Source organism: Dipodomys merriami, unplaced genomic scaffold (genome assembly GCF_024711535.1).
Source record: "Dipodomys merriami isolate MVZ:Mamm:240054 unplaced genomic scaffold, mDipMer1.0.p SCAF_4, whole genome shotgun sequence".
NCBI classification, from domain to species: domain Eukaryota; kingdom Metazoa; phylum Chordata; class Mammalia; order Rodentia; family Heteromyidae; genus Dipodomys; species Dipodomys merriami.
Genome location: NW_027205603.1, coordinates 59,343,545 through 59,487,723, shown reverse-complemented (window position 1 = coordinate 59,487,723; position 144,179 = coordinate 59,343,545). Strand labels below are relative to the sequence as shown.

The 144,179-nt window shown below is 38.9% G+C and overlaps 1 non-coding gene across 1 annotated transcript; it reads left to right on the top strand.

The window, feature by feature from the left end:
- Window positions 1–138,369: 138,369 nt before the first annotated feature.
- LOC138806432 (U6 spliceosomal RNA) lies at window positions 138,370–138,473 on the top strand. The gene has a single exon (XR_011365875.1). It is a non-coding gene; the product is annotated as a U6 spliceosomal RNA (small nuclear RNA).
- The last annotated feature ends 5,706 nt before the right edge of the window (window positions 138,474–144,179 follow it).

The following is a 144,179-nucleotide window of genomic DNA, read 5'->3' as shown; positions in this document are numbered from 1 at the left end:
TGAAGAGCTGAGGGACAGCGCCTAGGCCCAGAGTTCAAGCCCCATGAGTGACAAAAAAAAAAAAATCTCTGTGTCTAAACGATTCAGCTTTCTCCCAGAAGTCATTTTAATTAAATCCAGTAGCTAAAGGAGAGTCAAATGCACATATATGCACGTGATGCACAAATATGTATCTCTACAATTCTGCATATGTGAACACACACATAAACTTGCATTCAAGTGACACCAGTTCCATCTAGCCACTTTTAAACTATTTCTAGTAAAATTAGGGGCTGCATATATGTTAAAATTTATGCATCTGCATGGTGCTTCAGGTGTTTTTCTTTGCTAAGAAAATGCCATAGTATTCTTATATCATTAAACCCATAAAGTATCAAAACTTATCACTTTGACACTTTTATGATACTTAAGATGTCCTTGTAAAGGCTTGATGTCATGGTAACCAATGTTGTATATCAGGATCTATCACTGCTGAACTTCTCTTAATAAATCAGGCATAATTGGCATATATGCATTAAAAAGAATTAAAAATTATTCAACTGGAATGATTTTATATCAGGCAACATTAAGTCATTAAACTTGCTTGTCCTGATCTTCCTTCAGTGAATACTAGTATACTCATTTAGCTATATAAAAAGAAAAAAGAAACTTGTATCTTGTAGTATCTTGCTTTAAGAGGATAACAAATTATGAAATAGCTCAATGCATTATTAGCTTTTAAATTGAAATTCTAGTAGATTTAGGTGAGAGAGGGAAAATGAGTTCTAAGCCTTTTTCTCCTTCAGAGGACAGGGAAGCTTACATTGTGTTGCCCATGCATCTAGCCACTGTGTGTTGGTCATGGAGCTAGTTGCTATATGGAAGGTGACTTTGTGTGCTCAGGTTCAGGTATGACAACCCAGTAATCACTTATCACTCTTTCATATTATCTCTTGGCTTTCTCTAAATCTTCAGTAGAACCAAGAAGAACTACTTTTTTTTTTTTGGTCCGGTCGTGGGGCCTGAACTCTGGGCCTTCACGCTGTCCCTCAGCTCTTCAGCTCAAGGCTAGCACTCTACCACTTGAGCCACAGAGCCACTTCCTGTTTTTTTCTTTTTTGCTTATGTGGTGCTGAGGAATTGAACCCAGAGCCTCATGCATGCAAGGCAAGCACCCTACCACTGAGCCACCTTCCCCGACAAGAACTAATTCTTTAAAGTTCAAAGGCAAAGAAGACTTTAGGAAGGCAATGAATGGAGGCCCTTACTACTCAGAGTAATAGAAAACTAGCAAATTTGTCTTCTAGGAGCTTGTTAGAAATGTAGAATCGCAGGCCCCTTATCAGATTGACTGATATTTTTAAATTGTGATCCACAGATGATCAGGGTGACTACATGTAAAATACATGTACCCTGGAGCAGGAAGCACATGAATTTGAAGCATGGCTTTATTATTTTCCAGTGGAAGAGTTGGATGAGCCACTAAGTTTTAGCTTTTGAGTTCTATGTATAACAGGGAGATCATGGTATACTTACCTCTTAGGAGCATAATGGCACTCTCGTTGAAAGTGTCCAATTCCTGTACCTTTCACATAGTAGTGCTCACATCAAGTGTAACTAAAACCTGGTGAGAGAATCTGTGAGGCTAGGGCAGTACAAATAAGAAAGAAGAGATCCAGAGTTGGAGAATGTGGGAGACCATCTGAGTCAAAATCAGTAAGACATTCTACTAGGGCATTTTCTGTGGCTATAATAAAATACCAGAGGCTGGGGAACTTCCCAAACAATGTTAAGCTCACAGTTGTGGAGAGGCTGAAAGTTCAAGATTAAGAGATTTCTTTATTTGTTCAGCTCCGACAGGAACATGGGCTAGAGGGGTGAGTGGCGAGTGGTACATGTATAAGAAGAATGGATAGGAGAGTTGACAGGTTCTTTCCCATGGGAGCTAATCCAGTTGAATGAGATGTATATTAGTCCCTTCTGAGGGTAGAGCTTCCATGACTTAATTACCTTCCACTTGATCCTACTTCCTGAAGATTCTACTACCTCAATAATGCCACACTTCCCAGCTACCAGCACAAGAACCCTGGAAGACACACTTTTAAATTTTAATTTTAAAATTTTAAACATTTATTTATTGTTATTGCAAAGGTGATGTGCCAGAGGGGTTATGGTTAGGTAAGTCAGAAAGAGTACATTTCTTTTTGAACAGTGTTACCCCTTCCCTCACTCTCTTCCAGTTTTTGTCGCTACCATCCTCACCCACCAGTTGTATAGTTCATTTTCAATATAATGTCTAGTGAGTACCACTGCTGTATTTGTTTACCCTTTGTCCCTCCATTTCTGTGTTCCCCTTTCCTTCCCAAAGACAGACAAATGAACAAGTAAGACAAAAGGAAATGAAAATAACAACAGCAACAAAGGAGAAAGAACCCTCTTGTTTCTACCCCTGGAGTCTATTTTGATAAATATTATTTAATATGGTCAGATGCACATAGCTATTGTATCTACGTGATCTTCTCAGTGTGTCCTCCTTTGGTCTCATTCTGTGTGAATGCCTAGAGACCTGTATAATTTATCATTCCCTAATGTATTTATTCCTTTTACCATCCAGTGTGTTTAGTAGTTACTACAGATTAGGGAAACCTTGCAACTTATGTTTCTTTGGGTCTGGCTCAACCCACAGAATGGTAGATCTTTACCAGCTATGCATCAGACAATGAATTCATATCTAAATAATACTTAGAGCTCAAAAAATTAAACCTCCAAAAATAAACTCTCAAAGAAATAAGAACCCAATTAATAAATGCACTAAAGACTTAAAGAGAGACTTCTCAGAAGAAGTAAGAACGGCCATGAAGAAATGTTCAACATCTCTAGCCATAAAAGAAATTCGAAACAACATTGAGATTTCACTGCATCCTAGTTAGAATGGCCATTATCAAGGAAACTAACCTTAACAGATGCTGGTGGGGATGTGGCCAGAAGGGAATGCTACTATGTTGTCTTTTGATGGGAATGTAAACTTGTTCAACCACTCTAAAAAGCAGTAAGGAGGTTCCTCAAAAGACTAAACATAGAGCTTCCCTATGACCCAGCAATTCTACTCCTAAGCATTTATCTAATAGACATGAACAAGGCCAATGCTACCAGCACAGCCTTGGTCATCACAGCATTTGCCATAGCCAAGAGCTGGCATGAACCTGGATGCCCTTCAGTGGACAAATAGATCAAGAAAAATGTGGTGTATGTACACAATCGAATTCTGTGCTTCCACCAGAACGAATGGCATTGTACCATTCATAAGGAAATGGAAAGACTTGGAAAAAATATGGGAAGACACACTTAATCCATGCACAGACCATGGCACAAATGAAGAACAAACCTAAAAAAAAATGCCTGGTGGTGCCTGAGAGTGGGAAGTCTAACCAAACTCTCTGGGTGACTTAGGTGGCATGGTCCACCTACGGACACGGTGAGCTTTGCTAGATTTAGATGTGAAAACTATCCCAAGCATTTAGAAATTCACTATTATAGCCTCAGCCTGCTCTTACAGAGTAAGAAGAAGCTAAACAAGCAGGTGAGAAAGAGAATTATCTCATATTACTATCACAGGAACTCATGTTTGGAAGAGCTCAATTGTCTAGTGCAATTGTCTCTTTGAAGATTCAATACCAACTGTGACTAAAAATGTACCACTCATTCTGAATTAACCGAGGTAGCTGCTGTATGTAGGTAAAGAAGTTTTAGAGGTTGGATGATTCAGAAATTCAGTATTTAACACACACACACACACACACACACACACACACACACACACACAAACATAATACAATCAGAGATTAATACATTCCCTATGTTTGTAGCTGTTTTTATTGAAGCATGTAGCATATTCCAGATGTTAGATTAGATGCTGGGAATGAGAATAGGAATAAGACATGGAGACCAGCCTTTTTAAACATTTTATTTTATTCTATTTTTTGTGTTTATATTGAGATTTGAACTCAGGGTCTCATGTTCTCACTCACTTATCCTTTTAAAAACTATCTTTTAAATAGTTGTACAAAGGGGTTTTAATTCAACATGTCAGTTTATGAGTGCAATGTATCTTGATCAGTGCAACCCCTTCCATTGTTCTTTTGTTGAGTTCATATTCTGTATCAATGACAGACACATACACAGACACATATATGACACTTACAATGCATTAAAGGAAAAATAGAACAATGCAGTAGTCAGGAGAGCAAGGAAGTAGGTTATTCATACTGTTAAGGTATGTTGGGGGATTTGTTGAGAATATAGTTATTAAATTGGATCTTGATTGTAGGACATGAGTGGTTGTTGAATGAAAATTCATGAGAATACAAACGTGTGTGTGTGTGTTCTTGAAAGTGTGCATGTGCTGCTGATGTCCAGTGTATCTGAAGTGCATTTCAGTCCTGAGGTTGTTTCCTTTTCTATGCCTCCTGTACTTGGTGATGTTGGGAATATTTTTTCCCATCTATAAACCTCAAGTCTAAATAAGACAGTTTTTAGTGTTTTCTGATAAATAATACTGCTGTGCAAGTTCTGCTTTAACAAACTCAACAGTGATAACAGATTTATAAAACACAAATAATGTTGTTATGCACATAAAACCATTCTTTATTTCATAGAAGAATGTTTCATAATGTTTATAGTTTCTCTTTAGTGCATTTCCGATGTAATGTGACTTGATGATTTTTTAGTATCTTGCTTCTTACAGCAGTGTGTATCTCCAAATAGATCATAAAGTAAATGCTTGAAGTAATGCATGAGAGTAATTGATTTTCATTGGAATGGCCAAATTGCAAGACCTTATCTCAAAATAACCAAAGTGAAAAGAACTCATGTGTCTATTAGACACAAAAACCATAGGTCAAAATTCCAGTATCTCTCATACAAAAAAATCATTTGTGTTAGGAATATATGAATTATAGAAATAAGGGGAAAATTCTAAAGCTATTTCTCCTGTAGAGCTATTCATCTATGCACCAATCCACTAATACATTTATTATTCTAAGCCAATAATTACTTATTTTTTTCTCCTAAAATTGTAGTGACATTGTACATAACTGACTGTAAATTATCTCAAGAGTTGAAAAGTCTAATCATTTGTAGATTTTTCTCAAAAGTAACTTTGGATCACTTAGATCCTTGGATCTTTGGTGAGTAACAGATTATTTTTTGTCAAATTTGTTTTTATTCATTTTGAACTAGTTATGGGCTTGAACTCTGGGTCTCATGATTTTGCTCAGCTTTGCTCATGACTGGTGCTCTACTGTTGGAGCCAAACCTCCAGATCCAGTGTAAATTTTTTGCTGGTGTTAATTGGAAATAAGTATTTCTTGGACTTGTTTGTATGGTCTGGCTTCCAATCTCAATCCTCAGATCTCACCCTCCTATGTAGGTAGTAGTATAAACATTAGCCACTGGTGTCTAGCTTATCTTGTCAATTAAATTTTAGGAAAAAATTAGAATTGCACTATTTACTTGAAATAAAATGAATGTTACTTCTCCATATTTCAGATATCCACAAATTATAATTTCTTATGCCTGCAACTCGGCTCTTAAGAATTTTATAATTTTACCATATACATTTTGCAAATTTTCTTAAGAAAAACATGTACATTTTTGAGCACTTACAAACTGTCTTTGGCTTGGGGACATTAACTTTCTACAAAATAGTAGTTCGTTATAAATAGTATAAATTAATTAGATATAGATAGATTCTGTCTCTGTGAAGAAATACAGTTAAAGGTTTAAAAAGGTAGAGAACATATGCCCTAAAAACAAAATGTTTGAACAAATAGTTTTGGAGGTTTGACTAACCTCAATCTGTTAGGATTTATTTACAAGTCCACTTGAATGTATGTGTGTGTTTGTGTGTGTGTGTGTGTGTGTGTGTGTGTGGTGTGTGTGTGTGTGTGCATGCGCTCATGCATATGCACATGTGTATGTATGTGTGTGTGCATAAGAGAGAGAGACTCGCATCTGACTCTGAAGCAGAGTTAAACTCTCTGGCACACACATGAAACAATTTTTTATTTTTAATTGTGAAAATACTGTACAGAGGAGTTACAATTACATGAGCAAGATAATGAGTACATTTCTTATCAAGCATTGTTGCCTCCTCCTTTGTTCCCCTTTCCCATCTCATCTCCCCCCTCTTCGCTCCCCCCTCGCCCCCCACCCCCCAAAGTTGTAAAGTTCGTTTTTTTTACATGATGTGTTGTACATCTCATTGTTGCAATGGGTCCCCCTGTATCCCCATTTAAACACATTTTTCCCTTCCCCTCCCCAAATTATACCAACATCAAACAGCAGAAAGGAAACAATTTTACGTCACTTTGTCAAAGGTTATGCCCATCAGTACGGCAGTTAGTGATGATGATGATGATGATGATGATGATGATGATGATGATGATTAATTTCTAGCTCCTGGTTCTGTTGTAAATGTCCACCTGTTGCATCCAAGAATCTCTCTCATTACATTTTATGTAGGCATTGCTCAATCATATCCAGTGTTTGCTCAATTAAATAGGACCTAACCAGAGAACTCACAAGCAGATCTGATATCTGATATCCAGAAGAGGGCAGTAAGACACAGAGATTAAACCCACCCTACTACACTGACTCACAGCAATGGTTGCAAACAGCCATCCAGTGTTAGGTCAAATGTTTCCTTCCTCTTTGGCACACCATGGGCAGGATGTGTTACTTAAGAAGGGGAACTAACACTTCTGGAATCCCTACTATATGCTAAGAACTCAAAGAATATTTCTCACATGGGTAAGTCATGTCAATTCTGAGTTGTAGGTTATTATTATTCTGTTCCTATTAATGAGAAAATCAGTGTTCAGAGAGCTTAATTAACCTGCTTGAGGGCACACAGCAAGCAGTAGAACCAAAGTTAAAATCCAGATTTGATCCAAAAGTCTCTATGCAACCATCTAAGGATTTGATTAATGGCATTACCACTCTGTAAGTTGTATACCTGAGGGAATCAATTTAATCATTTTGGTAGTTTATCTGTAAAGGAAGACCAACAATAGTCTCTCTCTCTTTTTTTTTCTTTTTGCTAGTCATGGAGTTTGAAGTTGGGGCTTGGGCACTGTCCCTGAGCTTGTTTTGTTCGAGGCTAGCACTCTACCACTTGAGCCACAGCATCACTTCTGGCTTTTTCTGTTTATGTGGTCCTGAGGAATAGAACCCAGGGCTTCATGCATGCTAGGTAAGCATTCTACCACTAAGCCACATTCCCAGCCCAATATTCTCTTATTCTTTAATAAGAATTAGTGTCTGGAACAATTTCTCTATAATCATCTCTGCCCACATCATAGATAAAATCTCTTGGATACTGTTTTAATTTAGAATAAAAATTCTAAACAATGAGTCTGGAAAGATTACAAGTGAGTTTATCCAACACTTTTATAGTGGATATGATGAAATCAATTTGAACACTAAAGGGTTTGAATGCTTTTAAATTTGATAGCAGCAGACACTAGAATTCAGAGTTGTTATGTCTATCTAGCTTTCTTTTCTTGCAGTATTTTCTGGGATATATACACATAGATGTTGTTGGGAAAGAAGCTGCAATGAGTGTGCAAATTCCAATCAATGGGCCTGAGGAAAAGCAAAGAGTTCAATTCATTTTGGGAAGAATTGTTCTTGGTTCCCTTGTTCTGTTAAGAAAGAGGCAAAAAAAATGTTCATATGGGGATGGTGATGACTTTCTTTAAATGAGAAATGTTAACATATAGACTCCGATGTATAGCAGTTTTAGATTCACTTGACTCTCTCTGATTAGTCAATGTGACTCGCTTTCCCAAGGATTTGTGGTGGGACTGCTCAGACTTGGAAGCCATCTGGGACTTAGTTAATGCACTGATGCCTCCTGTAAGAGATGTGGAGGTAACCAGTCATACTTTATTTCATTTATTCTGACTTTCTCCTTTATGAATCGGTACAACCCTTTTAGTCCTCAGAGTTCTGCACTCATGAGGAATTAAGAGGAAAAAGAAGAAAAAGAGAAGGAAAAAAATGCTTTAGTTGGCATCACCAAGATGCAGAGACCTCTAAGCACCATGTTGATACATGTGAAGAATTTCCCAGGCTCCAATGAGCCTCAATTTATGGATCCTAGTTGTGGTAGCTAATCAGTTTAAGAGTTGAGCTTCCCATTTTAAATTAAACTATCCCGAAACCTACTTACAATTAAAATAACTTTATCCAAAGCTAACATTTTAATTTTTGGATGAGAATTGTTTACAAATAGGGGTTTCTAGTAGTTGCGGTGATCTATTGCTTTGCTCACTCACTTTGGGATAGGGGAGTGTCTGAGATCTTAAATGCCTCCTCCCTCTTCCCATACGCGGGTTTGAACACATGGCCTCATGCTTGCTGGATGGATGTCTATTGCTGAGCCACGCCTCTAACTCTGATGAGCCTCTAGCTCATCAGCAAATCCCTTAGTTTCTCCTTTCCCTTGCAGTGCCATATGAGAACTTCTCTGAGGTCTGGAGAAAGGCAGCTTAGGTACTGGACCAAGAATGAATGTTCTCTGTGTTCTCACAGAGCTGATCTGGAGGGTGAAACAATGAAGGTCAACCAAAGATATTCTTGCTTTTGAATTTAGTATATCTGCAGCAGTCATCGACAATTAGTCATCAGCCAAAGCCTGATCTAATTTTTTCTTATTGCTTCCCAAATTATGTATATTATCTCTGTTTTTAAGCTTATTTTCCTTTCTCCATTTCACATATGCACAGCTCATATTCACATCTACAACTGTTCACGGAATAGGTTATCATAATACTGATAGTCAAGACATCTGCTACTGTCTGGACTGACTGGGAAAATAGACTTGAGGTTACGAAATGCAAATAAAAAGGGAAGCCAAAGTAGCATGGGAGTTATACCTGGTCTCTTTAAATGCAGAGTTTACCATGTTAGCAAATCTCATATTGCCTGCTTTTGCTGAAACAATTCTTGATGTGCTCTCAACAAATGCAGTAAGTGTTGGTAATGGCTTGGAGGTGAGAGAGGATAGGTTGTGGAGAGTGGAGCCTAGCCATTCTACCTTGTAGGATACCATTCTACCTTAGGATACTATTAATTTCAGCATGATAGATCTTGGCTACAAGTTGTGATAATCTTCTCTCCCACAGAATTTCTGGAAGGAAGTTTATGGTATAGACACACAAATGTTTGTGTGTATGTGCGTGTAATTTTTCATAAAAAACTGTGGCTCATAAAGGTATTAGAATCTTATATGTTTGGATGACTAGCAAAATCTGATTTAAAAAAGGTTTAAAGTGAAATTATGACAGTAAGGATTAAATGCTTGCATTGTCTATAAGTAAGGGCTATTGCTCCTTCAAGTACAGTCAGCTATATAAAAGGTTAACATGGCCAGCAGTATTTAATACAGATTAGTGGTATGCTGAGTTATGCGAAGAACAAAGGTCTGACTTTGCCATTTGTACAGTAGGCCCAATGATGGATATTCAGAATATCTTGTTTCCCATCACTTTGTAATACTCTTATCACTTTTATCATAAAAGAATTATGTTACTCCATATATGAAAAATGCATTCTTGGACCACTGTGAATTAGTTTTTAATGTACTGTGACCTTGGATTGCCCTGGGATATTAATGCTAAATGATTACTTCTGAATGCTTTTTGAATAGCTGCATAGTGCAATTAAATGTGCAATACATCATGGATGACATAGCTAAACGCCTCTTCTGGTCAAGGAGCCCAAAGAGGTCTTGGGAGTGACGGTAATTCTGTATTCCTCAGGATGAGAGAGAAAAGAATCTCCTGTTAGTCATGAAATAAGTACAGACTACAGTAGATAATGATGTTTTCCAGGGGTTAGGTAATGGGAAATAAATTTTTGATTAATAATTATAAAGGAAGATGATTTTTGACAACTGCCAAAGTAGTGTCCCTTTATATCTGCCAAATGCCTAAAATGAATTACTGTTATCAGTCTTGTTGAATGACAAGTTTCCAAACAATTATGTGTGGGTATGTATATGTGAGTGTGTTTATGTTTAAATAAAGAAATAAAGCATTTCCTTTATAGTCTAGTCTCTTTTCTATAGAATGGCCTAATATTGGATTCAAATTTGTCTCCATGTGGGACCTCATAAATCTTACCCTTAATCAAATCTTCTTTTATTAAATAACTGGGCCTTGGGAAATCATGACAGATGAGGGGCGGCAAAGAAGAGTCATGATGAAATAGAGGACCTTTACCTACTGGCCAATTGTTTTCAGTCCATCCTTGCTGGTTGGGAACTAAAAACGATTACAAGTGACCAAAATCTTGAGTAGGTTCATATCAGAACTGGTCTTAGATGTCTCCAAGAAGAGCAGGTAACAAGAGCTCTTCTGAGTACTTTAAAATGGCTCAACACTACAGCTGTTTGGTGAATGACCTGATGATGTTAATCTCTCAGCTATGAATTGAAAGAAACGTTTAACTAATATAGGACCTTCTTAAAATTTCCTAAGCATTTTTCAAGGAAAGCATTAATAAGTATTTTGGTTTGGTGTTATGAAGATGAAACATCATTGTGCAAGTCAATGCAATGTCAGTACTTAGCATTAAGTATATCAACTAGGTCCAGCCTAGTCGTAGCCTTAACAGGGCCACTTGAGGGCTGAGTCAATACTATGGTGTCCCAATGGAGCACTCTTAGAGATGCCCTGAAGACTTTGTGAGTCTCACTAAGTCCCAGGTAGAAAATGTTCTCTGCAGGTCAAAGGTCCCCCACTTTGCCGACCTCTCACGACTCAACTGTAGACCTCAATTGCCATTTGGAGACGATAGCCTTGTGTTTTTTTATGCCAGTGCTTTTGGATAACAGCACCAGCCTAGATCTGTTGACAATTCTGTAGAATTATACTGATGTAAATTACATGCAAATACATTTATACTCTCATCTCAGTGGACTGATTCTCCTGGGCAGGCCTTCCAGGACATTTCTATGTGTGCACATACATTGCTACTATTCTAGCACACACAACACCAGTGCTGTTTGTTTCTAGAGATTTGTATTTCATAATGATTTGTTTGCTGTCTTCATGTTTCTGCTCATTAGATTGCCTGTTCTATGAGGCAAAGACATTGTTGTGTTTATCCTATGCATTCAACACCTAGCTCAGTGATTCCTGACTAATTATTATACAACAAATATCTGTGGAATGGGTAAGTGAATGAAGACGCTTGGTTAGGAGTATGCTTACGTGCCTGGGTGACTGGAGAAAGGAACTTAGGAGAAAAGTGGACTGATGTTTTGAATAACCAAATTATGAGTTTGGACTCTAATTACAAAAGATACAATATAAATCCAAAAAGTATTTCAGAGTTCTCAAACGAGGCAGAATGGAATCCAAAAATCTTCCAGTGTTCACTAGCCATAAGCTAATTCCCTCCCAAGTGTCTTTAAGAAAGTCTTCTTCCCAGATTATAGAACAAAAAGAAGAACCTCTTAGTTCAGACTATAACTTGTCACCAGAGTGATGCCAAGAGCTTTCTAACAGCTTCCCTAATTCAGGAGTGGACAGCCGGATCACAGTCCCTCCTCCTGTTGCTGACCAAGAAACCTTTTCAACATACCAGTTGGATCATGTAACTCCTCAGATTAAAAGCTTCCACTTACTTGTAGCATAAAGTCATACTTCCTAGGGATCATGTAACTCCTCAGATTAAAAGCTTCCACTTACTTGTAGCATAAAGTCATACTTCCTAGTGTGGCTTATTTTTGAGGCCTTTCTTAACCTTAACCCTTCTCTTCTCCTGTGTCACTTGCTCTGTTGAGTTCCCTGCAATCCCCTGGAAAATAAACCATCTCACCTCTACTTTGTGCTTTTTACAAGGCCAGCATGTCTCTCTTTCTCCTTCAACACCAAGGTCATGTTGCACTTCGTCTTGCTTTCTCCCATCTCTATCTTCTTATCACTGGCTCTTGCAGCCTCTGTGGGTTTGCAGCTGTGGTATGTGCTTTGAACAGATGCTAGGTCCCTTGAAGGCAGGACTCTTCTTCCATCTTTGAGCATCAGTGGCCATGCAACCTGCCCGTGGTGGATAATTTATGATTATGTGTGTAGTGAGCAACTTACTCACATGCAGCACTTCAACTATGTGAGTAGGTGTTTAGAGATTGTGGGGACAGAACATCAAGTGCCAGGGTCTCTCCCTTGGAGGAGCATTAGTTGATTAGTTAGTACTTATGCCTTTGCTTACTCAGTGCTAAATCCACAGCAAAGGAAAACAAAATGAAAAACCATTGGAATGAAAGATGTTATTGGGGGAGTGGGGATTAGCATATACGGTGTTACCTAGCATCAAAAATTTCCTTCTTGAATAGGAGAAATTCTAGGGCTCCTTGGCACAGGCCAAAATTTTCTTAATAGAGACCCCAAAGCACAACAAATCAAAGAAAGGTTGGACAATGGGATTGCATGAAACTACAGAGCTTCTGCATGGCAAAGGACATAGCTAGCAAGATAATAGAAAGCCCACTGATTGGGAGAAGATCTTCACTAGCCATACAACAGACAAGGGTCTCATATCTAAAATACATTTGAAACTCAAAAAATTAAATCCCCCAACAACAAATCCTCAAAGAAACAACTGCCTGATAAATAAGTGGGCTAAAGACTTAAAGAGAAACTTCTCTGAAGAGGAAATAAGAATGGCCAATAGACATATGAAGTGTAGAGAGCTGAGAGAGGCCGCACCTGGAAGATGGTGCCGGCTTCTGCCCTCTGCCTTCCTGATGGCGAGTGCTCTCTGTGGTAAACAACTCCTTATATGGCTAAGGCAAAGAATCTGGCTTGCTTCCACGCACCTGAACCTATTGGTGGTTCCCACGTGGCGTATCAGGGTTGGCTACCCAGCGAGTACTTAAGGCTGTGGGGAATTCTCCCCGGGGTTGGGGTCAGAAGATTACTCAAAGGTCCTGAATAAACTGCAGAGAGAAGAGTTCAGTGTCGTGTCTTCCTTGCTGGTCGAGGCGGTTGCGACAATGAAGAAATGCACAACCTCTCTAGCCATAGAAGAAATGCAAATCAAAACTACACTGAGATACCACCTCACCGCAGTTAGAATGGTTATAATTAAGAACTCTAATAACAACAGATGCTGGAGGAGATGTGGCCAAAAGGGAACCCTACTGCATTGTTGGTGGGAGTATAAACTTGTTCAACCACTTTGGAAAGCAGTATGGAGGTTCCTCAAAAGACTCCACATAGAGCTCCCCTATGACCCAGCAATCCTACTTTTGGGCATTTACCCAAATGATCACAAACAAGACCATACTAAAGCTACCAGCACAACTATGTTTATCACAGCATTATTTACCATAGCTAAGATATGGAACCAATCCAGATGCCCCTCAGTAGATGAATGCATCAAGAAAATGTGATATATATATATATATATATGTATATATGTGTGTGTGTGTGTGTGTGTGTGTGTGTGTGTGTGTGTGTGTGTGTGTGTGTGTGTGTGTGAATTCTGTGCCTCCATCAGAAAGAATGACATTGTCCCATTTGTTAGGAAATGAAAAGACTTGGAAAAAATTATATCAAGTGAAGCAAGCCAGACTCAAAGAAACATAGGTCCCATGGTTTCCCTTATTTGCAATAACTAGTATATGTCTAGGACAAGCAGAAAAGGTCAAAAGCTATGTACATATGACCATATAAAATGATGTTAAGCTAAAGGAACCCCAAGATAGGGACACAAATTTTTTTTTCTTTCTTGCTATTGTTTCTAACGTATTTATAATGTACCATGTGATGTTTTGGTTTTTTGGTATGTTCCTCCCCCATGGTATAACCCCTGTTTTCACTGTATTTGAGTCCAGTGCCTTGCATCTTGTATATACACTTTTCTAATTTGGGGAGGGGAAGGGAAAAAAATGCTTAAATAGGGATACAGGTTGATCCATTGTAACAATGAGATCTACACGACACTATGTTGAAAACAAACTTTACAACTTTGGTGGGGGAGGGGGTAAGGTGAGGGGGTGGGAGTGGGGTGTAGGAGTTGGGGAGGTGGAGAGAGAAGGGATGGTAGGGGAAAAACAAAAAAGGAGGCAACAATGCTCGACAGGAAATGTACTCGTTATGTTATTCATTTAACTGTAACCCCTCTGTACAGTATTTTTACAATAAAAAAGTATAAAAATTTCCTTCTCTTTTGAAATCTCATATTTTTAATATATCCGACCTCATATTGAGGTTTTGAATGCTTTTGTTTCTGGTGGTTAGTCAATTAGGTTAGATTATCCCATAGTATGAAACAATCTCAATTCTTCAGTGACAGCAAAGATTTACTACTACATGTTATATGTTCATCATAAGTTGGCCATGACTTTGCTTCTTGTCAAGACTCAGGCTGATGGAAAGTAGCCCCCCTTCTCTCTGGGAAAGAGAGGGAGAGAGTTGCTGGGCTCATAGCAGAGGAAAAGAAGAGAAATCATGGCAAAACACATCTGGCTTTAATGTTTCTGCCTGCAAATATTGCTCCTGCCTATATTTCATTTGCAAAGTAAGTCCTAGGTACAGCTACTACACTCCCTTGGGAAGGGAAACAGCAAACATTATGATAAACTATATAAATAATGTGATAAACAATCAAGTTTATCTCAAAACAATATTTTTATCACATTTCCCTGCTGGATTATAAACTTATTCAGGGCAGGTTACTTTTCTTTTTTCTTCCGGTTATGAGTCTTGAACTCAGGGCCTGGGGGCTGTACCTGAGGTTTTTTTTTTAACTCAAGGATAGTGCTCTACCACTTTGAGCCACAGCTCCACTTCTGGTTTTTGAGTGGTTAAGTGGAAATAAGAGTCTCACAGAGACTTATCTGCTTGCCTGGCTTTGAACCATAATCCACAGATTTCAGCTTCCTGAGTAGCTAAGTAGCTGAGTAGGATTAAAGGGATGAGCCACTTATGCCCAGGTTGGGGACAGGTTACTTTTGAATCAGTCCTCTTACTGAAGGTTTTTGGATCCATGCCAAGAAACATTACTTGTCCTTGTGAGTAAAATTCAGGGGTGACTGACTGCAGAAATAACAAAGACTTATTAGAACACCATTCTGTTTACTCAGCTCTGTTTCAGTAATTACTTAAATGGCCATATTGTTTTTTTTCTAATAAAATATTTAGTGCTTAATATTAACTTGAATAAATTAATATATTAGTTGGGTACTTGCAAGAATTCTACTTCATAAATGTACACATTTCCTTAATCTACAATCAGAAAGAATTTCTTTTATTTATTTATTTATTTATCCTTTAACACTTCATGAAGAAAATACTTTCAGAAATGTCGACTAGATTGTTTGGCCAGTTGCTTGACAATAGTTCCCATTAGTTCCTCTACAGAAAATCCCAGAACTTAAAACCCTGTGTGATTTTGTGCTATGGGGCTTGTCTACTGTTACTTCTTGTTACTTGTATGAGCTACATATCCAGCCATGTGAAAACTTTCCCTTTCTCTTTGTATGTTTCATACTTTCCCACCTTTCTAGGTCTATTTGAGCTGTGGTTGGAAATACTGTGGGTGGGGTACCTTAAATGACAAGCATTTATTTCTCATAGTTCTGGAGGCTGGGGAAGTCTAGCTCAAGGACCCACGTTCATGGACAGCTATTTTTTGGTGTGTACGTGTGTGTGTGTGTGTGTGTGTGTGTGTGTGTGTGTGTGTGTGTGTGTGTGTGTGTGCTCAAATAGGGGAAAACAGTAAGAGACCTCTTTAGGGTCTTTTTCTCTTTCTCTCTCTTTTTTATTTTGCCAGTCGTGGGGCTTGAACTCAGTGTCCGGGGGCTGTCCCTGAGCCTCTTTGTGCTCAAGTCTAGCACCACTTCCAACTCTTTTGAGTAGTTTATTGGAGATAAGAGTTTTATAGGGACTTTTCTGCCCAGACTGGCCTCAAACCGCGATCTTCAAATCTCAGACTCCCCAGAAGCTAGGATTATAGGCATGAGCCACTAACTCTGGACTCTCTCTCTTTTTTTTTTTAAAATTTAATTTTATTTTATTTGTGAACATACTGTACAGAGGAGTTACAATTACATGGGCAGGATAATGCGTACATTTCTTACCAAGCATTGCAGCCTCCTCCTTTTGTTTACCCTTCACGTCCCTTCCCAGCCTCCCCCCTCCCCCCCAATCCCAATCCTTCTCCTTCCCCCCCTTCCCCCCCCCCCCCCCGCACCGACGTTGTAAAGCTCGTTTTGGACATGACAACTTGTACTTCTCATTGTTGCAACAGGTCCACCTGTATCCTTAAACAACTGGTTTTTTTTTTAAGGATGTGAACAATCATGAAAGCTCCATCCTTGTGACCTAATTACTTCCTAAAAGCTTCACCTCATTTTTTTTGAAGCTTCACCTCTTAACACTGACACTTTAGGGGTTAGAATGATAGTGCCTGGAGTTTTGAGAAGCATAAACATTCTCAGAGGACCATGGTAGTGTCTTTGCTCAGGCTCCTCCCTATCATTTCATGGGTATCAATTCAGTTCTCAGTGCTCACAACCTCTTTCAATCTCCTCTGGTCACCTACAGAAGGTACAAAAAGTCTGCACTTTACATCCTCTAAACTCTTCTTTCAGAAACTCTTTTTTTTTCCCTCATCAGGCATGTTAGAACTAGAGGTTTTGAATTCATACCAAGTTTAATGAAAGGTTTCCCACTGATTTTCTTAAAAGTGGGGTGGATTCCTCATCCTAAGTCTCGACTGCCTCATAGGATATTTGATAAATTATGTTCGCGATTTATCCCCTTGGTCATCATCATACATGTAGCTGTATGTTGACTGGGAAGGAGTTTTCACCTTTACCTCTGTAACCCTTCAGTGACCTGTGTAGGTACCACATAAGAATCTGTTGAGTGAGTGGATGAATTCACAGAATGATGCTCACTTTGCAGTGAAATTAATGACACTAGACAGAGTCTTACACCTTTGTTTCTGAGACCAATTGCAAGGATTTTTAATAAATAAAACTTAATAGTGGCTTTCCTAAATTCAGCAGAAGGGGTCAGATAGAAACAAGAAGAGTTACAAAACTCATAGATGATCCGCTAGTGGAAGATCTAAGAAAATGAAATGAAATATTTTCCTAATTTATTTGCAATAGAAAATTACTATCCAGTGATCCCATGTACTATTCCAATATTGTGTGTGTGTGTGTGTGTGTGTGTGTGTGTGTGTGTGTGTGTGTGTGTGTGTGTAGGTACTAAGGCTTGACTCCATTTCTCTCTTGAGATAAGAGTCTTATGTTCTTTCCTGTCTAAGCTGGCTTCCAATCACAATTCTCAGGTCTCAGCCTCCTGAGTAGTAAGGATTATAAGTGTGAGCCACCATTGTCCAGCTTCATACTGACATTTTACTGAAATATCTTCTTTCTTTCTAAACTTTATACTTTAAATCCTTGACTTAACTATGGACATGAACCAAAAGCCAAATAATAAGTGTAGAGAAATAATTTGGTAGGTCAAGAGAATGATATCTGGAAAAAAATCAAAGCTTTGTATTTTTAGAACTCTTGTAATGCTTTAATGTTGTTAAATAAATACAAATTTTCTTTTATAAAATATAAACAAAATCACAGCTCATTTTAAAGCACTATATTCATTTAACAATCAAAAATGACTTAAAATTAAATGATGTGTTACTTCATTCTTAAAACTGGCCATGATGTTAAATTTGGATTTCTGTTTCTCTACAAACATAGCACAGGAACTACCTGAGCATCCCTAATAGAGGAACTCAATCTTGATAAGCATAGAAGCCTCAACCCAAAGCAGAGCGGTTCCTTGGTTGATTCTCCAAATGAAGATAACCCGACCTTGCACTAAACTTTTGACTAAACCAGGCTCTTTCCTTGCAGTCCTGTTTAGTTTATTGTGGTCACTGTAATGAGTTACCACAAATTTGGTGGCTTTAAGTAGCACAACTGAATTCTAGGTCTGGAAGGCCAAAGTCTGAAATGAGTGATACAGAGTTAAAGAAAGAGGCTAGTAGAGATGAGCTTCTTCCAATGGCTCCAAGGAGAATCTTCCACTTTCAGAAGCTGTTGGGTTCCTAGGCTCCTGGCTGCATCACTGCACTCTTCTGTGCTCACATAGACTCATCCTCTACTGTAGTCAAAACTCTCTTTACCTCCTTCTTACAAGGGTGCTTGTGATTATATTTGGGCCCAACCTAGGTGATCCATGATAATCCCCTTCTCTCAAAATCCATAAATTTAATTGTATATACCAGGTCCCTTAGCCATAAAATGAGGCAGTCACTGACTGCAGGACTTAGGACAGGTCCCATTCATCAGCTTATCACACCTTGTATTTGAAATGCTCTTCTTTCAAATTAACTTTAAAAAAAAACACACCAAATAATAGACTGATTTTCCTAGATAGGAAAAACAGGCCTTTCGAAAGAGTATAGATTTGGAGGTGGAATCAGGCAGGATATTTCTGGTTGTCTCTAAATTGTGGCTCCTGTAGTTTGGTTGCCACCAAATTTGTCTCATTGTGTGTGCTTATGTTTGCCTTCTCTACATTCAGATACATCTAAATGGCATCTGTACGTCCTTATAATTTTGGGGGATAGACTCGTTTCATCTTGTTCAAAATGGATCTGTGAACACTTGATGTTCTAATCTAGTATAGTTCTTGGGACACAGCACTGTCATCACCATGAAATCTTACAGGACAAACTGAAATCGATTCTCAGATTCTACTTGAGATTAGAAATGGAAAAATTTACCGCCACTTTCTCCCAACTACTGTATCTTAAAAAAAAATAGCTCTGGGTAGAGAATAGTTTAAACCTTAATTTTGATGGGCCTTAATTTTATGAGTCACACGTACTAAACCCCTGAGAGTCATTTAATTTTATGGAGTTCAATACTAATATCCAAATGCATTCCCTCTGAAAGGTATTTTTACCTTCTATTATGGAGCTTGAGTTCCCATTTTAACATATATTTTCTTAGTGCTTATGCTAATTTCAGTGCTTATCTTTAAAATTGGTGTATCATTGTTATTGTTATTATTATTGTTATTATTATTATTGTGTATTGACCAAGTTGAATGCCTCTTTCTCAAGGGATTGATGTCAGAGTTATATAATATAAGAACAATGGGGGAATGTTGTTCATTTTAAATGTGAAATTATAAATCAATTACAGTGGTGGCTAAAACCCCTTCCTGACATGCCACAATTTACTTCCAATGACATTTAAACCTATCTCACATGCTGAACAATCTGTAATAAATTATGATTTTTTTTGCTTCTGAAATGAAGCTATAATTATGACAGTTGAATTCTTGTTCTGGGAAATAAGGTGGCATTTAATTCCTTGAGAACAAATGACACTCACAAAAGAACAGTTAATTATTCTCAGCTGCAAAGGAAGGGAGGAGGGGAGAGAAGAATTATGAAAAAGAACATGGTAGTACTTTATGTGAAGTATCTATTAACTAATCCTTAACTAAGGCTGAACTACAATTGAACTTCCTGGGTTGTCCTAAGCCTAGGTAACACCTTTTATGATTTCAGTTCTCCATAAAATGAGAACAGGAGGAATTAGTAACCCGAAACACTCTCTGTTCTTTGCATATGATAATACAAATGTTCTCACAGCCAACCTTTGGTTCCAAGAATGCACACCGGCACTCTAACCCAGTTATATCAGACCCAGGGGGGTGCATCATTATATTAGTTTTCAATTACAGCTGTCCTAATTCAGGTCTTTAACTGCTATAGTCCTCGAATTTGTATTACAAAGAGAGAGGAAGGAAAACGTTGTGCAGTGAGAATTTGTTGTTGTTTGTTTCTAGTTTAAACAGCACTGATGCTTCCATTGGCTTTCCTCCGATAGCCCTTTCCTGTTCTTTCTGGCAAGAAGCCTGATGCAATGGAGTATGCCAGCAAACAGTAGGCCACTCCTAAGAGCCAGTCCTGACTCCATCAGCTGCATGTTAGCAGCCTGCTATTAGAGACGCCTCTTTCTTTGACTTCCCTTTCTTTCTTGGGAGGAACAGATACTCCAGAGAAGGGCCCTGCTGAGTGGAATTCCCCATTTTGACTGCAATTAGGGATTGTGACTTGATTGATTTGGGGGCTCTCTGAAATGTAGCAGGATCAACACAGTTGCACACAAAACAAGGCATAATCCACTGGGTTAAATTAACGTTAAATCAGAGATGATTGGATTAATTGCTATTACATTTTATCTTCTGTGCACATGTGCTGTTGGCAAGCTTTCAGAGCCTTTTTAAAATTAGCTTAGAACTGGATGGAAATGGTACAGGTGCAAATGATTTGTGCACTGGGTCTTTCAAGTACACAGTGGGCTTGTAAGAAGGTGCATTTTTTTTCCCAAATCATATTTTGGATGTGATTTACAAAAAAACTGCACCGAGAATAAAACTTGGCACCAACTATACAGAAGCAATATAGATGTGTTAAATGGCAAAAGGACCCTGTTGGCTGGGAGATAATTTGGAAAATGGATCTTCTTCAAATGTGGTGGCCTTGGCACGGTCCCCCATCACTTTGCTTCCCTAACTTGGTTTTCTGCCCTGGTGGAAGTCCCAAGGGTCCCACAGACTAATGTAACAGAATGCTTAGCAGGGCATCTGGTCTCTTCATCTTCCTTCCAAGGCTGTCCCCCTTCCACGAATTTGAAAAGTAAAATGTTCATATGACAGTTGTTAACAGGATGAATCTGTTTAGAAGAAATCGTGTGAACTATGTGGCTGAAACCCAGTGGTCAGATCAAGGCCATAAAGCAGAGATAATCAAAGGCTAATATCTCCTTATAGACACATTTCCCAGCAGACAGTGGCTCAGGCCAACTCCTGGACTGACCTGTGAAACCCTGTTAAGCTGCTCAGGGGAAAGGTTATCTTTTTATGCTTTAGAAAACGGAGGGAATCTGAAGTTCCTTTTAAAGACATTGTATGCACACACATAACATTATAGATGGATGTTTTTATAAATACATAGATGTTTTATCTTTAATAGATGTTATAGAGGAGACAAAGATTCCATTCTGGGGCTGATCATATTTTGGATCAATACAAATGAACTGATAAGAACACTGTGTCTTCTTGTCCTTGACCATATGAAAGCAGTATCGGACTTTAGGAGAGCAGCAGTGACTGCCACAGTGCTTTCCTCTCCCAGGCAGGGTCCCTTCTGCAGGTCCTTTGCATTGTGTGCCTTCACTTTTGTCTGGTTTGCTGACCAGTGCTTTTCAGTTGCTTCTCTGGCTTTATCATGCCTGCTGCTGGTTCTGTCTAGACAGGCAACCTTTGCACTCCTGCTCTTATTGTGGAGCCTGACTGCTTGTCTCTTGGCTTCCAATTGCTCCTGCTACCCATCATGGACACTTGTTTCCCAGCCTCCAGCACAGGCCATGCCACTTTCTAAAAGAAAGGACATTTTGGTCCATACAAATGTCTACATGCAAGCAACGATCGGAAGTTGGCCTTTCAAGATCTTTTCCATGTATTAATAAGTAGGAATAAATGTCTTTTACTTATTGCATTGAAAAGGCAGCACATGTATGATTAAGCTCCTAGAGGAACAGCAAGTAAAGTGAAAAAAAAGAAAAGGAAAGGAAATGGAAAAGCACGCTCCCCATCATGCTCTGTGATACCAGATTTCCTTTTCATAGATAAACACTATTACTGGATTTTTCTTTTTACCTGTCCTTCTAGATACACAGAAGGCACATATAAAACACCTACACTCATCTTATTTTTAACATAAATAAAACATACTCTGCATGCTGTTCTACATCACCTGCAGCTAGTTTGCTGAAATACCTGATGACAGTGGTTCCATATTAGGGCACATAAAACTGTCTAACTCATTTTTTAAAAAAAAGTTTCTGTAATATTCTTGGTTGTGTGATAACTTATTGGACCTGTCCTATATTGGTGGGATTTTTTAAATTGTTTTCAGTCTCTTACCTTTACATGCACCTCATGTTCATTGCTGCACTGCTCACAATAGCCAAGATATGGAAACAACCCAGATGCCACTACAGATGAAATGGATCCAACAATTTTGGTACCTATATACAATGGAATATTGTGTAGCCATTAGGAAGGACAAAATAATAGCATTCACACAGAAATGGATGGAACTGGAACAAATCATGTTTAGCAAAATAAGCCAAGATCAGAGAGACAAATGGCACATAGTCTCCCTGTTATGTGGAAGTTAAATTTAAAACACAATGAGATATGACAAAGTAAACAGTACTCAAGAAACTAACTCTTCTTAACCTATTGCATCATTTTTAGATGATGCTATGTTCTTGACCCCACTTAGAGTATATATAAGTGCACATGAGAGAGAAGCTAGGAGGCGAGCACAGAATCAGAGGAAAATGGGTGGGAAAAAACCCTGTACAGAAAAGGCTGGGTCAGTGATAAAGTCCCTGGCTAGCAAGTTCAAATCCACTACCACCAGCACAAAACAAAAGGATGGTCACTTGGATGTGAATATGGTGTTGGGGGTGCTATGCAGGGGCAGAGGGAAATTACACACACAGACACATACACACACACGCGCGCACACACACACGCACACACACGAACACAGACAAAACCTTCTAAAAAGAGAAAAAATTAAAAACAAAGAATGCATAGAAAAAACGTTTCTGTAATATTCTTTGTTGTGCTATAATTTATTGGATCTGTCCTATATTGGTGGAAATTTTTTTATTGTTTTCAGTTCCTTACCTGTACAAATAAGTCTCAAATCCTTCCTTCCTTCCTTCCTTCCTTCCTTCCTTCCTTCCTTCCTTCCTTCCTTCCTTCCTTCCTTCCTTCCTTCTTTCCTTCCTTCCTTCCTTCCTTCTTCCCTCCCTTCCTCCCTCCCTCCCTCCCTCCCTCTCTCTCTCTCTCTCTCTCTCTCTTTCTCTCTCTCTCTCTCTCTCTCTCTCTCTCTCTCTCTCTCTCTCTCTCTCTCTCTCTCTCTTTCTTTTTCTTTTTGCTAGTACAAGAGTTTGAACTCAGGTCAGGGTCTTATGTTTGCCAAACAGGTGCTCTAACACTGAACAATGCCTCCAGCTTTATTTTGCACTGGATATTTTAGAGATAGGATCTTGCTTCTTGCTTATGCCATGCCAGAACCATCGTTCTATTTTATGCTTCCTGACATAGCTGGGAAGACAGGTGGGTTTCACAATGCCTAGCTTCTTCCGTTGAGATGGCGTCTTATGTACTTGTCTGCAAGAGCTGGTCTGGAACCATGGCTTCCTAACCCCAGCCTCCTGCCAGCTGTGATGACAAATGCTTACCAACACATCCAACTATTGGTTAAGAAGGTTTGCTTTGAGCTTTCTGCCTGGGCTGGCCTTGAACCATGATGCTCCCCATCTTAAGCCTTGCAAATAGCAAAGATCATAGGTATACTGACACCTAAATAAAATCTAATTTTTAGTAGATGCATGCATTCTGTCTACAGAATAATATTCTTCAAAGTGGAATTTCTGTTTTAAGGATATTATTTTAAAATTTACCACATTGTAAACACAAGTAAGAAGAGGGCACACTGTGTGGGTTGGAAAAGACTGGTGCTAGTGGGCTCCTTCCAGTGGTCACCGATTTCTTCCTCCACTTTGAGGAGTTTTTTGCATTATGTAATTTTTGTGCCCAGCTTCTTTTTCCTTATTTTATTTGTGAGGGCTGTCCATGTTGATTTATGTAACTGTAAATAGGTCATCTTATTGGGTTGTATCAGTCAATTGAATCAATACACCGCCATTCATTTAGCTAGTCTTTTGTTGGTATACATTAGAGCTATTTTTAAATTTGGCTATTTTGAATAATGCTGTTATGTACACTACTACTAGGTATCCATCTAAGAACGGAGCTGTTGGACCATAAGGTTCTAGTATGTCAACCTTCTATATATAATGCCAAACTTTAAAAAATTTATGTTCACAGAAGCATATGCAAGCATTGTTATTGCTCTACATTCTTCTAAATATTTGATACTGTTACTCCTTTAAAAATTTTGAGTATTGGGGCTGGGAAGGTGGCTCAGTGGTAGACGCTTGCCTTGCATGCCTGAGGCCCTGGGTTCGATTCCTCAGCACCACATAAGCAAAAAGAAAAAAGCCAGAAGTGGCGCTGTGGCTCAAGTGGTAGAGTGCTACCCTTGAGCTGAAGAGCTGAGGGACAGCGCCCAGGCCCAGAGTTCAAGCCCCATGACCGGACCCCCGCACCCCCCTCCCCAAAAAATTGAGTATTATGGCAATTGCAGAGAGGCCTATCATTGGCCTCCTAAATGCTAGTCTACAAGTGTGTGCCATCATAGCTACGTTCCTTTCTCCCTCCCTCCCTCCCTCCCTCCCTCCCTCCCTCCCTTTCTTCCTTCCTTCCTTCCTTCCTTCCTTCCTTCCTTCCTTCCTTCCTTCCTTCCTTCCTTCCTTCCTTCCTCCCCTCCTTCCTTCTTTTTTTCTTTTGTTTGGTTTTGTTACTGGGGCTAGAACTCAGGGTCTCACTAGTCTTCTTGCTCATGGGTAGTGCTCTACTGCTTGAACTATGTCTCCAGTCCAGCACTTTATATTGATTAACTGGAGATAGAGTCCTGTAGACTTTTCTGCTGAGGCTCCTTTTATTTAAAATTTTATTTTATTGTAAAGATGCTTTACGGAGGCTCCTTTTGAACCATGATCCTCTAGATCTCAGCCTTCTGAGTGCTAGAGTTTCAGGCATGAGCCACTGGTCTGGCTTCTTTTCACATTTTGATGTTATAGTAGTGAAGTATAGGATTTGAATTTAAGGCATTGCACTTGCTAATCAAGTACTGTACTGCTAATCCACTCCTCTAGCATCTTTTACACCAGTTCTTTTGAGGTAGATCTTGCTTTTTGTACAGGTTTATGCCTGAACCATGATCCTTCTAATTCACCCTTGCCACATAGCTGGGATGCATTTGCATGCTGCTTCTTCCATTCAGATGGAGTCTTAGGAATGTTTCTTATTTTCCCTGGAATGGCATGGAATCATAATGCCCTGGATCATAGCCTCCCAAGTAGCTAGGATAACAAATATGAGCCCTTGTACCTGGCTAACATTCTCTTTTGATATAGTCCAAATCACAGACTTCCAGAAATATTTCCTTACTTCAATGAAATGAAATATTCTCTTACATAAAATTCGAAAATTATCATTGCTTGTCTCTGTTTACCTTCAATTTATTATTGTACATGGTACAAGGCAAGAGTAAAGTTTCTTTTATTCATGAGGATACACAGATGATTTTGATCATTTATTGAAAAGACTACTGAAAACACTGATTTTTTTTACATAAGAAAACATTCCTTTGTCATTCCTCTCCTTTATATATTTGGTTACTATTTTGTTAATTTATCTTCTTATCTTTCTATTTCTTTCCTTTTGCTTCATTTAGGCTTAATTTTTCTGTTCTATTTCTACTGTGTGAGATAGGTACTTAGATTGCAGATTTTCAGCTTTTTTCATAAGTGATATTCTTTTTTTATTTTTTATACATGGTTTTTTTATTGTGAAAATACTGTACAGAGGGGTTAAAATTACATAGGGAAGATAATGAGTACATTTCTTAGCAAGCATTGTAGCCTCCTCCTTTGTTTCCCCTTCCCATCCCTTCCCATCCTCCCCCCGCCCCCCCCACCCCATCCTCCCTGTTTCCCCCCCCTCCCCCCTCCCCAAAGTTGTAAAGTTCGTTTTCGACATAACGTCTTGTACATCTCATTGTTGCAATGGGTCTACCTGTATCCCTATTTAAACAATTTGTTTTTCCCCTTCCCCTCCACAAATTATACAGACATTAAATACAGTGAAAGTAGGGGTTATACTGTGGGGGAGGGACATATGAAGCAACAAAGAAATAATCTTATAAACGTGTTAGAAACAATTGAAAGAAAAAAAAAACATTTGAGTACATATCTTAGGGTTAATTTCCCTAACATCACCTTATCTGACCTTTTCTGCTTGACTCATACATATACTAGATATTGCAAATAAGGGAAACCATGGGACCTATGTTTCTTTGGGCCTGGCTTACTTCACTTAATATAATTTTTTCCAAGTCTTTCCATTTCCTAACAAATGGGGCAATGTCATTCTTTCTGATGGAGGCATAGAATTCCATTGTGTATATACACCACATTTTCTTGATCTACTCATCTACTGAGGGGCATCTGCGTTGGTTCCATATCTTAGATATAGTAAAAATGCTGCAATAAACATAGTCGTGCTGGTAGCTTTAGTGTGGTCTTGTTTGTAAACATTTGGGTAAATGCCCAAAAGTGGGATTGCTGGGTCATAGGGAAGTTCTATGTGGAGTCTTTTGAGAAACCTCCATACTACTTTCCAAAATGGTTGAACAAGTTTACACTCCCACCAACAATGCAGTAGGGTTCCCTTCTGTCCACATCCGCTCCAGCATCTGTTTTTATTAGAGTTCTTGATTTTTGCCATCCTAACTGGGGTGAGGTGGTATCTCAATGCTGTTTTGATTTGCATTTCTTTTATGGCTAGGGAGGTTGAGCATTTCTTCATGAGTCTATTGGCCATCCTTCTTTCCTCTTCAGAGAAGTTTCTCTTTAAGTCGTTAGTCCACTTATTTATTGGGCAGTTGTTTCTTTGAGGATTTGTTGTTGGGGGATTCATAAGGGATATTCTACATTTGCCTTTGAGAAAAGAACTAACCACATCCCACAATATTTTTACTGTCACCAGTTAATCAAAACTAAGAAGGGGATTTATTAATTTCTACACATATGGAGACTTTCTAGTTCTCTTTTTATTGTTGTTGTTAGTGATTTTAATCTTAATAGAACCATAGTCCGAGAACATATTTTGATGATTTGAGTCCTTTGAAATTTGTTGAGCTTTCCTTAATGGCTTAGCATATGGCTGATTTCTGTGGTTGCTCACTGTATGCTTGAAGGGAGGGAGCATGTAGTCGGCAGTGGCTGGTTGATGTTCTGTACAAGTCAATTAGTGTAAGTCTGTTAGCTATGTTGTTCAAATCTCCCAAATATTTACTGATCTTTTCTGTACTTCTATCATTTACTGAGAGTTTTGTTTACACTCCCACTATGATTATTGGCTCTTCTATTTCTCCTTGCAGTTCTGCCAATGTTTGTTCTCTATATTTTGAGGCTATGATATTAGGTGAATACAAATTAAGAATCAGTTATGATGGATTGACCCTCTTGGAGGGAAATTTTAGTCTCTAGCTTTGCTTTTTGTTTCGTTATATGGTAAAGGCCCTGGTTTGTTGCTTATTTGATCTTATGTAGTGTGACAGCATTTTGGGATTAATTATTACAAGATCCTTCCTTCCTTCCTTCCTTCCTTCCTTCCTTCCTTCCTTCCTTCCTTCCTTCCTTCCTTCCTTCCTTTCTTTCTTTCTTTCTTTCTTTCTTTCTTTCTTTCTTTCTTTCTTTCTTTCTTTCTTTCTTTCTTTCTTTCTTTCTTTCTTTCTTTCTTTCCTGTATGGGGTTTGAATGCAGGGCCTTGGGCTTGCTAGGCTGGTTCAGTACTGCTGGTCCACATCTCTAGCCTTGCTTTTCACTGGTTATTATTTTTTTAGAAAAGAATCTCATTTCCTACCCTGGCCTATGTCTGAGTCATAACACACCTACTTTAGAATTCCCATTTTTCACAAGTCAGAGACACATGCTTCCACATCCAGCTTGTTTCCCTGGTGTGGTATTTTATGTAGATCTCTGCTTGGGACAGTGTTCCTCCCCTTGTTACCCTCCCACATAGCTTGAGATGAAGCACCACAAGCTACTGCTCCCAGCCTGCATGTTTATCTTTTTATATCCTTTTATTTTCAACATTTTCCTTCTTTTTGACATGAATTATTTACAACATTTAAAAGTTCAACCTGACCACCTTCATGTTTCAATGGGATAATTACTGGGTATATTTGGCTTTATACCTTCCATCTTGCAGTATTTTCCAGATTTCCTAACCTGCTTTGTGTCCCTGTTTTTCCCTCCCCCCCACTTTCCTATAAAGTGCTTTTTTTCACATTCTGTCCTCCCTTATCATCAAAAACCAACTTAGGCTACACAATTTCTGACATGTTTTCCGGACAGCCATGTACCTGTAGTTAAATAGTGTGTGTGTGTGTGTGTGTGTGTGTGTGTGTGTGTGTGTGTGTGTGTGTGTATGTGTGTGCATGCGTGCGTGTATGTGTGTGTGTATGCATGCATGTGTGTGTGTGTGCATGCGTGTGTGTGTGTGCATGCATGTGTGTGTGTGTGTGTGTGTGTGTGTGTGTGTGTGTGTGTGTGTGTAGGAGGAAGCAGTGGGTAGTTCCAGAAGGGGAAAGAGGGCTTTATAGAAAGGTGGCAGAGTATGCACTATGTGATTAGGGCATGGTAGACAGATTTTGGCTTTTTATTATAACACAAAGCCCAGTTTAAGAAAACAAACATACTGAATGAAAAATGCAACTTATTTCCATCTGACATTATATTTTTGGAAGGCTTAATATAAACCAGTCACTGTATTAAGCATTTTGCCTTTATATATATCTTATCTAATAGTGATTACATAAAAAGAAAGTGTGTTTCACACAGCACAGTTAATTCACCCACGCTTCCAGCTTGTATGTGGCAAAGCTAACAGTCAAGTTGATGTGACTTTTCACCATAGTTCCACATTTCTCTGACTTTTATTGTTACCTAATAACAAGAAATTTAACCATCGGGCTGGAAAGGTGGCTCAGTGGTAGAGTGCTTGCCTTGCATGCCTGAGGCCCTGGGTTCAATTCCTCAGCACCACATAAGTAAAAAGAAAAAGCCGGAAGTGGTGCTGTGTCTCAAGTGGTAGAGTGCTAGCCTTGAGCTGAAGAGCTGAGGGACAGCGCCCAGGCCCAGAGTTCAGCCCCACGACCGGACCCCCCCCCCCCCAAAAAAAAGAAATTTAACCATTCACCTGGAGAAGAGAGCTAGTATGGAGATGTTGTTAGAGGTCAGGCTCTTCTGATTTTGCTTAATTCAGCACACCAGCCAAAGATACTTGGCTGGTTAACTGTGTGGATCATTTATCTGTTACATATTTTACTTGATACATACTGAGTCATTGTTTCATACCTACCAATTGCCAGTGTACAGGATGGAAGAGGATACCATGATTAGACCAATCAAAATTAAACACTTTTGCCTGTACCATTTACTGAAGAGGCTGTCTTTCTTCCATCCTATTTTTTTGCTTCCTTATCAAAGATTAGGTGGCCCTAGGTTTGTGGATTTGTTTCTGGGTCTTCAGTACTATTCCATTGGTCATCAGGTCTGTTCTTGTGCCAGTACCAAGCTGTTTTGATTACTTTTGCTTTGTAATAGAGATTGGAGTTTGGTATTGATATTCCTCTAGCACTGTTCTTTCTGCTAAGGATTGTTTTTGCTATTTGGGTTAGATCCTTATATATCATCCTGCACCAGAATGAATTCCAAATGGATCAAAGACCTCAAGGTAAAAGCAGATACTGAAGGAATAGGAGAAACTCTAGGGCTCCTTGGTACAGGCCCAAATTATCTTAATGAAGACCCAGAAACAAAACAAATCAAAGAAAGGTTGAAAAAATGGGATTGCATGAAACTACAGAGCTTCTGCATGGCAAAGGACATATCTAGCAATATCAGTGGAAAGCCCACAGATCGAGAGAAGATCTTCACTAGCCATATAACAGTCAAGGGTCTCATATCTAAAATATACTTGCAACTAAAAAAAATAAATCTCCCAACACAAATCCTCAAAGAAACGACTGCCCGATTAATAAGTGGGCTAAAGACTTAAAGAGAGAGTTCTCTGAAGAGGAAAAAGAATGGCCAATTGACACATGAAGAAATGCTCAACATCTCTGACCATAAAAGAAATGCAAATCAAAACAACATTGAGATACCACCTCACCCCAGTTAGAATGGCTATAATCAAGAACTCTAACAACAGATGCTGGAGGGGATATGGACAAAAGGGAACTCTACTGCATTGTTGGTGGGAATGTAAACTTGTTCAATCACTTTGGAAAGCAGTATGGAGGTTCCTCAAAAGACTCCATATAGAGCTCCCCTATGACCCAGCAATCCCACTTTTAGGCATTTACCTAAATAATGACAAACAAGGCCATATTAAAGCTACCAGTACATCTATGTTTATCGCAACATTATTTACCATAGCTAAGATATGGAACCAACCCAGATGCCCCTCAGTAGATGAATGGATCAAGAAAATGTGGTACACACACACACACACACACACACACACACACACACACACACACACACACACACACACACACACACAATGGAATTCTATTCTTCCATCAGAAAGAATGACAATGCTCCATTTGTAAGGAAATGGAAAGATTTAGAAAACATTATATTAAGTGAAGTAAGCCAGCCCCAAAGAGACATAGGTCCCATGGTTTTCCTTATTTGTAATAATTAGTAAACACCTAGGATAATCTCAGCAGATGAGCAGAATAGCTCAATAGCTATGTACATATGATCATATAAGATGATGTTAAGCAAAATGAACTCGAAGCCATGGATACTCGTGGTTTTTCTTGGTTGTTGTTGTGCTCAATATACTATGTGGTTTCTTTTTTCTTTTGTGTTTTACCCCCAATGGTTTATCCCCTGTTGTCACTGTATTTGATTTTGGTACCCTGGGTATTGTATACATGTTTATCTGAACTAGGGAAGGGAAAGAAAACAACAAAATAGTGAGACAAAGGACAAAGGAACAGTGATACAAGACATTATGTTGGAAATGATCTATACAATTGGGAGGGATTGAGGGAAAGAGGGAGAAAAATGGGAGAGGGGGTAATAAGTTAGACAAGAAATGTAATCACTACCTTATTTGTGTAACTGTAACTCCTCAGTATAACACCTTGACAATAAAAGTTAAAAAAAATTAAACACTGTTGAAAGAAAATTCTGTAGAGGACATTGGTACCTGAGCCATTTAAATCTACTAATAAATCTTTTGTCTATATCAGAGTGACCAATTTTTGCTCTCCTTTCACTTTATATATCATAAAACTAAAAACTAATAAAAGCTACTTATGAGTAGGCTTTGCAAGGGAAACCTGTACTTTTATCCAGTGTTCTATTTGTACTGTCACAAATGAATAACACACCCATTCTTTAGTTTATTACCTTTATGTTCTTGCTTCTCAGAAGGGAGGTCTGAGCCCCTGTGGAAAAATCAAGAGGTTGGGTAATCCATTTTATTTTGTACACAGAGAAAGCTGAAGATTTATTGATGCAAGGTAAAATATTAGCTGGCAGGTAAAAATAAGGCTGTTAATGAATGTGATTAGAATAGCAGCTGGAATGAATTGCAGTGTTTGCAACATCAATGGAATTAATAGACCTTAAAATATTCAGGGAATCAATTAGAAGTTTTCTTTGGGATGAAAAAAATGTGTGTTCATGTGCTTAACTTTAAAATGAGCACAGGGAGAAGAAATGGCCAAACCGTCTGTTGGAAGCCCATTTAAGAATTCCAAGGGCATCTGACAGTTTCTGGGCTCAGCCAAGGACTGTAGGAAACCCTGGTGGACTGAACTACAGGCATCTTGGAACACAGGCTCCAGGTTTTGCTTCTAGGAATTCAACAAGAGGAGCATGGGAGAGCAATTGAAATGGGTGTTCTGGCTACAGTCCCTGAAGGACTGCAACCTCCTTAACCTTTGAGATGCGTAAAGCTTCCCACAGGATGAGAGAACAAAAGAAGGTGAGAGTTTCCAAAGCATATTTTTCTCTAATGGTCACCCTGAAGACCTTGAAAAGTTTCAGGCTTCAAGTTTTAAGCCAAATAGTCTTGTATAAAAGTCCTTGGAAGAAATTAATTGGCAGCATAATGTACAAGCTACTGAATGTAGATATTATCTACCAGTCCCCAAACTAGATTAATTAACCTCCATTTCCCCCACTAACAAACAAATTAAGCAGACTTTAGAACGCTAGGCCTTTATGCTTTAACTCCAGGGAGAGCCAAGGGAAATCTATATTGTCCTCATAATTACTCTAGATGCATACTTGAATGTTTCTCTTCAAATCAATAAAAAATAGAAACACAAAACAAGAAAGTTGGGGAGATTATTCAGTTCGGGTTATGCTTCTCTAAAATGCCCATTTTAATTTGGGGGATAGATTTATACCCTGTTCCAGGTCTAAGTCTAAATGCCCTTGTTCATAGGCTAACTGTATCCTATATAATTTCAGTTCAGCTTTTCCTCCATCATCAGTGTGCAGGGTCAGAGATTCCACAGCCAGCAATACAAGCCTTGTGGAGAAGACGTGAGAATTTCTGGATCTGTAATATTTCCTATTGCCTTATTGCCCAAAGAACTCCAACCTTCATTGTCACTCCTAGACCCAACCAGTCAAGGTCCTATCCTACTTTCTGTTCATATCTGTCCTAATTCTGTTCATATCTGTCAGCTGGATTTCAAAACCCTAGCTTGACTTTATATTGGACTATGCTGCCAATATCACTTGCCATTATTGTGCATACTCAAAGACCTAAGGAGTGAATGTTTATAGAGAAAGTAAGCAGTGGGGCCAAATAGAGCTTAGACATGTGGGAAAGGTTTCTATGAATGTGTGTCCAGGCTCCTCAGGGGATCAAGTGTTGGGTGATAGCCTGCAGATGAGAAAACTGGTTTGGCCATGCAATTAGGAAGCCTCTATTTGTATCCTTGTTTAAGTCACTATTGGTGCTGCCAAGCTGCTATAGCCAACCCTCGCTACGGCCGCACCAGAAGTGCTGTCCTGAGTCTTGGGTCCTTTGCAAGGCACTGAAGACATAATTTGCCTGCTCACCAGCTCTCTCTTACTGTGTTCTTAAGGAATTGAAGTGCCCACTTGATGTTTTATTGCTAAGATTATCAGAGCAACATGGGAAAGCCTACCATTTATCTTACCTCACTTGTTTCAGAAACATGTTTGCCTGCTTTAAGATCTCCTGTGGTTCCTCCTTTTTGGATATTATTTTTTTCATCATTTTGTATCACTTCCATCCCGTCTCCCATCCCTGCCTATGGCTGCTGTTTTACTTTGTTCTAATCATTAGTGTTGGTAGTAATGCACATTTTGGGTGGAAGGGGAATGTGCTGTTGTTATGTGGGTTTGCTGGTGGCAGAGTGATGGGAAGGCATAGTGCATACTGCAATGGATGTCACAAAACCATAGAATCCAGGGCTGAGGATTCATCTGGGGCTCACGATAACGGTCAGTTAACCACCTGGAGACTTGTGACAAAGGCATCCCCTGTGGATAGCACTGAAGAGAAAGAAAAATTTTCTTCGGATAAATGCTAAAGAATTAAACAAGGAAAAAAATCCTAGTTCTGAGCCAATTTCCTCAACTGGGGATGGAGGGATTAGTGGGATTTAATTATAAATCTCACTAATTTAGAAAAATGAACCAATTTGAGACTAGTAAGTTACATTTATTTGAATGGTTAATATAGTAACCGAGCTATCATGGCCAGCAGGACTTAATTCTGTCTCTCATCATCAACTACCTGTGTGACCTTGGATAATTTGTCTAACGACTTTCACTTTCAGGTCCTTTATTTGCAGAATTACCTTGCCACCTTATTGGGTTGTTGGAAGGTGAAGTGAAATAGCAAACATAAAAAAATAGCAAATATAAACTATGTTATGTATACACATTTAAGCCTCAAGAAATCTTTTGAATTCACTTAGTGTCTATGCCCCACATTTGGTCAGAGCCATGCGTTAGCAACTTCATGCTTTTCCCATGACTAGTTGCCCACAGAGAAATGTTTGTGGCTAAATAAAGCCATATAGGATAATTTTCATATCAATTGCATTTTGTTCATTTTGCTAATGAATGATGAGGCAACAGAAACCCAGTAGGGTAATTCCAGAAGATTTGTGTGGCCTAAAGCTTAGGATAGCAGCTTAGCCACTGCCTAGGTATAATAGACCCTGATACCATACCACTTAGGTATTGATCTCCTAGATCCTTCAGCGATAAAGTCAATATTTTGAGTGATATAATAATTTAGAGCTAGATCTCTTCTAGCTCTCACTTTTAATATTCTAAATCTACCACACAAACATCTTCAGTTTTTCTTCTTTATGAAATGAATTAAACAAACAAGATAAAACAAACTAGAACCTAAGTCATCAAAGTAATTTACTGATTACTTAACTGTTTTATTCATTCACTCGTTGTTTCTCCAACATCAGCTTTATGCCAATGTTTTGGGCAGAAAAACTAAATACCAAAAGGAACAACTATCATTTTCAGATACAACATTAAATAGATGACATATGCTTATGGGGAAAACACTGAATAAGATAATCATCAACTTACAATGGGTCACAAGCTAGACATTCATAACTTGGTGGGGGAAAAGATTCCAAATGAGATGGCACTAACTGGAAATCCCACAAAACCTTATTAGCTCGGGAAAACTGGTTACTGCATATTTGAAACTTTAAGGAAAAAATGCAAGACAACAAACAAAACAGCACACTTAGAAGTAAGTGGTTTAAAATTTTAGTCAGTATTTGAAGCAAATTGGTTAAACCAGAACAACAATGGATCTGACTCTAGGTTAGAGGGGGAAGGCATTGTGGCATTTTGAAGGGTTTTAGTGGTGGTGTCTAGGACTCTTATCTTGTTCTGTTCCACTTGTACATATGTGGTTTTCCTTTCTCTTGATGTGTAGCTGTCAGGTATGCAGTGCTTAGGCTTCTCAGTCATGATGACAGCCATTTTGTTTGACTCAAACGTGGTGCAATATAGAGGAGGGAAAACCGTAGATATACTCTACAGTAATTTAGAAAACATTGAAGAAAGGTTGGGAAGAAGGAGGGAAGGGGGCAAGTGAGTGTGGGTGCTCCCTACAGAAGTCCTGTCTCAGATTCACTCAATAGTGGGCAGTGAAAGGCAAGAGCAGAAGAAAGGGCTAGAGATCTAAAGTTAGTTATCTTATGGGAAGAAGCAAAAACTGTAGCCACCAAAAGACTGTTGCTAGATTGGGGAAAAGGAGATGTTGGATAGTTTGATAGTTCCTGGTGCAAGTTACAGATTGCAAGCTCCCATTTATATTTAGGAATCTCTGTAGATCGGGTATCAGTATGATCAAATATGTCTGTTGTTTAAACATTTGCCTTGGATCTACTGGAGTTTTTAGCTACCCTGCATTTTCTTTTAAGGCAAGCTTAATGCTATTCTTTGTCATTCAGCAAGTCTACTACTGTCAGATATGGATGATTTGCTGACATTTTAGCACTGACTACACTCTTTCTCTACTAAATGCTGAATTAGAGACTTTATATACATAATATAGATTTAAGAAATTTCCCTGCAGAGGTTAATGTGCTTAAAGGTCAATGGAGTGGGGTGTGTTTTGGAAGAATCTAGTATAGAACATTTAAAATATAGAAATTTGACAGGTCTTTTGCAAGCTTTATTGTCTAAAATGTAATACTTAGTTTCTATGAGATTAATATGCCCACAAAAGGAATTATTACTGGTACTTTGATGGACTGAATTGTTTCTGAAGCTTTTGTAATGCCACATCCATATAGAGTGTGATGTTCCCAGGGCAGCAGTGAGGGTATAACTCAGCTCTGTGTGATTATGATGTTTAAGTAGAAAGCAAGATTCAGGGAAAGTGTTTTGTGACAATGTCCCCTCCAAATAACAGAGTATTTACTGATTCACCAAGAAAATGCTGGTGTTCAAAAGGACTGTGGGTGTCACAAGCAATTAGTGTGTCTACGAAGGATCTTCTGCAATTTCCAGAGAAGACAGGAAAATGTTATATAGAATGTGAAATGCAGGGGTCATTTCAAAAGTAATGGATACCGACACAGAGCTACAAACAATTTTAAGGTTTACACATCACTCAAAGAAATTGGATTAGAGCCAGAGAAAAAGATGTCTTATATTATAGTTCAAAAAAATTTTAAGGGCATTTGATACAAGACAACATAATATCTGCCTTCTTTGGAAATGTAATGAACGTGAAGGTAAATGGTTCCACATCATTTCCTATGTATAATGCTACTATTTTGAGCATATTTGGTTCTAGAAGACTTTACCTCAATGAAAACTTGGGTATATTAAAATAGTTTACAAGTGGTATGTAAATAAAGTACTTAAATTCTAGTGTTCAGAAGCATTTATATTCCTCCCTGAATGAATGTGTCAGATGTTTCATGGCCTTTGTTTAAACTCCAAGTAGGAGGAGATTGCCATTTGTTTTTCTTGGAAACGCATTTAACCAGTTTAGTATTTGATGCAGACTTGTGGTTGATGTGGGAGAATGGCTGGTTTTCAGAGGCTTTATTCCGAGAGCAGTCAAGAATGTCATCTCCAGGTATGTGGGAATTGTGCTTTGAATGATAGTCTCCAAAATACACATTCATATCCAAATACTTGGAACTTGTGGATGTTACCTTATTTGTCAAAAGGGCCTTTGAAACTATAAGTTAGGCATCTTGAGATGAGGACATCTTCTTAGGTTATTTGGGTGGCCCCTAAATATAATAACAAGTGTCCTAGAAGAGAAAGAGGAAGACTTTTCACTTACCTACTATCTGCTACTTTTACCCAAGGAAATGGGCAGGTAACACACAGAAAGGGAAGAGGATTAAAAGAAAGCAAGGAATAAGGAAGAAATAATGAAATGTGTGTGAAATATTGAAAAGAGAGAATCATTGTGCTTGGTGCTTGAGATTTCACTGGTGGTATTATAGTAGATTTTGTATTTTTTCCCCAAGGATAGCAACTACACAAACACCCTCACAAACACATGCATATATCTATATAAATACATATGTATATAATGTCATGAATTGCTTAATGATGGGGAAATGTTCTTACAACACAAGCTCAGTTTGCTATGATGTCACTAGACAATGTAATCTAAAGGAGTCATAGCAGACTGGAACAAAAGCATACAGATAAATCCCAGCACTTTCTCACCTTGTAGAGACTGTGAGGTGTTTCTCAGAACAGCCTGCATAAAGACATCCCAGGAGCCGGAGTGGCTGGGCCTGCAGAGCAGCACCTTGGCTTCAAGGCTTCATAGCTTCAAGGCTTGTGGCAACACAGTGGCTAGGGCAACGAGATGGTGTGGCTTCTGACTTTCTGGTACACTCATCTTTTTTACTAACTCCTACTGGTTTGGCATTCTACTTTCCAAGTACAGCTCCCCTGCCCATGCTCTGTTTTCACTGGAATCCAGGCTACTTCATTTCTTTATCTTTCATGCCAACTTGGGATGCTCATTATTGTGATAATATCCACAGAAAAACGAAGCTCAGACTCTCCTAGCCAATAGCAGATCTGTCCTCTTCTTCCTTCTAACACTTGTGGCAATTGATAGGTCAGGCTGTCTCATAGTCTCAATGATATAGATAATCGGCAAGGAGTCATTTTGACTAGTGTCCTGCCTGTTATGCACAGGTTAGAAATGTAACATGAAGTCAGATGTTATTATTTATTTGGGAACAAGAACCCAAGACTCACATACCACTTCATCACCATGGCTCTGGTCTCTTACTTTCCTTGGCTACCAATGACTGGGAAAGGTGGACATCCAAATATCAGGATGAAAAAGATGGTTTTGTTAAGGTTCCATGGTCTCATGCTGTGGGTCTCAGCAGTGCAGAGGGGCAGCTATATTCCTGTTGAAACAAGCATCCTTTAGGTCAAGAGTAATACATTCTATCTGAATGAGAGATGGTTGGGATTATTATTTGGGCTTTTGTCAGTGTTGTAAGAGGAAAGTCAATCTACAACATCCGGAGGAGAGGAAATAGAGTCAATGCTGAGGTTGAAAGCAAATCCCTTACCAGTTGAGCAAGAGTTGGAGAAGGGAGACAATTTTTTTTGGGGGGGGGTCCGGTCTTGGGGCCTGAACTCTGGGCCTGGGCGCTGTCCCTCAGCTCTTCAGCTCAAGGCTAGCGCTCTACCACTTGAGCCACAGCGCCACTTCTGGATTTTTTCTTTTTGCTTATATGGTGCTGAGGAATCGAACCCAGGGCCTCAGGCTTGCAAGGCAAGTGCTCTACCACTGAGCCACCTTCCTACCCCCGAGGGAGACAATTTTCGAATAGACAAATTGGTGCCCCATTTCCAGATGAGAAAATAAAGTCAGCCAGCACCAGCTTCTGTTTCTAGAAGCTTGGTGGAGCTTCCGTGGCACAATCGGTTAGAGCAAGGTACTTATAAGAAGCTTGGTTATTAAAAAAGGAGGTATAGGATGGTATCAAGAGGCAGATGCCATGTCAAGGTTCACATCCTTTTTCCCCACTTTTCCAGGGTTAGGTAGACTTTGTTTATTTACATGCTGAGGCAGAGGAGCCATGTTTTGGGTTAGAGTAGAGCCATGCAGGGAAAATGTCTCTCTTGCTACCCAGATGACTCAAGACCTCATGTGGGTTCTCAGATTTTATGGGCATTTTGTCCTTCTGACCTTGGTGTTCTTTACTTGTAAATTGGAAACTCTGTGTTAGGGTTCTCCGAGGTCCTGTACTAAAGGGGAGCTTTATGCCATCCATTTTGCTGCAAAAGCCTAGATGGTGAGGCTTGTTTCTATTTGCAAAGTCCCTGGTTACACTCTACTTAATTGGTGGAGTTGAGCAGATGTCTTCTACACCTGTTCCACTGTCCGAATTTCTCAGTGGATAAGGAAGAAAGCACAATGAATAGGACTTTAGACTGTGGAGACAAAGGAAGTGATATCCAAACTAATCCTTCTCATTTACCAGCTGTGGAAACTTTGTGACTTGTTTATTGTTTCAGTGGTTATTTTTCTAATTGGAAAAAATGAGAACAATAACAACTACTTTGTGCCATATTGGATCAATAGAGATAATGTTTATAAGGCGCCTGACACCTACTAGGCACACAATGGATGGAAGTTATTAAGATTATTTTGAAAACACCCCCAAGACCTTTTAGTACAGAAGTTTACAACATGGCCCATCTCATCCATTCTGTCCATATTAAATGCTGAGCCCAGTTTCCAAACACATTTACTGCTTTAAGAATAAAAAGAATAATTTTCAAGTTGAGATTGTTTTTCTCTTCCACATGTGGTTTCTCATAGTTCTACATGTGTGGCTTAGTGTTTGGATTCCACTCAGTCATTATGCAATATCCTGATGTTTCAAAGATGCTGGGTTGGACAGAGAGGTACATTTAAAACAGATACAAGTAACATAGAGTCAGATCTGTGGTGGTGGCAGGAGATGAACTTGACCAGATGTTCCCCAACCTCCCACAAGCTATGACTCACAGGTGGCTCCCAGTGCTATGTGCAGTGGCTCAGGGGATATATTCTCCCAGCTGAGTTCTCCATCATGGTTAAGTCAGAGTCCTGGTACAGCCTCAGATTTATGAGCCTCTGGCAAGAGTGAGCACAGATGGAGAAAATTTCAACTGTAGCTTTTGTGAGAGGACTACGAATTACCTTTAGGAATTGTCACTGCTATGACTTATTGAAGAGTTCTCCCCTTGGCGACTCTTTCTTCTGTGAATCTCCATGTGCAGCTGACTCTTCCCTTTGGGTCTCACCTTATACAATCTCAACTTAGTTCTGCGAGTGGGACTTGTTCTAGATGTGCTCTGGGCTTGATGTTTATTAGAAGCTTTTTCTTTTGTCTACCATTCTGGATGGCTCTGAACTTCTTTATGGTCACAAATATTCCCTGTAGAAGTTATAATTCAGAGAGCTTGTAAATTGAAGTTGTCTTGCCTTAGCCTTTTCCCCCTTAGTGGTCTTGTGTTCTTGTACCACATGACTCTCCTTTCTTTCATATACTTTTCAGTGTTGGTTAAATGTCTTGATAATGAAAAATTTGTTTTGCCATTATTTACTCTGTGTGTGTGTGTGTGTGTGTGTGTGTGTGTGCGCGCGTGCGCGCACGCGCACAGGTACTGAGCTGGAATCCAAGGCATGGACACAAGTTACTCAGCTTCTTTTTTCTGCTTAAGGCTGGTACTCCAGCACTTAAATCTCACCTCCACTTCTGGCTTTTTAATGGTTAATTTGAGATAAGAGTCTCATAGGCTTTCCTGCCTTGACTGGCTTCAAACCACTGTCCTCAGATTTCAGCCTCCTAGGCAGCTAGGATTATAAATGTAAGCTACCAGTGCTCAGCTCATTTACTTACTCTTGCCCAGCAAAAAAAAAAGAATGATGGAAAAGAAATTGTTTGATCATCATCAGAAAATAAACAAACTGTTCTAAGCAGTCTACAGAATGAAAGGAGGCTTAGATTGAGTGGAAACTCATTTTCTGCAACATTCAGACACATCTCAAGAGATGGTCCGCCTCCACTGCTAGCCTTTTTTAGTGTCAGACTTCCAACCCCTGTTCAACAGCTGCTGGCAATTTAGCAACGACTCTCCCCTTTAATTAATCAATTGGAGTCCACATGGAGAAGGTCTGTGTTTACTGTGTCAAAATTTTGACAGAGGCATGCATGCAAGGGAATCGGGCATGCACAGAAAATCCAATTTCTTTTTGACAATATTCAAAAACTAATCAGAAAGCTGCATGCTAGAAACTTGCATAGAAACTCCCTTTGCATAGAGAATGCACATATCATTTTTCTTAAAAAGGGAGGCATACTACAGTTACTAGAATAAACATTAACAGTATAATAAGCATAAGAGAATAGTTTTACACCCGAAACAGAATATATTTAAGGGAGAAAAATATAGTTTATTAATCCAAGAACTGGAATAACCAAGAGTGTTGGGGAATGAGTAGCACGGTGGAAAAGGAGGTTTTTCACCCTGCCCAAACACAGGCAGAAAATGTACCTTATTAGGACATGTTATTAACTGGATGGTTTGGAGAATGGAGGGTATAAGTCCCTCTTCCTAAGTGCTTTCGAGCATGGGGGATATAAGAGAATGAACACAGGTACCTGCAAAGGAATCGTGGAATAGTTGTTTCCATATGTAAGCTAGGTTGAAGTGCAGGTGGGCAGTGGAAGGGAGCTTCCAGTGAGGAAGTTTAGGATATAAGGGCAATTTTCATATGGGAAGGGCTTCCAGAAGGAGCATCTGCTCCATAGAAGGCATTTCATTATTTGCCACATGTGTTGCCTCTGCGTATGTATAACCATTCCAATCCACACATACCATATTCTTTCTACTTCATCAAGTTTGCGTTAGAAATTGTTTCCACCATCTCAAGACATTTATGAAGATAAAATCCCTTTTGCTATGATGACTTCTTTGACCATACAATAGCTGAACTAAAACAACTGAAAAAATAACTAATAACTGAAAATAACTAAATATAGCACAAGACATTCTGAGTAAAACAGCATGTTTACGTATTATATGCATGAATTTGTGTATATTTGAAAGTCCTGGGCAAAATCAAGGCCAACAATCAGGAAGCAGATGGAATGGTGTAATACCCCTCTATATTGTCAGGTGTTGAATGGTTTTTACTTTTTCTGATCTTTGGTCACTTATGACAAACAGTGCTATTACCAGAGTCCATCTGGGATATCTCACTTTCATAGAGAGTCGGAATGGAGAATAGGCCCCGAGTCCTGCCAGGATGTTCCGGTACAGCCCCAGTAAGGGGTCAGTGTGGATTTTTTGTTCTTTTTCTACTTCTTTATTCATTGTTTCCCTTCATTAGAAATGCCACTGCTGACAAGTGTTTCTTAGTTCACATGGCACAGAATGTGCTAGAGTCACCTGGCAGCTTCTGCTATGGAAACAGTGAGCAGTCCTATGCCCTTGCCCCAGCTCCAGCCCAGCAAATGGTGCATCCATCGAGACCCTGGCTCACCCAGCCAGCTCATGACCACAGCCTCTACCCGGTTGTGCCCGGTGTAGGGGACTTGAACAGAAGTGAGAGAGGCAGGGAGGATCTCAGCTTATCAAGTGAGGCTGGGCTTCCGGACTCTGTGAAGGCTTCTTTGATGAAGAGTAATGGAAGTAACTTACACAGCAAGATGAGAGAATGCGGGGCACTTGGCTCTCTAGCTAGGGTCAGAATTTGAGTCAACAGAGGCAATGTTGTGTGCAGGCCTAATAGCTATTTCTGAAGGAATGTTCTTGGAAGCATCGTCAACATTTATTACAAACAAGTAACTAAGTCATTGCCTGAGTCAGAGGCAGACGCAGTGCATTACATGGAGCAAGGAGTTTCTGTGTGTACTGAGTGCAGTCTAGCTGCCGACAATGCCAGGGCCAAAGGAAACTTAAAGGCAAGACTCACGCGTGCTCCAGGAACCACCCATGCCCAAGGAACAAGCACTATCTTTCCATTGCTACTGAAAATTTAGAGTAGAAATTAAAAGTGAGGAGGAGAGTTTGTTGGCTGAGGGCTGGGGGCCTGGGAAAGGTATCCGAATGACATGAGTTAGTGCTCACTCTGGAAGGAAAGGAAAGGTTTAAATGGGTGGAAAAAGCAGAGGATGTGGGGCAAGGTGAATTTAAAATTCTTCCAGCCCATGCCGCCAGATTTTGTTTTGAAGATACACCAGTGCTAAGTTCTGTGTTAAATCGCAGGTGACTCCCACCTAAATGCAAAAGGGAGGGTAAGAAATAGGAAGTTCTGGGAAAGGGGTTATCACAGCAAACATTGACATCTGTATAAAGACAGCTCACCTAGTGGAAAGGAATATGGAAGTGTGGTGGGGAGAGAAGGAGAGAAGAAGGGAAAGAGGAAAAAAGAAGCAGAAGAAGAAGAGGAGAAAGGAAAGCAGAGAGAAGGGGTGGGGAAGTAGAGGAGAAACACATTACTCCCAAAAGGATAGTTGAGACACTGTAGTTCTCAGAAGGCTTAGGAAAATGTCCACATCAGTGTTCTGTATGTGTAATTTCATGTAGCCAACAACTGGAAAGCATCCTGCCAAAGTTCCTGTGCTGGGCTGAAGCTAAGTTACAGGAGGAGGGAATAAGGACATGAGCCTCAGGGTGAATGGCATCAGGTGTTTGGTTCTAGAATTTATTTTTTTTTAACCATCTGTATCTTCTTATTGGATTCAAAAAATCTTAAGCTGTTATTGATCTAGATAGAAAGTTTTACCTATCAAAAACACTGGTCTATAGGCTTTAGAGTCGAGAGCTCCTTTTATTTCTGTTAAGGAAATGTACATTTCTGGGTCTTTGTTAAAGTAATGACACTAGTCATTCTCAGCTCTCTTGATGCCACCTTTCACGTTTTCCTTTTCCTTGCCTCAGTTAATGAGGCCCCATTGTCAAGGTCTCTGGCGCTCTCTCATACCTGTCTACTCCTCTCCATACCTGTGGTTTGCTGCCTTTTACCTGGATGGCAGCACTGCTAACTAAGCACTGGGACAAGGACTGATATCATAGCTATGCATGAGACACCGTCCCTGCTGGTCAGCTGTTTCTCTGGCTAGTCACAGTTCATAGTATAAGAGGGACCTGACCCAGGCAGAGAGACAAGAGTGATTTTTCTGGAAAAGACAAGGAGGATAATCTAGCGAGTCAAAGCAGAGGGGAAGAGAGTAATGTGTTTGGTGGAATGAGTAAGCATCATACACTTAGGGGATTGCAAACATTTCAGACAATGGTTAGATGGTAGTTAAGCAAGTGTACAGGATCAGGCTGTGATAGGCCAATGTTTCTTTCTTTCATCATGTAGCCATTCGATGGATCATAATTAGTTTTGAATGCTTTCCATGTACAAAGAAATTATGTTGAAGGAACCTGAAAAAATTTCAAGGATTATTCATGAAGGAAATCACAGATGGGGTAAGCTAGGGGCAGAGTGGAGAAAAGTATTGCTACCTAATGACTGTCATGACCAGAATTGTCTTCTTGTTCTTGCTGTCTCCAGGGCTCCATGCAGGGCAAAGCTTCAGTGACTTGGGCAAGTAAATCTCTAGTTAACTTGACTCTTTCCATGACTGAAATATAAATGCAGGAAGGATGATGGGGGTATTCAGCAGTGAGGAAATGAGTCAGGAACTAAGCAGAAGTGAGCTAGATGGTTGAGCAATTTTCTTAAACGATATATGAAAGGAGAATCTTGAAGAGGAATAGAGTTTCACTCGACTTTATATTCAGAACTGATAAAAAATGCCGGGCACTGCACTCAGCAGAGCATTAGTGCATTAGGAGCCATAATCTAGTTGAGTTTCTACAAAGTAACTGCAACCAAGAAGTGAAAAATGAGGGTGTTCGATTTCTGCAGAATCAATTTTTGAAAAAAATGCAGTGAATAATGGATGCAATAGAATAGAATAAATGAAAAATACAATGGGAAGGAATTAGGGGTGGAACAGAGAAAGAACGTGCTCAGAGATCATCTGATCTATAGCAAAGGGCTATAAACTACTATTTAGCTGGAAAGGCACTTCAGGTCTAGGGGAAAGATAAGAAAAGTAAAAATTCATTTAAGATGGAATAAGAAAGGAATGTGAAATATTAACCACTTGGGCCATGCAATATTGAAAAGACACGGCAAAATTAAAATAATATATAAATTTGACAGTCTCCAAGTTTAAAAAAATTATATTTGCTCAGCCTTGTTCCCAGATTATTGCCGCTTCTTGGGAAGCTTTTGTTCAAAGGTCTTGGAGAGGCCCAGGGAACTTCTAGCCTTTGTGTTCTTCTTTCAAGCAGTCTGAAGTTGCCCTTCTCCTTGCCATACTTGTCAAATCACAGATAGTAAGGGTAAATGCAGAGATTTGAATCTGATTCCAGAGTCTTACTTTTCTTTCTCTTCATGCTATTTTCTCTGAACATCACAATCTTTTTTTTTCTTTGTTTCATTTTTTTTCTGTTGAGATGGGATCTCATGATTTTTTTTATTGTGAAAATACTGTACAGAGAAGTTGAATTACATATGCAAGGTAATGAGTACATTTCTTATCAAGCATTGTTGCCTCCTCCTTTGTTTCCCCTTCCCATCCTTTCCATCTCCCACCCCCCCACACCCCGCACGACCAAAGTTGTAAAGTTCATTTTTCCACATAACGTCTTGTACATCTCATTGTTGCAATGGGTCCACCTGTATCCCTATTTAAACTATTTGTTTTTGCCCTTCCCCTCCACAAATTATACCAACATCAAATACAATGAAAGCAGGGGTTATTCCGTGGGGGAGGGACATACAAAGCAACAAAGAAATCATCTTATAAATATATTAGAAACAATCACAAGAAAGAAAAAACATTTGAATACTTATCTTAGGGTTCATTTCACCTAACATCATCTATCTGACCTTTTCTGCTTTTCTCAGACATATACTAGTTATTGCAAATAAGGGAAACCATAGGACCTAGGGATGGTAGGGGAAAAATAAAGGAGGAGGTAACAATGCTCGATAGGAAATGTACTCATTATCTTGCTCATGTAATTGCAACTCCTCTTACCTCCTCCTTTGTTTTTCCCCTACCATCTCTGCCCTCACATCTCCCCGACTACACACCTAACCTTCCCTTTATCCCCTCTACTTAGATTATAAAATTCGTTTTTCAACATAGTGTCTTGTACATCTCATTGTTACAATGGGTCAACCTGTATCCCTATTTAAGCATTCTGTTTTTTCCCTTCCCCTCCCCAAGCTAGAGAAGTGTATATACAAGATGCAGGGCATCAACATCAAACACAGTGAAAACAGGGGTTATACCATGGGGGAGGAACATACAAAGAAACAAAAAGATCACATGGTACATTATAAATGTTAGGAACAATAGCAAGAAAAAAACAGTTGTGTACCTATCTTGGGGTTCATTTCAATTAGCATCATCTTATCTGGTCATATGTACATAGCCTTTTTTATTTTTTTAATAAGTTTTTTATTGTGAAAATACCATACAGAGGGGTTACAATTACATGAGCAAGGTAATGAGTACATTTCTTATCAAGCATTGTTGCCTCCTCCTTTGTTTTTCCCCTATCATCCCTCCCTGCCCTCCCATCTCCCCCATTTCCCCCATCTCCACCAAAGTTATAAAGTTGATTTTTCATTTTTTGACATAGAGTCTCGTACAGTGTCTTGTACATCTCATTGTTGCAATGAGTCCACTTGTATCCCTATTTAAACAATTTGTTTTTTCCCTTCCCCTCCACAAATTATACCAACATCAAATACAATGAAAACAGGGATTATACTGTGGGGGAGGAACATACAAAGCAGTAAAATAATCACCTTATAAATATGTTAGAAACAATAGCAAGAAAGAAAAAACCACTTGTGTCCCTATCTTGGGGTTCATTTTGCTTATCATCTTATCTGGTCATATGTATGTAGCTTTTGACCCTTTCTGCTTGTCCCAGACTTATACTAGTTATTGCAAATAAGGGAAACCATGGGACCTATGTTTCTTTGGGCCTGGCTTACTTCACTTAATATAATTTTTTCCAAGTCTTTCCATTTCCTAACAAATGGGGTCATGCCATTCTTTCTGAAAGAAAGATTTTTTTGTTTTTGTTTTTGATTTTGTTTTGTTGTCAGTTGTGGGGCTTGAACTTTGGGTCTGGGTGCTGTCCCTCAGCTCTTCAGCTCAAGGCAAATGCTCTACCACTTGAGCCACCGCACCACTTCCTGAACATCACAATCTTTTAAAATACAACTTTTCATGCTTCTTGTCAACAGTTCTTTCCTCTGAAGAGTTTTGGATTTTAAGATCAAACTATATATCTGTATTTGTTCTTTCTTCACTGTCTCCTCCTGAGGAAAGGTGACAGGAGAGAGAAAGACACACAAAAAGAGGGAGGGAAGGAGGGGGAGATAGAAAGAGAGAGAGAGTGAGAGAAAGAGAGAGAATAAGAGAACAAAAGTGTGAGAGAGAAAGACAGAGACAGAGACAGAGACACAGAAACAGATACTCCATTGAAGGCCAGCCTTTCCTATCTGTGCATTTGATTATGACTCTGGAACTTCTTCCTCCATCTGTATCTCTGCATTTTAAAAATCAATTTTTTAATGCTGTGCACTGGTGGCTCTCAGGCGGCCGAGATCTGAGGATCTTGGCTCAAAGCCAGCCCAGGCAGAAATGTCCAGCTAACCACCAGAAAAAAAAATCCAGAAGCGGTGCTGTGGATAGTCTTGAGCTGAAGAGCTCAGGGACAGCACCCAGACTTTCAGACCCACAACAGACCCCTCTCCAAAAAATCTAATTCTAATTATTTTGTTTTTTTTTTTTCCAATTCTATTTGTTTCTTCCCCAAACTACTTAGTTGTCCCTTGCCTTCTTTCAATTTTAATTACCAGACCCCTTGTTTTCTCTTTTTGACATTCTTTCACCCATTCTGAAGGCTTCTCTTTGGATGATTTCTAACCTATGTCTCTGGTTCTCTTTCCTAAATCTTAGATTTACTGGTCAAAAATTGCTAGCATGTATGTACATATGACCATATAAGATGATGCTAAGCATGATGAACCCCAGGATAGAGACACAAATGGTTTTATCTTTCTTGCTGTTGTTTTTAATGTATTTATAATGTACCATGTGATTTCTTGTTTCTTTTGTATGTTCTTCCCCATAGTATAACCCCTCTTTTCACTGTATTTGATTGTGGTGTCCTGCAGCTTGTATGTACATTTTTCTAATTTGGGGAGGGAAGGGAAATAACAAAATGCTGAAATAAGGATATAGGTTGACCCATTGTAACAATGAGATGTACAATACACTATGTAAAATCAAACTTTACAACTTGGTGGGGGGAGGAGTTGGGGAGGTAGGGAAGAAGAGATAGTAGGGGAAAAACAAAGGAGGAGGTAACAATGCTCTATAGAAAATGTACTCATTACCTTACTCATGTAACTGTAACCCCTCTATACAGTATTTTTACAATAAAAATATACCAAAAAAGATTGCTAGTATGATATCTTATTCTACCTTGGCTCAAGGTAACCTACACTGAGTTGATTGCTCCCTCCCTAAATAGACTACCTTAACTAAGGAAGTCATTCTCCATCTGATTTGTCAGAAGAGGAATCCAACATTTTCTGTTCTTCCCATTCTCTTTCATGCCACACTTACAGTCAGTTCCCTTTATCTGAGAATTCTTCCTTAATTTATAGGTAGTTTCTGAGCTCTGATTTTATTCCTCATCTACATGACAACTAGATTACAAGCTATTTGAGGGATGAGCAGGGTCTTATTTCCCTTATAGCTCTACACTCATTTCATTACCTTGTACATTACAGGCACTCAAAAAGTGTTGAGAGAAAAATGTGGGGAATTCAAAAAGGTAAAAACTGTTATTCTCACAGAGGAAAGAAACAGCAGATACTCTAAAGGTAAGTTAAAATCATTTATTGACAGCCAAGATAACTTATAAAATGGCTGAATGATTTGCCCCAGAAGAACAAGAACATGGGAAACTGAAAGACTTATCACATAATGAATCAAAGGATGGTCCCTGTATATGACCTCCTGTTAAGAGGCAAAGATATTTCGACATCTCAAGAATCAAGTACTACAATGTTTTATGAGACTAGAAAAATCATTGTGGGTCTCATAAATTTCCCTCTTCTCATTGTTCCAAAGGCTTAATTTAGGATAAGTCACTCCATATATCTAGGCAAAGATGACTAATGATTATAATAACAATATCATAAATTATATAATGCTTTCCTCCAAAGGAAAACTGTATCTAATTTATCCTCACAATATTCCTCATTGGTTGCTAGAACTAGAAATCCTTATCCCTGCTTTTCAGCTAGTGAGGATAGAGATGTGCTTTGTCATTTATTCTCAATGCCGAACTTTATACCCAGGCTGTATTCTCCTGTCTAGAGAATCTTATTTCTGAGTGGATTTCTATTCTACCTCACCTTTTCAGTCCTCAGGCCTGAGGATGATTGTTTTTTTCTTCTACCAACTTCACATACTTTGCATAACAAACTTTTTTAAAGTTACTCACTGCTCAACTCCTAGAAATTTGGAGAGTGTAAAGGGAAACAAACAAGGTAGAAAAGCATGAAAGGTCAAGCTTGATCTGTTTTCCAATACTAATTACAAGGATATTTAACCCATATCCCCTTTAACAGATATTTAAGGTTATTGTAAGAATGGTCATTATGTTAGGTATCCTATATATTTCAGGAAGTCCAGCTTATTCATTTATATTGCCTGTTTACTGTAATAAAACAGGAAATATACACATCATAATATAGTTTTCATCACTGTATATTAAGTTATACAAGATAGATATTACGTACACATTGATTTATTAAATGAATGGCTAAGATCCCAGGGTCAGTGTATGAAATCATAGTGTTTAAGTCACAGAACATGAATTCATGTCTTTTGATAATAGTAAGTTTATTATTTGGCTCTCAAATCCATTGTAATATGAAAATATAAACAGTAATTCAGTATATTTTCTTTAGCATATCCTATGCATGAGTTAACCTAGGAATAATTACTTTAAGAATAATGCCTTGGATTCAAAAATATTACCTTGTAAGTTCAAATCATGTTGTATTATTTAAAATAACTTCCTAGGGTTAAAAATTCCTTTCCTTTCCTTTATAGGTGAGGAAAATAACACTGCTATTCTTGCCTTTCCTTGTATAGAGTTGTTAATGAAGTAACTTCATTCATCCGTTCATTTACTCTGCTAATATTTGCTGATTGCCAAAAGTATGTCAGGAACTCAGTTGCATGCTGAATATATAGTAATGAACAAATCAAACATAGTTTGATAGAGTATAAAAAGGATAGAGCCATGAAACCAAAAGCTTAAACAGTTACATTTCTGCAGATTTTGAGAAGTTTTATGAAGTGAAAGAATGGAGTGGGACACATTCATAATGAGGAGCTTAAGTAGGCCTCTTTGAGGGACAGTTGTAGGGTCAAAGGCTAAGCATTAGGCTGAGTAACAAGCAAAGGGATCAACACATTTGAACAACCAGCATGCAGCTGAGAACCTGCAAAACAGAGAATTGTGGACCAATGGTAGAAAGGGGGAAATTTACAAGATAAGGTGGGGGAAGGAGGAAGCAGGGCAATATCATATTGTTCTTTTTAGGGAACTAGCACATTACTTTAAGTACAAGGGGAAGCTATGGAAAGATCTGGAGCAGTGTGGGAGGGGGGATGTAAATGCAAATATTATAAGAATCAAAGACTTACTAGAAAAGGTCCATAATGGTTACTATTTGGGAGCTTGGGTTAGAGAGGCAGAATGAAGGAATTCGAAGCTCTGTTAGTCCAGGCAAGCAAGCATCAAGATGCTCACTGTTCAGACAGACAGACTAAAAATATACTTTAGAGTCAAGCAGTAGGACTGAGTGATGGTTGGAAGGAGCTAGGGTTGCCGATGAAGGAGAGCAAGCGGTTCTGCATTGTTGAGTCTCTGGCTGTTATAGCCAGAGGAATCTTAGGTATTACCTAACACAACTCTTTATTTGAACGAAAGCTGCAACTGAGTTTCCAAGAGGCATAGAGGCTTCTTCACACAAATAGACATTTTTCTAGAAGCAAAGAAATGAGTGTTACTTAGTTCTTTTCTGAAAGAAAAACTAATCTGGAATAACTATCCTCAGAAACTATTAATTTGTTTATGAATATATGTGTATACATGGAGGAAAACGTCTTCCAATTCCCTTTCCTGTATATTTAAGTGACTTGTCAGTTGGGAGAGCCCATCTCCTATCTGACTGATTTCACAGTCTAATGATATTGTAATGATGTCTTCATGTTTATTTAGCCTACATTTTCATCTGTTTAAGGTTGGATGTTGTATTTTATTTGGAACTGTAACAAGGACCAGTATTTCTTGACATTCTCCTCAAAAGAAGATAGGAAGCTTTATTCTTTAAATAAATACATGCCATTTTAATTTCTGTTTTTATAGATGCAAAGAATTAGCTATTGAGAAGTGAGTCACATGCTCTTGATCTTCTTTGATTATTCATCAATATAAATGATAATTTTCAGTATTCTTTTAGAAGAATGAGGCTTATATTCAATGATAGTAATTATTATGTTTGCATATACTCAAAGCCCTTTCTTTCTTTCTTTCTTTCCTTCCTTCCTTCCTTCTTTCCTTCTTCCTTCCTTCCTTCCTTCCTTCCTTTCTTCTTTCTTTCTTTCTCTCTCTCTTTTTCTTTCTTTCTCTTTCTTTCTTTCTTTTTCTCTCTTTCTTTCTCTTTCTTTCTCTTTCTTTCTCTCTTTCCTTTCTTTCTTTCTTTCTTTCTTTCTTTCTTTCTTTCTTTCTTTCTTTCTTTCTTTCTTTCTTTCTTTCTTTCTTTTACTTTCTTTCTTTCTTTTTAGTTGTGGGGCCTGAACTATGGGCCTGGGTGCTGTTCCTCAGCTCTTCAGCTTAAAGCTAGTGCTCTACCGGTTGAGCTACAGCGCCACTTCCAGCTTTTTCTGCTTATGTGGAGCTGAGGAATGGAACCCAGGGCCTTATACAGGCAAAGCAAGCGCTCTACCACTGAGCCACCTTCCCAGCCTGCAAAGACATTTCTTATGTATTGAACAATATGTATTAGAACTTTGTGTATATGTGTACACACACACACACACACATATATGTTGGTACTGGGGCTTGAAATCAGGGCTTCACGCTCTCACTTGGCTTTTTGGTTCATGGTTAGCACTCTGCCTCTTGAGCCATACCTCCAACTCTAGCCTTTTTTTCTAGTTAATTTGGAATAAATTCTCACAGATTTGTCATCTGGGATTAGCTTTGAACCATGATCCTCAGTCTCAGCCTTCTGAGAAGCTAGAATTATAGGCATGAGCCCCTGGTGCCCTTCTGTACCACAACTTTTAACAAGCACCACTTGCCTATAGTTAAACAACTAATGGTGAAAAGGCTGAAGCTCAAGCATTAGAGTTCATGTTCAATACCATTTTACTATATATCATTCATTCATTCACTCATTCAGTAGGTGTCAAACAGTTGTCTGCTACAACTGTTCCGGTTCCTGGCTAGATAATCGTGAACAAAACAAATAGAAATCCCTGTATTCATGAGCTTTTCTATTTTCAGGAAGGAAAGAGTAAGAAAATAAGATGAAATGAATAAGTACAGAATGTGCTAACATGATAAGTGCTGTGGAGAAAAATAAATCCAAGTAAAAAAGGATGTTGTGATTGTACATCTAGGGTGGGCTTTGCTGGGAAGTAACATTTGAGGAAAGATTTCCAGGACTTGAATGAAGAGGTTGGGCTCTACGGCAACTGAGACGAAGAGTGTTCTAGCCACAAAGGAGAGAAATGTAAAGGCTCTCCTTTGGAAGCTGGCTGGCCTATTCAAGGCCAGGCAGGGAGACCAGTGTTGTGGAAGCAGAGAATAAGTCTGTGTTCAACTAGCAAAGAAATGGAAGGCAAGTGATCCAGAGGCTGCATACAAGTAGAGCGAAAGATTTATTTATTAATTTGGACAGTCTTGCTATGTGGCCCAGGCAGGCTTCAAACTCATTTTACTCCTGCCTCAGTCTCCTCAGTGCTGGGATTACAGGTATTTGCTACCACACCTGACTTTAATCATTTATTTAGATACATCAGACATACATCTATAATTCTAATAATAAAAATGTTATTTTCTATGCTGTTATGAAAGAAGCCTGATTCACAACATGATGGGTGTCTCAAAGAACAGATAGAATTATAGGGTTGCTGTCCTCTGAGAAAGTCTGACTCACTGAGGAAGCAGTAGAAAGTTCATGTGGCTGAAATTTTGGTAACTCAGAGTGGTTTGGGTTTTGTGCAGTTTTTGCAACCAGTCCCTAAGTCCACATTTATGAGCTTTAGAGCACCGCTTCTGAAATTTGAATGTATATATTTTCTTGGGGATAGGTTCAAATATAGGCTATGATTAAGCAAGGGTGTTGGCGGTAGTGGAGGGGGTATGAACCTGCATTTCTAATGCTCCAAGAGAAGGCAATTCTTCTGGTCTCTGCTCCACATCTGGGGAAGAAGGGCTTTAGAATTAATGGAAGACTTTCCCACACCATCTCTTTTTAATTTAGATCTTCACCACAACCCTGAATTAATTAGTTCAGATATTATCATCTTCATTTACAAATGAAGAAATCAAGTTGCACGCAGAGGGGTGAGATGACCTGCTCATATGGCCAAATCACAGAGCTATGAATTGAATTTTAGTTCCTTGGCTTCTAGACAGCAGCTGCCCTGATGGCTTTTAAGCTCTCATACAGAAGAAGCACATGCTAATTAATGTTTTTGGCTGGTGCACGTGTATGTGCATGCGTGTGTGTGTGTGTGCGCGCGCAAGTACACATACACACACAGACCGGGCTGTGGTGGGAAGGGGTTGGGAGGAATGGGAATGATAGCCCCTCCCTCCCTTGAGCTGCAGCTGCCCAGAGCCCAGGCTTGGCAGTGGTCTCTGGATAAGATCCAATCATCACAACACGCCCTGGAAACGTGCCTATCTACAGCACACTGCTGGCCCCCACCTAGGATGGAAACAGTTTTTGCACATTTACTTTGCACATGAGCTAAACAGCATTTCATCTACCACAGAGGTGATCTGGCCCTGCATCCTCACTCGTCAGAAAGTTATTTACTGTCAGGCTGGAAGAGATTTGTTCTTCTTACCCAAGGAGTGCACTATTCTCAGAGAGAAGCCCGTGGCTTCTTACTGAGCCCCATCTTTCGGAGGAAAGCAAAACTCTTTGAAGCATTTCCAACCAAATCCTTGGAGAGGCAAACATATTTTTCAGCCGCAGGATTCCAGGTTCAAGAAGTGTGTCCCCCACTTGTTTACAAAGCAGCGCAGCAGCTGTTAGGGGGCCTCCGCCCCCACTGGACAGACAGAGGCATTTGGAAGATGCACGGAGCCTGCTCTTGCAGTCTGCTCCCTGCGCCCCTCCGGGAGGAACTCATCACCGTCAGCCACCGGCAGTGCCAGGGGCTCAGGGGTAGAGGAATGGCAGATGAGACATGCCTGGCTTCTCTCATTCTGTTTTGTTGTGCTCTTTTTTTCTTAATTTTTTAAAAAAAAATCATGCTGCCTCCCAACTTTTTCTGCAGATGACAGGTAAAGAAAAATTCTTACCTGTATTCCCTCCTGCTTCCTGTTCTTGAATAATACAGGCAGCTTAGAGAGAGTCATGGATACTCTTTTCTTGGCCCGCTGGGGAGAGGTTCTGTTGTGTTCCTTTGGAGGTCTGTGCACCTATGTTTTAAGACTTGGTCTCCTGCCTGTGTTCTCCGTGAAGTCCTTCTTGGGCATACCAGTTCACAGTTATTGCTTTCTTCGCTAATTCCCAGAATGCTAAGTGTTTTCCACTGCTCATGGGCTTTATCCTGCACAGGTGCACGCATGCATGCATGCACACACACACACACACACACACACGTCTATACTAGAACCAAGTATTCATGACCCCTCTTTATCTTTTAAATAGGTAATTATACTTTTCTACTTTATTAGGCTAGCAGTCCAGGTGCAGTCTGTAGAGAATAACTGAATAAACATCCCCATATGGCTCAGGGTGAAGTCAGACAGAGACTGACTGAAATGGATGCCACCTTCAAGATAAGCATTCTAAGAACTGTCTGAGGGCTGGGAAGGTGGCTCAGTGGTAAAGTGCTTGCCTTGCATGCATGAGGCCCTGGGTTTGATTCCTTAGCACCACGTACGCAGAAAAAATCCAGAAGTGGAGCTGTGGCTCAAGTGCTAGAACACTAGCCTTGAGCCTTGAGCCTTGAGCGGAGGGACAGTGCCGAGGCCAACTGACCAAAAAAAAAAAAAAAAAAAAAAAAAAAAAAAAAAAGAACTGTCTGAGCCTGAGTCTATTTGGTGCCCCAGATTGCTGCAAACCCAAACAGCAAAAATGAAACATATAACCCTTCCTTCTTGAAATAACATTTATTTGACTAACAAAGGTTTGTTCTATTTTTTTCTGTCTAGATAAGTAGCATCAACAGTACTTCCTGTGACAAATAAATATAATGTTCTGGAAATGGTCTAGAACAGCACTGTCCAATAGGGTAGCTGCTAGCCACATGTCCTGGGGAGCATTTGGAATGTTGCTAGGATGATTGAGGAATTGCAGTTTCAATTTGATTTGTGTTTAATTAATGTCTAGCCCAATGTGGCTGGTGGTTATTGTGTTGGGCAGCACATATATACATCTCTGTATTTGATAAACAAAGCCAGACGCACCTGATGACTCTCTTGCAGTCAGTAGAATGAGTTACAGCTCTTTGTTTCTGGGAGGCCCACACGAATTCTTCATATCTCTCTGTGATTCCCAAGCCCATGCTTTTTTCCATGTACAAGGCTTAGAAAAGTGACTAGCTCGCCCTGCTCTTCTTACAGGAAGTGCTTTATCAGCTCTGCTATTACAATGGCAGGTGAAGGAAAGCCCTTTTTATAAACATAGCTACCCCACTCTGATATGCTTATCCTGAGTGAGACTCCATGTGAGCACGGCCCTGAGACCTTATTGTTATGATTTAGTTCAGGCTAACACTTTTAGTAGCAATGAATAAAGAAAAACAGTCACAACAGCATTCAATTGTATTCCTATTTGTCATGTAATTCTTCATCGAAGTTTACAGAAAGAGGAAATATCAGAAGCTATTATTTTAACTAGAATTCACCTACTCATCAAAAGCCTTTGGAATCATGCAGACAATTTAAATCCTGACTTAATCACTTAGCACATGGGAGACCCCAGTTGAACCGTTTATTCTCATTAAACGGTGTTATTGCAATTGAAAAATGAGGGCAAGCGTATTTATGTCCTGATGTCTTTGTGAGTATTATGGTGAGACCATACGTGCAAAACACTTGGCAGAATGTCCAGCATGAAATAAGTGCTCTATAAATGTCCGCTGACATAGTCGTTTCAGACCACTATTGATATCCAGAGGGTGGTTGTGTAGGAAGAAAGAACACAAGTCATGATGATGGTTCTGTAACAATTTTCCCCATTGGAGATCCTCACTAGCCTGCAGCAACCTTTCAGCATGGAATTTGGCTGAAAGTTTGATTGAAGTTCCTCTCTACAGATTACTCAGTCTCAAATGGGGTAAATGGAGATCCCTGGTCAGAAAAGCAAGAGTCTGCTTGGCGCTATTACTACTTTCCACTGTTTGGCAACTTCCTTTTGGATTCTCAGATATGACAGGGGTCTTTGCCAGTAGGGTTCAAAAATAGTCTTTGCTTTTTTGATCCAGAGGGTTGAAGTGCTAAACACCTTAACGGTGATGATGATTGGCAGCAATTCTCTTGACATGCCTGTGAGGCGGCATGCCTCTACCCAGGCCTGTGTGCTGCTGTTTCAAATAATTAAAGACCTCAGGAAGCATTTATTTAGAAAATTCTTATCAAGCACCTCCTATTTTATAGACATTTATCTGGTCACTGTGGATACAGTAACACACAAACAGGAATGGTTGACAGCTGCCTTTGTGGAGTTTATGGTCTAAAGATGTCACCTAGTGACTAAGCACAGGTGGTGTTTTGGTGACTTGTTTATAGGACACTGGTCATTTCCAAAAAGCCACTTCCTCATTAGTACCTGGAAGAAGGCTAAGCCTATGGGTATAGAGACAAAGTTTGAGAGAACATTACCTAGTTAGATACCAAAACTCTTCTAGGTTTTCTCTTCTTTCTCTGTTCAAGTAAGATCATATAATGGCTGGATTCAGGTGTAATGGCATAATTATAGTGGAAGGTGGAGCCTTGTAAGGCCAGGTTATGTCCTATGTCTTTATGTACAAATTGCCTTTATGTGTACTTGTCTATAATATGTACTTGAAAGCGGAGTAATACCATTTCAGCACATACATTAGGAAATAGCCTGGGCAGCATGGACTCACTAGTTAGAGCAGCCACGGATGGTATTCATTCTATAGCTGTTGCTTGACACTACATGGGTTGTGGAAGTACTGGGGTGGCTTGGGTCTTATAAAGGAGGCTGCTTCCAGTACCATAAGAACAGTAGAGTTCTGTGAATTTATATTGCACAAACTTTTCTTTGAAAAAGTTCAGACACTTCTTTTTTTAAATGCTGTGTTGAGATTGTGGAAAATGTTCAAAGAACCACTGGGTTCACAAATCCAGGTTTCTGTGTCTAATAATCTACACAAACTCCATCACGAGTGATGCCGCAGGCAGCTGCAGTATCTCAAAAGGACTCCTCTAAGGGGCACATGCCCATGAGGTACCGTCAGTAACAGTGCACATTATAAGGATTCTCATGTCCTTCTTACCACGTTCTTCTGAGGGAAGTCGTATTTTTGTTGTGATTTTCCAGATGAGGATTTGAGGAGTTAGGAATTAGGAGTTACAATGAGATACACACAAGAAACCAGGTGAAAAGAAACCAGCATTTCTGGAATGTACTTGATACCAAGGCTTATTCTTTAGAATACCTGCAATGTTTTCTCTATGGTCAGCTCCTAATTAATACTTACCAATTGTATTCTTGAGTATATGTTACAGATAAAGTGACCCAACCATTAACTGCTATTTTTTTCTAGACTTGGGTAAACTGGGATGATGTCATGGCTTTTTGCATTAGGATAACATCACTTTGGAGCCTAAGCTTTCTCTTCCCTTATGGGTTGTTTTAGAGCTGGCAGAGCACAAAATTTATCCCCTGAAAATTTCTAAAAGACATGTAACCTCACAATCTCCTTTGTGTGTGTGTGTGTGTGTGTGTGTGTGTGTGTGTGTGTGTGTGTATGTGTGGTGTATGTGTGTGTTTGGGCTTAAAGCCCAAACCTGCATGCTGTCTCTTAGCTAATTTTTGCTCAAAGCTTGTGTTCTACCACTTGAGCCACAGTTCCATTTCTGGCTTTTTGTCATTAATTGGAGATAAGGAGCATCATGGACTTTCTTGCTTGGGCTGGCTTTCAACTATGATTTTTATATCCGAGCCTCCTGAGAAGCTAGGATTACAAACATGAGCCACTGGCCCCTACCTGTAACCTCACTTTTTAAAGTATTTCATTCTGAAGGTTTAGGAACACATTGCTCAGTGGAGAATGTTCTGCTAATATCCTAAAGACATTTTGGCTCTCAAACTTACCCCTTCCCTCTGTGGCCATCCCCAACCATACTCCTCCCAGCTTCCCAAATATCCACTCCTGAGCCCCATAGAAAACCCTCTTCTTGAGCCTCCCAATACCTTGACATCCATTCTTGCTGAATTTCCTTTTCTTTAAAAATCTGGTGAATAAAAATTCTCTATATTTTTACATTGCCAGGTATATGTGATTTTATTTTGTGTGCAGTCTCATATAATTTTTATGACAACTATTTTTCCACAATGTGGATGGCAACACTCTGATTTTATTATGAAACTCCACAGTCAGAGTAGTTGTGGCTTCTCCAAGTCCCGTTGTCACTGGGGGAGTGGTTCTGAGGATGCTGGTATCCCCTAGATTCTAATGCTTTCTCCACTCCATCCTGCCTCCCCTAGTCAGAAACACCATCTGGAAAAAAGGAGGTTTTCCCTTAGTTTGCCTGCTCTGGTGATGTTTCTCAGTAGAGTGTTTCTAATTTCTTGGAAGGGATAATTTGCTACAACGAATTGTTCTGGACATTGTAGAGTGTCTGAGATCTTCCCCTTCAGCCTACTGGATGTTGGTAGTGCCCTCTTCTTGTTGCAGGATGAGATCCCTGCATGTATGTTTCAGGGCAACCTATTGGGGAAAAGTTGGTCATCCCTAGGGTCAATGGACTGATACATCCTCTTTTCCAAACTAGGATTCTCATGTCTATACTAACAGGAAGGTGGTATGCATGCAGCAGCTCCTGCAAATATTAAAATAGGAGCATGAAACAAATAGGCCAGCGAAGAAGAGAGCCATAGTAGGAAATCTACTGCTCTTCTCTCCTCCCAGTGAACCCATAAGTCCTGGGGGAAAGCCCAGGTTATAAGATAATTCTCTAGAATTAGGGTGTGGATAGAACCTGAGACTGAAAGAAAAACAAAGCTAAGGACTGATGTTTTGGGTAACAGCTGGAGAGAGGAACCAGGAATTTGGTGGGGGAGATCTCACAGGAGGTCAGGATAAATTCTTTGCTTGATTGCAAGTAACTGTAATCTTGAGCAGTGTCCTTTTGAAGGGCAGAGTGAGACACTTGGATCAGTCTCTCTTGGCTCAGTTCTTCAGATCAGGGACCTCAGGGAATCAGAAATGCTGGTTATTTATTTATTTATTACTGATATTTCTTAATACTTGGGTTATTGTGTATAGTTTACCCTGCTAATGATTTCCACATTTCTCAGCTGACTCAGCCTGAATCATCTTTATCCCTTAGGAGGAAGGAAAGACAAAGCTCAAGATCTGAGTCTGTTCTGAAACCGTAACCCTCAGGCCCAGGCCCAGGGCCTGTGTTGTACTGTTTGTTCCTGCTGGCAAGTTGCAAGCCCTCTGTGAGGGAGGGAGATACACGGCCTGAAGTGTTACTGGAGTCAGTTTTGCTCAGTGGAAACAGTCTGGCTGCCTCACAACAGATTCCCAGTCCTCTTGGCTCTCCTCCAGAAATCATGTCTGCTAGGATTTCTGCAACAGATCTGATAGTTGCTGACTTAAGAAAACTTGTAAGCTGCTTGTGAGTTCATGTGATGTTCCTAATTCCAGACACAAATTTCCATTGACAGGAAGGGACTCGAAGCGTACAGAAAATTCACCCAAAGTTTATTTGTGAACTGTATTTTTTGTATATGTGTGTGAGAGAAAGAAAACAGAGAGAGAGAGAGAGAGAGAGAGAGAGAGAGAGAGAGAGAGAGAGAGAGAGAGAGAGAGAGAGAGAAAGAGAGAGAGAGAGAGAGAGAGAGAGAGAGAGAGAGAATAGAAGATATTGTATGTGATGTGAAAATATACTGGTGGGGGTCAGATAACCTATAATGTATTCTGTTTTTGTTGCACTAATAAAAGAGCAAAGTTCATTTCCCTCCCCACCCCAACTCTGCTTTCCTCAAATTGCTCTCCTCTTAGAGTACCATATTCCTTTTTTAAATGCAGTATTTTGAAAAGATAGCCATGCCGGGGAAGACGTTGAACTGGTAGGATTATCTCTAATGATCTTCCTAACACAGCTTACCCCCTAAGACATTCTGCCAACACATAATATGCTTTACATTCCCCTCCACAAATTATACTGACATCAAATACTGTGAAAGCAGGGGTTATACCGTGGGGGAGGGACATACAAAGCAACAAAGAAATAATCTTATAAATGTGTTAGAAACAATCGCACGAAAGAAAAAAACATTTGAATGCATATTTTAGGGTTCATTTCCCTAACATCAACTTATCTGACCTTTTCTGCTTGCCTCAGACATATATATACTAGTTATTGCAAATAAGGGAAACTATGGGACCTATGTTTCTTTGGGCCTGGCTTACTTCACTTAATATAATTTTTTTCCAAGTCTTTCCATTTCCTAACAAATGGGGAAATGTCATTCTTTCTGATGGAGGCATAGAATTCCATTGTGTATATATACCACATTTTCTTGATCCATTCATCTACTGAGAGGCATCTAGGTTGGTTCCATATCTTAGCTATGGTAAATAATGCTGCAATAAATATAGTCGTTCTGGTAGCTTTAGTGTGGTCTTGTTTGTGAACATTTGGGTAAATGCCCAAAAGTGGGATTGCTGGGTCAAACAAATTGTTTAAATAGGGATACAGGTGGACCCATTGCAACAATGAGATGTACAAGTCATTATGTCGAAAATAAACTTTACAACTTTGGTGTGTGTGTGGGAGGATTGGGGGGGCGGGAGGATGGGAAGGGATGGGAAGGGGAAACACAGGAAGAGGCTACAATGCTTGATAAGAAATGTACTCATCATCTTGCCCATGTAATTGTAACCCCTCTGTACAGTATTTTCACAATAAAAAAACACATAATATGCTTTACAAATAAGCCCGTGTTTGAAAATCGAGAAAAACAGGGCAGGCATACACAAGATATAAACAAATTATTACAATTTATGAGTTTCTCTCATTTCTTTTGTGTTATAGAACACTAGTAACCTCCTGTGTAAAAATTAATTATATTAAATGTTTTCTCACCTTTCTGAAGTATAAATGACTTTTTTTTAGTTTATTCAGCGATTTCATAAAGACGTATTATATTCCAAATAGCATGCATGTACTTTTTGTATGAGTTTGTACAGAAGTGTGTAATGCACAGGTGCTAATGTTTGAGTTTTGTAATGTCTTCCATTTAATAAAGGCTGGATCTTCAGTGGCCCTGTTATTGAGAGATAGTACAACTTTTCAGAGATGGGGGCCTCATGGAAGAACAGGAATCACTGACCATGTGCCTTTGAAGGGGACATTGGGACACTGGCTTCTCATATGTCTCTTTGTTTCCTGGCTGCCATGAATGGGCAATTTTGTTGTAGATCCATGATGTTCTACCTTATCAGAGACCCAAAGTGATTAGGACAATGTATGACTAAAACCTCAGACCATGAGTTAATATAAAATCTTCCGTTGGGCACTGGTGGCTCATGCTTGCAATCCTAGCTACTCAGGAGGGTGAGATCTGAGGATCGTCATTCAAAGCCAGCCCAGGCAGGAAAGGCCATGAGGCTCTTACCTCCAATAAACCACTAGAAAACCAGAAATGGCACTGTGGCTCAAGTGGTAGAGGGCTTGCTTTGAGTGGAAGAACTAAGGGACAGTGCCCAGGTCCAGAGTTCAAGCCCCAGGACCAACAAAACAAACAAGCAAACAAAATCCTTCTTCCTTAGAAGTTGCCTCTCAGGCATTTTGTCTCAGTAATGGAAAGTTAACACAAAAGGGTAATTTGGGGGGTTACTAGGATAAAAGAGAAATGATTATTTGTATATCTTTTGTAAATTTGATATAAGTTTGGCTAGTGACAATTGCAAAGGAGCAGAGGAAAATAATATAAATACCAAACATCTGAGCCTAGTGAAAACCGAACCCTTGTTCCAAGAGTTAGTAAGATTTTTAAGATGACAACATAGCGAATAAAACTAAGCAAGGGCCCTTCCAATTTTAGGGCCCTGTGTAAACACTATGGCCCTACATTTGTAAAGGACTCCTGGTTATTTATATAACTCTACAAGCACAATTATGTCTTTCAAATGGGAATGAGGCTATCTGCTTTCTAGAGTGATCGTGAAGAAAACTTGAGATACTGTGTGACAGTGTTTATTAAACTTATCAATATGATTATCAGGACTATTAAGTCCATATTTTATGTTTGATTAGTAATAATATTTCTTCATTTTTTATGGGTGGTACTAGGGATTGAGCTCAGAATTTTATGTTTTCTAAGGAGATGCTCTACAATTTGAACCACACCCCTCCCCACATGAATAACAGTATTAAAATAGTTGTAGAATGTTGAATTCATAGTATAAATGATAATTTATTTGGATGACCCATTATGTCAATCTTGTTTGGTTTTGTTGAGAAGAAACATCTTACTAAGTAACCTTCCTTTGCCTTGGATTTTTTTTTCTTTTAAAGTTAATAGTCCTCTATTAATTTCCTGTTGAAAGAAATAAGAGCTTGGTTACAGGCCACTTGTGTATTATAAATCAATCTTTGAGTAAAAAATATATGAAACAGAGAAATGCCTGATGCACATGTGTCGTGGCTCACCTTGTAATATTTGCAATCATAAAAGTGCCTATTCTGATGCTTTCTAACTTGAGCAGAATATCTTTTTCACTGAGTACCACAGCCAAGAAAAATTCCAGGTTCTTGAATTTAGATACATCAGTTATTACAACTATTGAAAAGAATGTTTTATACCTGTAGCAGAAATTTCCTATTTCTCTTTAATATGTAACAGCTGAAATGATTTAAGTTCAAATCTCATCTTCAAACCCCCAAGACACCTCTGAGAAGAAAAAAATATTTTAAGTCATAAAGGACATTTAAAAAGTTATGAGTTAATAAAAACAGACCATTCAAATTTTGAAAGAATCTTTTTTTGGATCTATTTTCCTTACCAGGAAAACAGGATTGTGGCTAAGTTGTAGCAAAGAAGTTTAAAGGTAAAGTATGTTAATATGTTTTCATTTTCCTGATGGGTTATCAAGACAATGTTTAAGACTAAAATGTAATATTTAATTCAGGTTTGGTTAAATGAGATGACTTCTTTCCTTTCATTAGAAAATTTTGTACTCCACAACTTTCTCTAGAATAGGAGTGTCAAATGTTTCCCTGGTGATAACACCCTTAATGCATCACAGCAATGTCATCAAAATCTGGCCAACCATGGATACATTGATTCTTCTGCCTTGAGCAGAACTCAGGAAGGCTCAGAGGAGGAAAACTCCATGAAGAGAATACTGGGAGTTTGAAAGAACTTCCTAGCCAGCATGTGGAAGATTAGAGGTTCCTATTAAAATCTTAGCTTTCCAGAGGCAGTACCCTAAAGACTGGGTACATACATGAGGCCTTATTGCTTCCATGTGTAACCAAGTTCATAGTGATTGACTAAAGAAGACCTGGACAGTCACAATTCTCTGTCTCTCCCAAGAAGATTTCTGTGTCTGTGTGTCACCATTTTAGAGCTTTCATTCTATGACTAGTTGGCCCTATTATTTGTGCCTGTGATAAAGCATGGCAGGACCAAGTGGTAAAATCTAAAAAGAGGAAGAGGAAGGGGCCAGGTTACCACGATCCCCTCTGAGGGAATATTCCTTCTACTAGACCATGCCTCTTCTTTTCCACTACATACTGATAGTGTCAAGCTAGGGACCAAGCCTGTAACAGCTGGGCCTTTGGGAGATCATTTGAAATGCAAACCATAGCATCACCAAAGTTCTGTCTTTGATCTTAGTCTAAAGGCTGGTGGGACCCTCTCTCTGTTGACATGATACTTGTGGATGTTATACCCAGATCTGCCACATATAGCTGGGCATTTTTGTTGCATGTCAGATTTTACTGATCGTCTACTGTCATGGTAACTGGTGATTTCCTCTCTAATTTGTGAGTACTTTTAGTTTGTATCATATTTAAACCAGTATTTTATTCCTGGGGCCTGTTATAAGTGGGATGGTATTCTTTGCTTTTCATATTGATATATTCAAGTTCTTATCCCCAGGCCCTCAGGATATGACCTTTGTAGATAGGATATTTATAAAGATAACCAAGTTAGGTTTGGGTACACTTTAATCCAATCAACTGGTGTCTTGATAAAGAAGGAACATTTAAAAATAGACTTACATGCAGGAAGAAAACCAGGTGGACATTAAGACAACTAGCTACATGGCAAGGGGACAATCCTTCTTTCATAGCTAATAGAAGGAGTCAACTCTGTGGACAACTTCATCCTGGACTTCTAACTCCCCAACTGTGAAACATGACATTTATGTTGCTTAAGCCACTTAGTTTGTGGCACTCTGTTATTGTGGCAGGCCTACCATTAGATATCAGCCCCGCTGGTAAAGCTCTAAGCTCTTTTTTTTGCAGGGTGGAGGGTATGATATTCCATGGCATTCAAAGGTTCAAAGTGTGTAAGGGAACAGTCACTCCTTCTAGGTCTGCAAGTGAATTAATATCAGCATGAGATGTTTTCTTCCAAGTCCATAGTACACAAAGTTCTGAAATGTCTTTGGCCTTTATTTAACAGGTCTCTCTGCTTTCTTGGGACCCACATTTCTGAAGAGATTCCTGGACTGATGGTATCTACATCATTAGTTATGGGACCAATCTGATCTTTAAGTACAAAGTCTATCTCTACTGTTCATCTTTCCTCCCTCCCTGGGCTTCCTTTTTACTGAATGAATGAAAGCCAGCCAATCCTCATTTCTCCTTTAGGAGGACAGTTGGCAGTATCTGGCCCTGTAGCTTTATCATGGAGGGTGACAGTGGGCCAGTTGTGCCATCAGGGCCACAAATCAAATGTAACCAACTCCTTGAAGTCAGATGCAATATTGTTTCCTCTGCCCTCCCTATGAGCAAGTGGTCAGACCCATAATTACTCCTGATGGCAGGTGGCAGGTCTACATCACATCTTGACATTAGCTTTTAGCTATTTTTTTATAGCTGCCAATGTGCTCAGTCAAATACCTGTCTGTCATCACAATCAGACAGGTCTTAATGTCTATGCATTACAGAGGAGGACCTCGGCTCCCTTCCAGCCCGTTTATTATGGTCCCAGCGTAGCATTTTATCACACATTCCTTCCACATAGCCTCCTCTCTACCACCACGGAAATCTTCCAAGTTGGCAGCTTTAGTGTCTACTGCCATTAATCTTCACTAGGCTGAGATCACAGGGCAAAGGATGATTTATTGCAATTACCTGTTATAGTGCAGAGCTCAGGTGAGCTGGGCACAGATGCATTTACTGGGCTCCCTTCCATTCTTCCACAGCCAACGAGTAAAAAAAAAATGTCTGCTTTGTTTTTAGGTATATCTGCTTTCATTTAGCCCCTCAAATGTTAGTTAATTAACAGGGAAGTAGAGAAATAGATTTAGATAGCATTAGGGTTACGTATAGACATGGGGAAGACTGGTTGTTCAAAGCTAGAAGTGACACTGACATTTGACAGTCCATTTAATTTCTTTTGTTGTTGCTGCATTTTAAGAAACATCCAAAGGAAATTCGAAATTGCACTTACCTGACACTTTCTGCACCATCTGTTCCAGGTGATTAAAAGCAATCTGCATACAGTGTTGTGTTTCACTTCCAATTTCTCGCTCCCTGGAATGGCAGGGGGCAGTGCATGAAGTGGGGATAATGTGTGCTTTGGTTCTTCAAGTGAGGGAGGAAGAAGGAGGGGGAGATGGGGAAATAAAAGGGGAGAAGAGAACTCTACAGTAAACTCTTTGCAGCAGAAGTGTCCCGTTGTATTTCCATTGCTGTAATGGCTGCTTCTTGTCTGCTTGAAGTTGCAAAAGCTCCAATATTCTCATGTCCCTAGCCTGGTAGAAAAGTGATCATTTTCAGCACAAAATAATGAAATTTAAAAGTTTTTTTGTTTATAATGCTGTTGCATTAGTTTATTCTCAATTTCAATATAATCTGTGAAAGATGCTACTTGGTGTTAATTATGAACAACAAACCTTTTGCTTCCTAGTGGGGAGGAGGTGGCTAGGTTATGTTTCTTAAAGGATCCTTTCTGAGATCTTTTGACTCAAACTAAAGGCAAGTCAAGGATCTTGACTTACTTAGGAAAGAGTAGGAGAGAGGAAGAGAATGGTTCCGCCATGTTTTTCAGATAAGTAGATGTAAGCCTAGCTTCACTACCCATCTCCTCCCACTTTGTCTAGTTCTTGAATTTTGTCTTAAGTGTCTTCAGGGCTCCAGAGAGTTGGGACCAATGGATTCTGCACTACTTTCCTGCACCGTGCCTACATCACCAATTTCCTACCAATTTGCAATGAGCCTGTTCTTCGCCAGTAAGACTTAGAATTAGCAGATATTCCATTCCCTGGGGCTTATCTTGTCCTGCTTTCCAAGCCAGTGCTTGGAAACAGCGAGTAAATGTTTTAGGCTACATTTGTGAGAGAAAGGGAATTTCTGAAAATGTCTATGGCTGGGGAGAACTGCCTGGAAAACTACATCACACATTTAAAGTTTCATGCAAAAGCTTGTCTTTCACACCTTCTTGGATCATGGTAGTGAGCGAGAGAGCAGGTTGGGTTAGAGATTAATTCATTAGAGGTTACTAATTTTCTTTTTCTTTTTTTGTCATTGTTAATGGGCTTTAACTCAGAGCCTAGGGACTATCCCTGCGCTCTGTTTGCTCAAGGCTAGCTAGTGCTCTATCACTTTGAGCGACAACCCCACTTCAGATTTTCCTGGAGCTAAGAGTCTCATGCACTTTCCTTCCCTGGCTGGCTTTGAATTGTGATCCTCAGATCTCAGCCTCCTGAGTAGTTAGGATCACAGGCACAAACCACCAGCGCTCCCAGCTACTAATTTTCATTTTAAGGCAGACTGAAGTTTCTCCCGAACCACCGGAAGTGGAGACTTAACAGACTAAAGTGATTTGCCAGGCAAATCACTTCCTACTGATAAGTAGGAAGATCAGTATTGACACAGACAGGTAGATTGAATTACTTCTAAAATGGTTTAGTATCCTCTTTCCTATATTTATTCCCTAATCTCCCTTTCTGTGGGAATAGAATGAATAAACTATGGTGGCAGTGATGGACTGTCTATTCTAAGATCAGGTACTTATGTCTACCTTACCTCCTTGCTTTGAGGATACCAGTTGTCATGTGTGAGCTGTCTTATGGAGAGGCTCTGAGAGTACTGGTCTCTGGCCAATATTAAGGGAAGAGCTAAACCCTTCCAACCATGTTGACTCTTGTCCACAACATGAACTTGGAAATATTTCTCTATTAATCCTTGAGATGACTATATAGCTCCAGCTATGAGACACTCTGAACTACCGCATCTAACTAAGCTGTGTCGGACTCCAGTTGCTGCAAGATAGTAAGCATTGTTGTCTGGGGACATTTTGTTTGTAGCCTTAGGTAACTAATTTAACAAGGAAATCTTTTTAAAAGAATTTTATTTTATTGTAAAGATGCTGTATAGAGGGGTTACAGACACATGAGTAAAGTATTGAGTACATTTCTTGTCGAGCATTGTTACCCCCTCCCTTGTGGTTCTCCCACCATCCCTTCCCTCCCCCACCTCCCTCACTTCTCCCCATCCCCAAAGTTGTAAGGTTCATTTCCAATATACTGTCTTGTGGGTATCATTGTTACAGTGGGTCATCCTGTTCAAGAAGGAAATCTTAAAACCACAGAAATCTTCCATAATTCTGCTTTCAAGAAAGAGGAGTTTAGGAAAAAAGTCTACTTGGCTTAGAATCCTGCAAGATCAACAAAGACATAATAAGAAAAATTCTTTAAAATTTTGAGTGATAGGACACCAATCAATCAAAAAATGTCTGCTGTATCCCTGCTAGCCTTTTAGTGGTGAATTGTGGAAGTTTCCAAGTAGGTTCTGGAAGAAAGTTAGAGCAGCATTTGTAAGGCTCAGGGAAGAGGCTTACTATCAAGTGGAATGAAGATGCCCAAATTTTAACAAACAGCATGGCTGCAGTATCTCTCTCCTGGATCACAGACCTGGGCCAGTCCGATGGAAGCTTTTGTCAAGAGACAAAGCTTCTAAAGTAGATTTTTTTGAGTTGTGTTTTTCTTGTTGTTGTTTTTGTTTTGCTTGCATTTTTTTTTTTTGCTTTGGGTTTTCCCATTTTTTTGTTTGGTTAGGACTTATTCCATTTCAAGCCCAAAGGTTTTGGAGCGAATCCTCTCTCATAGCTCTTCTAATATATTAGTGAATGTAATTCTTGTAGCACACAGGAGCCTGGGTACAGGCAGGTCTTGGAAACATTCAGATGCATGCTTGAACCAGGGAAATCACAGCTGCCCCTTGCTTTTGATAATGCCAGGGAAATTGGTAAATAAAAGTAAATAGCTAGGACCCAGGGTTCATTTACAAAATACCCCAATATGTGCACAGAGCCATATTAAGCACATCAAAGGGGAATAAAAGCATAATTTAGTAATAACATGGTCTCCTGCAGCCTCCTGCTTAACTCAAGTGTTAAGTTAAAAGAGGTAAATCAGGGGTTTTGAAGTACAATGTTATACTTAGTCTTCTTTTTCTTTTTTGAATAAAAAAGTGAAAAGAGCAGGTTCTGGGAGTACTTCCTAGGTTAGCGGGATCTGGCACCATTTTCCTTTCTGTGAAAGGAGAAACTTTAAAAAATAATTGTTAACAATTATTCTTTATTTACCCTTCAGCTAGAGAATTTCTCTGCATGTCAGAAGTGTGCCATGTTTAAATTATTCTCAAGTGTATGAGGGACTTCCATCATGCCCCATGTCTAGATTGGTTGTTAGTTTAGGTTGAGTGTGTGTGTGTGTGTGTGTGTGTGTGTGTGTGTGTATGTGTGTGTGTGTGTGTATGTGTGTATGTGTGTGTGTGCGCATGCCCGCATGTGCTACCCTGACTGAAGAAACTGAAGCACAAAGGAGAAAAGACATGGGGGCACCTTCCAAGTTGATTTTTTACTCCCAGGGACAGACTTTGAGGTATTTGATATTAAGCTATAGTCCCTACAGCACATAGAGAAGGCACTGGGAGAGCCTGTGTCAGCCCCTATCTCTTACATTGTGGCTCTGTATCACCTGGACCACTCACATCACTGATGTTTCCCAATCCTCCTCCAGTGTTTGCCTGCCTAACAAACCTCAGTTCATCACATTCCAACTCCATGAACTGATGATCCATTTCTTGGACTGTGGCCTCATCTCTATACATCTGCCCCATTTGGCCCTAATTTCTCATTGCTCCTATCTTGATGTTTTATGTTTTCATCTCACTGACCATTTAGAATTTGTTCGTCAACACTCACTCCCAACTGAAATGATGTCTTTCTATCGGCCATGTGGACCTGTGTGGGCCCTGGAACAATTCTGCCTGGTTCACATGCTACCTCTTCTGCTCATTAGCTGTGCACTCAGGCAAATCACTTATATTTGCTAAGTCTTGACTTCCTATGGCTAAATTGGAGGTATCTCCAAGTCTCACTTGTCTTTTCCTTAAAATGGGATTCAACAATCTCTCTCACAAGGCTGTTATGAGGATTAAATGATTTGCATGTGTAAAATGTCTCACATGCTGATTAGCTTCATAGGAAACTTTAATGATTGATACATATATAATTTAATACTAAAGCACTGCTTATGAGTTCATTTGAAAAATAGTTTTTTTTTCAGGTCCCCCCACCCTTATCCTTCCTGCTAGTTAAGTATCACTAGTACTCTGTTGCTTAAGGCCTACAAGGTATATGGCCCATTCAAATTCACACATATTAAGAGAGGCTTGAATCCATGTTTGAATCAAGAGCCTACTTTCAGGGTCTCTTGAGATGATGAATGATTTAATTTCTTCCCTCCATATCTCCCTCCCTTCCAGAAGTGAAGTTACACTTTGATCTTAGGGAAGAGGCCAAGAAGTCTCATGTCTTCAAATAAATTCTTGCTGATTTGAAGAAAGAAAATGCAATGTCTTTTTCCTTATAATGTATCTGAAGTTATTGCTCGAGGGGTATAACAATATTCTTGGCTTCTTCTGATGCTCAGTGTAGTCGGTTGAGCATTGGAGATTTCTTGGGGCAATCTATTCTTGACTTCAGTTTTGTCATTGAAAAAATAAGGACATCACAAATTCAAATTTTATTTCCTTTCTATATAGTGCTGGGCCATAGAAATAATGCAAACGAACAGGAAGTGAAAGAATACTAGAGCCAAGGAGACCCTAGAGTATCATCTTCCTGAATAAACAGTTCATCACCAAGAATTAGTTTAAAGTTGCTGCCAGATCAGAAGTTCTTGGTTCATGAATGGGACTGTCAAACTATATATAGGCAGTGCTTGAAATGGTTGGTTTACTCAAGTTTATCTATCTATTGAGAGTTTGAACATACCTCTGAATCTAGGACCTGCTTCCAGATCTTAAGATAGTAAGTAATTTAGATAGCTCCAAACATACTCTGAATTTTACTGCTAACATTTTTAAATTGGGAGGTCTCATATAAAAATTAAATTTCAGCTTTGCTTGAAAAATAGGAAATTCTGGCAATAGGGGCCTACATTCATTTCTTCAGTTGGGACTGAGTGACAGGCAAGCCTCTTAGAGACAGGGCTCCTCTGTTATACCCAAACCTATCTTCTCCCGACTTTCAGGATAAATACATTTGAAATTCATCTTGCATTCATTTTGTTTTTTTTTTCAGATTATATTTCTTTTCTTGTACTACTTTGTTATATTTCTTGTTTGGTTTTCTGTATTAATATAGGCTTGTTAATTCATGATTTCTGTTCTAAATGAATACCATATATATAATATATATATAAGTTTAGAGGTGGCATATTTAATCAGGAAGATCTGTTCCATGTAATCCAATAATCCAAAGATTACTTATGTAGATTGTATTCCAGAAAAATTCATGCCATTTATACAGCTCATTTATCTCTTCTGAACACCTGAAAGGTTCCTGGAGTTTAGGACTTTATAAGGGCAACTATACACAACTGGAGGATCTGAAACATGGCACATAACATGGGTTGTCTAGAGAGTTCACATGGATGTTTACATGGCTTAAAAGATGTTGCTTTATTATTCTTCCATATCTTACATCCCCAAAGGATGCTAATGTAAGGCTTTGACTGTTACTTCACTCACAAAGTCTTTGATGTGCCTCTGTCCACTCCGTTTCACACACTGGGAGAAAACACAAGTGCTTCCTGTTAGTAACATCAAACTATGCCTCAATTTTCCATTCATAAAGTGGCTAGTACCAATCTCTTAGCATTGTTGTGAGAATTAAATGAGACAACATAAACAAGCCACCCAACCTTATGCCTTACCCGGAAAAGAAGCCCGATATATTCTTCTCTGCTTCCTCCTGCTTTCACACAACAGACTGTGTGCTACATGAATTAGAGCTAAATGACTTGTACATGAGGGAAGTGGCATGGGATGACATGGAACATTTCTGAATAAAACAAAAATTAGACCGCTGAGAATTCTCAGCCTGTGTATTTAGCCAGCACTCATTGTGTAATGAGCAACAATGTGACAAGCTGGCTGCAAACCCCCAAATTAATTATGCTACCCAATAGAGGGTAGTCTGGAGAATATGTCTCTGGAAGAGCCTACTGAGGACAACAGAAAGGAGCCTCCTCCGATGAATTAGTGATTGTTCAGAGGCTCTGGAAAGCTAATGCAAACTTGAGAATGGCCCTCTGACTCAATCCGAAGGACAAAGGCCCCATGAATGGATCAGTGCTCTGACAGGAGATATTTAAGCGAGATTTGTTCCTTCTCCATTCAAGGAGCCAACAAGAAGGTACCATCTTTAAAAGAGAGAACCCTACCCAGATGCTAAGTTGGCTGGCACCTTTTCCAGCTCTTAGAAGTATAGGCTATACATTTCTACTGATTGCAAATGACTTTCTGTAAAGTATTTTGTTATAGGAGCCCAGATGGACTAAAGCAACTTCCTTTTGTGCCAGGTATTGTGCTAGGGTGGGTGTTCACTGGTGCTTAAGAGAAACATGGGGAGCCTGAAGTTGAATGGAACAATTAGACACTATATAAGGATAAAAATCATCATAGAATGATAACTTTAGATAAGTATCATGAAGGAGAACAAGAACAATGGGAGAATGTAGATGATCGAGGAAAGGCTCTTGCTTGAGCTGAGGTCTAAGCTGAGAGAAACCAACAATGCAGAGTAGCCAGAGCAGAGTATTCTTGGTTGAGTGAGCAGAATGTGTGAAGCCTGGCATGGGAGAGAGCTGGGCATGCTTTATGGGACTGAAAACAGGCCATCAGGTAGCAGGAGAGTAACCAAATGTAGCGTAGTATCTTAAGCAATTGTTTTGCTTATTACGTCAATAATGTTATCAGGATGAATCTAAAAGGGAAGGTTATAGTTGGACCAAAATACTTGAGCTTCTAGGGAGAACATGTAGGAAGTGAAATGTTCCAGGATCTCTTAATAGGTTTTTCTCTTCACAGTGCAGTGTTTTCACCAAACATACATGTATTGTTCATGCTGTGATTCAAGGCAAAGTTTTTGTTTCCAAAATAGTCCAGAGAGTGAAATGAAGTTTGTGGCTTTTTTTTTCTTTCTTTCCTGTGGGTTCTTAGTTCATTCCACTTATACCAGTCACAAGTTAGTAGGATGGGACCAGGCCATCCTGGAATAAGTAAGTAAAAAAGTCAGTGTATAAATTATTTTTTCTTCCAATAGTTAAATATTTGAAAAGCTTCACTTCTATAGTATGGATTAGTAATTCTAGAACAACGTACCTAACAGATAGTGGCTGAAATTAGGTCTATAAGAAAAGTAAGTTTTGGAAATACTAAAGAAATCATGGTAAACAACGTTATATTATTTTATGGCAGAACTCCTGGGAGCATCATTTAGGCTCAGAGTTTTTCAAATATTGTAATAAATCTTTATCTTTCTCCTAAAGTAAATATCAAATGAAAGGAAAAGCTTGAAAGTGATATCTAAAATTCCACTAAAATAAGATATTTAAGAAGGACCTAACTTATATGTGCCAAATGAAGATCAAATCATTGGATAAGTAGACAGATAAAGCAAATTAACAGAATAGAATTTGAGTGATGACAGTAAAATCCACGGTATTGATATGATTCCAATGTGTGTTATTCATTATCTCCAGAAGTGAGCTATTTAAGCTATGGCCAGAAACCTACATCCCAATATGAAGGGAAAGAGCACTCTGAGAGTGAATAGTTTTGGGGAAGATGTGCTGGAGAGGAAGAGACATGAGATTCTTAAGAGGGTGGAATTGAGCCTAGCCATATGGTCAGTGCCACGGCAGGCAAGCCTGTCAGGGGTAGGCACTCTGGGAATGCAGGCGAAAGGGAATTGTCCTGAAAGAAGCACATGCATTCCGCCATGAGGAAATGAGGACAGAGGGCTGTGGGCAAGAGTCTGCTCCATGACTGACACTTGTGCTGATCGGAGCCAACATTGGATGTTGAATCATGTCTTCACAAACTTGATTAGGATGGATAGGAGCCTTCTAATGCCCTAAAACATTCAATCCAGGGCAAGCCACACTCATCCAAAGTGCCATATACAAGATTGGCTTCTGTTTTGCAATGTATGTGACTAAATTTACTTAACGGAGTAGTAGTATATAAATAGATCTTCCAAGAATGTCTCCTTTCTCTAAGGAAATGCCTCTCTATATCACTACCATGTGTCCATTAAAAAGTCCAAGCTTTCTGCACCAACAGGAAACAAAGCTAAGAGGTATGCCTTTGCATGTGCAGACCCCATACCTTCTTGTTGTGAAGACATTGGGATTTGCTAACAAAATAATAAAAAGACGATATTTTCCATCCTATGAGCAGTGCATAAGACTCGATAGTTGACCATCTCTTCTCTGTCTTGTCTATACACAGCACTGTTGGAAACACAATCATGTACCTGGAAAAATACAAATGACTGTGTACACTGAGTTTTTAAAACAAAGTCATTTTTTTTCTGGGGGGGGGGTAACAGATAAATAGCGAGTATAGTGCTATTCATTCTGACTTTTAACATAAAAAGTAGGAAAAAGATTCTTACTCATTCCAACATTACTTTGCCACTATTCCTTCAACCCTATTGGGCTAGTCATGGCCTTATCAAGAGAAATCACAAAGCCCCAGATTCTCAAGCTAACCTAAGAGGGCTAGTGTCATTAGTAAAGTAGTCTCTTTCATTCACACATAATCACATACACACATTGTAATCTGTTAATGTTCCACTGGAAGGATTAGTTAAAAATTTTTGCACAAAGAATAATTATCACAGTTATGATTATATTATAATGTGTACAAATGACTTTAATGTTATGTAAAAATGCATGTACCTAGGAAAACTCAGGCTTCAACTCCTAATAGCAAAATTGATATTATGATTTTATTAATATTATATTTTATCACATAGTAATGTATTAATTTTCTCACATCTTATAAACACTTGCTAAAATTAAACCAATCATTCACTATTGACAATGTTTAAGATATCTTGCATAAATATAATTTGTTATATTAAAATATGTAATATCTAGTATAATTTTCTAGACAGTTATTTTCTCTCATATAGCTATTCATGAAAATCTTTAAAAATAAAATCTAGCTCTTCTTTTACTTGAAATGTGATCATATGTGGTTTTAAGTTAGTGGACATCTATTACAGTCCAATTTTCTCCTGTAATAGCTTAGAAGTCATTTAGAAGGGGCAGGCACTGTTTTGGTATGGGTTACTGGAAATGGCCTGATCTCATACTCTAAGCTTCCCACTTTCAGGATACTATTTGAGAAGATAAAACATGTTCCTGTTATTATGAGTCTGGCATATGGATTGGAAACCAAGGTTCTCTTGCTTTGTAAAAATTTATCTACTTTCTGTTTATTTTCTACTGTTTAAGAAGCTTTCTTTTAATTTCTGGTTTAGAAAGCTCTTTTGGGTTGCTGTTACTTTCACTTTAGGAGTTTTTCTTTTCTTTTTTCCAAATGAAATTTACCTGTTTGTTGCTATTATTCAATTCTAACTGTATCTGCATAATGACATTACAAACTTGGTAGTATAAATCAGCTTCAGTATAACACATGATCAGTAGTAATGCATGTGTCTATGTTTTGGTTAGTTTGCATAATTTCCTGACTCTATCAAAAGAAAGGTAAACTCATTCTGACATTGGGACCTGATTTGCATGCCACTGTACCAAGTAATTTGTTTTCATTATGGAAGATCTAGGACTTATGGACCATACTCATGCAGCTGATAAGACTTTTAGGAAGATATTCTAGAAGTTTGTCGTGAAGTACATCACCCAAAGAAGCTGTACTTTTTTCTTCTTGTAGTTCTAATATGGATATCTGAGATTATTTGATCTTGAATGTTCTATTGGACATACTTTTCTTCTTTGCTGTTCTTTGTGTTTTGATGGAAGCTTCTGTTAGGAACAGTAGTAATTTAGAATTAAAACTAGGGCTCCACATTTGTTCTTTATTCCTAGCCTGAAATCTAAGAGTTCATTGCTATTTTACCTTGAAGTATTCAATTCATTTGTGTTTAAAAAGCACCAGCTGCCTATCCAGCTCTGGGTGGTATGTAGGGTTCCCAAAGGCATTCAAAATTGACTTATGGAAATTCACAAGCAAGTTGGGAGCTAGGACTTTAAATGAAAACAAAATCATTATGGTAAGGGGTACCCGTACATATGACAGAGGACCCAAGTCTCCAAAGTGTGACATGTAGACTCAGCATCAGGACTGCCTGGGGGTCTGTTAGAAATACAATCTTTGTGTTCACATCATCTGCTCATTTAGGGGACATCCAGTGTTAGAGAGTCTATGTAGCCTGGCATTGTGGCAGTAGGAGGTATGGAAAATAGGTGGTCCTGGAAGGAGGGGTGGGAAGACTAGTGTGTCTGAAATTGTCTCTTCCTGAAAGCTACTTCCACTGGGGTACTTGCTTAAAAAGCTAGTGCCTTGCTATTTTCTCTCCATCTCTCCCTGGTTCCAAATCTCTAGGATATTCTGTTTTTAAAACAAACTCACAGGAAACTTGATGAACTAAATTTGAAAATCATAGATGCAGGTAAAAGGGAATACATTTAAGAGAGGGAAAAGGTATCTACAGCAGCCCTACAAGTTTGGTTATCTGTTTTTTTATTTTTCTCCCTCCTATTTTTATCCTGGTCATTTCTTAACAATCTCAGTTACTGGACTGAGCTGTATAATAAAAAAGATCTAAAAACATCTTGTCAATTATGAGACTTTATTGTTGCCATAAGCTAGACTCTTGTGTAGCACCACAGTCTCTTTAAACATTGGACCTGTCTTGGTGTACAATCTCCTCCCCAAGTACTTCAGTCTTATTCAGACAAAGGAAAGATCTCATCTTCCTACAACTCATGGGGCCCTTTGCTACCTGTGGAATGTCCTTCTCATTTGTCTCAGTATGGCAGACTCATTCTTCTTTCTTGTCCTCAATAGGACCTCTGACAAGGATAATAATAAGCTGTCATTTTTTGCAGAGCTGTCTGAGCGCTATATTCTAAGATTGGCAACTGAATTCTCTAATCTACACATTTTTCCTGAAAGTATAAATATTGATATATGTTAGGATAAATACTATTATTTCCTTAGTAGCTTCTGTTGTTTGTGCACCTTTTGCCTTTTGAGCGGCTCACCCTACATACAGCATTGGGTATCCTAAAGAGGAAATCTGTACCTGGGCACACTTATTTGGAAAATTGGCAAAATTACTGCATAAGAGTTTTCCTGCTGAATATTGTCTTCACCTGGGTTCTTATGAGTGATGATACAATTCCATCAATAAGTTATGGGGGCAAGTGTCTATTGGGATTAGACACTCAAAGTTACTGTAGATTCTTTTGCTCTACATACCATAAATTCCACACTTTGCAGTTGGAAGATCATTTTTTCTTGGTGAGAAAGGAAGAAAATTAGCAAAGCAGAAGATGAGTGATTCTGTTTTTCCTCTATTGGTCTCTCAACATTGTGCCATCTACTCCAAGCCATGTCTTTCTTGCTTCTTGCTGTCCTCTGAAATTTTTGTTGTCCTTGGCTTATTCCTCAAGCTTCATCTGGTTCTGGGCTCAGCCAAGCAGACACTACTCCTTCTGGCTTGTGTTTCTCTTTGGTATGTGTTGACTGACACATTTTGATCAAGGATCTTTTAGAATCTCATTTCAACAGAGAACTCTCTTTATAGCTACATCTGCTTCTTTGCCCGCCTTCCTGCCTTCTTTCCTCTCATGATCATATTTAACTTGACTCTCCAAAATGTGCTCAATTATAACTTCCGATCCATAGACTCTGATGTCTGTTCTCATGTACTCATCATTGTCCTCCACAAGCATTTTGAAATCTGCTCACCAAAACACAATAATGAATTTATTATGGGTGATTTTTATTACAATTCAAACTTACTGTTGATATAACAGTTTTTTTTTTAGTTTTAGTGACACATCAATTGGAGGTGGACCCATGCTCAGTGTCAGATTGGTAAAGTGGAAATAACACAGCTCTAGTGAGCTGTGTGACCTTGGTGAAGCTGGTAAACTGACTTAGGCCTCAGAGATGTTTCTCATGTGTAAAATGTACACAGTGTCCACCTTTGGGATTATTGTGTCTGTGACTAGGAAAGGCTTCCAATACATTATCTACTATGATTTGGGAGTTCTGCAAAAGTCTTCAACATCTTAAGATAAAAGAAGAGTCCCTTAAACAGTCATACTGAGTTCACCAGATACTTCACTTCCAGCAGGAGAAGCAATTTCCACCATCTGATAACAAGGAGAATGGGGATGATGATTCTCTCGCCCAATTATTGGAACATTCCCTGTGTTTCACTATTTATCCCCAATAGCAGCTCCATAAAATAAGCAGTCACTATCATCTCCATTTTATATTTGGAGAAACTGAAAAACAAAGAAATAGGGAAATAATACACACCCAAAGAAGCAGAGCCCTGTTCCAAACCAATGTGTGGTGTACACTGAAGTGTACACTGGATGGTTGATTACCCCCATACCTCACCAGTGCAGGCCTGGCCATGGAACTTGGCAAGTCTGTCCATACATTTGGCCTAAAATCTCAGTGTTATGCTCTGTAGGGACACTTTTTTTCCTCCTCTGTTAGCCCAAACAAGTTTCTCCATGCAGTCCTTACTTTCTGCTCGTTGTACTTGCACATGTAATGCAGAGATGTTTCTGGAGTCTCATATATGATCATTCCTGGTGATTTTTTTCAACATGGTTACCATTCTGTGGAAAGAATCTCCTGTATTTTGCATTTCCTCATGATTTCCTAGTCCAATGCCACAAGTTTCTAGTACTCTCCAGGTTTGAACAGTTTTATTCTCATAATCTGGATTCTGTCATACTGATTTCTGTGTTTTGCTCTTTGACTTGATGCAAAACTCTCTTCTCATAGCAGAGTGCCAGTGGTTCATGCCTGTAATCTTAGCTATTCAAGAGGCTGAGATCGGAGGGTCATGGTTTGAAGCCAGCCAGGGCAAGAAAGTCTGTGAGCCTCTTGCCGCAAACAAACTACTCAGAAAAAGTTGGAAGTGGTACTGTGGCTCAAGTGATAACAGTGCTAGCCTTGAGCAAAAGACGTTCAGGGGCAGTGCTCAGACTCCGAGTTCAAACCTCAGAACCAGCCATTCCCCAAAACAAAAACAAAAACAAAAACCCTCTCTACTTTCTGCAGAGTAGAGTTCCCAGCAGGGCCTATTGCAGAATCAATGGCTATCTTTTCTCTTGACCCCTTTTTTCTTTTCTCTGCATTGTAGTTTGGGGATTAGGACAGGGAGGAAGAAGAGTGTAGATCATCTGCCTCTCATGTCAAGGTAAAGAGTGAAACCTGAGATGCCACCATCAAACATGACAAAAGGCAACCAAAATATTTTTCTAATTCGAAATTAATTAATCAGATTAATTCTAAATGTAGATTTAAGGTGGCTGCTTAGAGTTCCTTCTTACAACCCCAGGTATTCGGGAGGCTCAGATGGGAGAATCATGCTAGTTCTAGGCAGAAAAGCCCATGACATTCTTTTTCATCCCATAGTTGGGTATGATTGCATGAACCTGTCACCCTAGTTTTGTAGGAGGCTGAAATTGGGAGGATTGTGGTTTCAGGATAGCCTTGGGCAGAAATATCAATGAGAATCCATCTCAACAGAATAAACCTAAACATCACCTATCATCTCAGTTTAGAAAGTCTAATATAGGTGAATCAAAGGTCCAGGCAGGAAGCAAGACCCTATACAAAAATAACCATCACATAAAAGGGCTGGAGATATGAATATAATACCTGCCTAGCAAGCATGAGACACTGAATTCAAACCCATACACTACAGAAATAAATAGATAGATAGATAGATATAGATTTATATTCATGCCTTACCTTGAGTTTGCTTTACTATGTAGGTCTTTCTATACATTAGGAGACAAATAGCTGAAATATTAGTATCTCCTGATCCAGTTCTGTCATCTCTTTCCTTTATTTCATGATATCCTCGGAATAGATGGAGTGAGGGGAGGATTCCTAGATGACTTCAGTGTTTCTTAATCCCATGTGAATGGGTGCACTGTGAGGTAAGAAGTCAAGAACTCATAATGTGTTTTGGACAATGATAGTCTGTGATCCAACTAAAAACTGAATAAATAAAAATTGAATAAAGTAAAACTAACATCTGGATGAATAAAAAACTGAAGAAAGCTGAATACACACACGATGGTATATATAGAGATATATGACTAGAATGTTTATTGTGAGGATCTTGAGACGGACTCCAAGAACATGGCTTTGGAAGTGGCGCTGTAGCTCAAGTGGTAGAGCGCTCGCCTTGAGCTGAAGAGCTGAGGGACAACACCCAGGCCCAGAGTTCAAGCCCCACGACCGACAAAAAAAAAAAAAAAAAAAAGAACATGGCTTTGTCTCAGATAAATTGCGTCTACTTCATTACCCTGCAGGAATTTAGCACAATATAAAGCAACACCTTGAGAGGAACACCAAGTCCTTTGCTTTTCCTTTGGTCTATGTATGCTCTTTACCCTCACCCTGTCAAGACTCCTCACATGCAGCCCATACTGCTACAATGCTAGATGGCAAACAAATGAAAATAAGTCAAGTTGATCTCAGTTCAGAGTTTTGGCCCCATGAGAGTTAACTAATCCAAATTCATCCTAATTCATTTAACTTGGTCCAAACCCCCAAATATCATATTGGAGGGAGAGTCTATTCTCCTGTGGAGTCCTGAAATATGGACTATGTGGTTCTAGTTCTTTAAAAAAAAAAGAAAAAAGAAAACATCCCAAATCACCCAGTAGTAGAATCTAAAATTGCATTGTGTATGTAATTTTTGAAGAGGAAAAAAATTACAAGCCAGCAGCAATGAAGTGCTTAGTGCAAGATTTCAGTTTTCAACCTTGCAGCGATTACATTTCAATCCTAGCAGCAGGAAGATTCTGCTGATCCCAAACTAACGAATGTCAAGAAGGAAATGGCTTTCTTTCTTCTTTCAGCAGGTGGTTATTGTTTTAAAAATGAAGAGCCTTAAACTTGGCTGAAATCCAAGACTTGTCACACAGGCATTCTGATCAGGAGATATGCAATGAGAATACCCAGCCCCCAAATATTTGATTAAAGCATATGTAAATTGTCCCTTGTTCTTGGCATGGGCTGAATCAGGAATGACAATGTAGATTATGATGTTCTTATATAATCAAAGGTTATTATTACTATTTTTCCCCAAAGGAAGTGAAACTTGTTTAGCCAGGATATCCAATGTTTTTTAGTATAGCAGATAATTTTTGTTCATATTCAATAAGGAAATGAACAGTGAACAATGAATAGAACAGTTCATGACATTTTTATAAATATAACTTAGATTTCTTGAAAAGTTAATCACATATCTAACACCGAACTCTGTAGTCACTAAAAGAGCTCTCCACAGTTTTCTTTATTGACTCCAACATCTGAGGACTATCATAACTGCTCCTGAACCCCAAATCAAAAAATTAGATTTCAGACTCAAATATGTATCAAACCCATTTAAAAATATGTGAAAGAAACACATTTTCTTGTGGTATTAGTTGACAAGGAATTTCAATGTTTTATCTACTTGGCGATGGACCAGCATTGAAGGAGGAAAAATTACTGAGCTATTGTATCTGAGTATTGAGAGGGTACCCCAACCTCACTGCAAAAATGCTGAAATAATGCTAGCTGAAGCTTGTCTTATAGCAGGATTAGAGATGCACAGGAGACACATAGACACCAATAAAATGGTGGTGCTCTGATTTTACACAAGAGAAACTTGGGAAAAATATATTTGATTCAACTTCTCATCTATAGAATATTCCTGTATATGTAGATACCAAATTCAGGAGGTGTGGGCATTTAATATATATCCCATGAATTATGTGTTTATATTCACATTTCTTGTTCAAAGTAGCCAGGTTTCAAAAACAAACACAGATCCAATCTTTCCAATTTAGCTCTAGAAGTATTTAGCTTATTGAATGTCTTTCTTCCTCTTAAAAATGAAGGGGAGGGTTGAAAACAGAGTGCAGACAAGAACCAGTCTTGCCTGGAGATAGAAATGTATGCAATGCTTCAGAGCAGACAATAGAAAACTAATGAGGTAAAAAAAAAGAGTCTGGCATGATTGTGATCTGATTTTCACAGATTAAACTAATGTCAATGAGGAGAAAAGAAGAGTGAATGAGTCTGAATGGCTTTGAGACACCTGCGAGTAATTGTCTTTCTAGCGATAAATTGTTTGGGCATTGTTTTCTATAGCATTGTTCAACAGAAGGAAAGGAACAGGGAGGTGGTGCCTAGTCTTTTCCCAGCCCCAGGAGTTTCCCCTGCCCTTAAGCCCCTATCTCCATGGGTGTCACAAGAAGGAGATGCCCGTGGAACCTTCTGCCTGTCTTATAAAACACTACAATTCTATTGATAAGAAAAGAAATCATGAAAGTTACATCTTAATCTTTGGAAAGAAGGATTTTTAATGCTAACATTTTTATAGCACTTTATAGCAGTATTTGGGTTGCAATTCTTGGCAGAAATCTAGGAACTATTTTTTTTTATTTGTTCATCTTGTTTTCTCTTCTTTGGGCCTTTGATCAGTTCTTTCTGGGCACATGTGTTACTCAGAATTCAAGGAGGTCCTCTTGTAACCAACTGAGAATTCTGACAGGCAGTGAAGGGGCATATTCCCAATCCTCTGGGTAACATTGTAAAACAAAGTTATGAACAATTCTCTTAGGAATAGATTAAGGACATCGGGAGGTAAAATCTATGTAACTATGCTTAGGACTTGACATATTTTGCTACCATGTGGAAAACAAGATAAATGAAATACTAATCATTGTACAAAGCTCATTTTTTTGTACTCCATGGAAATTTATCACTAATATAGGGGATATGTACTGCAAACTTTATTGCAAAATTTAGTCCCCAAACAGTTAAATGTCCAGTCAGCTTAATTTTTCCAGAAAGTAGGTTGAATTAGCAAGGAAATACAATTTATGTTAAAGGAAAATATCCTAATCTAAGCTGGGTAACAAATGTCTGTTCAATTAAAAAAAAAATGTCCTAGTCAGGCAACAGTGGCTTCCACCTGTAATCCTAGATACTCAGTTGGCTGAGATCTGAGGATCACAGTTCAAGGCTGTCCTGAGCATAGAAAGCTATGAGACTCTTATCTCCAATTAACCAGTGGAAAGCTGAAATGTAGCCTGTGGCTCAAGTGATAGAGCATCAGCCTTAAGTGAATAAATACACTAAGGGGCACATCCAGACCCTGGGTTCAAGCACCAGTTCTCTCTCTCTCTCTCTCTCTCTCTCTCTCTCTCTCTCTCTCTCTCTCTCTCTCTCTCTCTCTCTCTCTTTCTCTCTCTCTCTCTCTCTCGCACACACACCTGCTTTTTTGAGCTATAATTTGTATATAGTAAAACTTCCCCTTTCCAGTGTGTTCTGACATTACATGGAGTTATGTAGTGACCACTATTATCAAGATAAAGCCTACATCTCACACATGTAAACATTTCTTTTTTGCATTCAATCATTTGCTTCCCTCCTTCAGTCACTGACAACGGATGATCTGTTCCTATGCTTTGCCTTTTCTAGCATGCGATGTACATACTGTCATACAGCATATAGCCTTTTGTGTCTGACTTCTTGCATTTTGTATAATGCATTTGAAGTCCATCTACATCATTGTGTGTAACAGTAGTTCATTTTTATTGCTGCATAGTATTATATTCCAGATAGTTCTAATTTATAAAAGGAAGATATCTGCTAGCTGATCCTTCCATTTTGGCTATGATGGAATCAAGGAGAGTAACAGTCTCTGCCTAGTGGCATTGGAAACTTCTCTGCAAATTCTTCCTTGAGAACCTCCCGGATGACATTTTTTTAAGCTGGCAGAACCCGAACCAAGGAAGCATGATAGTTTTATATATGTAGCCCATGTTTGCACAACGTATGAGAATAGTGGTGGGAACTGAGGTAGATATCAAGCTAAAGTTCTAATGATAATAGGAATATATATTTTTAAAATTACCTCTGCAAATAAACCATTCAACATTTATTGTTTTCAAAAAAGAATAAAGAATAAAAAAGAAAGAAACCATTTAGAGGCTTGGAAATGATCTTAAAAGATATTAAAATAGAGCCAGGCACCAGTGGCTCCACCTGTAATCCTACCTACTCAGGAGGATGAGATCTAAGGATTGTAGTTCAAAGCCCGCCCAGGCACAAAAGTCCATTAGACTCTTATCTCTAATAAACCATTCAGAAAACTGGAAGTGGTGCAGTGGCTCAAGTGGTAGAGCACTAGCTTTGAGCTGAGGAGCTCAGGGACAGTACCCAGGTCAGAGTTCAAGCCCCACGACCGAACAAAAAAGATTAAAATAGGTCATGGCTATTCAAAACATTACTTTCAATAACAAGTACATGCATTTATTCAGCACTTTTCAGAATTTAAAGTACTTACCACACAGTGATCTCATTTAATGTTTACAGAGATCCCATGAGGTCAGCAGGGCTGATGTTGCCCTTAATATATATATAGAAGGAAACTAGAAATTTAAGGGCACAGTGGTCACTCAATATCACACAAGCTGTAATCAACAACCTCTCAAAAGCTTGGAAGCCCAGATTCCAACCCTTGGGAGCTGAGGGGGATCAAATTCTGATTAATGAATTTACAAAACAGTAAAGATTGTGAGAATGTAGTATATAGTGTTGTAATAGCTCAAGCCATGAAAATGCAGCCAAAAGTCCCTTGTTAATTCATTAAAAATGGGATTTTAAAGAAGTATACAATCTTACAATGTTATTAAGTTAAACACTTTAAAAACAAACCAGCAAACAACAAAGTATTGTAAATTAGACCATTCTGGAATTTGTGCAATTTAAATGGTTGAGTTATTTTATGTTGGAGAAGTGACTGCACAATATTCATTAGCTAATTTCCATGATTAAAAAAGCCACATTGGGCCAAATCACACTTTCAGAGATGCCTGTAGAATTTTAATTAACATACTAAGTCTACATTTATTTTTTTGTATAGTGGCTTCCTTTTGATTCAGGGAGGTGTTGAGTGTTGTAATTTCCCTTCTTAGAAGAGAAGAAAATAAGTCTTTTCAGGATGAATCATATACCCATAGCCTGACAATGAACATGTTCATAGGTGGGTTTTCTGCAAGTGAAGTCCAGTTCCTAACACTTCGGCCAATGTAGTAAAATTAGCGACCTCCTCGTTTGTCCTATGGAATGGCTTAGTCATGATAGTCTATCTTACCTAGCCCTCATCTGTTCTCTTTGTATCCTGTGGAAGTAAAAGAATCAAGTAAAGATGATGTTAAGTGAAATGAACCCCAAGATAGGGACAGAAGTGATTTTTTCTTTCTTCCTAATGTATTTATAATGTACCACGTGCTTTTTTTGTTTCTTTGTATGTTCCTCCCCCATGGTATAACCCCTGCTTTCATTGTATTTGATGTTGGTGCCCTGCATCTTGTATATACACTTCTCTAATTTGGGGAGGGGGAGGGAAAAAACCAAAATGCTTAAATAGGGATACAGGTTGACCCATTGTAACAATGAGATGTACAAGACACTATGTTGAAAAACAAACTTTATAATTTAGGTGGGGGAGAGGAGGGGAAGTATAGTTGTGGAGGTGGGAGGGAAGGGATGGTAGGGGAAAAACAAAGGAGGAGGTAACAATGCTTGATAGGAAATGTACTCATTACCTTGCTCATGTAAATGTAACCCCTCTGTACAGTATTTTTTTGTTTTTTTGTATCTTTACAATAAAAATGTATTAAAAAAGAATCAAGTAAAGGACAAAGATTAGAGCATATTAAATGAATTTTGTATAATCCTCTGGAAGACATTTTTTGTTTTTTATTTTTTTAAATGTTTTTTAATGTGAAAATACTGTACAGAGGGGTTACAGTTACATGAGCAAGGTAATGAATACATGTCTTATTAAGCATTGTTGCTTAGTTTTCCCCCTACCATCCCTTTCCTCCCATCTCAACAACTACATTCCCCCCTCGGACCTTTACCCCTTCCCCTTCTCCACCACCCCCCCCCCCGCCTAAATTGTAAAGTTTGTTTTTCAACATAGTGTCTTGTACATCTCATTGTTGCAATGGGTCAATCTGTGTCCCTATTTAAATAATTTGTTTTTTCCCTTCCTCTCCCTAAATGATACCAACATCAACTACAGTGAAAACAGGGGTTATACCGTAGGGGTGGGACATACAAAGCAACAAAAAATATCACATGGTATCTTATAAACACATTAGGAACAATAGCAAGAAAGAAAAAAACACTTGTGTCTTTATCTTGGGGTTCATTTTGCTTAACATCATCTTATCTGACCTTTTCTGCTTGTCTCAGATATGTACTAGTTGTTGCAAATAAGGAAAATCATGGGACCTATGTTTCTTTGCACCTGGCTTACTTCACTTAATATAATTTTTTCCAAGTCTTTCCATTTCCGAACGGGCAGACATTGTTATAAAACAAAACTTTATTGCTTATTTTCCTATGGACTTGTATCCGACTAAAGCATCCAAAGATTTTCACATTGTTTACTGTCCTCCTGGAAGGTGTGTAATACAGTGTCTGTAAGTGAATGTGTTCAGTTGTGTTTCGAGTTTACATGCATATGGTTTTTACTCAAAGTAGCTTTGTAACAAAGCAACAAACACTACATACAAATAACGTATTCTGGGTCATTTTGATATCTGCCAGTTTTAAGAATTGCATGTAATTTTGTGGTATTACACGAACTGCATTTTAGGGTTGCCTTTAGTGTCTTACAGCTATTCCCACTTGCCTTGTGGATCTATGGTTTAAAGAAAGAACATAGCAGGAACTAGGGAGCACTCTGTACTTAACATAAGCAGCTGTTAATTATAAAACTGTAGTCATTTGTATTTTACTAAAAATGTTGATATGACTCTCAAAGAATTTTTAGAAAGACATTAACTCCCTTTCATCTCGACATCTGATTTCTACATTTGCTCTGTTTTCCCCCTGAAGAATGCCTGTTCTCCCTTCTGAGCCCTATGAAGGACCATAAAACCAATAACATATCTTCTTTTGGAGGAAGCCAAAATGTATTTGAAGGAATTAGGACTGGTTTGGGAAATGCAATGCTGGTATTATAGCAAATTAGTTCTGTTAAATATGAGTAGGATGTGTGTTCTGTAGATGGTTCTGCAATAAAATGTCAGGTCGTGAGTACATGTGTACAAATGCAGTGCACCTACATAGAAAGCTGCTTGCACCTGTCAGCAGGTGTTTAATCAGTCAGACTGTACTGAAAATAAAAGATTGGTCAGGACAATAGATTTCTCAGTAAATGCTGTAGACACCAGGACAGTGAAAGATCTATTATGTTCAAGCTTGTCTTTTATTTTGTTTATACAACCAAGTTATTATGCTAATTACCTGGTAATATGCTACTCCTGAGGACTTTCTACATTGACAGCACTTACTTTAGGATGCCGATTTGGAGCCAATATGCGATTATTCCTATTTTAAAGTGCTACGATCAGAATGAGTTTTGCCAGAATCAGTTCTCTACAGCTCTTTACTGCTGGGTGAGGGGTTTTACAATGAATAGTAGAGAAAATTCAGGAGGGTTTGGGGGAGTTTTTTCACACTTATAAAAAATAATGTGGACGATATTTTGAACTAGCAAGACAACTCTAAGGCTGTGTGTGTTGTGTGTGTGTGTGTGTGTGTGTGTGTGTGTGTGTGTGTACTGCAGAGAACTCATACTAATAAGCATACATCCTCACTAGGGGGAGCTCTTGGCTGGCTGTTCAGCAGTCTGACCATTGTCTGTGGGAGACAATTTTTCTTTGTTTGAAAATTTACAAATCATCAATGAAAATGCCATAAATATGGCAGGAGATTTGGGGCTATGTCACTGATTCCTAGTTCTGCCTTCAGGTGAGGTTGGGGTGATGATGTGTTTTCCTTCTTGGTCTTTTGCCCAGTAACTGTGTCTTCATATCTCCATCATTTAAACGATTTTAGATCTTCTGCAAATATTTCTTTTCATCCAGATACAGCTTCCCTGCACTTGTTCCTACTGAGAGACTTTCCATAAAGCTTGGTGATGATAATATATCAGAAGTGTACATTTTCAAATGCCCAGAATAGGATGATCACACATGATATTGTAATGCGGGCTTAAAATTTGGTAACTTTAAGATGACAAGTGTACCTGATCAATAGAGTTATGAGAGGGAAACAATCAGCTGAAGAAATAGAAAAATTATTTTAAAATCATTGTAAGGTAATTACTTTTGGAAGGAAAGGAGACTATGCCAGCCTTAAGGGAGTAACGTGATTGGCTCAGACAATTGTGGGTTTTATTATTCTTATTCTCTAAACCTTCTCCTCTCACCTCTCACTAGTATGTGGATGTGTGTGTGTGTGTGTGTGTGTGTGTGTGTGTGTGTGTGTGTGTGTCTTTTTAAACTAGAGGGGGAAAATAAAGCAAAGTGCTTCTTTCCCTTCTATATTCCTTTCCTTTTTTCTCCACTCTAATGACATTTGGCAGGCTTGGCTGTGTAATGCTTGACTGGTTTTATTGTTGTCTGTTCCCAGTGGGGAATAGTTGACACTGCTCTCTGTTTTCAATTGATATCCATTTTCAACAATATTGCTTTCTATTAGATTCCTGCACAGTTTGTGCCAAGCAAACTGAATATTTACTGGGCTGACCTCAAAGCCTTCAAATCAACAAACACTCGAATAAGCAAAATATGCATTTTGAAGGAGCAAATGTTTTCAAATGCTCTTTTTAAAATTATTATTTTTAAATGCACTGTGAACTACAGATTCAATGATATATATTGCCACTTTTGTCAGCCTATTATATTTACTTATTCTCACACATCAATAATGGGATTAAACATAGAAAGGAGGTTGTATATGCTACCTAGGCAAAGTTAAAAGCAATTCAATTTTTCCCTATTTAGAAAACACTCCCACTAAGCAATCAAGAACTTTTTGCCCATTACTTTTTCATGTAAGTATAGCTCATAATACCATATTGAACAGAACAACTGAGTCTCACAATTGGACGATAGATCACTATTTCAAGGCTTTCTTAGTGCTAGAGGATTTTGTGCTAGAATTTAGGAATCAACAGTAGAATTTAAACATAAAGAAAGCTAAGGTACTTAGTGAATTACTGGCTATTTGACGTTAGAGTTTTTCTATCATCTTTTCTTTAGTTTGCTAAATATTTTTTTAGAATTTTAATTGTACACTCTACTTAAATTCCAAAATATTAGGCCACAGTTGGTATCTAGGAAAGAGAAATGTTTTTAGTTTGGGAGGTAATCAAGAAAAGAAATATAAAGAAAAGGAATTGATTTTATTATAATGACTTTGATAACTATTGCTATATAGCCAAATATGTTTGGTTGCTTTAAAAGGGTTTGTCATTATTTTCTACTAAGATTGGAGCCAATTGTAATGGAATACGGCTAATAAAGTGTACTGGGTAGGTTAGGATAACTATTGGTAATTCAAGCAGAAAAACCTGCACAGTGAGATTGCAGTATGCATATAGAAAGAGCAATATTAAGAAACATTATAGCTAAAATACACATTTTCAAATGATATATTTAGACCATCAAATTATCACATTAAAGAAGATAAGACCAATGAGACAAAAATCTCTATTTTAAAAGGCTTCTTTGTCCTTCATTTAATCTTTTCCTATCTTTCTTCTATATTTATTGGGTTCAGATAAGCAGTCTTATTTTTCTTTTTTTTAACTGTATTTTTTTTGTCTTTTCTTTTTTGGTACTGGGGATCGAACCCAGGACGTTGCACTTGCTAGGCAAGCGCTTTGCCACTGAGCTACATCCCAGCCCGCAGTCTTATTTTTCTTATGGTGGAATCTAATCTCAGTTACCATTTCATGTGCCCATACTTTCTGCCAGCTCCAAATTGCCAAGAACTTTCTGTGCATTTCATTTACCCTTCACAACAGCCCTGTGTTCTGTACTTCTTTGCTTTATTACCATCCAAAGTGTGTTTGTATTGCAGTTGAAACCCACCAACTATCATGGTCATTAGCACTTTCAGATACCTTTCCCAGGCTACACATGGTCACCTGGAGATTTATATAGGACTGGCAAACAGTTAGCTGGGCTTGAAAAACCAGTTGTTCTGGGAGAATCCCTTACTCTGCTTCATTTTTCACCATCTGTATCTCTGTTTTTCTATTTCTAAACCAGGCATTATTAGAAGTGTCCACTGGGCCTTTCACAGGCGTATTAGGAGGGTTAGCAAGAGGCTGCAAGTTTTCCCTCGCTCCTTGAAAGAGAGACGCGAAGAGAAATTCAAGGCAGGAGCCTTGCATCCAAGACACTAGATGCATTTACATTTGAATCTCCATTTTTCTAAATTAAATATGGCATTCTTTGGCTTGAACACAGCACATAATTAATCAGTAGAGTTTCAATCAAAAATACAATTTTCATGGATTCCAGGAATTCCTAGAGGCTCCCAGCCAGTTTGAAACTAGCATAATAGATTGATATGCTGCTGGGTGTTCTGGATGGCTGTTCAACAAACTTGGGTTCCAATCCAACACTGTTACTAAGTAGCTATGTCAATCTTGGCAAGTGATTTCCTCTCTTATGTCCTTATTTGCAAATCCAATGCACTTTCAACTGTCTCATAGGGTCATAAGGGGAATCAAATTAAGAAATACGTAAAAGCATTACAAATGACATCATGCGACATTTGTATATCATATGGACTATTTGTGACTTTTGGAAATAGGATAAGACAGTCCCAAACTTTTTCTCTGGCTATTTATAGTTGCACAAAAGGAAAGCAAGCCAAAACAACAACAAATACACCATATTACAATTAAAGAGAAATGAGCCTCCCTCTCCCTATTGTTCCTTGTGGTGTTGATCTTCCTGATGGAATATGGAGGCAGATATAAGACAATGTTTTCCTCAGTGCTCTACTCAAAACTTTTAATGATATCATGTGTAAGAGTGTTTTCTCTTATGAGCCATGCCCAGGAATGTACAGATACGTGTGTGTGTGTGCTAGCTGCACATATTATTTTCTTGTTGTTCCATTTTAATATTCTTACATCTTGTTCGTATTTCCCAAGTGGTCTCAGAATTCAATTATGCTTTACTTGGTTCTTCCTTTTGCAAATATGAATGTTCATCAAACTAGTGAACACTCTGTGATTAAAAAAAAGGAGACAAATTCCCTTGAGACGATACATTGGTGACTATAACTTAAGTTGTAGTAATAAGATAAAAGGCCCATTTCCTCTGCAGGTCTCCCTTAGAAAGTAAGCTTGAAGCAAGGTTACCTGGGAAGGATGATGCCCCAAGGAATCTTGGACTCACTTGGTGAAGAATACTGCAGGTGCATGGGTGCAAGTAATTGCAAAAATATAAGGACAAAAGAAATAGGCAAAGGAATAAAGAGCGGAAAAACATCATTTTAGATTAAGATGAATTCCTCTATTATATAATGAGAGAAAAGACAAAAAAAGATCTTGAAAATGGAAGACTAATATGAAAGGGGAGAGGGTGTAAATGAGAGTGTGTGTGTGTGGGGGTTCTACTTCTCTCCCTTTTCTCCTTCTCCATGTATCATGAGCTTATATTATTCCAGTTTGTTTAAACATGGAAATAAATTCAAGGAATTGAGGCCTGTTTCTATGTCATGCCTTGATGATTGGGAAGGCTGCCAGAGTGTGACAGAGAGCTCTGTGTCTCAGAGAGGACAAAGTGGAATGGGAGGAACCATGAGAGAGGGAGACAGAGGGACCTGGGTCGGGGGAGATGGAGGCTGGGGGTTTCAGTGTTGGAGCAGAAGTCAGGAAGCGGAGGGTCACGGTATAGAAGAGAAAAGCAGGAAAGCTGACCAGGCAAAGCAACTCAGGTGGCCAGGTTGACTGAGGGGTAACTGAAGTGTCAGCAGCTCAGGTACTGCGTCTTTAGAGAGTTACAAAAGGAAAGGATGATGTTTATGCATGTTGAAAGTAACAGTGGGAAAGCATTCCATCCACCCTGCCCAAATGATGTGGCCCCATGTAAAACTCTCTTCAGATCAAATGTGAGGTCAGTACAATTACAGGAAAGGCAGCCAAAAGGACTTTAAGCTTATCATTGAGACACCCCTCCTCTATTCTTGGTCATCAGGAACATTTTGGGACAGTTTTTTGGGGGTATCTGGATTACTGCAGCATCCCCTTGGCAGGTGCTGGTTGTATATATACTAAGCCCTCCCATTAGTGAGGAGAAAAGGAGCCTGGGGATATAACTCATTCAGAGAACTGAAGAGTAGCTCTAGAATTTCAGCCTCAGGAAATCACCCAGCAAAGACTTACACAGAAAGAGATGAACCTTAAAATGCCTTCCTGGAAGAAGAAAATATCATCAGCCCAGAGACAGATCCTGTAAGGCAGAGTTTAGTGTCTGGGGTTGGCTGGATTTCATAAAATGAAGAAAATCAAACCAGAGGCCTATTTGTGGAGTTGAGGCGAGATTGTATTTCAGTTGTCTTAACTAAATAAATCCATCGGTTGACAAAGAGAAGAATGTAGTAGATTAGACAGAGAAGGTATGATTGAAGATGTGAAGGCAGGGTCAACTTGAGACCCATTGATCACAGTCTCATTAGGCCTGGAACAGAAACAAAAATGAATTTGAAATGTAGGGAGGGCAAGAGGGAGGAGAGGATGGGGACCAAAGGGAAATCTGTGCCTTTTCAACAGTATGAATCATAACACACAGATGAACTCAGACACTGAAAAACAAAATCTATTGGTTACCTTCCTGATAAACACAGAGCCAGGATGAAATGTTTCTATCATCTCATTTCTCTCTCATCTCTCTTAGTAAAGCATCCTGAAATAATCTCTGTAGCTTAGATAAGGAGTTCTACTCCTGAGAAATTTTTTAATGTTGTAAGACTGATGAATATATTCCAAGGGAAGTCAAAGCGAGAATATTGGGAGAGAGACCAATGAGAGCCCAGGCCCATTATTGCCATTGATGGGCCCTTCCTCTGATTTAGATAGTAAGAAGCACATATTAGTAATAAAAGAGATCTATAAAAGAGCTGATTGCATATTTCATTAAATTGGAAGTGAAGCTGATCATAAAATTTAATATTAGGAGGAAGTGGAATAATTGGAGCAAAATTAAAGTAACTGTTATTAAAAACTTAAATTTAGTTTTTAAGGCCCCACTATCCTGCCTCTCATCAAACTCCATCCTCATTATTTTTCATTTGCTTGGAAAGCTTAGTTATATTCCTCAGCCTAATCTTCCTTTTCTTGCCTGCAGCATCCTTCCTTTGCTCATGTTGCTTTCTCTGCCTGCCTTCTCATTTCTCCTATCCCCTTTCCATTATTCAAGGACTGGTGGAAAGTGTTCTTAGGTAATTCTCCATCAGTAATCCTATTTGAGGTTCAAAGGAGCTCCATAATACACATTATCCTTTCCCACTTGAGTTCTTAGCCAGTTGAGAAATAAACAAAAATAGGACAGATAGAGGTGAGCCTGTAATTTTTATTCTGATGAACCTGATACTAAAAACAGTGTCTAGTGGACCTCCTGACACAGAATAGGAAGCATTCCTCAGCCCCAACACAAACAGGGCCAAACCACAACAGGGCTCTCCATTTGTCATTCAGAGAGGTGAACATGTGTCCTGGCAAGAAGGCTTATTCACAAGAGACCGAGGAAGGGGAAGAACTCTGCAGATCCACTTCCCTAGTTCCAGCTCATTCATAGAGGAATGAGTCTACGGGTAGAGAGATGGTGAAAATATTTCCCTAACAGAGCCTCCCTTTATGAAAAGAAATATCAAGAATGGGGAGAACTATTTTTCTAATAATGAGCCCATAAAAACATTTCATCAGCTTCATCATAGTTTTACATACCTTGATTAAGTTTGTGTTTCGTTGGGTAGGCAGAATCACAATGGATACTAGGAGCTAAGGAATTGACCGCAGGTATTAGACCTCACACAATTTTGGGAAAAACTAGAGGCACGAGGCTTAGAGGAGGAGCTAAGAGTTGGAGAAGAATCACGGGGTCACATCCCAAAGCCACTAGGGTGATTGGACAATCTGAGAAAGCAATCTGAAAAGCCACGACATCCTGCTCTCCAAGTGGGCCCCCAAGGGAGAGTACCGGAGAAAGCTCTTGCTTCTGAGTACTTCTTGCTCTGTAGTTCTGTCACAGGTTGCAGATCTGGGGCTGCTGGAGTGAGCAGTACCACCTGTGATAGAGAAGAACTTTAAACGAGGCAGAGGGGAGCCAGGACGCTCTGGAACCCTCCCACCTCCTTTGATCAATCTAATATTTCAACTCTCTGTGAAAACTCTGAAAGCAATGGATGCTTCTACTTTTCTGTCTCTTCTGAGGCCAGCTCTAACCTGCAGCCACATTGGAGAGGGGAGTCACAGGAAAAGTAGGTGGAAGAAAAATACCTCTCAAGTGACGAAGTGTTTCCTCTTTTTTATTTATTTTTTGTACTGCTCCTGGGGCTTGAACTCTGGGCCTCGGTGCTGTCCCTGAACTTCTTTTGTGCAAGGGTAGCACTCTTCCTCTTGAGCCACAATGCCATTTCTGGCTTTTTTGAGTGGTTTATTGGAGATAAGAGTGTCATGGACTTTCTTGCCTGGGCTGGCTTTGAACTGCGATCCTCAGAGCTCAGCCTCCTGAGTAGCTAGGATTACAGGTGTGAGCCACCGGTGCGCTGCTCAGTAATTCCTCTTGATAGACTTAATCACCATTACAGAGACTACTTGTTTAGATTATTGGTTTAATTGGCACGAAGACCTCAAGTATCCAGGTATTCCACTTAGCATCTAGTAAAACCATTTATTTGGGACCCCTAGAAGTATTACTTTTTACCAGTAAAACTTACAAGCTGGCAGGGCTCAAAGTTGTTAGTGACACAAAAATTTAGATGATTAGGGGCAATGAGAGTGAAGCTAGTCTATTTTTATCCCTTGATTTTTAAGCTTCTGAGTCCAATCTATGGAAGAACTGACACATATATTAGTCTATACTTTGGAATACTTAGTACACCTGAGAGGCTGTCACACCAGTCCTGCAAAGAATGGGTGTCCAGATAACACCCAAACCGAGTCTTGAAACCTTTCTAACCCTTCTACCAAGCTGTTTGCTTGGCAAGATGTGGATCATGCTCAGGCCAGTGAATTCCATGAGCATTAGTCCATGACCTACTTTATTTGGTAAAAAGTAAGTTCCTTGGCTGAGAGAAATACTGTGTAGAGCACTCTGACATTGAATCACACATTTTGTAAGTTCATGATGGTTTTGCATAAGTAAAAGGCAGATGCATATCCAGTACAAGTGTTTATTCCAGGGAGAACAGAGTACTGCCTTTCTATTATATGGAAATTGTTCAAAGTAATCAACCCATCATGAGGTGATTGGCAGGTTCCCCAGGAAATGTTGCTTTCCATATCAGATGTTCAGCATTCAATGTGGGTCTCTGTTGTTGACAGGTTATTCAGCACTATCTCCAGATCAGCCAGATCAGCCCGATGTGGTTGGGCCCAATATAAACTGTTGACCCAAAGAACTAAGAGCAAATGAATGTGTAAGCTACTATTTCTTATGTAGTTTGTTGGGCAGTGAAAGTTAACCCAAATGAAAATCAGTGTTCAGATGTAGGGTGCTTGCCATAAAAAAAACTTAAAACATGCGGCACTGGCTTCAGACCAAAACAGTTGGAAAACCATTGCATGTGGAATACAGAAAATGTACCTCATAAACTTGTGGGTCTACTTCAGGAAATTTCCAGGCAGATCGTTAATAATATATGGAAAGAAGAGATGAATTTTTTAAGAAAGAACTATTTATCTGGCCAGCAGGAAGAAAAAGAATGATAGTAGGCTAAGGACTTTCTTGATTAGAAAATAAACTCATTTTTCATTCTCAGTCTCACTAGTTTGATTAAGGGGATACATTTAAGACTCTTGTGAAGATCTCAGAAAGATTTATGGTTGTTTCTAGTAGATTCTCTCAACTAGAAAAATAATTTCTATGGATTCAAAAGGGTATTATTGTACTCATAAACTGATGTGTTGAGTGGTAACTCCTTTGTATAACTACTTAAAGATAATAACACTATAATTAAAAATAGATTCTTAAGGGCAGTATCTCACAATATCCTGATACTTAAAGAAGAAAAGAAAATATATAAACAATAGTTGGATGTGGGTCCTTCCCTATTGAATTGGACAATAGCCTTGATACATAGGGATTCCAAAATGTTTTAAGGGGATGTAGTTGTATAAAGGATTATTTTTTATGGCAGAATGAACATGACCATATTCTTACTATACAATGGAGTGATCATTCTTATATTTGTCCTATTTCTCATTTCTTGATTATAATATTCATTACTATTATAATTGTTATTTATTATTACTATTGCTACTATTATTAAAATTGTTATCATTTCACCAATGTATATTCAGTATGAGAGAAGAGGAAGATAAACATTTTTCTCAGTTCACAGATTTCTGGATTAAGAGAAACTCCTTACAAGGAGCTGTAACTGAAGCCCTTCATCCGTACCTGAGCCTGGTGTAGTTCCTGGAATGATAGACACTATATTGATCATATAGCTTGATTTGGGGCAGAGATGGAAAGGAGAGTTTATCTGGCATATGGGAGGATATAAATAATTATTACTGGTGGGTGATTTTTTGGGGGGGTGGTCCGGTTGTGGGGCCTGAACTCTGGGCCTGGGCGCTGTCCCTTAGCTCTTCAGCTCAAGGCTAGAGCTCTACCACTTGAGCCACAGCGCCACTTCCAGCTTTTTTTCTTTTTGTTTATGTGGTGCTGAGGAATCGAACCCAGGGCCTCATGCATGCAAGGCAAGTTCCCAGCCCTGGTGAGTGATTATGATAGATTAAAAATGGTCACTTTGTAGCTTGTTCCATGGAGGTTGACTTTACCAATTTTGAATGTAGCTCATTTATCTCTCAGTTTGATTGACTGATTGTGGTAGAAATGACAGGAATCCTACTGTGGCCTAAGTCATCAAAAGCCTGTAGCCTCTGTCCTTGGAATATGTCCACTATGTAAATAACCCTGAGATCCAGCCTCCCTAGACTTAATTAGCTGACTCAGTTGAGGCCCTTGTTATAGAAATGAACTCACAGGTGATGACTCTAATTGAGTCAAATCCAAACTGCCAGCCCCCAGAGCTAGGAGAAAGTGATTATTTTAAACCATGAAGTTTGGAGGTGGTTTGTTACCTAGAAATATCCAGTTGAACACTCCTACATTTGAACACATTTTATATGTAAATATTCTGCCTTTTTTTACTGAGATTGAGGAAACCTCCAGGGCAATGACAATATTTTATAAGTTTTGTGACTTCCTAATGGTTAGCACAAGTCTGGGTGTAAATGTTGCTTAGTGAGTGAATGCTTTCTCTGTGTCTGAATCCCTCATTACTGCCTGAAAATACAGGTTTAAAGAAGTCTAAGAGTATCAGAAGAAAAAAGTTGGGGTTGACTTAGACATGTCATAGGATCATGTTCCATTTACCTTCAATTTCAACAAGGGATAAAATTTTGATCTTCAGGATCAGAGAGAACCAAATTTTCCATTTATTTCTGTTAGACTCTAACTGAGCAGTTGTTTTAACAACCCAGTTGTTAAAAAAGTTAAAAAATATTTTAAAAAATGAGACTAGATAAGGCAACAACCAAAACTTTTTGAGAGAGGCTTGCTTCTAATTCTGAATCTTTTAGCAAACATCTCTTTCCATTACTGGGCCAAATAATCAAACCACTTAAACACCCATATAAGTCAAAGCAGGCCCGTGAGAACCAGAACAATTGTCGGGAATCTTCCTGCTTCCTTCCTGATCTGATTCTATTCCTGTTTCCTCCTGGATCCTGACCTCTGGCTTCATTTCTACTTGCAGCCTACCCCTTCCTTTTGAACTTGGCTTTGCTACCAAGTTTTCTTGGCATGAATCATTAGTAATTTGTACAGATATTGGCTCACACCCACCATTGAAATCATTCCCCCAGAATCTATCTTTTTGTCATAGATAGGACATCCTGACCTCATTTCACTCCTCTGACGAAGACAGGTGTTGAGATAATCAACGTTTTTACAAAGTGGGAATAGGTTAGAACAGGAGAGAGTATAGGGAGACCTTGGTCACAACCGTGGAATCTTCCAGGGCCCCCCTGGTGTATCTCAGTCCTCAGAAATCCATTCACAGAAACTCTTGAATGCCAATGAGAGGAGGATGCTTTTAAATCCACTCACTGACTCTCATTTCCAAGGCCTGTTTAAGTCCTGAAGGATGAACAGTCCCCCTTATGTCTCTCTTGTTATTCTGAGAGGGAACCCTCAAGAAATGCCACAAGAGTGAGCTGATGGGTGGGTGAGGACCTCCCTGAGATTGATTTCATGTATATCCTGTGCAGCTGGGCTTTGTAAACAACTGGATCAAGTCAGGCTTAAGGCAACTCAGGTAAGCCAGAAAAAGGGAAGGAAGTAAAATACTGTAGCAACAATTAAAAGCCAGAGATATATTTACTTCCTCATGAAATTCTTCTATAGCATACATACTATATACCACAAATAGTGGGACTTGCTGGCATTCAGAGAGTTGGTCCTCAGGTTTTGTGTAGTTTAGAGCAACAGGTGTCTGGAGAGCTGTGTGGAGGCCTCCTGGCTCCTTGCTCACAGATAGCTCTGCTTCAATTTGCTTTAAATACAAGTGATATATAAAGGCTCACTCTAAAAAGACTCTATAGCCTGGAGAGCCCAGTGAATTGTGTTAGCTATCATTTCATTTCTCAAGCATAGTGAGAGAGCTCATGAGCACTTACGCAACCAATATTTGTTCACTGTTTCCTTGTTATAATGGCAATAGGGTTACTTAATTATTTACTTGTTTTTGATGGTATTGAGGTTTGAACTCAAGGCCTCATGTTCCCACAAAGTTTTATTGCTCACAGGTGGTGCTCTACCGCTTGAGCCATGCCTCCAGTCTAGCTTTTTTTCCTGCTGGTTAGTTGGTGATGGAGTTATGTGGACTTTTCTGCCCAGGCTGGCTTTGAACTGAGATCATTCAGATCTCAGCCTCTGGGGCAGGTAGTAGGATGATGGGCTTGAACACCTGGTACAACAGGGTTACTTTAATGGTTATGTTATAATTTTTAATTCGCAACCATTATGCTTATTTGAATCTCTAAAGTGATAGTAACCAGAAACGTGGGTGGGTAAAGTTAGCACATGACGAGACTGCTTTTCTATGTTTGAGGCCTCATTAATACTTCAGCATTCACCTGAGGAGAAAAAGGTGTGTGTCCCGCCAATCCCCTTGTCTCCCATTAGTTTCGTACTTGATTACTGCAGGTGTGCAAAAGCCTTTTCTGTGGGAAGCCACATGCCTCTGCATAGGAGCTTGGGGCTTGGGAGTGCATTTATCAAAAGCATGTCAGCTTCTGCAAACTCCCTGAGAAAATTGTAGAACACCTGCATACTAATGCTTTTTATTGCTGGAATTATTTTATTGCACAGTCAAAAGCCTACAGTTGTATCACAGGAACTGCTGCATGACTCCTCGTACGGAAACTGCCTGTGAACTTCACTGCTGACACTTTATTTCTTGTAATTAAACTTTTACTTTTATTTCACCTATTTTATTCCATAAACAGGGAAAGACAATAAAGCATCTGGAGGGAGCTGCAGGATGTTGTGGTTTATTTCATGTTTTGGTATTTTTAGCTGTTCCAATGACCTTCTGGGCCCGAAACGTGCATCTAAATATATTTTGAAAATAAATTCATTATTTAAAGAATATGGAAGAGATGCTTGTATATTTGGTTTGTAATCTTCTTTATTTCCTCATCTTGTAGAAAGCAATAGCCCACAATTACCTGCATTTTCTTTCCTCTCTGAAACTACTTCTGCTCTAAAGACCATGAACCTGAACTGAAGAAATGACTCTTTCCTGCTGGTGTGAGATAATTCAGTCTCCATGATGTCTTAATCCTGGGCCTCCCTTAATTGACTTCTAACTGTGCTGAACTGTGGCTGCTAGGGTTGCAATGTGGATGGCAATTTACAAGGCACTGGAATCATTTCTAGTCTTCAAATTAGTCCTGAGCTATAGTCCAGAAAGAAGAAAGGAAGAAAAAAAGGCTTTACCCTCCTGGCTGTCATGCCACCTCAACTGAAACTTTCTTACCATTTCAGAATGGATGGTTGCCTTCTAACAACTTAGTTAGGGAGAGAAAGGAAAAAGCACTCGGGCTGCCAATACCAGTCAATTTTGTCTTAATAAAGTTGCCTCACATGGCTTATCTTGTCCTGGGGAATTGCAAAACTTCTAATGCTTTTAGGCTTTCCTGAAGGAGTAGCCATTATTTTGAAATCCTATTCTATAGGTAACCAACATAGTGAAGCACCACATCGTCTCTTTCTCCATGTATATTTATCTGTAAGACATTGTTTAATAATTATGAAGCATTCTAGCTCTAAGGATTAGGAAAAAGTTGGAGGAATTTAATTTCTTACATGGATGCTTATGACTACTCAATATTTTTTTCTACCTATACTATTTCTATCCATCTTAGGACTCCAAGTTAGAAGACATTGGTATATCCATACTTCCATACCCTATAACACACTCTGCTAGCCTTATGATATAAATGAGCCTAGAGGGGAGATAAACACATGCATGATTTATGAAGCTCTGTGTGAAAGGAATAGAGAAGAAGCACCTAGTGTAGACTGCGGTAAACAAAGGATGGTTGGCTACAGGAGGCAGAGTTAGCAAACGATGAGACTGAACCAACTGAACTGAACAAGAATGAGTCAGAATCAACCAGGAACATTTGTGAAGAAAGGATTTCTAGGCAGAGGAAATGGATGAGAAGTACATGTGGATGTGACGTGTATAGTGCAAACAAGAATTGTCCACAAAAGTGCAAGTCACACAAGTGTAGAGGAGGAAGGAAACTCCTACGTGCGGAGTAAGTTCGAAGTGGACATAAGTGCACAGAAGTGTGTGGTGGGGGAAGGCCAGGTGAGGTAGTCTAGAGCCAGTTAAGTGCTCTTGAGTGCCAGGTCTAGGAGTTTGGACTTCATTAAAGAGAGGATTGGGAGACCCTTAAGCAGAAGTTGGAAATGGTCAGGTTTGTCCTCTAGTATGTAGTGTTCAGGCAGCTGAGTGTAGGATGACTTTGAGCAGAAAACATCAAGGTTGTATTAGTCTGGAGGCTGGGGTTGTTGTCTAGGACAAATCTTTGAACTAGGGCGCCAATAGCAAGATAGAGAGGGGTTAGAGCTGAGAAACAAACTTTCAGGACTTGGATTGGTACGTAGGAGACGACTTAGCAGATTGACAAAGCTATAGAATCACTACAGAAGGTACTCCTGTTTTGAAGGGATTGGATCTTTTACTCAGTATTTAAAGATGTTTCAATGAAGATGCAAGTCTTATAACTACGTGGTAAGACTGCCATTAGGAAACCAGTGATTATGGGCAGGCATTGAGGTATAAAGTCAATTGTTGCAAGAATTCTATGAAGTCTCCTCTTTCTCATTCTTAAGTACTTGGGCTACTTGTAGAATCACTATTGCAAAGAACACGGAATGAATGGGAAGTGGGTGTTTGGGGCCAATTTTTTATGTCATGAGAAGGTCATTGCTTCTTCAACCAATAGCTCAAAACTTTCAAGAGAAAGCCAGAGCCCTGGACTTGATACACAAGGACTTTTGAGTATCTACTCTCATCCTCATTTTTGTTTCTTGTCACTCTTCCCATGCATCCTTCCTGCACTCCTTGCTACTTATTTATTAATTTATGGCCTTTGCAAGCACGGAACTTTGTTCCCACAGTTTACGTCTACATATCTTTCACTCACCTTCAAAGAACATCTTATTATTTAGAAACTGCTTCCAAATCTCCAGTCTAATTTACTGCTCTGCTTCTATGCCAAGCCCTGTCCCATACCCTCTCCTTGTGTTTTCTCTATTTCCCCTCTGTCCTATCAGATCATGAGGGCTTCCGAAGGAAGGACTGCCTCTGTGCGTGTGAATGTACTCCCAGTACCTAGCACAGTGCTGAGCAAGTATTTTGAATGACTGTTGGCAGATATATTTCTCTTGCCTTATCTTAGGTTCAGGGTTTTATAAATCATAAATTCAATTTAAAATGCCCAGTAATAAAAATTCCTTAGAAAAAATGAAGTATGTACAACTTTAACGAAATATAAAAACTACTTATTGTAGTATGTTATGATTGTAGTAAATACTATAATCATTGACTTTTTCATTCATTCATTAACGTGGCAAAAGTGCTGAACAAAACAAAGAGCAAGTAGAGCAGGCTTAGGGTATTAGTGTTTAAGTCTAGATTCTAGATTCTATAAGTTCAGGAATGATATGGTTTTACCCAGTTAGAAATATCACAGAATGGTTATCTGTTGTGGGCAGCACTTAGACTCGCTAGTCGGAGATATGAGCTCAGTCTAGCTGGTTGGATTGTAGTAAAACTTTCTGAGCTTCAGTGTCATCATCTGTAAAGCCTAGAGAAGTGTTAAACACCTGCAGGGTTCTTGTGCAACTCAGTAGAGGACAGGAACTAAAGCGAGTGTGGATAAACATGGCACCATGGAACCATAGCTCTACGGGTGTGTGATGGGAGCAGCTGCCGTGGGCCCTGCCCTTGATTCAATGTGCTGTCTCCATCTTGAAATGCTTCATACTTCCTAAACAAGGAGCCTTGCTCTTTCACTATGTTCTGGCTTCCTTAAATTATGACATCAGCTCTGACTGATGCATAGTAGGAACATAATAGCGGCCTTTAGAGAAATTTAGTCAGGCATCAATACCTGTAATTCTTAGCTTCTCAGGAGGCTGAGGATCATGGTTCAAAGCCATCTTGGACAGGAAAGTCTATGAGATTTTTTATCTCTATTTAACTAGCAAAAAGCCTGAAGTGGAGCTATGGATCTATTGGTGGGTATTGAGCAATAAAGTTCAGGCATAGCACCCAGGTCCTGAGTTCAAGCCCCAGGACCAAAATACACACACACACACACACACACACACACACACACACACACACACACACACACACACACACACACACACACACACACACACACACCACAAAGAGAGTCCTGCATTCTAAATTTGATTTATAGAAGAGGCTGAAGAGCCTCTTCAAATGAATATTGAGTTTTGATTGCATCTCCATTCGGCTTTTCTGCAGAAGGTGAGCTGTGGCTCCTTCTATTCCCATACCTGCTTCCTGTGGAGCATATAGATTTTTCTATTCTGTCGCTCACTTTCTCTCATTTATTTAAAAATTCCATACTGAGATCATTCTTTTATCTTAACTACTATTTTTATCCCCCACCTGCCCCCTCTCCATAACAAGATAAACACATTGGCCACCAGCTGTACATAAAATCAAAACACAAATTTCTTTTTGATTCCATCAGTGTTCGAGTTACAGTTTTTATATGGTGTTAGAATTCTTTGAAAAATGGGTTATTTTATTTTTTTAAAAAAGGAAAGAAAATGAAGTCACAGAGTTCTTTTGAAGTTGGCCGTTACCATATAACTTTAAGATTTTAATGTCTTTGTTGGCCATAAATTGACTATGAGTTTTGCTCTGATGAAAATTACTTATGCCAGAAAGCTACACTGGGCTGAAGCATTCTGCCACAGTAATCCCTATGGATTAGAGCATATGAAGCACAACCATGGGAAATAGAATGCTTCTTTTAAACCACTGAGCCAACAAATGAGGTCATTTGATGCTAAGAGACTGAGCATCCATGAAGGGGCTGGTTCACCAGCAATGTTAAGCAGGTTGGATGACACATCTTTGGATGGTGCTAGGATGCTATGTTTATATTACCCTTTTGCTTTTATGTTTTAATCCTCCAAATTACAAATGATAACACAAAAGACTGATTAAAAATTATGTGGTTGAATCTATATGTGGCTAAAATGAAGTCAACTTTCTTAGGCTCATCCTGTTTATTTGCAGACTTCCTGATTTAAAAACAGCAGAGTGTGAGGGTCATCCGAAGTGGAGATTTCAGGTGTCATTTCTAAATGACAATTTGGAAATATTTACTTTGCATCCTTCCAAGTGCTCTGAGATGGAAAATTGAATGAAAAAGGGGGGAAATGAAAACATGGGAAAACAAAACAAATTGGAATCATGCCTGGCTTGTTTACTTTAGGAAATCTCTTAACAGTCATTTTAATCAATTGAAAAGAGATGGTTCATCAGATCATCGAATTTTAGGGTGGAAAGGAGCCTCTGAGGTTATTTCCTCCAATGCGCTCATTTTATGGATGAAGAAACTGGGATTCAGTGAGGGGAAGAGATCCCATGGTGAATCAGTAGCTGGGCATAGAACCCATGTTGCCAAATGTCCAGCCTGGAGGATGCTTCATTTTCATTTAAAGATTTTATGTTTCCAATTTCATAAGCCTTATAAAAAAGAACTTAGCAAGCATAAAGAGTGTTGCTTTCACTAGATAGTAAGCTGTTTTGCACATAGTGTCCAATATATATATGTATATATATACATATATGTAAATATATATACATATATGTAAATATATATTTGCACATAGTGTCCATATATATGTATATATTTGTTAATTAACAGATCATTCAGAAAAAACTGTTTATTTGTTCATTCATTCATTCATTCATTCAGGGTGCTAGGGATCGAACCCAGCACCTCATGAATTGGTAGGTAAACATTGTGTTGCTGAGATAAACCCTAGTCTAAAACTCATTTATGTGGAGATCCCGGGGGATAAAGCCTTGAAGCTAGCATGGGCAGAAAGGTCTGTGAGACTCCATTTCCAAAATCATCAGCAGAAAAGTAGCGCTAGATGTGTGGTTCAAGTGGTAGAGTGACAGCCAACTTGAGTTCAGTGCCCAGTACTACCAAAAAAAAGAAAAGGAAATTCTTGCACAAATACGTCTAAATGAATGCTGAGTCTAATATAAAGAAAAGTCCAAAAAGAAAGTAAAATCCCAAGGCAATTTCAAATATCACTTCCACAAATACAAAGAAACTGAGTTTGCAAGGTACTTGTACAGTTTTGCAAAGGCAATAGTGTGAAATAAAAATTTCTAGGTTGGAAACAGTATATGGATTGCCATACATATGAAATAATAAAACTATTGCATTACTTGACTAACTATTAAGTGCTAGGCAAGGAGTAGAGGATGTTTTAGTGTCTCTTATCACTCTTTGCTGACATTATAAGAAGTTCAACTATTATATTAAGAAGTGTATTTTTCATTTCCTCCAATGAAAGGTTCAAAATATCTTTTCTGTTTGTTTATCTGGTTGGAAATCAACAAAGTCTCTCCTTGATTATCTGGTGTTGAATATTTCTCTGCTAGAGAGGAGTGTTCCATTGTCCTGACAAGATAGTAAGTTGTTGCTGAATTTGCTTTTCTCACTTTTAGTTAGTTTTAGAATTGCGTGATTGAAAGCAATGAACAGTTTAGAAAAATACCCTTGGTGCTGGTGAAGTAGGGTCCATTTCCCTAGATTGTTGAAAATCTGATTACATTAGCAATTTCTCAAATCCATTGTATTAGCTTTGTAATTTGCTTCTATGACCTGCAGAGTTTATTGACTAAGCCAGTGACTTCATTCTCTTTCTTTCTTTTTTTAAAGGAAGAGAAAAAGGTCTGTCTCTGTTTGGAAAATACAAACTTGGAAGAACTTAGAAATAATAGATTTCTAAATTGGGTGGAAGATAAACTTTAAATCTTCTCAACTTATGTGTTTGCACTTCCACTGAGTGAGCTGAGATGTTTCCATAGATCTTTGGGGATTTTCTGTAGTGTTTTTAGGAATGCCCAGGCACTGTGCTCTGACAAGTTCTTTTATAGCAAAGGAGAAATCTTAATATCTGGAAACAGCTCATATGCTTATAGAACCTAGAAAATATGCCCCAACTTTAATCCCTAATGCTTTACTGTGTGTGTATGTGTGTGTGTTGTGTGTGTGTGTGTTTTCTTCATCCTCATAACAACCCTATGAAAAGCCATTGCTCATCTTTGTGTCCATGAGAGGAGGTTGGGGTTCAGAGAGGTCAAAGTTCACCTGGACCTCATAGAACTGTGATTTGTAGTGGTTTTGTCTCTTTTCAGGACTGTCTGTGTGATGTTTAACTCACCACTGCTGGTCAATCTTTGAAGAACTGGTTGGGTTTATCTTACTTTTTGGAGACCTTTTCCCCCAAGCATTCCATATGGGTATTATTATGAATTAGGTTGATATATTGAAGTCCTAATCCCCAATACCTCTCATTGTGACTATTTGGAAAAAGGGGTTCTACTTTAATGAAGCTGGCATTTATGTGAATCCTCATCTAGTATACCTGGCACTACCATAGAGATGGATAGCAATAGAAAGAAACAAGAAATCAGCTACAAGCCGTAGCTACCAGAAGCCCGCTAGAACAGAGGCCTCGAACGCCAGCACCTTCAGAGGAAGCCTGGGCCTATTGATTTAGATCCTCTTGCCTCTAGAATGACAAGACAATAGTTTTCTGTCATTTTAGCCACTCAGTTTTTGGTACTTTTGTTAATGACAATACCTTTAACTCTCTCACTTGTCAGTGGGTGTAGACTTGCTTCTGGGTGGCCGTCTGCCTTTCTGCCATCCTCGACTGGCTGAGGAGCAGGATGGAGATGAGGTGTAGGCTGGAAGTACTTGGGGTAGAAACCAGCTAGCTACACCAACCTCTAGACCTTAAAACTGAGATGGATCTGTTTCCGCTCTTCTTGATGAAGAGAAGGTGACCTGCATAGTGACTCTGATCTTCCCTCCTAGAAACAAAGATCCAATGGTTCCAAGATTTCCTCTCCTTCCTCTCCTACCACCAGTGGCTTCCAGTACTCTCTTTAGCGACATTAATGGATAGAATGATTCTGGGACAGCTGTTGAATAATGCACATGCTGATGATTTCTTAATAGCTTAAAAGCCCTTATGATGGAGTGAGGAGAAAGAAGAAAACCTCCTGCAAAGGGAGAACAAAAGCTTCCATTCAAGCCACTCACAGTTCTACGCTGGGCTGGCCAGGTGGGAGCTAGTCATCAACTTCAGGGGAGGTAACCTGGTTTAATCCAATTCACCACTACCGCTAAGCACCACCAGAAACACAACACTACTATTCGTTGGAAATAATAAAATGCTCAATAAACCCCCAATTACGAAGGCCCAGCCAGGAAACTTTCAAACACTCATGTTTACAGCACACCTGGCAAGTATTTTTACAGTAAAGTATTAAGTCTACCCTTCTCAATAGCACAGTATTGGTGGCACAGCGCAGTTACTTTTTAAGCTGTAAGCCAGAGTTTGCAGCATTTAGAAACTCCTTCTAGCCCTTTACTGTAATGTGCAAGGCTAGAATAAAAAAGAGTAGTTTGACATGTAGTAGAGGTCAAAACAGATGGCTTCTATTTCTTGTCTGAAGAAGAGAAAACTGAAGGGAATCTAAGTATGTGATGGAATTGCTTTGGCCCAGGGGGGAAAGCCTGTAAAGACAATTTCAGTCAGATAAATCCCATCTTCTCTTTGATTTCTACTTTAGAGTTGAGAGCAAACTTCTAAAGAAAAACAAAACAAAACAGAAAAAATCCAACTTTTATTGTTTAAGGTGTTAGGATTGCTATAGTCCACTGGACTGCTACAGCCCATGGGTAGGACAGCTAGCCGCTATCCTACCAATGTGGCCATGCTAGGTGGAGCTGATTCTGGCCCTCCTCTCTTTCAGTTCCCAGTTTTGTGTAGACTGGATACTTCTTGAGGGCTTCTCTTGATTGTGAGATCTCCCACATTCCCACCCAGTCAATGCTGCTCACTTCCCTGTACACATCAATTGCTTTTCATTTTCTGTCATCATCCCCAACATTGACAGCATGTTGGGTATCCATCACTGTTCCAGATTGTCTTTTTCTCTCCAGAGCCCTGGTGGTCTTTCTTCAGGGTCAATCCTGAGATGCAGATTGGGTTCCTGGAAACAGACAGAGATGGAGATAGAGAAGTCCTAGTTCTGGATCACATCCCATAGGGACCCAATGAAGCAGGATGAGGATGTGCCTGGCCTTGGAAGGAATGATTTTGAGATGCATTATAGCTAATGTCTCAGCTGGCCGCATGGGAAACTTCAGAGCTGTCATAAAAGGGAGTCTTCATAACCTGACTACAAACAGCACTAATGTGTGCTGTCTTAGGGAAGAAGAGGAGCTTGAGTAAAAAGCTTCCTTTGGCACTGGACAGTTCCTGATGGAGAGAGCTGGGCAGTTGCACTTAGCTGCGCACATAGCTTACAATTGTGGGGAGTTCTGGGTCTTGCAAAGGTAGGACTGGGAGGGCACCTGTTCACTGACCACACTCACGTTCTAAAGTCACTTTGGACAAAAAAAAGACTATCCAGAGAAATGAAGGTTGCCAGTAAGGTACAAAGGAATCTCTTACCCAAATTCACCTAATTTTTACATTTGCTGAAGAAGCACATATATATTATCAATGTTATTTTTATTGACCATCAATTTGTAACCGTAGCCTAACTTCATTTATTTAGTATTTATCTCTTTCAGGATTTACATTGCACCCTATATTTGTTTGTTTGTTTGTCTTTTTGTTGTTTTGAAAAAGGGTGTAGCTCAAGCTAACCTTGAACTTACTATGTAGTACAGACTTTCAGAGTCATGATCCTCCCTTGCCAGCCTTTGTTCTTTTGCCAAGATGTTTTCAGGTCTATGACTTAATTTATGATGATTAAAAATTCTTAGCATTTGATATCTCAGGAAAGAAAAATAATTCTCTACATAATCATCTAAGATGTACAAATCCCAATGGAGTGCATTCTTTCTTTCACTCTCTTTTCGTATATATTCTTATAAAATACATTGCCCATCTGTATTATATATCTATTATATATACATATATGTATATAGAATTGTAAACATAACCAAGGGCAGCAGATCTAGTAGTCTGTATCCCAACCTGCATTTCAGAGGAGTCACGATAAAGTGCATGGCTGGATCCTTTTTATTCTTAGAATGGTAGATGTACAGTCTCTCTTTTTTTGAAGTAAAGAATAGATTTTCATGTGCCTGAGATAATTTAATATAACCTACCTGGAGGCAGAAGAATGGAGCAAATGATTCTCCCAGTCATTTCTAGCTCTATAATTATATTTTCTGATGGCGAGAAGAAAGATTCCTGCTGCTTCACACATTATTGTACATTTTGAAGAGGATTCTGAGTTTAATATTTGTCATTCAACCACTTTCCTAATTTTATGTCTAATTAGCCAAGAAATTGAAGTTTCAAAACCATTCTTGGTTTTTCCAAATTCCATGCATATTTCCATCCCCAAATCATTGATGGCATTAATTCTTGGTGGGAGGACCAGGTGCTAAGTGCTGAATGAGGAGTATACAGACCCATCTTGGAGATGCTGCCACCTAATGAAGGGGGCACATTGACTACCAACCAGAACAAGTTGCCCAGCTAGCAGTCTGCAATTTGAATTTGGCTAGTGAGTGGAGGAAGGGCAGGAAGCTTCCTATGGAGCTGATGTTGGAACTGGATCAAGGATGACAAAAATCTACCCAGGACCCATAGAAGAAGAAAGGCCGGGTCTACTGGCCTGTTGTAATTTACCTTCTCTGGGCATCTCTTGTGAGGACTCTGAAAGTCCAGGAGCCACAGGGCTAACCTTCTGCCAGGCCTTGTGTCACGGTTGGCCATCCTTGCTTCCACCTGTACTTAGGATGGCATCAGGAGCTTTGCACTCACAATAAATCCGAGAGCTCTTGTGTGAGGGCTTTGTGTGTGTTGCCACCTGCCACCCTGCAATCCCAATGCTACTCCTAATGAAATAGATTGTAATAGACTCCTAATGAAAATGTTTCATTTCTTCCAAAACTCCCTGGAGTCCTAATCTCCAAAAACAATAGCACTATTTCTTTCAAAGCAATCATTCCCATAGAGATGGAGGGTCCCTCCCATATCTGTATCATTTTGCAGGATATGTTTAAAAATATCTTTTCCACAAATAGCACACAGTAAAGTGCAGGTGTGTTTATTTTCCCATTTGACTGAATTTGACTGTCACAGGCACAATTCTATGGCTGCAAAGGGAGAAATGTATTTATGAAGCTTGCTGTGAACAGTTACATGACCCAGCCCCAAGCTCCAAACCAGCACGTCATAGTTAATCTTGATTGTCAACTTGAGTGGATTGAGAAATCCCCAGAAGATTAGTTAAAGCAAGCTTCTGGGTGTGTTTATGAGGGTGTTTCCAAAAAAAGATGAGATCCTAAAAGCCAGACCTAATGAATGCTTCAATCCATTGATAGATTCAAGATTGGAGCAGACTGTTCAGAGTCTGACACTGCTCCTACACCCTCATCTCATACTCCAAGCAGGTCAGTTTCTCCACATTCTTGATTCTGTGGCTGGTACCTCAGAGGAATGTTGCTCCATTTGGCTTCTCTCTTTCTTTCCTGTGTCTTTATACTATCCTCTTCTGTTGCTGGTGTGGCTCATACAGTGAACACATGCAGGTACCTCTTTAGTATTAAAAAAGCTAGGGGTGGGGGTGGGGGGAGGGCTGGGAAGGTGGCTTCGTGGTAGAGGGCTTGCCTAGCATGCATGAAGCCCTGGGTTCAATTCCTCAGTACCACACACACAGAAATAGTCAGAAGTGGCACTGTGGCTCAAGTGGCATAGTGCTAGCCTTGCGCAAAAGAAGCTCAGGGACAGTGCCCAGGCCCCAAGCACAAGCCCCAGGACTGCTCCCACGCTCCCCTCTTAACCCCCCCCCCCCGCCCTGCCCCCAGACACACAAAGCTATTGGGAAGTGTGGGGTCAGGGATAGTGGTGCAAGATGGAGAAGCAAGGCCTAGGGATGAAGCCAACGTGAACCAGGCTGCCCACTCAGCCCACCTAGAAGGGACAGGAGGCCTAGCATGATCCAGGAGGCAGAGAGTATGAAGCCACAGGGGCCAAGACTTCCTTCCCAACTCCACAGTACCCTACCAAAATGAAAGCAGGCCTCCTATCTGCGATCCTGCCCGATCTGGCCTCCCACCCTGAGATGCCAGCCCAAAGGACCTCTGACCTCCGATCCCACCCCATCGGGCTTCCCTCTCGGGATTCTGCCATGCCTTCCACATACATCACGAAGCTTGAGCCTGGGTTGAACAACACCCCTGAGACTTGAGCCCTGCACTTTCTAATATCTATAAAACCTTTGTGAAATAATTGTGTTTTTAAAAATTTTTTATTTATTTTTTATTGTGAAAATACTGTACAAAGGGATTACAATTACATGGGCAAGATAATGAGTACATTTCTTATCAAGCATTGTAGCCTCCTCCTTTGTTTCCCCTTCCCATCCCTTCCCATCCTTTCCTCATCCCTCCCCCAAATAATTGTGTTTTTTACAAGAGCCTCATCAATTATTTTCAGTTACTCAGCTTGCAGATTTCCTGAGAATAATAGTATTATTGCTTTTTACAAAAATGTGCAACTTTAGTGTGTACACAAAGGCAATTTTACTAGCTAAAGTGAGTCTAAGTACACTGTATATGTATAGGCATGTATATGTATATATATATGTATGTCTATATATGTATATACAGCTGAGCAAATAGGGCCCTTGTGTTACCAAGTACAAAATAATATGTGACTTGAGGGTAGGGATGAGAGGGAGAAAATGGGGGAGAACAATGGAAGGGGTCACATTGAACACAATGCAATGTATTCATAATCTGAGTTATGGAGCTGTAATTTCTTTGTAAAACTACTTAATAGTAACATTAAGTAGATAGCACTCAAAAAATTAAAATAAAATAAGATCTAGTTACATCTTTTTACTGTCTCCCTTTTTTTTTTTTTTTTTTTTTTTGTCGGTCATAGGCTTGAACTCTGGGCCTGGGCACTGTCCCTCAGATCTTCAGCTCAAGACTAGCACTCTACCAGGTGTGCCACAGCGCCACTTCTGGTTTTCTGGTGATTTATTGAAGATAAGAGTTTCACGGACTTTCCTGCCGGGGCTGGCTTTAAACCATGATCCTCAGATCTCAGCCTCCTGAGTAGCTAGGATTACAGGCATGAGCCACTGGCGTCCAGCTTCTATCTCCTTTTCCTTCACTTCTTTCAAGCTGCTTCACTTCTTGCAAACTGTTCTTTTTTTTTTTAAATACATTTTTTATTGCAAACTGCTGTTCTTATCCAATCTGATAGAACCCTTCCTTCTAACATGACCCATAACGTTCATTTATAGCAACAATGATCAACTTTATGTTTTTTATGGAAAGTTTTTTTTAACTGTAAAGGTGCTGTATAGAGGGTTGCAGTTACATAGGTAAGGAAATGAGTACAATTCTTGTTGAACATTATTAACCCCCCCTTTTCTCCCTCTCCCTTTTCCTCCCTCATGACTACCCTACCCACCCCCCCCCCCCAGGTTGTAAAGTTCATTTCCAACATAGTGGCTTGTGAATATTGCTGTTGACTTGGTTTACCCTTTGTCCTTTGTCTCACCATTTCTGTGATTTCCCTTCTCTTCCCCAAATTAGATAAACTTATATACAAGACAAGGGGTACCAAAGTCAAAAACAGTGACAGGAGGAAAAAGAAAGAAATAACTACATGTAGTTCTCTCTCACACACACAGGCACACACACACACACACACTCACACACACGCACACACACACACACACACAACACCCTCTTGTTTCCATATCTTGTAGTTCATTTTGATCAGCATCATTTTATAAGGGTATATGTACATCTCTGTCATCTTTCTTGATTTCCCTGCAACATTTAACACCGCTGATGGATCCAGTCTTTCTTTCTTCAAGGAGGCTGAGATCTGAGGATTGTAGCTCCAAGCCAGCCTGGCTAGGAAGGTTTGTGGGATTCTTATCCTCATATTGGCAAATAACCAACTCCTACTCTCCTCTCCCCAAAACAAAACAAAACAAAAACTAATGATCATTGGTTCAAGTGGTGGATCACCAGCCCTGTTAGGATACTTGGTTGAATTCTGATTCTGAGAATTCACTGTGGACCCTGGACAATTTAATCTTCCTGTGTTTTAGTTTCCTCATATATAGAATGGAACATGTTAGTGTTCTAATGAAGGGCAGCTTTGTCTGTGAGAGAAATGTTGGGTGAGGTTTCTGAAGGTTCTAGTTCCAACTTTTCCTAATCCAGACTATTTTGGAAGTATATTTAATGCTTCAAAGCCTCATTTTATTTGTCTGCAATATACTATAATACAGCACCTATGACATTGTATTTGGAGTGGTGGTTCATGCTTGGTAAGAAAATAAAAATGTATTTCTGCAAGCAATGAATGTTACCACATATCAAACTGTTTTTTCATTAGAGTAAGTCAACTTTCTTATCTCAGCTGATTTAAGTGATATTTTATAAAAACAAAAATTCAAATGCCAATTCAGAGATGGAGAGTCTTAGAGATAACTGAGAAGGACTGGCTCTTTGTCAGTGCTCATATAGAGAGTGCATGCCTGTATCTGATTTTCTTCAGCTGCATTCATGAACGCATGAAGCTAGGTTGGGGTCATGCGAACCTTTGGCCTTTGACCTGTGTCATTCACGATTTCCTGGTGGAAGCTCCGAATTACAAGCTGGGAGCACAGCACTTCCTTCTCCTGTTAATAAGAACATTGAGAGAACAAGGAGGGATAGTCAAGGCATAGTATTTGCATGATCATACACCTCTGTTGGCCTGGCTTACTGTGGGACAAGTGGCTTCAAAATATCATGGATTTTGTATCTGCCAGAAAGGGGCAGTCATGGATTTTGTTGTGATGATTAGTGCTTGTTGTAGATATTGTCTATTTTAAAGTACTAGAATGCAAGGGAACAGTGTCTTCCCCCCTCTTGTGTCTTACGGTAGGAGAATCAGAGGCTATATTGGGATGGGCAGAGTGGACATGGTCCGGAGCCGTATGTGGAGCAGGCTAGCAGGCTGCTCATTGTTCTGTGCTGGAGGGGAGGGGAGCTCCTTTGTGTTCTCTTCTGCTTGTTTCCCCTCTTTTAATTAGCAGTTTTTGTTATTGTACTTGTGAGGCCAAAGCTTTAGGAGCAAAGGCCACGGCTTTACTGACAAATGCCTCCTCAAACATTTCCAACCTGAAAATAAAATAGCATAAAACCTTGCAAATGAATGTGGCAGCAAGCTGCAAATGTCAATTCCGCCATTGTATGGATTTAAAATCAAATGTAAACAATGCTTGAGAAAACATTGACCTGAATCCAGTCTTTTTTTTTTTTTCACAGTAGTAATTAGCTGTTGAGCAGCAGGCTTTGGCTGAAAGCTGGGTCAGTTCCCCTCTGCCTCAGGTAGGCCTAGGAAATTCTCACTGTGGCCAAACCATGAGACAGGGCTCCTGGGGACTTTATTTGCTGTGGTTGGTCACCACTTTACCTACTTGTGGTAAAGGGAAAATATCTTGGCAAGTTCTCCCCTTACCTTGACTTTTGGGGAAGGAGAAGTGTGGACCATAATTGGATAGAGGCTAGGAGAAGGGCAGTGGGTAGAGGGATGACCTAGCATCAACCAACATTCTAAAAATCGGAGGGCAGAGTTAGCCAGTGTTGAGAGTACTGAAACTAAAAAGACCTTTTAATTTATTTTACAAAACAGTATAATGACTGTACTGTTATGCCTTTTTTTGTTTTATTGTCCGATTATGGGGCATAGTACTGACAATCAGGTCAAATCACCTAAAGGTTTTGTTATTTGGGCTTTTGTTTCACAGCTCTTTTAATATCAGAACTTTCGTTCACACCTTTTTTTTTGACTTGTAAACCATTTGAGACTAAATTCCTGGTTTGAATCTTCTACCCCTGAGCTCTGTCACTTGAATCCAGAGAAACAGAAATCAAATTGCATATAACACCCCCCCCCCAACCCACCCACACATCCTAAACTCTTTAATAAAGGGGAGTGGAGTCCCTGGAGCTATTACTTTAGACTGTTGCAGATTCAGAGCCATCCCTGGAAGAACTATGGTGTTTCAGGGAATATCTGAGAGAATTTGGTCTGAAAAAAAAAGATTCTCAGACTATTGAGATTATCTGTCTCTCTAGCTCAAAGAACCCAAAGAACTTAATGAGGTGAAAAATCATTTTGAAATCAGATAAATACTAAAGACTTCAGTATTAACAATTTATTATGATAGCATTCACTAACCTTAGGCAGGCTGGCTAGAAATGTTTTCTAAAGTGCTAAGCAAAAGGAATTTAATGATTTCAGTTTAATTCCCTGTTGCACTGAAGTCCATTCTGGCAAGAAAAAAAAAGCTATCAATGTACATTATGCAAAAGGTCTGAGTCTCATAAGCAACTTTTTTCTTTTGCTAGAAAAACAAAGAATCCAAAAATTTGTTCTGAGTCTTCGGAAACCTCATCATGATTGAATAAGACTCAGGTTATCAATAGTCAGGTCCTCTGGTATGACAGTAAATTAAAATACTATTCTTTGCTTTAACAAGAAAAATGAATACGAATATTTAATTTAAGTGACTTTGCCGAGTCAGATCTTTGGCTTGCTTTTCCATATACCCATCTTATACTCTTCAGATTGGTATGAGAAGAAAATGGCTCATACCTGTCTTCTGTGATTTTTCTCTCTTTTAATCCTTCTGGACTTTTCTCATCATTTTTTTTCAGGTCATTACATCCCTTCTGGATTAATTTCTTTCACATCCCATTGGCTGGGCTGCCAACACTCATTTCTTCATTACTGTGCTTTGCTTAAGGGTGGCAGTTGCTGTTTTCCCCTGGAAATATCCCCTTTGATCTGCCTGGATTTTATTTTTTTATAACATCTATTTCTTTTTTTCTCTTCTTTGTTTATCCCAGTGGCAGAAAAAGAGGATTAATTATTTCTGTGAAGCTGGCACTTCTCTTTGTGTCAAAGTGCTGGCAAACAGCACATGTACCTTAAGAAAGTGATGTCTTACAGAGACTGTAAGACATGATTGGGTTCTATAAATTGAACACTCGATCCACCGAGAGCAGGATCTATTTGAAGATTCTCTTGGAAGAGTCAAACAGTAACAAGGACTTGGAGTTCTAAGCCCAGCTGCTACATAAACTTCCTTGTCCCTTCCAACATCCACATACATCCCAGAACAATCTTTCTGAAAGACAAATCAGATCCTGTCACTCCTTGGTCCTAAATATTTCATGACCTCTCTGTTGTTTTCAAGAGAAACCAAAATTCTTTGGGAAAAGTACAAATGATACGTTGCTTTTTCCTGCTTGCTTCATCTCTTCTCATTTCCCCTGATTCCATCCTACAACGTAGGCCTACTAAAATATATGGGGTTTCCTAAGGAGAACAACCCTCCTGCTTCTGAACTTCTGAACCTGCTATTTATTTTATTTTGAGAATTCCCTTCCCTTTTTCATTTACTTAGCAAAGTTCTCAGTCATTTCCTGAGCCCAGGGTCAGTACCATGGTGAACTTTCTCTATCTGCCCAATTCCTACAGCCTTATCATCATCTAGTCCTTTGTACAACTCCAGGTGTGTCCATGGCGCTTGTGCATGCACACACGCGTGCGCGCACATACACACACACACCCATCACTATCTACATGTATGGATAATCACCTGGGTTTAATCTGTATGATGATAAGATCTCTTACTTCTTCATGTTTAGGTCTGTATATCACAGTGGCTCCAAAATGCTATGGGTGGAGCTAAATGAACAAATAAATGGATGGGTCGTAAAGTAACTCAGGACTTCTCAGTAGTTGGTAGATAATAAAAGTTTTCTTCAACACAATTACTTAATAGTTGCTATTGTTGCCATTCTGGTTAAGACTCATGATTTAAAAAACATCAATCAGTTCTTTTCTTAGTTTGGATTTTTCAGAATTTGTGATTTTTACTTGATTTTTATTTAATTTTTATTTACTATGATCTTCAGATAGTGGTACCAGTTTACAATTTAATGTGTCTGTTTATGTGTATGATGCATTTTGATCAGAGTCATCTCTTCCATTAATTATCTTATCAAGTTTCTTAGTTTCATTTTCTCATATGTACATTGAGTCTTATAACTGTTTTTGTCCACCATTCCTCTTTCTGTTCATCCACTTTCTGATATTCATCTTGATAAGTCATCTTTTAATTATTCAATAGGACTGCACCAAGTATCACTCCTGTATATACCATATTTTAGTCAATTTGATTATTTATGCATGCATATGACCCCATATATCTTTAAATATATGTTATGTTTTAGTTCTAAATCCATGTATGAGAGAAAACATGTACCCCTTGTCTTTCTGTGACTGGCTTTTCTCAATAGTACATTTTCTAAATCCATACTTTTTTTTTTTGGCAAAGGACATATTACTCTTCCTGATGGATGAGCAAAATTCCATTGTATTGTGGCTCCCATTTTATAATTGCATAGATTCACAAATTCCTCTTTTATAAGCTTCACTTCTGTTGATTTTCTAGAGAGCTGGATCTGGATTCTGTTCCAAAACAATCTTTTTTTTTTTCTTAGTCCTAAAGAAAATTGCCTAGTGGTCTTGAATTCATCAAAATAGTGTTAATAATTGAGGTCAGACTCTATATGTACATTGGTTTCTCTATAGTTTTCTATATTTTATTAGTGTACTGTGAGCATTGTACCATACTTTAAGCATTCTGGGTAAGTGCAATTGTTAAAACATTCTGTTGTGGTTGTGCCCTTCCTTCATTTCTTCAATGCTTTAATTCATTACTTATTGAAATTAAATATTGTTTCATTAAACTTTTACATGTCTTTTATTTTGGTCCACATACTTGTATTGCATTATGATATGTAAATTTTGTTTCTTAGTATGAAACAAGGTGAAGAAATTTTGAATGCTACTGATTTACTTTACATTACTTCTGAAGTGGCTTACTCCTCTGTAGTATGTTTCTTGCAAAGGCAAATCAGAACTTTGAAAATATGAACACATTTAAGATATGTGCATAAAAGTCAAGACAGTTCTACCACAGCACAGATATATCATGGATAAATATAATATACCCATTTTTTACATCTCTTCAAAATATTTATTCGTCACTGATTTGCTTGTAGAATTAGAGGCCTTGTCAAAGTACATGTATACTTTAGATCTTAAAAAGAGGTGATATATCTCACAGAATGAACACGCTCATTTTTTTGTATCACTTTCACAGACATACTACTACTACTACTGTTATCATTAATTATTATTTGTGCCTGTCCTGGGGCTTGAACTCAAAGCTTGGGTACTGTTCCTGAGCTTTTTAGCTCAAGGCTAGTATTTTATCACTTGAATCACTGCTCCATTCCCAGCTTTTTGGTGGTTAATTGGAGATAAGAGTCTCAAGGACTTTCCTGCTCAGGCTGGCTTTGAACCTTGCTCCTCAGATCTCAGCCTCCTGATTAGCTAGTAGCTACCAGTGCCTAGTTATAGTTAGTTATTTTTAAAGTCATAATCCTGACTTACATTAGTCTTTATATGTCCCTAGACTCCTGCCATTGCTATAGTCCTCAAACGAAGGGCCCAAAGCAACGTTGTCAAATGTTTTCAGTCAAGTGTTTTTACCAACCCCTACCCTACATTTCTATTGTCACTTCTACTAAGTTTAGAACTCAACCATGTCTCAGAGATGGGTAGTTTCAATTAAAGAAAGCAAAATGGTAGTCTCTTTGTAAAATTCCATCATTTATTTCCAAACAAAAAATGATGATTGAGATAGAAGATGGATATCTTCAGGACTCTTAAATTTAATTTTCTTACCATAATACCTACCGCACCTCATTCACACATGGGCTGGTAACTCTTCTTGCATAAGTTTTCTGCAATTCAACTTTGTGATTCACCATGTCCAATGTTAGTAATTTACAGTAAGTAATGAGCCAGAAGATGAGACCATGCTGGGTGAGATAGCAGCAACTTGCAATCTGGAGTAAGTGGCAAAAAGTACTTGAGGGATACATATGTATTCTGAAAGCATCTTAATGATCCTAAGTGGTCTGGATATTTAGAGGAAGTTCAAAGGCACTGGATCAATTGCACATCATTAAAACAATACAATACTTAAGACTTGGGAGCAGAAGGACTGGTATCTGTTTTCCTGTTTCATGGCCTAAGCAGTCTGAGGAGATGGCAGGATACTTGGATGCTGAAATAATGCTTACTCCCTAGAAGCACCAGATTCATGTATTTTTCATCATATGATAATATCCAGGTCCCACCGGAGTGTGGATAAGGATGAGTAAATCTAGGGAATATTTGGGAATCATAAAATAGACTGATATATTATTTTTTCAATTGTTTTATATCCAACAAAGCACTATCTTTCGCTACTTTATAGTTAATTATTTTTGTGCTAGTCCTGGGGCTTGAACTCAGGGCCTGGGTGCTGTCCCTGAGCTTTTTCTACTCAAGGCTAGTGTTTTACCAATTGAGCCAAAGCCCCACTTCTGGCTTTTTGGTGATTAATTAGAGAGAAAAGTCTCACAGACTTTCCTGCCCTGGCTGGGTTAAAACCATGATCTTCAGATCTTAGATTTCCAAGTGCAGGCATGAGCCACAGGCACCCAGCTTCATATTTAATTTTTAAATTTAAAATTCATGCATATATGCCTCACATGTAGATGTTCATCAGTAGGTGGCATTTACATCTGTTCAAAGTCTTGATTTTTTTAATCCATGCTTAGTAGTTAAATATCTTTGAAACTGTCTTTTACAACAAATGATTTCTTTCACAATAAAGAGAATGGAAGTCTGTAGTTATTAAAACATACATTATCACCATGTAGATTGAAGCACTCAGTTCAGAGGGCCAATTTCTTAATATAAAAACACAAGCCATCAATTTGATGAATTGCATTTTCCTTTTTCTCAGAGTGGGCCCTTCAGTATGGCTTCATTATTAAATGGAATAGTATTCTAGTGCCGGGAAACTCCTGCTAGCTATTTTTAGATTCACATCTATGTTTCACTCTGAGTAACTTAGTAGAAGAATCACAGCCATTGGCTTCAGATAGTATGGGACTGAATCTTAGCCTTGCCCCTGACTGTTTCTGGGTCCTTAAGAAAGTCACTTTGCCTCTTTAAAATCTACTTTCTTCCCTTATAAAAAGAGCACGGGGATGTTTCAAATCCTTTCTTGTGAAACTTGACTAGTAGGAGTAAAGTGCTCAAGACCCTTTGGGAGCAGAGTCTCAGTGAACTGTAGCAAGTAGCCCAGGGATCTTCCAAGGTCACCCTCCTCTGGTGAGAGAACAATAAGATTACTCTACTTAGTTCAGAGCCCATTGCAGAAAGTGATTGCTTTCTCCACGTAGGATACTGATGGCTGTTTTCTGACTTGCCACCATTGCTTCGTTTGCTAGTCCCAGACTATGCAGCTAAGCCTTCAGATGTCATACAGACCTAAAGCCAACTCGAAGGCAGTTGGGCACCTCCACGACCACACAACAGAGTTGTCTTTAGCTTAGGCTCTAATCTGAATTCCTTACCTCTGCTTTCTTCCCATTCCTGTGTGTCTTCACTGTGTCTCCCTTTCCTACCTGGTGGACAGTGGACTTTCCTTTCCTATGCTGAATCATGAGGAATACCAAAGAAGAATCTATGCCCTTTGTATAGAATGTTCTCTCTTTCTGCAGTGATGAAATGCCATAGGTATAAAGACAAAAAAAGAAGGTGATCCACAAGTAACTGTATCTGTCTCTGTGACAGACTGGAGAAGGACTGAATATAGATACGGTGAATTAACGCTGTGATCATAAATTTGATCCTGCTGTCTCTTGTCTAACAGATCAGACTTAGAAGAAAGGTAATTCTTATGATATGTAATTGTATGATATGATGAATCAATCTTCATAATTCACAGAACACTTGCTTGTGAATTCACTTGCATACTGGTTTATTTGTAAGCATAGTCAATATCAGTGATTTTTCACATTCATGTGCAGAGTGTCAAACACTTGAGCTCCCTCTAAGTAAAAGTCCCCAGTGAAGGCTGAGCAAGCTATCCCTCTGCTCTGTTTCTACTCCCACGGAGGACATCAGAAGATAAAGACAACAGGGGGCAGTGTGAGGTAGTACACAAAGCTTGGGCTCTTGGTCCTGTAGGATGGAGGCTGAATTCCAACTGTGGAACTCATGGTGGGGAAAACTTCAGGCCAGTAGCTAAACATCTTTCTTTTATAAAATAAAGAAAATAAAATCTCTTGGCCTGAGTGGTTTTTCATATGTGTGTGTGTGTGTGTGTGTGTGTGTGTGTGTATGTATATATATAATATATATATTATATATATATATGTATGAAAAAAATATATGCACACACAAACACTCGTGGTTTGGAACAAGGGTTCAGTGTTCATAATTCAGTGTTTTCAGAGTTTGCAGAGGATGTATAGAACACTGTAAATAATGAATAAAAATAATCAACTGTTTATTCACATATATATTTGTGTATGTATGCATCATGTGGAACACACACACACACACACACACACACACACACACACACACACACACACACACACACACACACACCTTCCAAAGGAAATGTAGGCAGGGAATACTAACTAGACCTTAGCCTCAGTTCAATAACTAGTATCTATCCATGGGTGAGCTGAAAAAAGTTTACTTTATCTCTGTGCCCACTGGTTCGCTAATATGTAAAGATAGAGTTGAGGTTCTGGTGGTAAAATGGGTTTAAACAGATTTGAACATACCCAAAACTTCTAACGCACTCTGATAATGGGAAGATAATAGTCATGTGGTTCATGACCAGGCCAGGGTATTTATTTTATGGAACCTGTAGTCTATGTTGAACTCTTTGAATGTGGATTTTAATCACTGAGTTATTTTAAAAGTCTTTTCAGCCAGGCACTTTTGGCTCAGCCTGTAATCTCAGCTACTCAGGAGGCTAAGATTTGAGGATCACCATTCAAAGACAGCCCAGGCAGTAAACTCTGTAAGACCCTTACCTTCAATAAAGTACTAAAGCCAGGCACTGTTGGCTCATACCTGTAATCCTAGCTACTCAGGAGGCTGAGATCTGAGGATCACGGTTCAAAGCCAGCCTGGGTAGGAAAGTTTGTGAAATTCTTATCTCCAATAAACTACTCAGAAAAAGCTGGAAGTGGTGCTGTGACTCAATTGGTAGTGCACCAGCCTTGAGCCCAGAGCTCAAGCCCTGAGTTGAAGCCCTAGGACTGGCAAAAGAAAGAAAGAAAAAGAAAGAAGGAAAGAAAGAAAGAAAGAAAGAAAGAAAGAAAGAAAGAAAGAAAGAAAGAAAGAAAGAAAGAAAGAAAGAAAGAAAGGAAAGGAAAAAAGAAAGGAAAGGAAGGAAGGAAGGAAGGAAGAAAGGCAAGAAGGAAGAGAAGAAAGAAAGAGAAGAAAGAAAAGAAAGAGTTCCAAAACAAAGCCAAAGCTGTGGCTTGGTTGATAGAATGCTAACCTTGAGCAAAAAAGAAGCTCAGGGACAGTACTCAGGTCCTGAGTTCAAGTCCTAGGACCGTGACAAAAAAAAATAACAAAACACCCCCTCCTACTATTTTTGATAAACTTGTATTAAAGTCAGTTGTGGTTTGCCCTTTGCAAGATACCCAGGATACCAATGAATAAACAAGATTTACCTGTCAAGAATTTCATTAGGGAAAGAGATGAACATGCTACTCAAGACTAAGATTGTCCACCCCAGACTTACATTGGACTCAAGTTCTTCATATGACCTTAGGTCTTCACTGACTGTAGGGACTCTACTCACACTAGTTGTGTATCTCTGCTTGCTTGTGCATTTGTATGTTTTTACTTACATGTATTTGTTTACTAGAATAAAGTAGGAGGTTTCTCTGTACAAAGCACTATCAGCTAAAAGTTCTTTCCTAAAACATGACCCATTGCAATAAATTCAGTGCAGATCTTTCTGTACAGTATTTTCTGGTACATCTTAGCATTCCACGTCTGCTAAATGTCTAGGAACTTTTTCACTCTTATTAAAGGCATTATATACTTTTTTCCCTAGTCTAAAAATGTAGAAATATCTCAGCCAAAGTAGGATTGTGCTTTCTGTACTAACACCTTTAAGATGCCACCAGTTCCTAGCTTCTGGCAGAAGACTAAAAGCTTACATTCTTAAAACAACTGCCTGATTTCAAACACTGGCTCTCAATGTGGAAAAGTTTTAGGCAAGTTATCTAACTCCTTTTCTTCAATTTTACTATCGGTAGAGTGGGAATGATGCCACCATCTTCATAGGGCTTTTCAGGATATTAGGTGACAATTCCTGTAAAGCATTCAGAACAGCACCTGCACACTGCGTATTCAGTAAGCAACAGTGTTATTGTTGATGTTATATAATGGAAGCAGTTTCTTGGCTGCCTAGATTGATTTGTTAGCGTTTTGGGCCTTGTCTGGCAGAAAGTTTTCAGCATTCACTAATATAGTGTTTGGATAATGTTGAGCCCATGAGCTAATTATTCCTCAAACCTATGCCAGGAGGAGGCCATAGAATCAATGGACTGTACCTACTAATGAGGGTTGTGAGGCTTTACCTCTTACAGCTATATTTCTAGGAACAGATTGCTGAACTATAGAAATTAGGAGTGGTTAAATGGAAAAAGGAATACATTTATGGAAAAGTTCCTCATATTCTGTGTCAAGGAATGCATTGTCTTTAAGAGCTTACCATTCCATTAGAACCATATTATATATCATATATGTATATGATATATAATATATATATAGAGAGAAAGATATATATGATATATAATATATATCATATATATGATATAATATGTATGGAGAGAGAGAGAGAGAAAGAGAGAGAAAGATAGGCTCTTGCTATGTAACTGACTCTGGCCTTGAACTTGGGTTCTTTCTGCCTTAACCATACTTTAGGAAAATTTTGATAGTACAGATTTCCTGGAATTTCTGCTACCTGTCCTTCACCAATAATTTATATGCCACTAACCTGATATGAACATTTGTGTATTGGCATATACTGGAAATGTGAATGGCATCAAAGTGCCCTCACTAAGTAGACATCATGGACCAGATGGAAGTAATGATTTCTTTCCTAACCTGGTCTTGGTTGAAGGCATCCTAGGGCCTATGTGCTTTCACTTTTAGATTGGTGACATCAGAGGGCTGAGAGAGAAGAGATAAATTATGGGGTATTGTAATTTGTGTGATGATTCCAGGTTTTCTATGAATCTCCTGGAACTTTGCTTAGAGACCCAATGATGGTTACCCTTTCACCATAATAACAGTTCCTGGTTTTATATATAAAAGCTCCAGGTGATGACACCGATTTGACAGAAAACACTGGGCAGCACATAAACAAACAAACAGAAAAATTGACCCACTAAAACAACCTCAAGAAAACAGCTTTCTTGAATGCTATAGATAACTTTGCTGTATAGCTGAGAATGTAGTCTTTACTGCTTTGACTTCCAGAAAACTCACGGCCAAGTTTATAGCTTAGTTTTCACAAGTATATGATAGAACAGTCTGACAGCTGTTTCATGCATTTGTCTCAATCTTGGATTTGATGTTTCTTTATTAAACTCTTTATGACGTGATTTCTTCAGATATCTATTTTTATTGTAATGTATATATAGTATAAACCTTAGAAAAACATTTTCTAAAAGAATTTTGGACATATAGATACCTATATACGATGCAATTGGTGTGAACGGTATTATTCTTACCCTAAAGAGCTCACAATAAAGTGGGCAAAGCATGACAGAGACATATAAAACCAATTGCAGTGCTGTTTTGTAAATGATGCTGAGGTGGTGTGGGGACACAGCATTATAAAGGCCATCTTGAGTTGTAACCACCAGGATTACCGCTGGGTAGCCCTGGTCTGTTTTCCTTGCAGAGTTTCTTAGCATAATATAAACAAACAAGACTGTGGAGGTGGTATGTGGAGCTTTACAATGGGATCCTGGTGCCATCATCAGCGCCTAGAGCGTGCCTGACACCCTCCATGTTAGCTTGAGCTAAACTAGGTGCATTCTAGTTCAGAGGAAGTTGCTTTTACCCTGACTCTTACCTATGTTTCTATTTCCGACTCCAAGTGTGGGAACTCACCAATTTTTGCTGCTGATCGAGACTACCTTTTGTTAGCAAGTCTCCAACAAATTGCAGTACCATCCTGGACCTTCCTTCCTTCCTTCCTTCCTTCTTTCCTTCCTTCCTTCCTTCCTTCCTTCCTTCCTTCCTTCCTTCCTTCCTTCCTTCCTTCCTTCCTTCCTTCCTTCCTTCTTTCCTTCCTTCCTTCCTTCTCTCTCTCTCTCTCTCTCTCTCTCTCTCTCTCTCTCTCTCTCTCTCTTCCTTCCTTCCCTCCCTCCCCTCCCCTCCCCCCTCCCCTTCCCTACTCTTCCCTTCCCTTTTTGTAGGTCATGGGGCTTGAACTCAGGACCTGGGTGCTATCCCTGAGCTCTTTTGCTCAAGGCTAGCACTTCATCACTTTGAACCACAGCACTACTTCTGGCAGTTAATTGGAGATAAGAGTCTCATGGACTTTCCTGCCCAGGCTGGCTTTGAACCATGATCCTCACATCTCAGCCTCCTGAGTAGCTGGGACTATAGGAACGAGCCACCAGCGCTGGCTCTGAGTGCCTCTTTCTTGTTTCTCATGGCAACAATGAGACTGGGTTGTTTTGGAACAGCCCTTAAGATACATCCTCCCTTAGCCCGAAAGAACTCAAGTCTCTGGGAAGACACATATATAAACAAATGGCTGTTCTAAAATGTGATTTATTCTAAAGCTGAGTACACATAAAATACTGTGAAAACACAGGTGAGACCCAATTAATTATATCTGGGATAGGAAGTCTCAAGGAGAGAGAGAGAGAAACAGAGAGGTGATGGCATTTCAGCTTGATCTTGTGCATAACAAATGACTTCCTGTAAGATATTTCCCACCTGTTTTGAATTAACTAAAATGATTAGGTCTTAGATTTTTATAAAGGTCATCTCTACTAGAGCAGAGAGTGGATCAGTCTTGTAAAAAAAAAAAAAGCCATTTAAAACGCATCAGCTTCGTTTTGAATAGCTACCAGGGTGAATTAGTGAAAAAGTTCATAGAGATTTTGAATCTCAGAGTGGGACAAGTATTTTAGAGGTTTAACAGAAACCATGTACAGTTAATTCTGTGTAATATAAAGTAATAATGTTAGCTACCCAGGGTACTACTTGACTAATTTAGATCTAACCCATGGTGTGGGGAAGAGTGTGATACTGATGAATGAGACTAGCAAAGACTTTGAGAACACTTGGTAGCAAAAACAAACTATGCATTCTCCAAACCTGCTTCATTTTCCTTCTGAGTTTTCTTCAGTTTTCCACTCTTCTTCCATAGAACTGCTTCGTCCATGACTGACTGGTCTGTGAAAATCTCCACGTTTGATCATTTAGCCTTTTGCTTCTCCTTCCATGGGGGCACGGAGTGTTAGAGATGGAGGCTGTGTCCCCAGAGCAGCTGCGGAAAAGCTGTTTAACCCAAAAATATCCACCCTGGATTTCATGTAAGCAAGGAAATACATTGTGCAAGAATATGATGAGACTTGGGGCTGCTGTTCTAACAGTTAATCTACATCCATATACCCTCTATACATTGATGTAAAACCTTCTACGTTATATATCATTTTTATTTATTGTAAAAATACTGCACAGAGGGGTCACTGTTACATGAGTAATGAGTCCATTTCCTATCAAATGTTGTTACCTCCTCCTTTGTTTTTCCCCTACCATCCCTTCCCTCCCACCTCCCCACCCCCTGAAGTGGTAAAGTTTGTTTTCAACACCTTCTTTCATTTTCCTACATCTGTCTTCACAATCATATTGACACACAGCGAGCAAGTTAATAAACAAACATTTGGAGAAATCACAAATAAGGATAATCTACACACACTGAATAAAGGTTGGCATTGCAACTTCAGTCTATCAAGTATGTATAAAATAGAGCAGCAAAAATGCTTGGTAAGAAATGTATGCATTATCCTGCCCATGTAATTGTAGCCCCTCTGTACAGTATGTTCTCAAATAAAAAAATAGAGCAGCAAAATAAGTAGATCATTTAGCTCTCTGAGGAATATTATCCATATAATACATGTATGGAACCCCCTAGAGTATGGTGCCTACGTCAGACCCAAGACATGCAGTTGAAACACCAAGTGCTCATGTGTTGCTGTGGTGTGAACATTTGGCAGAGGACTCTGAATTTGTTTGGTAGATCAGTTAGGTTCTTAAATAGCTGTTCCCATCGATGAGCAAGTACTGCAAATACGTGACATTCTACTCAAGAATATTCTATAAGCTTTCTCTTATCACTGTCCATCAACCAGGCATTACTCTAGTTTTCTTGACTAGTACACTGAACAAGATAGAGTTGGTCTCTGTCTTCAAGAATCGTATCATCTAGTAGGAGAAATATATATTTACTACTTGGTGATAGGTATTACCAAGGAAACAGGCCAGGGTATGTTTTATTTTCTCCTTTCTGGACAAAAGGATACTGTTATACTTCTTCAATTACTTAAGCAACAAAGTAATACCCAAAGGACTTTTGCTATATGAAAAATAAATTCAGTTTCTAAATTCCTAAAACTTGTTCTTTCTCCTTGGTCATAATTGGTAAAGTATGGATAGCAAGTTGGGAATAATGTTTGGGAGTGAAGGTCATACTTTTGTCTCACATGTGCTGATTTATTAAGGCACTGATGGGACTGTGCAAATGAATTAACCTGTGAGTATATAGCCATGAATCTCCATGTAGACAGCCATATATAGATATGTATATATAAATTTCCTTTTTGTACCTATTGCTAGATTGCTCGATGGCTGAGGTCTTTTAAATTCCTTAGTTAATTCCTTAATAAGATGTCAAAATTAGTGAATTATTGAGCCTATAATTATCAAACCTGGTTTTCTTTCATTCAAATCCCATGCCTCTAATACATTAGTCATATTACTACAGCTTACTTTCTTTAAGCTCAACTCATTTTACCTATTTATCCAGTTTCAAACACCTTCAGAAATACTTACTGCTTAATGCATTATATTCAACTTCATAATCGCATTTCAATGCCCTTCACTGTTTGGCTCCAAGTAGATTTCTAATTCCATCAATAATACCCATTGTCTGTCTCTACCAAACAACCAAAATCTTGAACTCATCCTTAGTTCCATATAAGCCCACCTGCCTTTCCTTATTTTTACTTCTCCACAATATTTCCAGGCTGTCCCTTGACTCATCACCCAATGGGCTACCTGAATGTCCACTGGTCCTATGGAATGAACTAGCATCAGGGATGGGAGCTGAGGGCAGGATGGCTGAGCCCGCACTCTGGACTGGCACTAGAGATCACTGCAATGGTGCTGCCTGAGGATGTTTTTGGAGATTAGTAGCAAAGAGTCAGGGGAATTGGCTCACTCCTACACCCCTGCCTGCCCTCTTATTAGAATGAGTAGACAGCCCCATCCCACAGTTAGCACCCTCTGATCTGTTTTCTTCTGAGGAGTGGGTGTGAGGGATGAAGACTGGGCTTAAGGGTACCTCAGGAGTCAGAATCTGGAAGTCGTGCCTTGCATACATCTACTGCTTCACCATCATCTGAACATGTACAAAGTGCAGAATTCAAACAGGGACTAACGAACACAGAGTTTCCAGGAGTGGAAGGTGAGTTCTGAGATTTGCATGTTAAAGCAGTTTTCTTCACAGATGATCCAACTATGAGAATCACTTCTCCACTGATGGGCAGGCAGCTTGTGAGACAACCTTCGTACCAGTCCTATTATTGGGGTCATGAAACTAAGGGCTGATTTAATTTCATTTCTTCATGCATTTATACCAGTGTATGGCTCCCTATTGCCATATGGATGTAGTGGGAAAGTGAAGAGCGAGGAGAGCTGGAGTGAGGGAAAATAAGGGGTGCTTCTTATGGGTGCAGATTTGATAGCCACCTGGAAAGGAGGAAAATATTACTGATATCCTTAATAACAGTCACTGCTTTTTTGAATATTAAACATTGAGTTGGCAAACCCAAAATGTCTGCAGTCCCCAGTGCTTCCCACTTGCTTTCCCCCACCATTACCCAGTCCTGTTTCTATAACTTATGTCCTCATCTCTGAATCTTCACACTACTGTGGCTCGTGGTGAGATCCTGAGAGGAGTATTAAGGAAGGTCTCATTACATTTCCTTATTGTTATTTGTTCCCACGTGTGTTTTATAATGTATACAGTAGGTACTAGAGTCTAAATGGTTAAACAGACATTCATGTGGAATGCTGATCCTTATTTAACTAATCTACACCTTCAAAACACTGCCAGCTGTCTTGACTATGCAGCAACCTGATTCTCTAAGCAGTTACTGAGGCCTGGATCCTCTTTTCTGATGCTAAGGCTGGGAATTCTGTGCTTTCGATTCTCCTAGGACTCGAATGAATTTCCTTTTGGTGCTCATCCATTGGAATCAGCATTGCTATTTGATATTTGGAATTTCTCATCCTAGTACTTGACCTAGTAGGTGTTGTTTTGAAGCAACCAAATCTTGCTCTCAGTCTAGTGAGATTAACCCTTACTTGTGTCTCTACCCAGGTCATAACCAATTACATATATTGATTATTCACATAATTCAGAAAAAATTAAGTATCGCCTTTAGCTAAACACTTATTCTTTCCTACCTATGGTCTAACTCAGATTATTCTTCATTCCCTTATGTATTTGAAATGCAAAATGTTTATATTCTTAGCTTTTTGAAACTGTACCAATTAAACATGTCAGCATAATAATCACTAGATAGCAAATGTTTGATTCTATGTATCTGGTGCTGGTATGTACGTGAACAACTCAGAGCCATTTAATTTCTTTTTTTAGTTAAATATAAATTTATACCGCTTTGGCTACTCTTTCCAGGATAGCCTTGTCACAGCCATAAATCATCTCATTTCAGCAGCTACAGTAAATAATTGGGCCCCTGAGATATTGTTTTCCATCTTCTCTGCAGAGAGCGCCCTACAACCTTTGGGTTCTCCCCAGGGGCTGCAGGGTGATGGTGCTGTTGCCTCTGGCCTTTCATTTATTATTTATTTCATTTATTGCAGGACTCAGAACAAATTGGAATTGGCAAAAAAAAAAATTGGAGAGGCAGGCTGTGGAATGATAATAGTCAAAGTTCTTGTGATTACCAGAAAGTGTGAGGAGAGAACAGAAAGTGGAGAGATGAGAGCAGCATAATGTAATATTTTAAAAAGAAGATTTTTCTTTAAAGAAAAATTCTTGTGACCTAACTATCAGATTGTCATAGCTTATTTTATATTTTATTGTATTGTCAAAGCAAGGCCTCCCTTGGAAGCAGTCTTCAAAGGTTCTGGCTAAGCCAGGAGCTGAATCAGGAACTTGATTGCTTCCCAGGGGACAAAGATGTCCCCTCTAAGCTTCCGTTTCTCTGGTAGTCAGCACCATGGACTGGTCACTTTTCCCAGTCCTACAGTGTGAAAGGGCTGGCTTACTAGCATGTTATAAGCCTTTCTGCTTAGTTTCTGGTTGACAAAATACTTTACTGTTTTGTACAAAAATTGAATTTGCTGCAGTTGAACTTGACTCCAGTTTAGTAGATCTTTATCATATACCATTCATATAGTACTAAATTCTTCTAAAAACAAGGGGCTTTTAAATGACGTGATCCCAATCAATGTTAAGAAATGTATTTTTCTAAAATACATAGAGTCTATCTAGCCCAGTAGCCAATACAGAGTCAGTACTTAATACACTGACTTTCTTTGTCTTCTACATATGAATATAAATGAAATAAAGGTACAAAGACACAGGCAAACATATATTCTGACTTTTAGAATTTTAGAGTTTGCATAAGGGTCCTAGAGGATCCATAGTAATAGGCAAGCACTATTAATATTCTTCAGGTGAGGAAATGGGGAATCTAGAGTCTGGAAAGGGAAATAACTTGGAGAATCACTTAGCTAGGTTTTATACACAGACCTGCCTAGCTCCGGTCACTGTTCCTAACCATTATGTGAGACTACCACTTAGATCACACTTAAATCCATGCCACCAACTTAGATGTATCAGTCAGTTGCTGTATAACAAAGCATACCCAACTTGGTCACTTAAAAGAACATTTGTGGCATTGTCCTGCACAGTTTCTGTAGGTTAGGAATTTAGGAGTGTCTTAAATAGGCAGTTCTGACTGGGATCTCTCTCTAATGAGGTTACAGTCAGAGTTGGCTGAGACTCAGCGTTTGACCAATGCTAGAAGATTCACTTTTGAAGTGCCTCACATACATGGCTAGCAAATTATAGCTGGCTCCTAGCTAGGGGCTTCTGTTTCTTCTTCTGTCAATTGATTGCTGAGTGTCCTTAAATTTGCTGCTAGAATTTCCCTGCAATGAACAATCTAAAGGATCAAGGCCGAAGCAGCAATGCCTCAGAAGTGATATATTCTTACGACATTATATTCACTGCATAGCCAACTCTGATTTGATGGGTGAAGAACTATAATAGTATGAATGGCAGGAAGCATGGGTTATTGAGAACAATCTTGAGGCTGATTAGTATACCAAACCACTTCTTATTCTGTTTATATAACCTTTTCCACTCAAGATTCTAGCTAAGCATTCTTACATTTTTCTATTTATTTTTCCTTTATAGAAAATACTGGCCTCCCTCCCTACAACCTTACAGTATAGTGATTATGAAGGAAACCTTGTAGTTGAGGATCGTTTGTCTAGCTCTATTTGAGCTAATGTGAGAATAGGTTTGGCAGAATGGTGAGCTTCTCCAGTGGTCATAATCTTTTCTCTGATGATCTGCTCGGTAGAATCTCCATAGCACTGTTTAATTCTAGAGACAGCTATGAAACAGAGCTCTCTTGATACCATATTTAAGGGCCAACCATGAATCAATTCTGTAAGGTACACAGAGCTATAAATATGTCTCTGCATTAATAATGATGATTGGTGGTTATATAGAAACACAGCATATTGACAAATGCCTTATTGGGAAGAAGGTCATTTTATTTTGTTACCTCTCCTTTAATAATATTATTCATTCTGTGCATCTTTTCAGTCTTTATATAACTTAATGAAACAAACCACTAAAATACTAGTTAAGAAAGGAACTGTGCTTTCCAGAAATGATGCCTGATGAGATGTTTAAAAAGGCACGGCACTTCCAGTCCCTGCGTCTTTCTTGTTCCAAGGATGTCATTATCAATACTAATATAAATTTTTCATGGCTTGAACCATTATACAGGGAATAAATTTTTCAATTTTTCAAGTTCCACTGAGTATATTAGCAAAATTATGTCTTCCAGCAGTCCTGTGTGAATGCCAGTAACATCTCTAATTTTCATCATTCTAGATCTTTTCATATTTTTGCAAGTCTACAGTGAAGAAAGGCAAAACCTTCTCTTATTTCTTCTTCCTGATCACTTTCTCTTACCTTCCTAATGATCTTATCTGAGCCTTTAAAATGATAAAAACTAAAACCAACTGAAGACCCATGAAACATATTGATAAAATTGTAGACTTAAAGAAATCATATTCTAAGATGCTCTGTTTTATCCTGAATTTTCCACCATTGATAACTCAAGATAACCATCCCTTCTCAAATCTTGGCTTTGATCACACCTGCAAACACTATTTTTTCCATGCAAAGGGACATATTCACATGTTCCGGAGAGTAGGGTGTGAACATCTTTGGGAGGAGTCTATATTCATTATTACTCCTATATTTAAGATTCCTTAAAAAAATCACCCAGTGTGATGGTGAGACCCTTATAGAGTTTGAAGACTTCAATTTGGGTCTGATTTTGAACATACCAGCTAGGTAGTGCAGTTAATTTAATTTCTTCATTAACAATAGAAATGGGTACAAAAGCTAAAACATTGTGCAGTTAGTGTATTTACCCACTCGCAATTCTTATACATATTGTATGTCCTCAGTTCTACAGGCTGAAGCACCATGGGTAGATAATGTCATGTTACCTATCTCAAGAACTTTCAGGCTGGTAAAGTAGGCAATCTCTCGTCATCTGTGTAACCTAATGAAAAATTCATGAAACTTTAGACAGGACCCTATAGAACGACCTATATGATGGGAAGTTGTAATAATCAGGATTTGATCTACATAGAAGTTTGGAACTCCCCTAAGAAGTGAGCCCCCCCCTTTCCCAATTGAGATGTGGAGAATATGCAGAGAGAGGAAGGGAGTACATCAGGATAGACAACAGATGGTCTCCTGGGATAAAGTCTCCTGGGAGAAGGAAAGAGAGGGAGTGGAACTGACCTGCAGGGGGTTATTGTCCTTGGAGCAGGAAGAATGGCCAGATTAGTATCATGCCAACAATTAGAACACAATCCAAAACTTCTACTGATTTAGGCAAGTGGCCTAAGATAAATCACTTAATTTTCTACAATGCATTCCCCTCTTTGACATAATAGAAATAATAATAGTAGTTCTAAGAATTACTATTAAATAAATAAGAAAATACTGGCTAGGCATGGTGGTGCATGCCTGCAATCTTAGGCAGAGAAAGGAGATCTGGGTTTGAGTCTAACCCCCTGTCCCCAAACCAAACTATGCATGATGGTTCTTGCTTTTAATCTCAAGTAGTAAGAAGATGAAGAGGAGGATAACAATCTAAGTCTAGTGTGGGCAAAAATGTGAGACTTTATCTGGGAAAAAACACATGAAAACCAAAAATATTGGACATGTAGCTTAAGAGATAAAGTGCTTGCCTAGCAAATGTTAGGAACTGACTTCAAGTCCCAATACAACTAAATACATGAATAAATAAGAAAATGCTTAAGAGCAGCATGCACACAATAAGGTAATTGATATCATGAATATTTCAGATTGTCTTAACTATGATCTTACTCTTAGAGCAGCCTTATGATGTAAGTAGAAATTGAGGCAGAGGCAATTAACTTTTCTAGGGTCTTACAGCAAGTACAAGAGAGAAGGTATTTTGATGGGGTACATCTGCCTACATGTACCTGGTGCTCTCCACCACAGATGTCCCCCAGGTTTGTAAACTAAACCATAAATAAAAGGCTAGTGATGGTTTACAAATACCAACTAGCTACTCTTTTTCCTTCTATTGTTACTCATATAGAATTTTAATAACAGAAATAAAAGCTTTTTAAGGCTGATCTATTTAACTCCTTCTCCTAATTCATTTTCTGTCTATATTAATTCTAGTAAGAATGTAAGAGAGTAAGAATAAACAATAAGCTCCAGGCACATTTGTGTCTTCATTGACTTTGTGGCCTTGGTCCTTCTGGCCTGGGTGCTAGAGTTTATTTCTGAGGTACCAATAATATTATAACAGCTTGCTCCCTGTTATGCTCTTACATGCTGGAAATCAAGTGTTTGAGGTAATTAAATAATCTGGTGAGTGGTGATGAAAACTATTTGAGGTTTCTTTAATTTCAAAGTATTAGACTACAGAAATGTACTTGACACTAAAATTATGCAAGCATATTTAATCTTCCTGAAATAAGTTGGAAGACATTGCTACTCTGAGGATTCCTACCACCGTATTAGTGACAGTTGCCCTGCTGTAGTGCAGGAGGGCTGGATTAATATACATTTTGAATTGGTTGAATGCCAGATCATCTTCGCTTACTGGAAGTTGTCATGGATTGAAATTCTAAGTCATTGATTAATTTTGTAAATTGAGAAGGCTGTAATGAGGGCTTTCAAATAGTCTCCTTTTAATTTCATTAATGTGAAACAATAAAAAGAATTATGTCTCAAGTGAGACATGCATAACCTTGTAATGTATGCCCAACAAAATCAAGCAGAACTCAGAAGATGAGAAGTTTCCATTTCTGAAGTGATGGATTTTTTTTTTTTTTAACATTCATGTACATATCTGACAGCAGCAGAGTTCAAGTCTTTAACAATTTGGATGCCTGAAAGACAATCAAAGATGGATTTATTCTATCATACACATAACCACCTCCCCCACAAGCATATTTGTATCTTTTGGTGATTTTAAACAATTATTATTTAGCATTGAGGGAGTCCACTATTAATTTGTATGATCCCAGACCTCCAATTTCACCCGTAAATTCAGGGGGAGTACCTCGCCAGAAAAAACGGCATGGGATAAAATATTATTATGAGGTGCATCTTTTTGTATTGATTAGCTGAATTAAAGACTGAAGAGTGATCCTGACAGCTTGGAGCTCAGCTTTCAAAGTTGGGCCCAGCAGCATATCCTATGCATTGATGGAAATAAGACAGTGAAATTCCATTCTCTCTTAATAAGCTTTCTCCCATCTCAAAATTCCCTTTGCTATGCTTCAACTCCGATGTGAAAAAGGAGAACATGTTCAGATATTGAAAAACTGTAGGCCATTACCTACTTTACCACTCATATCAAAGACACTGAAAAGAAAGCACATGTACAATTGATGGATTATTCTCATCATGAAAGTCTGATGACCCCACTTGGGTTTTCAAACAAGGCATTTAATAACCACTGCCTTGTTAAAAGGTGGAAAATGATCTGGCTGGTGGCCTGATAGGACGAGGTTTTATTGATTTTACTGAGGCCCTTGACTTGGGAGATCACAGGCTCCTTAAGGGCAAACTTAAAAGGAAGCATTAAGATGGATGAGTAATTACCTGTGTGATGGATGTCATTCTGTAAACAACAGGATTGGGTAGCTTCTCCTCTGGGTATCCATTGATGGGGGAGGGAGAGAACATAGAATCTTCTTCCAACCATTGTTAGTCTTCTTGCATATTTATGGATTTGTTGGAATCTGAGTGTCAATGATTTTGAAAAGATAAACACTTTTCCCTTAAATGTTGGTTTACAAAGAGGAACAGATAGATTGTTATGGGTGCTAGAACAACAAAAGGATGTTTTGAATACTGTTGAAAAGAAAGATATAAATGCCATGAACTTTCTTGATTTCTTTTAAAAGATATTTTTATTTTATTTAAGTAGTTGTACAAAGGAGTTGCTATTCAACAGAACAGTTTATGAATACAGTGCCTCTTGATCAATGTCACCCTTTTCAACATTTTCTTTTTTTTTTGGTCGGTTGTGGGGCTTGAACTCTGGGCCTGGGCGCTGTCCCTCAGCTCTTCAGCTCAAGGCGAGCGCTCTACCCTTTTTAACATTTTCACCCATCCCTCCTACCCTACTCCTTCCCTCACTTTTCTTGATTTTTAGGTTATGTATTGAATTTTTGCCATTTAGCAAAGCAATTTATGTATACCATGCATCTTGATCTATGTCATCCCTTCAACACTTCACACCCCATCACCCCACCCCTTCCCTTATTTTTCTCAGTTTTGTGGCATATACAATGCATTCTTGTCCACATTTTGCTAATTTCCCCTGTTCATTCATCTACCCTCTCCTCTTCCCCCCGCCCTTTGCAAGTACTCATTTCCTGGTACTCATTTTGTTAGGCTTTGATTTAGTCTTTCTAAAGAGTTATACTAGTTGTGTTGTCAATAGATTCTATTATAGTTAATTCATTTATAACTGCTTGAGTGCCTTGCCTCCCAATGTGCTTACTTTCTGGATTTATAGGCATGTTCTAGTTCCTACTAATGAGGGAAACCATGCAACCTATGTTTCTTTGTGTCTGGCTTACTGCACTTAACATAATACTCTTCAAGTTTTCCCTTTCCTTACAAATGGATTGAACTCTCAAAAAATAAACCCTCAAAGAAACCACAACCCAATTAATACATGGGCCAATGACTTAGAGATTTCTCAGAAGAAGAAGTAAATCTGACAATAGACACATGAAAAAAATGTTCAACATTTCTGGCCATAAAGGAAGTGCAAATAAAAACAACACTGGGATTCCACCTCACCCCAGTTAGAATGGCCATGATCAAGAATAGCAATAATAACAAGTGCTGGCATGGAGGTGGCCAAGGAACTCTGTTACACTGTTGGTGGGAAAGTAAGCTATTCAATTACTTTGGAAAGCAGTGTGGAGGTTCCTCAAAAACTAAACATAGGCCTACCCTATGACCCAACAATTCCACTCCTGAGCATTTATCCAATAGAACACAAAGAAGGGTATAATAAAGCCACCACCACAGCCATGTTTACCAAAGGCAAGATATGAAATCAGTCCAGATGCTCCTCAATGGCTTTCATGGTTTCGAGTCTCCCTAGAATTAATATCTTCCAAACCTGAGCTCTCAGACAGGTGCTAGTGGCTTACACCTGTAATCCTAGATACTCAGGAGGCTGAGATCTGAAAATCATAGTTCAAAGCCAGTCTGGGCAGGTGGTTATCTCCAATCAATCACCAGAAAACCAGGAGAGGAATTGTGGCTCAGTGTGGTAGAGTGCTAGCCTTGAGCGAAGAAGTTCAGGGATAGTGCCCAGGCTCTGAGTTTAAGCCCCAGGGCCAACAACAACAACAAAACAAAAACAAAAAACAAAAAATAATAACAACAACAATAACAACAAACCCCTGAGCTGTCACGAAGCCATTGTTTGAAGATCTCCAAATAATATCTGCAGAGGCCTGTGGGCAGCAGTCTGGAAAGGAGTTTCTGGGTAGGAATCAGGGCTACTAGTATTTCAGGATTTCATAGAGTACTGGAGAATGGAAATAAAGAAGCAGTGCTTAGAGTGTTAGAAATATAACTTGTCGTTGTTTGGAGCTCTAGGTGCCAGTATTTTGTGAATCAGTACACTCTGACCCTTCATTTCTTGTGACTTAATAAAACCATGTTGTTGCATCCTTAACTATGACTTAATAAGGCCACATTGAGGCTAGAGAGGTAGTGAGAGAAGTTGGCCTCTTGGGGAAGTTGAATTTTTGTGATGTCTGAAATTCCTTTAATTCTATAATATTAGAGCATTTTTTTAATGCAGCAAAAAGAAATTTTATCTGATTTGCTATGTACCCCAGAAAGAATGAGTTTGGGATTCAGAAAGAAAGGGCCACCTGATTTCTAATTTGGCCTACATCTTATCTGTGAGACTTTCGGCAAGTTTCTTTTTTTTTTTTCTAACTCCATTTTCTCTCACTTTCCATCATTTTTTCTTTGTTCATTTTTCAAACAACTATTGGTCAAATACTATGTACTAAATGCTAGTAGAGAGATAGCTTGGACACTATACACCAGACTATAAGAGAAATCAATGATGATTTAAACATGATTGTTTTTCACAAAGAGTTAAATATATAATTAAATGCACTGTATCAGATGATACAGTGGATAGTGTGAGAGCCTAAAAAAAGGAAGTGATGGGATTTTCAGATCAGAGAATAGTCTGGAAACAATTCAGAGAGGGGATAATTTATAAGTTATCACTGAAAACTGGCCAACAAGGAATATGGTTGGGGAGGTGGGCAAGTGCCAAATTGTGGAGGGGGTTAGGGTTGTCAAGTGGTTACCCCTTGTTGGGGGATGTCTTTGACTGGATGGACGATCAGGGATCGGCCTACCAATCAAGAAGACAAACACCATCAAAATCAATGTTCCCTGAGTGAAAGGTTACAAGTATTTGTTTATAGACATCCCTCTAAAAGTCTAGATTTTACAGGTAAAAAAGAGATGGGGTGCTCTCTTCAGCAGCACATATACTAAAATTGGAACAATACAGAGATTAGCATGGCCCCTGTGCAAAGATGACATGCAAATTTGTGCGGCATTCCATATTTTTTATTGGAAAATGAACCTTACAACTTCGGGCAGGGGTTTTGGGGGGGATTGGGGTGGGAGGAATGTGGGAGGTGGGGGAAGGAAGGGATAGGGAGACAACAACAAGGGAAGGGGTAACAATGATCGACAAGTAATGTACTCATTGCCTTACTCATGTAACTGTAACCCCTCTCTACAGCATCTTTACAATAAAATAAAAAATAAATAAAAATGAGATAGTGGGCCTCTTTGGATGTCTTTATGCATTTTAATAATGTATATAGCAACCTGTTTTTGTTTTCTTGTAATCACAAGCCAATGCTATCCCAGAATATTCTAACAATGTATTGAGCCCTTACACTATGTAAAGAAGATCAGAGATAATTGAAACATCACTATTGTTCTCAGAGATTCTAGCTTAATAGGTAAAGTCAAATAGAGACACTATGTTGAAAATGAACTATACAATTTATGGGGAGGAAGGTCAAGAGGGAAAAACTGGGGGAAAACAAAGAGGAGACACTGTTCAAAAAGAAATGTACTCATTACCTGACTTATGTAACTGTAACCCCTCTGTATTATCACCCTTACAATAATTTTTTTTTAATATGGTATTGTTATAGGAGGAATCACTTGTCTGTTAAGAAATACATTGTCCAAAGCTACCAGCAGTTATTTCTGTTGTAAGAGACACCACTCACCTATCAGGCAAGGAGTGTGACTCTTCTGGCTTCTATTCTGTGGTATAAAGAATAAGGTTTTTGTGTATCACATAGCAGGATATGTCTAGAGCCAAAGAGTTCTATGAGATATGTGAATACTTTGTAAAATATCACATGAATTTCACTTGGTTTGCAAGAGATCTAAGCATTATTATAACATCTGTAAGCCTGAAACAAGGACAAGAAATCCCACATTTTATATCCAACTTGGGAATAAAAAATTTAATGGGTCAGCTCCAAGGGATCCAAGGGAGGTGAGATGCTAAAAATATACGTTAATACTAATCATTGAACAAACCATTTTTGCACCAAGGGAAGGAATGAATGTGACAGTACTTATGGGAATAGTTTGCAAAAGTATTGTTATTCATCTGTTGTAATTGTATTCCAGCGGTAGGATATATCTCATAATAATATATGGAAGATTCTATTTTATGTGAGAAAGTGCCCAATGACTAGAATATCTTTTTCAATGTATATGTATTAACTGGTTTTTTCCAGAGAAAATACTAGTACATAAGCATTTCAGTTTGTCTGAGTGATCTGTAGTGATCTTTAGTGAAGTATTGCTATAAATAATGAATATGCATAAAAGGTATTTGATCCATTTTTCTCTTCTCTCTGGTGAATGTTACACCACTACCTAAACTATATAATAATATAGTAGAATGGTAAAATGCCAGAATTTCCTTGATTTCAACATATCATAAAAGGAATATCAAAGACCAATTTATTCTAATATATTTCTTACCTCTATATTTTCAGCTTACTGTTCATTTTTTAGCTTAAGTCTTTGATTCAAGGATATCCACAGGTTCTCTCTTAATTGTTTTTTTCTGCAGGGACAAAGTTGATTGGAAGGCCAATTCATATGTCTGTGATTTCTCCCAGGAAAAGAATTCTTTCTAATGTATTATTTTTTGTTTTACTCATGTGGAAATAGTGCACACTGTTGAAAGACATACTTTATATTTCAGGTGCATTCAGGATTAAGAGTCAACTTGGGAAGACATCTGTCTGGACTCAAAACATCTGATGTTTTGAGGCACACTTTTTCTTGAACAATATTTCAATTTGAGTACATATATTTTATTAGTGAAATCAATACCATTTTTACAATTTTATCCATTTTTGCTTTTCAATACATATCCATGAAATATTGGATTTTGGAGGGAGTTCATGGTAAGTTGTATTTTTTTGAGAGGAGTAAGAGTTTTAAAATGAAAGGTTTGGGGCTGGAGGTGTGGCTCAAGTGGTAGACAGCCTACTCAGCACGGGCATAGCCTTTGGTTCAGTCCCCAGTATGATTTCTTTGTTGCTTTTCATGTCCCTCCCCCGTGGTATAACCCCTGTTTTCACTGTATTTGATGATGGTATAGTTTGGGGAGGGGAAGGGAAAAAACAAATTGTTGAAATGGGGATACAGGTGGACCCATTGCAACAATGAAATGTACAAGAAGCTATGTTGAAAAATGAACTTTACAATTCAGGCGGCGGGGGGGGGGGGGACGGGGGAGAGGAAGGGAGTTCTGGAGATGGGAGGGAAGGGATGGTAGGGGATAAAACAAAGGAAGAGGCAACAATGCTTCATAAGAAATATGCTCATTACCTTGCTCATGTGATTGTAACCCCTCTGTACAGTATTTTCACAATAAAAACTTATTTTTTTTAAAAAAAGGAAGTGTTTTGGATAAGCATACACACACACACACACACACACACACACACACACAAATACACACACGATATACATGCAACCCTTGTAAGACTCATGGCTTTTGCATTAAGTAGGCTTGAGTTTGAGTTCCAGTTCTACATGTATGTGAACCATGTAGTATTACCTCATCTCTTTCCTCCTGATTCTTTATTATCAAAATAGGGTTAATGATATCTGACAAAAGGATATTAATAAAGGTTTTTACCCACTTCTAGTCCATTGTGAATGACTGCAACCATTGCTAAGTGTTAATTCATAAGTGACTTTGAAGAAATCTCATTTCATGGAGCGAACTGCCTAGATTATCTGTAAATAACCCAGTTTGTTTTCAGAACGACCCAGACTTGGGACCCCCTAAAGAGTCTTGTTTTCACATTACCTTCTTAGATTGGCTGTGGTAATTTACCTAGCAGCTCAGCGGGAGAGCTTGCCACATGTTGAGTTGACCTTAGCTATATTACATTGACCTTGAACAACTCAAGCATCAATAGCTAAGAAGTACTGGATCAAAAAGAAGAAAGAAAAAAATATATAAACACAAAAATAAAACCTCCAAATTTCATTACATGAAATAAAATAACATCCATTTTCTTACAATATGTGCTTTCAAAAAAACCAGAAATTCTATCATCAAAAGGCAGAAACAAAGTGTCTTCTTCCCATTGCTTCAATGTATTTTGCTATTGTTAGTCTTCAGTTTATGTTGTTTAGTTCCTTTTCTAAACACAGCATAGTGCATTATATATGTATGAAAATAGTATATTGAAACCCAGCAAAAGGTATTTAAAAAGAGAGTGGTTAAGGGAGAGTAATACAGATAGGATGACTTAGATCACTAAGTACATTTTATGCAAGTTGGAAATATCACAATGAAATCCCTTTGGACAATTAATATAAGCTAACAATAAAAATAAGCCTAAAGCATTTTTTTCCAATAAAAAATAGAATTGGGACCAGATATAGTGATACACAGGTATAATCTCAACTAATTCAGAGGCAGAGATCAGGAGGAGACCAATTTTAGGACAGCCTGAGCAAAAAATTAGTGAGAACTGTATCTTCACAAACAAGCTGACAACACTAGCATGTACCTGGAAACCTAGCTATGGGGAAGCCTTGAATAGGAGAATGTCTGCAAGTCTGACTTTGGGCAAAAAGCATCAGACCCTATAAGAAAAATAACTAAAAGGAAAAAAAATGGCAGAGTGCTGTCTAGCAAGCTGAGGTCCTGAGTTTAACCCCTCTATAGCCAGCAATAATATAATCATACTGAACATATTTCTTTGAAGTAGTTTTTAACTGAATGGTGTATTGTGACTATATTTTCAGTTTTTAATGCACTCTAATTTTTTTAATGGAAGCATACAATTACATTACCCTTTAATCAATTCTCTTGGGCATTTATGTTGTAACTAATCTTTTATTATTGTAAATAATACTATGGAAAACATTCTCATAGTCATTAGTTATTTTCATGAGAATACATTCAAATTCCTTAGGATAATACAAACTGAACCAGGTATGGGGGCAAGTGTCTCTAATTCTGGCACTCAAAAGGTCAAAGCACGTACACCATGAAACTGAATTGCCAGCCTGAATTGCAGTGAGGCCTGCTGGCCTCAAACACGCCAAAAAGACATAAAAAAAAGAAAGAAAAGAAAAGAAAAGAAATTGGAGGCTGCATTTCTGGAACTAGACACTGTTGGTTGCCTGCATGCTTTAATCCTCTCCCCCCCCCCCTCCCGCAAGAAGGTCTCACTCTCCTTTGGTTTTCCCTTTTCATTCACGTGGCCAAGTTCTCAGTTCTCCTAAGGAGAACTGAGCCCATCTTTGTTCCAGCAAGGGCTGGATTCCTTTTTTTTTTTTTTTTATTGTAAATGTTCTTTATTAAGTCAAGATAATTCCTTCAGACGAGGGAGGGAGTTGTGGAGGTGGGAAGGAAGGGATGGTAGGGGAAAAACAAAGGAGGAGGCGACAATGCTCAATAGGAAATGTATTCATTACCTTGCTCATGTAACTGTAACCCCTCTGTACAGCATTTTTACAATAAAAAGGCATATAAAAAAGATAATTCCTTTTCATTCCCTATTTTGCTGATTTTTAGCAAAGTTTTTTTTTTAATTTTATTTTATTTGAGAACATACTGTACAGAGGGGTTACAATTACATTGGCAGGATAATGCATACATTTCTTACCAAGCATTGCAGCCTCCTCCTTTGTTTACCCTTCACCTCCCTTCCCAGCCTCCCCCCTCCCCCCCACCCAATCATACCCCCCTCCCCCCCCACTCCGACATTGTAAAGCTTGCTTTGACATGACATTTTGTAATTCTCCTTGTTACAACAGGTCCACCTGAATCCTTAAACGACTTGTTTGTCCCCCTCTCCTCCACATGTTATACTGACATCAAATAAAGTGAAAGCGGGGGTTACACTGTGGAGGAGGGACATACAAAGCAACAAAGAAATAATCTTATAAATGCGTTAGAAACACATGCATGAAAGAAACGAAAACATTAAAATACATATTTAAGGGTTCGTTTTCCTAACATCACATTATCTGATCTTTTCTGTTTGACTCATACCGATACTAGATATTGCAAATAAGGGAAACCATGGGACCTATGTTTCTTTGGGCCTGGCTTACTTCACTTAATATAATTTTTTCCAAGCCTTTCCATTTCCTAACAAATGGGGAAATGTCATTCTTTCTGATGGAGGCATAGAATTCCATTGTGTATATATACCACATTTTCTTGATCCATTCATCTACTTAGGGGCTTCTGGGTTGGTTCCATATCTTAGCTATGGTAAATAATGCTGCAATAAACATAGTTGTGCTGGTAGCTTTAGTGTGGTCTTGTTTGTATACATTTGGGTAAATGCCCAATCAATACCAAATTTCAAACTCTACTATAAAGCCATAGTAATCAAAACAGCTTGGTATTGGCATAAGAACAGACCTCAGGACCAATGGAATAGAATTGAAAACCCAGAAATGAACCTACAGACCTATAGCCATCTAATCTTCGATAAGGGAGCTAAAACAATAGAATGGAAGAAAGACAGCCTCTTCAGTAAATGGTGCTGGCAAAATTGGTTAACTACATGTAGAAAACTAAAGCTAGATCCTTATATATCACCCTGCACCAGAATCAACTCCAAATGGATCAAAGACCTTGAACTCAAAGCAGACACTCTGAAAACATTACAGGATGGAATAGGAGAAACCCTAGGTCTCCTTGGCTCAGGCCGAAATTTTCTGAATAGAGACCCGGAAACACAACAAA